The sequence below is a fragment of the Sinohyriopsis cumingii genome, chromosome 10 (assembly GCF_028554795.1).
Source record: "Sinohyriopsis cumingii isolate HCF-2022 chromosome 10, ASM2855479v2, whole genome shotgun sequence".
NCBI classification, from domain to species: domain Eukaryota; kingdom Metazoa; phylum Mollusca; class Bivalvia; order Unionida; family Unionidae; genus Sinohyriopsis; species Sinohyriopsis cumingii.
In genome coordinates, this window is record NC_142970.1 from 27,679,719 (window position 1) to 27,823,897 (window position 144,179).

General features: G+C 36.6%; 1 protein-coding gene and 1 long non-coding RNA gene across 3 annotated transcripts; both read right to left on the bottom strand.

The window, feature by feature from the left end:
* Positions 1–10,913: 10,913 nt before the first annotated feature.
* On the bottom strand, positions 10,914–91,712 carry LOC149789809 (uncharacterized). 2 transcript variants are annotated; one of them, XM_089971797.1, is made up of 6 exons: positions 91,591–91,712; positions 24,935–25,501; positions 22,172–22,321; positions 19,360–19,611; positions 16,159–16,252; positions 10,914–11,357 (listed from the first exon to the last, which is right to left on the bottom strand). In XM_089971797.1, the coding sequence occupies exons 2-6, from the start codon at positions 25,068–25,070 to the stop codon at positions 11,090–11,092; spliced, it is 900 nt and encodes a 299-aa protein (XP_089827923.1). In that variant the 5' UTR covers positions 25,071–25,501; positions 91,591–91,712; the 3' UTR covers positions 10,914–11,089. The 2 variants fall into 2 exon arrangements, with proteins under 2 accessions (XP_089827923.1, XP_089827925.1); XM_089971799.1 differs by lacking the exon at positions 91,591–91,712 and adding an exon at positions 46,619–46,674.
* LOC149789810 (uncharacterized) lies at positions 64,061–68,034 on the bottom strand. Its single transcript, XR_016423975.1, has 3 exons — positions 67,894–68,034; positions 65,518–65,768; positions 64,061–64,450 (listed from the first exon to the last, which is right to left on the bottom strand). It is a non-coding gene; the product is annotated as an uncharacterized LOC149789810 (long non-coding RNA).
* Positions 91,713–144,179: the final 52,467 nt, after the last annotated feature.

Sequence of the window (144,179 nt, forward strand, 5' to 3'; positions counted from 1 at the left end):
TAATAGTCCCTTACAACACTGACGTTGATACAAAGTAGGTCCTCCAGTACTAGTCCCTTACAACACTGACGTTAGTACAAAGTAGATCCTCGATTAATAGTCCCTTACAACACTGACGTTAATACAAAGTAGGTCCTCCAGTAATAGTCCCTTACAACACTGACGTTAGTACAATGTAGGTCATCCAGTAATGGTTCCTTACAACACTGACGTTAGTACAAAGTAGGTTCTAAATCATAGTCCTTTATAGCACTGACGTCTGTACAATTTAGGTCCTTGGTATTAGTCCTTTATGACACTGCATGATTAGTTTTTTTTAAATCTAATCAACGGCAGCAATGTTTGGGACAAAATAAGAAGTGCTTTTAAAATTAGTTTATATATAAAGCTATAGGTGACACCGGTGTAAGGAAGAGTACCAAAGAAGGCGGCGACGATGTACAGACGCGATGGTGATAAAAGTGTGAAAATTATCGAAATAACTAACAACAAAATAACCGTTTATGATCGCTAACTGGACAATACATCCTGCACATCTAACATGTAAATGAAATTGTAAATATCCAAAACCTATTCAAGTATAAATTATTATTTTATCTGGGTACGATGCTCGTTTGATTATCAAGGACTTAGTAAACGACTACCCAGACCAAGATGAACGGATGATGCCAAATAATGATGTAAAATATATTCCGTTACATTGAGATTTTGTGGCCGATATATTTGAAAAACAAAATAAAAGACGGTAGTAATTCTGCGAGAAACCAAACTATATAAAAAGCGATAATATGTCTAGTCTGTTATTGGTTTATGAATAAGAAAACTAAATCAAGTAAACAAAAAGCGAAGCAAACCAGACTAATGAAATAATTACAAATTTTAAGGATATGGAACGCAAACTTTCGATTCTGCGCGTCGGGTAACTCTGCACAACGATGCCACATTCCTGTAAATATTGGATCAGGTGTTGTTTTCGGTCGAAAATCCAATTTGTAACAAGAAAGAACGATTGTCCTTTTATTAAAGAAATGATATTCATAAAGTGTACAAAAGTAACCCACATTTCTACCCTAAACGCATATGAAAATGTGATTTCTAAAAGTCAACATGAAGACCCACTCCATGACTGTCCTGAACCTGCAACCCAGAAAATCCTATTTTCTATGTAACTTTTAGAATCATAAAATAAATACATAATATACAAGATGGAAATGTATACCTTAAAACAATGCTGCATTTTAATCCAAGTTTCCAATTTTGCAAGAAGTTGTCTCACACGTAGTATTATCGTTTGCTACACAACATGTCAACTTCTCGCAAAAAAGGGATTCTCAAGAAATTCCCCGGCTTATAGCCTGTTTCTAAATTCTTTAGTAATTTTTTTCCCGCATAAACGATAAATTGTAAACACATTACATCCATTTCATTGTTGGGTCACTTCAACATAATAACTTATTTAGTTTTATAACATGCTGAATCTTTCAATTTTTTACACTATCAGTTTAGTTTGCTTAATATCTATCGCTATTTACTGGCATTGTTAGGTTGAATTTTGTAAAACCAGCTATAAATCTGACCCAATTACTCGAAACCTGAGGTGCGCAGAAATGCCCTATATATATATATATATATATATATATATATATATATATAGAGAGAGAGAGAGAGAGAGAGAGAGAGAGAGAGAGAGAGAGAGAGAGATGTGTGTGTGTGTGTGTGTGTGTGTGTGTGTGTGTGTTATTCAATACATTTGAAGCTGTATCCTCAAATCGGTTTAAAGCTGAAAAGAGAATAGAACAGTTTTCTTCGACGAAGGTCTATGACAAAAACAGATTTCCTTGCTATTTGGTCTACCTTACGGCTCACATATATTAGCTTGTCATTTAGTCCACTTCATGGCTAAACATATTTACTTCTTATTTAGTCCACCCAATACAGGTGTATGTAATCATATATTGATGAACTTTATTACAATCATGCCAAAAACGTATTACTAACGCCATGTATAGCTTTAACAGTTCTGAAATTAAAAAATGTCATTCGTAACATAATTGTTAATAATAATGAAAATGGTCCCTTACACGAAATGGAACTTTTTATATATAATGCGCTGATAATTAGAAGCCGAGGAATTCCAAAGGTTAATCAGAGAATGAAATCGTTATCGCTGCATATTAGACCTACATCTTAAAGGCATGTTTCGGTTTGAGTCAGACTGCATACTGCTAGTACTACGACGCCGACAATTATTTCCATGAGCACTAAGTAGCGTGAATAGAAGAGTACCAGGAGTGATCCAAATTTGTATTCTGGTAGAGTGGGGATTTTTTTATTGTTTTGGTGGGTGGTGGTGGTGCTGTTTAAACTGTATTTGTATTTCACTGAGATTGTACCCTTTTAATAGTTCCAATAATTCGACTGGATAGGCCACCCACTAACAACGGAATGAATCCTCCAAATCCATTACTGGGTGCCGATTTCTAACATTCTTGTCCTAAACTTTAAATTACCTTTTAAAATTTCTTGTTTGAAATATGCAGGAGGTTTAATGGAGAAAAAAACCCAACACCTTTTCAGGCTTGAGTATTGCATTTTCAAATGAAGGAAACAATAAACAAAGCTGATATTTCACAGCGCCACAAGAAATCTGTGCACCGGTAGTCACTGAGAAGGCCATTGATGTGTAAACATTAACGATAACTACTTGGTACAGTAATCTTGAACGTTGACTTAATTATTCATGACTTTAAATTGCATACTTACTCGGCTTCTGTCCACCAGATGCTCATGTGTATAATATATAACTTATAACATTTCCATATGTATTATCTCTATCCGACATTTTCTTGGCACGTGTCCCTCTAATTGCTTCAAATCGTAGTTTCTGTTGTTCAGTGGCGAGCCTTTGTTCGTGGCTAATCAGCCGAATTGTTGATATGAAAGTTATACTCACTTTGACGTATTAGTGCCTTTTCACGTTTTTATGTGTACTTTTGAAATGCAATACGTATGATTTGTCTGCATAACGTTTTTTGTGTTGTTTTCTTCTGTTCGATGTGCTGAAGTTGACATATAGGGAAAAAAAACATACTTTATATCCGCCTAATTCATGTCATATTACGTTTAATTTATCCTGAAAAAATAGCGCACTGCACCCATTAAATACAAATGTAAATAATGCACTTCTATCAGTCAAATGTAAATAATGCACTCCTCTCAGCCAAATGTACTGCCATGCATGTAATATGGTGAATTGGAAGCAACATGTTTGCTGGGGGACGTACCCCATGATGATGATATAATGTATCCCGTGATAATATAATGCATCCCATAATGTGTTCATATATCCCATGATGCTACAATGTATACCAAAAGGTGATAATGTATCCCCTAATGTTACAAAGTATCATAAGATATTATAATGTATCCCATAATGTGATAATGTATTCCACGGTGTTATAATATATACCATGATTGTATAACGTCTCACATGATTATGATCTGAAAAGGTCTTGCACATTATTAAGTAGTACATTTTTATTTTTTAAAATTGTACTTTACATTTTATTTTTTTTTTAATTTTTATTTTCTCCGCAGTTTTGCGGATACCTCAACTTGTCCGGCATGTTATAGCCACGACTGTGTTGATATGCAGTTAAAACCTATACTGAAATACATGTTTCTTGTGGAATCACGGAATAAGCATGCACATCTATGTGTGCATACGGCGTGTATCATATGTACGTTCATATTTTTCATTCATATAATAAATGATTGGCCTTTTGCCTGATAACAACAATGATATTAGTGTTGTAACAAAGTAGGGGAGAGGACTTGACTTACACATTGCAGGAAATATAGCTGTTAATGTGATTCCCAGTCTTGAAACTAATCCAAATTCTAGCTTATTTTTTTTATTTTTATAGGCTTACAAAATTGAAGGCCTATGCTAAGAATGGACAAACACTAAACTCTGTAGATATGTCTCGCCTGCTGCACCGATACATTATCAGAACATTTAGCATAGTGTGGTAAGGAAAGCGGATAATTACAACCACAAGTTACTTTTTATGGTTGGTAGTCTAGGTGATAAAGTTGATTGCACACATCAAGGTTCATGACCATTGCAAACAACAGTATCTGAGAAACTGAACTACGTGTAAATGTAAAGAATAATACCACTGACAGGCTCATAAAATGTCCGCTTTTGTCACCTCAACGTCCTTGTACTTAACGCCCGTTGTGATTTAAAATTGCACAACTGAAGATATAAACGATTTTGTGCTAACTTGAACGTAGAAGGCTACTCACAGTCGCAAATATTTATACGCACATAACAATTTCTGACATCCTTTCGTACAAGCTATTATAATCGCTGAACATATCTAACTACAATTTGTTTGAAAGCAATATTTTACTCACAGAGAGACCCAGCTATGCCAGGTAATGTTCATAATAAGAATTTTCAAAATTAGATTTTTGAATCCATCGTCTTGTCAAGTCAAATCCATTAGGCTTCCAAAGTATCTGCGATAGCACTATGTAAAATTTATGTTTCCCTTACGAAGGGTATCGAAGAAGCAGGGAAGATTGAGTTCTTGAAGCAATTATTATTTTCTTTTTAGATCACGCCTTTTTGTAAAACTGCTGTTTTGCACGATTCTTCTTCCTCCTACCTTCCACGTCCTTAACTACTCATGCACAGGAAGTAGAAATTGAAGATGATTTTATAGATCAACATATATTCTTGACATGTCCTCTGTTGCCTTTGCATCATAGGTACCGTGTACACCATTCGGCTGTTATGGTCAAATGTTGTCTTGGTTGAAGCTGAGAAAGAAAGTCTACATTTGGGGTGGGGGTGGGGGTGGACTCTCTGTACTCTTTCACTTCAAGTACTTGTATAGTATCCTGAAAAGACCATAAGCATGAACCCAAATCTAATCAATAGGACGAATTGGCATCCTCCAAGAAGCTGTAGGTGCAATGTACAATGTTGGTGGACAAATAGGGGATGACAGAATGAAATGATTGATGTGATAACATGAAGCAGCGTTACCGCATTGCCACCTATCATGAAATCACTCAATCACCGGTTCACGAATGTGAAGCACTGAGGACAAGATGGTAAAATGTTTAACCACCGGAACCCAATAGTCGCCTCAGAACATGCTACAGACAAACAATTCACAGGGGAATATTAGAATTATTTTTAATCATATCCACGTCTACCTATTTGATAATTTCCAAGTTTCTGAACAAAATATCTGAAGCCATTGATAGAGATATGCAAATAAGATCTTTAACTTACCTCTGAGACAATAGCATATGGTCAGTCTTGACACATTAAAGAAACTGGTTAATCGCTTAAATTAACAATGCCTGGTGTTGTTTTACTACACGATGAAATAAGAAAAAAAAGCGTTTTTTATCTGCTATTAGTAGCTCGTTACTCTGATGACCTTCCTTTATACTTTGCGCCTCATAGCATACACCAAAACAAAATTTATCTGATATGGCTTATAGTTCGTATTACCGTAAATTCAGAGACTTTCTATTTCACAAATCTATTGTTCATATTGCTTGCTTGTTTTCTTTAAAATAGTTCCTTAATAAAATAAAGTGTACCTTAACACTTTATGTGCTAGACAGAGTTTGGAGTAAGAGTTGTTTCCGTTTTAGAGACTGATGATTGATAGCTAAAGTGTAATGCAGGTAAATCATTTCTGACAATGTGAAAGCCATGTCGGACAAACAGAAAATATTAATTTAACAAAATACTATTTTAGTAATTATAATGCAATTTTATATTTTTTCCAATGACAAACATTTGATCAATAAATTATCACTCTGGGTTCCTATAACTTTATACTCTAATTATCTCCAACAATTCCGTCCTTGCGTGTTGAGTGAATGCAAATCACAGAAGTTTAGTGACCACAACATTTTGACGAATCAAGTTAGTATTTGCAATTTAGATAGGAAATGATTTATATAATTTTGACGCAGACGATTAGATGGATTATACGTTCTTTGTAACAGTGTTCAGAATTATTAGTCATCGTTCATGAGAACTATGTTTATATTCAAGAGTGTGATAACAACAAGAGAATATACAGACATGTGGATGAATTTGTGATTGAGATTTTGACTAAATTCTTATTTGAACAGTCCTTACAGTCGCTATATATTCATATCATATGTGACTGGACCGTACTAAATAGTGACCACACTAACTTTCCAAACCATAACGGTGTATTCTTGAACAGCCATGATGTATAATACGATAGGTTGCATATGATGTAATCTGCTTTCCAATTGGTTCTAATGAAAATATTTGCCGCCATCTCTTGGCTGTTTCTACTCTAGCAAAGAAATGGCACAGAGGTTTCAATTAATATTAAAATGACTTCAAGCCACACGCAGATTTTGATCAAACGAAACTGGGTTAAAATTGACAGCATAGACTGTATGGAATACATGTCTGTTTTTATTACTGTCTTGTTACAGTGTGTAAAAATGTCATCGTTTCTAACTATTTGCATCTGCATTTTATGTCTTCCCATAGTAACTGTAGCATAAGAATGCTTCGATGACTTATATAAATAATAGTAGGTTTAAACAAAATAAAATGGCGCTAAAATCTGAAAAGTTGTTCTTTTCTTTCCTTTGTCAGGCAATGATGTTTTGTACGCACGCTCCCTCGCGTTCCCAAGGAGATCTTTTCTCAAGTGGCCTAAAGGAAAATTTATGTATCCTATTAAACAACACACATTCCACCCACCCCATCGCAGAGGATATTCTGAATCTTGTTTTAGTTTAAATCTATTTCTTAGATTATTCATCAGTTTTGTCTCTATGGTAGATACAGTAAAAAAGACACAAAATTATATTTCTAAATTTGAACGAGGGAGAAAGAGAGGGAGAAGGGACAACGTAGTTGAACAAACGTTTTTTTTTTTTCGTCTTCTATTGTTGTTGCTTGGTTGTCTGTTTATTTTATTTTTAGAGATAAATTAAGACATTTCTTGTAAACTATTTAAGTATATTTCCGATGACCCCTACATGCTGAGTTACAAAACTCGTGATTGGTAACGAAGGAGAAGGTTACTATCAAAATGATAATTTGAAGCAGACATATCTGGTATGTTTAATGAAACAGAGGTTTGGAAAAGTCTTTTATACAGATAATCTCTTATGTAATTGAGTAAGTATCAGTGAAATTGTTGCCAAGATGGGTAGACAAATACTTTTTTGATATTTTTAAATCAGCCGTTCTAGCAGAATGACTTCCGTTTTCTTTTTCGTTTTTTATCTTCTCTCTCAATCCAATAAATCGCAGGTCGTGTGCTAGAAGCTAATGAGATTATCTATGATTATACGTGTAATAAAGGAAAGGATTCAACTTTGCTTGCGTATCGAACAGTTCTGGAATATTTCTGTCACGACAATTTACATGTGCTATCTAAATATTTGGACTTTGTCCACCGGGCACGCTTTGACTTTATGCTTTATTCGCTCTCCAATCTAAAACACATCGGAGCTATCTTTATAGGAAGGCAAGTGCATGGTGTTGCTGAGCAGACATCTGGTATTACTGGTCGTTTTATTCTCCTTTTTTAATAAAGAAAGGAAACAAACAAAAACAAACCCATCAGTTCTGTTCTATTTGGACATGCTTCTCACATGCCAGCACAGTCCAATCTTCGACTGAAACTTTAACTTTGCAAGAACCATGAATTACGGTGGCAGAGAATAGTTGAGTAAATTGGCCCCTGCAAATTTCTTAACTTAAGGCTATGGTGTGGCTTTTTCAGCTATTATTTGTTTACTAACTAAATATATGGATATATTTCGGGCTTGTGTTGTCTATGAAAATGATGAGAGGCATGTATACCTCTGACAGTTTCTTTACACTGTGTAGCCAGTGAACTACCAATAATCGGCAAGGAAGAAAAGGTACCCTTCTACCCCCACCACCACCGTATCAGTAAAGATGGTGTTTCAGAGCATGTAGAATATTTCAAAAACGGTTTGAAGGACAACTATTTTCAATTACATCATTAGGACACAATGTTTTACAGAATTATCACCAGGGAAAAGGGCTTGTGTTTGCACTGTGAGCATCACATGGTTTTGAAATGACCGTCGGACGTGAAAATTGCGGACATAAATTTGGGATTCGGGTCCATAAACTGATTTTGCTATGAACTGCATTTGGCTATTCTGGTCAGATGAATAATATTCTTATGCTCTGTTTTAATATAGTTATCTCAAGATACACATCATTTTGATCTCACTTCTGTATTTATTTTTGTGACACGTTTTTTTATTACTAATCCGGTGAATGCAGCATTAAATATGTGTATAAAATATGTCCATTCCACCCAAATCACAGCAATTAAGAGCAGTATCTCTGCCGGAACTAGACATGAATAAGAGTTATCCCAACACTTTCATCTCTTCTCTCTTTCTAACTCATAAAATATACAAATCATGATCTAAATAGATGTTTGCATAATCTCTAATATAGTCAAGAGACTTGACTATTTTTAAGCATTGAAAACAGCAATTTTTACAAATATACCAATTAAAAATTGTGTTGTTTACTTCTTGATACGTTTCCTAAATATTTAAGTCTACCCTTTGGGTTTACACAATTGCTACCGTGATATCACCGTAAGGACGCCTGTCAGTAATTGCCACTCTATTGGAGGCAGTATGGCGTACAAGTGGGATATACACATATATTCGTACAAAGATGGACCACACATATATTTGAACAAGTATAGTATACGCAGATATTTGGGCAAGTATTGTATACACAGATATTCATACAAGTATGGTATACAAAGATATATGGACAAGCATGGTATACCCATGTAATCATACAAGTATGGTATACAAAGATATGTGGACAAGCATGGTATACCCATATATGCATACGAGTATGGTATACGCATATATTTATGCAAGAATGGTATACACAAATACTCATACAAGTATGGTATGCACCACTATTCATAAAATATGAGTTCTGCATTGTTAATCCAAAGAAACAAAATGTTTTATTATAACAATATATTAAAAAATACCAGTGAGTGCAGTAGTTGTGTACTATTGTTATGGAGAAAGGGAGCAGAATCTGTGTGGTCCAAATCTTCTATCAAACAACATTTTTATTGGAAGGAGATCCCTGAAATAATGTTTTGGTGGGCGGAATGTATTGCATAGATGCTAAGCCAATTGAGGTTTAAGAAATTACAGTATAATAAAGTAGCTTTCATTAATAATAATAATAATAATAATAATAATAATGATGATGATGATGATGATGATGATGTTAATGATAATGAAAGTAGTTTGTTCTTCCAGTCGAAACAAGTGAGTTTTGAGAGCACTCTTGAATGTGTTCACTGTGTCTTTGTGTCTAAGTTCAGTGGACAATTCATTCCACGTTGCTGGGCCCTGGTATGCAAAAGAACGCTGTCCATATGACTTTGTTTTCATAGTGGGAATAATGAGTATACGATTGTCAGAAGCATAAGTATCTTGCTGGTGTGTACACATGGGTGAGGTCGGATATATATATATGTTGATAACGGAGCAAATTCATAACGGTTTCCCAAAGTTTTGAGCTAAGCTTTTGCTCGGGAAAACAAATAAAATTTACATATACAAAACAAACACTTATAAAATATACCAAAAATTCTGGTCAAATACATGTTAGAATAATAAAAATTAATTTACAATAGTTTTCATCTAAAAATACAAAGTTGTACATAAATAATGGTAGTAATAGTTATGCAAACAATACAAAATGTGGGTCATAATGATAAGTCAAGGTCCTAATATAGGCTGAACATAACAAAAACAGTGTAGTTTAACATAAAAACGAGTGTTTAGCAATGTTGAATGGCGTGGGGTGGGGTGTAAAGATAATGCTAGCCTTGTATCAATATAAAATTAAATGTGCAGCAATATTTGACGAGGTGTGTGAATATCGTACCAGCCTTGTATCAACATACAAATGGGGGTGGAGGAATGCTAGATTGGGTATGTGCAATTCGTAATATCGTTGCATCAACATCGTATATCACGCCAAAGGCCTGGTAGGTTCTCTCTCCGGGCATCACCCGAAAAAATGACTAGGCATTACAAGTCGTGTGTGTACTGACTGAAAACATGTAATTCCAGTCGCACAAAAATACAGACATTTTCTTATTATATAAATAAGACGTGCTGTTCAGATAGAAAGATTAAAACAGCGTTGCGGGCAAAGCTAATTTTCAACTCGTCTGCTTTAAAGTTTGTATTCCCATTTCTGTTTCAATCCAAATACTCTTCATAATCAGTGTAATTTCACGTATTAACTTTAACAAACACGCGATAGTTGCTACATGCCCTATAAATGATCGATCTTGTATTTAACGATTTACTAATGTGATTGTTCTTCAATTGCTATACGAAACATACTCTCCTGTGAAACTCTTCATTTCAATCGACAGTTTTATATAAGTTGATAAAGAGAGCGTTGCGACTCGGAAATGAATAACTATAAAACAAAACACATCGCGTAGTAGCTTTCAAAAAAGAGTTCAAATGATCATACTATATAAATTACAAGAAATACAGATTCAAATTCAGGTTTGCGAAATTGAATTTCCTTCTTAACAATAGGTTGTACTCATACTCAATATAAAGTTTATTGTATATATAGAACATTATATAGCATTATATATGTTGCAAACATATGTAGTTGGGGTCTACTTCATTGTTGAATTATGAGAGTTTCAATATATATATATATATATATATATATATATATATATATATATATATATATATATATATATATATATATATATATATATATATATATATATATATATATATATATATATATATGAAACTCTCATAATTAGAAAATGAAGTAGACCCCAAATTTCGGTTGGATAGGACAGTGAACTTATGTACTCAGTCTCTAATCCATAAATTGTAAACATGAAGGACAACATTTTCCAGCATTATTGTCAAGGGATCTTCATTATTTATGATCTGGTTCAGATATGTTCCTTCCATCCACTTGCTATGTCCTTGCTGTTATAAGAACTGGAGGTTTTGATAAAATCATGTTAGGAACTGGAGGTAGGACTGTCACTTTAGTCTCAAGGGGTGGCAGAGATTTACTTTTTCCCAAAATGTCCCCATTCTCATAAGGCCGTGTAATTACTCCGTTTGATTGTCTCATTTTTGCATTATGAGAGTCTGCATTTGTATCGCTATTTTCATCATGAGTATTATCTATAAGATCTTCATTCGCTGTAGAAGAACTTACTGCTCGACGCATTTTTGTGCTGAAAGAGAAAAAAGGATGTGATTTTATATTGCCATTTGGTCTGGCAAACGATACACAGACTGTCTTATTGAGAGTTTGATTCAGGTACACACTTAAACAATAAATTAAATGTGTCTTAAATTGTATTATTATTATTATTAATTTTATTATTATTATTATTATTATTATTATCGTTTCTGAAGAATTTATGTTCGTACGACAAGCTGATAAGTAGGACACTCAATGAGAGAATATGAGAGACAGAGAGAAAATCTTCATGTTCCACGTTATTTTATTATATACTTCTATCTAAATAATTATTCCTTGATTCTTGTCAAGTATATTAATGTATAAAATATGTCAGCTACAGTTGAAGACACTTCGTCATTATTTCTTATTTGTTAATACATATATCATTATTGACAAATTATAGCAGCTTGCAAATGATTCCTAATACATTTATACATCAGTTATACCTACGTAAGCTTCCCACCTATGACTGAAGTTCTTCCAATAACAATTATTGTTAGCAGTATACTTTTCTTCAGATATGGTTAGCCAATTGGACAATGGAACAATACATTATTGAATCTGTACCCATTCAAAAGCAAGAAATTGCAGTATACTTTTCTAATTCGTACCCATATGATAGTTCTTTCTTCAGTGTTTCCAAATTTGATATTTTATTGTGAAAATGTAATGTAATGATATGAAGCTGTTCATTAAAAAAACAATGTGATACTTTTTTTATATTCCTAATATTGCATCTGCTGTTATGGGGCTAAATTATATAAGATATATGCATTTACATTTATGCCAACTGAACAATTGCATCCAAAACATTTTAACAATACAAAAATCCAACCAAAAATAAAAAAAGGATTTTCTCTTTCTCTATAGAAAACGTAACTTGCCTTGTCGAAGTTTCTAATTGAAACTATTTTCGAAGTTTCTAATTGAAACTATTTAAGATAAACATCTTTGGAACTTCTGTACCGGTAAATATTATTGACCAATCAACATTTTTCCCCAATAAAAATACTTGATTTTGGATTTAAATTATTTTCAATGAAACTAGTTGAATCCTAAGACAAACTTTCCTTTGCTAAGTGAGTTGATCGTAGTAGAAACGACACAATTAGTCTTAGTAAAATACTGTTAGATGTTCCTTAATTTACTCTTTTATAGCACCTATATAAAGGTCACATTATCAAAAGCTTATAGTTGTCCTATATATAGACAAGACGCAAAGAATGTTTAATCTAGGTGTATATATTATGATAAACATTTATTATTTCTGTCCGCCGAGATGTGATGTCAAGTTTATAAGTAATATTTTACAACGATATATAATTCCAATGCCTTGTTAATAAATTACCTTTATTGTCTTTTAGAAAACAAAAAAAGATACATTCTCCTTTTTGAGGTGTTCAAAATTCACCCCTTTGAAATTAAAATGTTTATATCTAAGAAAAATAAACTTAAATCATTTGAAAAGAAGGTATCACATTTACGGTAAGTCCATCTGAGACTAGACTTTATAGTGTTTCTTTAGTAAAGACTGTTGAGTATTTCAGCATACATACATTTAAAAAAAAAATTTAATTGAAAATTTTTATTTCTGATTTAATTTATCTTATGCAATTCAAATTGCATGTTTAAAAGTATTTAAAATTATGTCTTTTGTTTCTTAAATGTATAAAGATTATCATAATAAGACATAGATATACGTAATATTTCATCGTTATCCTTTATTAGCAAGACATCAATTTTCTTGTGCCGGGGCATAACTTTGAAAACATAATTCTCATTTTCCAAATTACAGAAATACCGTAGAGAATATTATCTTTACTTTATTTTAAAAAAATTAACATTCATTCTTGTCCCACCTGCTGTCTCAAAATTTCCTTTTATATAGCTCTAATTTACCTGTTAAAAATCGATGGTCTTCCTCCAATTAATGATTTTTCTCTTTTATCTATTTTTTTATTTGCATGCGATAATCAAGAAATTACAATTAACCTACGGGTAAATTTCTCCTTTTTCGTTTGGAAATGTGTAACCTATAAACAATACATTCAATGCGTTCTGCCTTAAGAAAATTCATAACGCAACACCTTTAATACGCATCGCCTTCACAAACTACTGATAGCTTTGATATATCATTATCTCAACTCTTATTATAAGGAAATATTTCTTCAAAATCTCCCCCCCCCCCAAAAAAAAAAGCAAATTACAGGAAATACCATTATCTGATAATAATATTACTTAGATCATTAACTTTTAAAAGGAAAACACAAGATACCCTTTGTTTCATTCGAAAATATCTACTTTTGGGTAGATCCTTTAGGACTTTTTTGGACGTTTTGTGCTTAATTTGGATGTGTTTGATAGACAAAAGAGGCATTCTCCCTGGACGTCATATAGCAAATAAAGAGAAAACCAGAGAGAACCGCAGAGTAGTATATGAGACACACAAAAAACAACAACAAGATATATCATATAAAAATGTAAATAATTGCTTAAATAATAACGTTTCATACCTAAGCAGGGACCAAACAAGGAGATGAAAACCATTACTAAATCTTACAGCTTGTCGGCAACTTTGCCTAATACTGACAAACCGGTTGCATGGACAAAGGGAGCTAACCGCATAAAAGAATGATGTCTTTTGTATGGCATAAATTATACCTCCAACAAATAGATCTAATTAGCTAAAACGGTGTCATCTAAATTTGAGCAGAGTCATCTTCTCCTGCTAAGCAAGCAAGTACCAATCTAGAAGTTAACGAAACAAAAGAAACAAAGAGATGATAATGGGTTGCACACAATATGGGCTCAAAGTAATGCAATGAGGATGAAACAATGTCGTGGGATTATCCTGGGAAACAGAAGCACAGAAGCAAGGATGACTTAAACAGGACTGTGGAAAAAGGGGTGAAATTTAAATAGCATTTATTTTCATCTACAAAATCTTCGACAGTGATTAGCATCCATAAGTGAAATGGAATCTTGTTAAATTGGGCACATATTTATGAGGAAAAGAAGAATTGCATTATATAAGATGAAGGAATTCACACTGAAATAAAGATCTATCAAACAATTTTATGCTTTAAGAGTACTTTTATATTTCAGTTCAAACTCTATTATATTTTACAACACTCTTTCTTCTCTCCTATTTTTCAAACGAGTTTGGCTTTATTATCAGCAAGGGACACATGGAGTAAGCCATATACAACGTTTCCAGAGTTAATGCAAGAATTAGTGGAGGAATATTGTACTACGCAGCCATTTCTGCTGTCTTCGGTCAGCTTATTTCTTCCTAGACTCTAATAGCATTGAAATCTCAGTCTTTTTTCCTTTTGTATCGTCTGTATTACTGCAGTATCGCAGCTTATAAGCGGCAAGTGCAAGTTCGTTCCAATTTGTCTTCATGGCTTGAGTGAAATCTATTGTAAGTCTCTGACCTTTGTATTGTTGACTAACCCATTGGTGTATTGACTATCCCTTTGGGTTATTGACTATCCTTTTATGGCGTTGACTGTCCCTTTGGGTTGTTGACTAACTCCTCGTTTTGTTGACTATCCCCTTGGGTCGTTGACCATCCCCTTGCGTCCTTGACTATAAGCTTGGGTTGTTGACTATCCCCTACGTTCGTTGACTATCCACTTGGATCGTCGAATATCCCCTTGGGTGGTTGCCCATGCCCTTAGATTGCTGATAACGACTTGTTTTGTTGAATATCACCTTAGGTTGCTGAATGTCCCCTTGGGTCGTTGACCATCCCCTTGTGTTGTTTACTATCGCGTTGGATCGTTGACTATCCCACTGGGTTATTGACAATACATTTTACGTACGAGTAAAAAGCATGGATACTAAACACTGTCGAAGATTTTGTAGATGAAAATAAATGCTATTTAAATTTCAAAAGCATAAACCATAGTTGGTTTGGGTCCAGGAATGTCGCTGGGGATTCTGTGTTCATTAGACAACCTCATATTTCCTACTTGTTCTCTGTCCAGTACAATTGTCTTCTAAACGAAGGTTCTAAACGCGTGTTGAAGTTCCACGAATATCTTGATGTAGCACGTAACATGCCAATATTTTTATCAATCCTGGTGCTTATGAAATTAAAAAGAAAATCATTTCCATTATCTTTATAGCTTTACATTGTTCGGTTTGGTTACTCAGCATACTTTCCTTTCCTGATTCTATGTGAAACTCCATTCTCTTAGGATTCTTTTATTTCAAACTCATCAACTTTATTTATTGCTTACAGGTCTATATCTTCTTCTGTCTTTCCTTTACTTTTTCTATTTCCCAATGCACTTCAATCCCAACAGTATCAAATTAAGATCTTTGTACATCGTATTACATTTTCAAACCGTATAAGAGATAACACCTCAGTAGCTTTTGTAACGTATTTTATGTATATTTGCAGGCAGGTCTCTCTCTCTCTCTCTCTCTCTCTCTCTCTCTCTCTCTCTCTCTTTCTCATTGGTAGATGTGTCCACTGGGTGCCCCTTGATTTCAATGTGAGAAATATGGGCTTTCTTCATGTATATCATGGGACTTTGGCCCGCTAATGGATTTATACCGTACAACTCTGAACGTATAAGGATCTGTCCAGCGCTGGAGCCTATGACTTCTGAATTATTTTTGGAACACATATTGTTTCTTGGTTATATAAGAGATGGAAATGTCTCCAAGCTTATTATCTATACTTCAATCATATGTCCGCAAAAAACATAACGTTAAGTGTCCCTTGCAAAAAGGTTTCATTGAACTTAATTTCTTATTGACATGTTTGAAATAATTACCCTTTAAACAAACGAATCAGACTATAAATAAGTCCAACTATTAGACCTGTTCCTACTATTGGCCCTACGACGGCTCCAGCAATGACCCCTGCACCTACAAAGAGAACAGTAATACATGTTAAAAGAGATTAAAGTAGCACCATCCTTGTTTCACAATGTTCTGGGTATTACTACACGTCCTAGTGTATTAGAGTGCGGACGCGCGATAGCTAGTTGACTTTGCAAATACGACTAGGCTTTCACAGAGAATGGTAGATTTTTCATTTCGTCGCTTAGAGAAAGTTGCTCGTTAAACGACATACCCCTTTGTTTGTCAAATATCTCTAAGCTAAATGGAACAAGATATACAAACTTAAAAAGGTTACTAGATTCCTGAAAAATGTTTAAAATATTGTATTAATGATAAATTGTTAATATATAGTGATCTCGAATTGTGATCGTTTTGCTGGGAGCGATAAATCTGATATGCTCCATGAATGAGGTGACTTAAAAATGCGCAAGCAAGAATGTATAGTAATATTGCATTCATACAAATATAAGGCAGCTATAATGTTAAACATCATTGTATTTTGTTCTCATTAAGCCAAGGCTAAACTAATGTGAAATAAATGAAACATGAATAATACAACAAAATTCATCCAACTTAATGGTGTGTGTGACAATACCCGCGTTATAAAAGGGTGGCATGGCATTAACCGCGTTATGAAAGTATGGCATGGCAATACCCGCGTGATAAACGTATGGCATGACAGTATCCGCGTTATGGGAGAGTTAGAGTTATACTGAGGGCATTTATAAATAAAGCCATTTATAATTTCACAGATCTTATCGCAATGTATAAACAAAATGTAATGTTTTTGTTTCATGAGGCTAAAAAAAGTCGTAATTGACGAATATTTTCATACATATTGCTATTGCTTTAACTTTGAACTGAGTCTTAATATTGTCTGAGGTAGGAATAAAATGTGAAAAAGGCTATAATTGAAGATGTCTAATAAATAGATAAGAATGGATCTTGATGTACAGAGGGTCCCTCTCAGATTATTAGAACTGTACCGAATAGATGCAGGCTTTTAATACGGTTTTGTCATTAAGATTTCAGTTTAAAGACACTCTTGCTTATTTTACTTTTTGAAAGACTATAGACCTGAGAAGGCGTTTTGTTCTTTACTCTTTGTAAAACTACAGAGCTGAGAATGTGTTTTGTTCTGCCCTCTTTGGAAGACTACAGACATGAGAATGTCTTTTATTATTTACTCTTTGGAAGACTATAGAACTGGGGAGGTGGGATATCAGACAGGCAAGATACAAAAACTATTTTCTGAAATGCACGAACATTTGTAAAACAAGGTCTGGAAGTGTTTCTGAGAGGTAAAAAAACAATAGACAAAGGAGACATCACAAATATTAATATTTATAAATATTTCGTTATTACGCTACATTTATTTAGGATTTCTTTATAACTTCTTTTATAGTTTCGGATACCTATTTGTTTTATTGAGATTACCAATTTGTGTCGTTGAGATTACCAATTTGTGTCATTGAGATTACCAATTTGTGTTATTGCGATTAACTATTTATGGTATTGAGATTACCAGTTTGTGTTATTGAAATTACCAATTCGTGTCATTGAGATTACCAATTTGTGTCATTGAGATTGATTACCAATTTGTGTTATTGAGATTAACTATTTGTGTTATTGCGATTACCAATTTGTGTTATTGAGATTACCAATTTGTGTTATTGATATTAACTATTTGTGTTATTGAGATTAACTATTTGTGTTATTGAGATTACCAGTTTGTGTTATTGTGATTAACTTTGTGTTATTGAGATTACCAATCTGTGTTATTGAGATTACCAATTTGTGTTATTGAGATTAACTATTTGTGTTACTGAGATTACCAATTTGTGTTATTGCGATTACCAATTTGTGTTATTGAGATTACCAATCTGTGTTATTGAGATTACCAATTTGTGTTATTGAGATTAACTATTTGTGTTATTGAGATTAACTATTTGTGTTATTGTGATTAACTTTGTGTTATTGAGATTACCAATTTGTGTTACTGAGATTACCAATTTGTGTTACTGAGACTGTTGTGCTTGAGGCATATGGTGATGTTTCTTTGTGTCATTAAGTTTAGTTTTCTTGTTATATCCTTCAGATTATGTGTTATTTAGATTATTCTCCTTTGTTATATTTATTCGTCTCTTTGTGTTTTTTAGATTATTCTCTTTGTGTTTTTTAGATTATTTTCTTTGTGTTTTTTAGATTCTTGTCCTTTGTTATACATATATTCATCTCCTTGTGCTATTTAAATTCTTCTCCTTGTTTTTTTTTTTTACATTCTACATAACGAGTTTGTTCAGGGGTTCTTGTTTTATTTAGATTTCTCCTTCTTGTGTTATTTAGATTCGTCTCAATGTGATTGTTATATTCAATTCCTCATGTTATATAAATTATACTCCTTTTTTGATTATATTCCTTGTACTGTTTGGCTTCATCTCCATGACTTATTCTCTTTGTGTTATTTCGCTTCGTCTCTTTTGCTACACTTCTTATCATAATATGCGACAGATGATTCATACATCTAGTTTACCACATTGTCATGTGATACTCAGTATGTGATATGTCTTGTAGGCAGACCACAGTCTAAATCAAAGATACTCAGTATGTGATATGTCTCGTAGGTAGATCACAATCTAAGTCATGTGATACTCAGTATGTGATATGTCTTGTAGGCAGACCACAATCTAAGTCATGTGATACTTAGTATGTGATATGTCTTGTAGGCAGACCACAATCTAAGTCATCTGATACTTAGTATGTGACATGTCTTGTAGGCAGACCACAATCTAAATTGTACGAACATACATTGGAGCCATTTACTGCACTACAAGGAAATAAAATGTTTAAAATAAACATATGGCCTTGTCCGAGAATCGTTGAAGAGATATTAGTTCATTGAAAAATGTTAGAAAAGATATGTCCCAAGTTAATGTTTTAATTAATCAAAATGTAATCTCAGTACGACATGGTTTTGGTTTAGTGTAAACAAATTCAGGCGAAAACAGTTAAATGGCTGATATAATGAAAAAGTAATGTTTTGAATGCTATTTCAGTTCAGAGAACACGGCTTGCAAACGTCGAATATGAACAAAAACAAAAGAGAATTCACATGCATAGGTAGTACGTACTTGTTGACAGACTAGAGGATGCTTGTGAAGTAAAACCTGTTGTAATGTTGTTTGCTGGCGAGGTCGTCGTCGTCGTTGTTGTTGTTGACGTTGTCGTCGTTGTTGTTGGCATCGTCGTTGATGTTGTCGTCGTCGTCGCTGTTGTTGTTGTTGCTGCTGTTATACGACATGTAGAACAGCACTCCGAAGGATTAGAGTAAACAGGACACAGGACGACGATACAGTTGGCCACTTTGTCTCCATACTGACAACCTGCGGGCAGAAGTATGTATCTGTATGCTCTAAAATTAAAGTACTTGTCTCTCCATATTCACATTTCCACGTATATTTGTCAATATATCAATCATGTACATATATATATATATATATATATATATATATATATATAATATATATATATATATATATATATATATATATATATATATATATATATATATATATATATATATATATATATATATAGATAGATAGATAGATAGATAGATAGATAGATAGATAGATATGTGTGTGTGTGCGTGTGTATATATCACTAAGTATCAATTATAACAAAAAATGGGACCACAGATAATGTTTACGTGCATTACGAGTCATACCAAATGAAATTTCTCCTGAAGTTACATTAACCAGCCGTTCACACACACACACACACACACACTTATTTAAATTTTTCGTTCATATTAGCTATTTAAAATTCTATTTCACAAATTTCCCAGAGTAATAGGTTCATTGGATAGTATTGTCATGTTACAAAGGACTAGAATTAAAACAAGACAACATCTTAAAGAAACAGTTTTTTTTTAAATTCGGTATTGTGCAATTACTGTTTCCATTCTATATTTTATGCAATAGTTTCCAGTTGATGAATTAGGATGAAAATTTCCATTCTTAGCATCATGACATGCTAGCAGATGAAAACGATCGACTGCACCGTCGGATATACATCTATGATTATTTCATCGGATGCAGTAAACCGTTTAATAGCCATTACAAAGGATGCAGTTTGGCATTATGATATCCATAAAGCATATGGATGACATTACACTGGACGCAACGATACACATGTATGCCATTGCACTGGACACAGTATATAGATGCCATTGCAATCGACGCCGAAAGACATAGATATCACTGCGTGGGACACAGTAAGGCATATATGTGCCGTCCAACTGGATACAGCAATACTTATGGATGCCATTACGTTGGACACGGTAAGGCATGTATATCCATTACATTGGCCACCATAAAGCCTCTTAGTATATTTTCTTCCCATACATCACTCCATAACCAACCCATCAAAATATCACTCCATAACCAACCCATCCAATATCACTCCATAACCAACCCATCCAATATCACTCCATAACCAACCCATTAAATATCACTCCATAACCAACCCATCCAACATCACTCCATAACCAACCCATCCAATATCACTCCATAACCAACCCATCCAATATCACTCCATAACCAACCCATCCAACATCACTCCATAACCAACCCATCCAATATCACTCCATAACCAACCCATCCAACATCACTCCATAACCAACCCATCTAATATCACTCCATAACCAACCCATCCAATATCACTCCATAACCAACCCATCCAATATCACTCCATAACCAACCCATTAAATATCACTCCATAACCAACCCATCCAACATCACTCCATAACCAACCCATCCAATATCACTCCATAACCAACCCATCCAATATCACTCCATAACCAACCCATCCAACATCACTCCATAACCAACCCATCCAATATCACTCCATAACCAACCCATCCAACATCACTCCATAACCAACCCATCTAATATCACTCCATAACCAACCCATCCAATATCACTCCATAACCAACCCATCCAATATCACTCCATAACCAACCCATTAAATATCACTCCATAACCAACCCATCCAACATCACTCCATAACCAACCCATCCAATATCACTCCATAACTAACCCATCCAATATCACTCCATAACCAACCCATCCAATATCACTCCATAACCAACCCATCCAACATCACTCCATAACCAACCCATCTAATATCACTCCATAACCAACCCATCCAATATCACTCCATAACCAACCCATCCAATATCACTCCATAACCAACCCATCCAACATCACTCCATAACCAACCCATCTAATATCACTCCATAACCAACCCATCCAATATCACTCCATAACCAACCCATCCAATATCACCCATTACCTAAGCCTCATTTGTTATGATCTAGGGATCTTAACGTATATCCCATTTGATTCATTATAATTTTCTGATCTTACTGTATATCTGAAGCTTGACACACGTGCGTGTGTGCGTATGTACGTACGTACTTACGTACGTACATACATGCATACATACATACATACGTGCATCCATGCATGCATACATACATACATACATAGATACATACATACATACATACATACATACATACATAAATACATTACATACATACGTGCATGCATGCATGCATGCATACATACATACATACATACATACATACATACATACATACATACATACATACATACATACATATTCAAATCATGATAATGCATGTAAACCTGTATGTGTGTGTGTGTGTGTGTGTGTGTGTGCGTGTGTGTGCGCGCGCCAACCTTCATAAAACCTTTTAAAGCCTGCAAAACAAGCTCATCCAGCCAAGAGACCATTAACTCAAAACTTTGACCAAGGGAATGATATGTTTATATAGGTATATCTAAACAGAATCCTTTCAACTTGGAATATCTAATTATGTGTTAAATATTGTAGTAGCAAAGTGGACGTACTCACCGGAAATGCCTGTTGCAATGGCATTACACGAAGCACAACAACTCGTTTCTATGGTAGCGTCATAACATTCGTAGCTGGTACTGGAAATCAACTGGGAACATGTCATTCCATTCTTAACAATTCCGGGTGTGTCCCCAGCCGGGCATGACACTGAAAATACCGATGTTTGGTATAACTACTAATATCTTACCATAGTTTTAAAATAGTACTGACTTATCCATATACTGGCACAAAATGTTTGCAGATGAAGACTAAAATAAAACGTTTTAAATACTATTAAATGAGCTTCTTACAAATAAAAATATCTAGTGAACATACATACATACATACACTCACACACACACACACCCATATATATATATATATATATATATATATATATATATATATATATATATATATATATATATATATATATATATATATATATATATATATATATATATATATATATATATATATATAATTAAGACAGCTTTTAGTAAATAGCTACATTACCAATAATAATGGTACGTATATTTGTATTTCTTTTATTACTTCTTTCCCACACAAGCAAACTATTATGACACAGATTTGAGAATAACAATAATCACTATGTTTGTACTGATAAAAAATGTCTTGTTTAATAATTTATATGTGTCTGACACTTGTAAATCATTCTTACCTCAAAACTACAAAGAGCCTTTATTCCAAAGGTCTTCAGTGTGTTTGCTATATATATATGCCAGTTTCATATTATATATAAGGTGAATACAGATAAATTATGCCAGTTTCATATTATCTATACGTTGAATACACATAAATAATACCAGTTTCATAATATATATATAAGTTGACTACACATAAATTATGCCAGTTTCATATTATCTATAAGAAGAATACACATAAATAATGCCAGTTTCATACAGTATTTTGCTTGTAAATGCGTAGTCTCAGCATTCTGTTAACAATTATTGTCAGTGGTTAACTAAGACGACGACTTTATGATGAAATTAAATTCAAAACATCCATGACCTGGAAAAAGACAATATACACATGGTTCATGGATAATTCCATCCAATTACGTAAAACTAATAGCAACACACGCATACGCGCATGTGTGTGTGTCTGTGTGCGCTTGTATAATTTGAATACACATAAATTATGCCAGTTTCATATTATCTATAAGTTGAATACACATAAATTATGCCAGTTTCATATTATCTATAATTTGAATACACATAAATTATGCCAGTTTCATATTGTCTATAATTTGAATACACATAAATTATGCCAGTTTCATATTATCTATAAGTTGAATACACATAAATTATGCCAGTTTCATATTATCTATAATTTGAATACACATAAATTATGCCAGTTTCCTATTGTCTATAATTTGAATACACATAAATTATGCCAGTTTCATATTATCTATAATTTGAATACACATAAATTATGCCAGTTTCCTATTGTCTATAATTTGAATACACATAAATTATGCCAGTTTCCTATTGTCTATAATTTGAATAAGTAGAGCATATGCCATTGTTTGTATTATGTACAAGTTAAGTACACATAACATATGCCGGTTTTAAATTATAAATAAGTTATTTAGACAAAAGTATGTCAATATTTATATTATCTTTCCTGTATGCATAATTGTAAACCTCTTGACAATAAATTATGTTTCAAAAACGGAATTTTAGACTGATTTCTTAACGTTATCCCTTTTATCCATTTTGTGTTTTAGTTATTTTTGTACCTATATCCTTAATGTAAAACGTAGACTGATTTCTTAACGTTATCCCTTTTATCCAGTTTGTGTTTTAGTTATTTTTGTACCTATATCCTTAATGTAAAAACGTAGACTGATTTCTTAACGTTATCCCTTTTATCCATTTTGTGTTTTAGTTATTTTTGTACCTATATCCTTAATGTAAAAACGTAGACTGATTTCTTAACGTTATCCCTTTTATCCATTTTGTTTTTTAGTTATTTTTGTACCTATATCCTTAATGTAAAAACGTAGACTGATTTCTTAACGTTATCCCTTTTATCCATTTTGTGTTTTAGTTATTTTTGTACCTATATCCTTAATGTAAAAACGTAGACTGATTTCTTAACGTTATCCCTTTTATCCATTTTGTGTTTTAGTTATTTTTGTACCTATATCCTTAATGTAAAAACGTAGACTGATTTCTTAACGTTATCCCTTTTATCCATTTTGTGTTTTAGTTATTTTTGTACCTATATCCTTAATGTAAAAACGTAGACTGATTTCTTAACGTTATCCCTTTTATCCAGTTTGTGTTTTAGTTATTTTTGTACCTATATCCTTAATGTAAAGACGTAGACTGATTTCTTAACGTTATCCCTTTTATCCATTTTGTGTTTTAGTTATTTTTGTACCTATATCCTTAATGTAAAAAACGTACGAGAGACATATATTATATTCAGTTGTTATTCGTTAGGACTATATATTGAACTTTATACAGATCACCATCACGTAGACGTTTTCTTTTTTCTTCACAAGCCTTAACTTTTAATGGCACTATAACGCTATGATTGATGGTACGAGCCGCCAAATCCTATGCATACTCATATATATATATATATATATATATATATATATATATATATATATATATATATATATATATATATATATATATATATATATATATAATCCATCTCATTTCTACGCATTATTGTTAAAGCTACGTTAAAAAAAAATCCAAATCACACAATTTATTGTCTCTTGTTCTCAATACAATGTCTTACCTGTGGAACCGACCCACTTTCTCTGGAGCAGTAAGGTAAGAAATGCCACACACGAACGCAGTAATCCAATTTGCATGCTGGCTGTCGGAATGAGTAGACACTGTATATAATAGTTGTGTTTTATCGTAATCCACATCCCATGACTTGACTTATTTGTGGTCAAACTTTATTAAAGTTTCAAACGGCCTTCATGGAGTAATTACAGACGATGTATTGAAGTGTCAATTTCATCCATACACTTCAATTAAATTTTGTATTCCGTTTCGTTTGATAATCGTCATACCTGAGGTACATTTTTGCATCATTTATCGCTTTAAATAATTGGGTATACACATATCAATGGACAGAAAGAAAGGCATTCTAACACTTCGATATAATTGCAACCGTCTGACTTGATAAGAATACGTATACACTGTGTATTCCGGGTTCATACTATGCGTGTTCCGGTTGTGAATTCACATTATGTATTAATTTTTCGTCTGAAATCGCTCACGTAAGCGACGTTTATGCCAATCATACAGTCTAAATGAGTTGGTATTTTTTCATCTGGATTATGTGTTCTTTTACCTGGAAAAGAATACGTATGATTCATCATTTTAAAGGAAATGAAAGTGAAAAGTCAAAGTTGGGATTTGTGTACATGTCCCATATAGTATGAAGAATATCAATACTTCGATACCTGTTAAACCAACTAAGCCAATGGGATTTCAATGTAAGCCAGCAGCCAATGGAATTTGGTGATAAGCAAACAACCTATGGAACTTCATAAGTCAACAATCAGTGGGAATTTATAATAAGCCAGCAACCAATGGGATTTCAGTGTAAGTCAGCAACCAATGGGATTTCAGTGTAAGTCAGCAACCAATGGGATTGGATGATATAGTCAACCAAATTCCTTTTTGATCTAATGCAAATCTGTTAAACATATTCAGGCATTTACAATGGAACTTACAAAGGCTCTCTTGAGTACTGTGAATATGAATAGACTCTAATATTGGTATTTGAGACAAATTCATACATTTGAATACACGAATACGGTTAAACTCTTTCTGTTATACATTTATTACAAATTGACCCTGACTCATCCAATGAATGCAGTAAAGCCCAACACTGTCAGACATTGCAAATTGACCCTGACTCGTCAAATGAATGCAGTAAAGCCCAGTACTGTCTCGCATTGCCAAATGACCCTGACTCATCCAATGAATGCAGTAAAGCCCAACACTGTCTGGCATTGCCAATTGACCCTGACTCATCCAATGAATGCAGTAAAGCCCAACACTGTCTGGCATTGCCAATTGACCCTGACTCGTCGAATGAATGCAGTAAAGCCCAACACTGTCTGGCATTGCAAATTGACCCTGACTCATCCAATGAATGCAGTAAAGCCCGGCACTGTCTGGCATTGCCAATTGACCCTGACTCATCCAATGAATGCAGTAAAGCCCAACACTGTCTGGCATTGCCAATTGACCCTGACTCATCCAATGAATGCAGTAAAGCCCAACACTGTCTGGCATTGCAAATTGACCCTGACTCATCCAATGAATGCAGTAAAGCCCAACACTGTCTGGCATTGCCAATTGACCCTGACTCGTCAAATGAATGCAGTAAAGCCCACCACTGTCAGACAGCAGTAGTACTGTATCATAACATTTGGACGCCAGATAAAATCTAAGTAAACATGAGCATAGAAAGAAACAAAAAAACAGAAAGGAGTATATACAATATGTTCGGTTGAACAACTCTCTCTCTCTCATTATCCTGTCGCAACGACCTTCCTGATGTTCAAGTTGCTGTAATATTTGTAAGATGTTTACCTGTAAAAACGGTGTTTGTTCCTGCCTGTAATGTTGTTTAATTTATTCTCTCTATAAATGAGACAATCTCTCTCTCTCTCTCTCTCTCTCTCTCTCTCTCTCTCTCTCTCTCAGTTCACTCACAGGTGTGTTAATGTTTGTATTTAAGAGACAATGACCTACACATTCAATTAGAGTGTGCAGTTTTTTTTTTGTTTTTTTTTTTAAATCTGCACAGCGTAAAACGAATTGCCCATGAATAGGAGGGTTACTTTATTCAGAATATACAATACCTCTGAAATATTTAGATCTCAAGTGCAATAGATAAATACATTATTGATAAACAGTTAAAGATAGTTTGATAGATGAATGAATTAATAAGCAACTACCAAATGTATAATCTTCTTTCCCCGTCTTTTCGTCCTCTATACACACGTAACAAGAAGAAGAATAACACTACTACTACAAATACTGCTGCTACTACCACAACTGCAATTTAAAATGATGATTATCTTTATATTATATTATGTTATATTATATTATATTATATTATATTATATTATATTATATTATATTATATTATATTATATTATATTATATTGTTACGTTACGTTACGTTACATTACATTACTATGTAGGGGAGTGTGTTAGCAATGGCGGTTATATAAACATGAGTTCTGATTGGTCACGTTAACGGATTAGGGTGTTCCGAGGCAAAAGACTCGTGTTTTATAAATTAATTAGACCACAAAAAAACAAGAAGTCTAGTTTTGCGCGAGGTGAAAAGATTTCTACTTCGGGGTGGGAGAGGCTCCAGTAACAATTGTCCAATGGACGTAAGGTTTAGAATATTTTAGGGATACGTAACCAGGGTTTTTTACGATATGGTTCCGTTAAAATGAAAAAAGTGAGCAAACTTCAACGCAAAGGTGCTGTGTATTCATTTCGTAAATACTGTTTCTTTGAGATGAGTCTTAAGATAAATGTTTGAATTTATTTGTTTACGTATGAATCATGTATGCTAAGATCTGATTATTAGGTTCGCGTCATCCTTTATGCCAATGAATTGTTAGTTAGCAATTGTTAGAATACGCTAAATAATAAATTTTGTTCGATAAATTTGCATAGCTTAGATGTGCATTCTTTCAAGTGGATTTTGTCTAAATGTCAGTAGCGTTTTCACTGATTGATCTCACTGTATAAATATATCTCATTCTTTTTTCTCCAATTGTCTGCATCATCTTCAAGCTAAAGGTTTAGTCTAAATTCGATTTGTGGGATCTGAAAATTTCCAGATAAGGCAACAAGACAAAAAAAAAAAAAAAAAAAAAAAAAAATGTAGGGAAATGTACTTGGTTTCAAAGAACTAATTAAGGACGATTATTGCTCCAACATGCTGGTTTATGATATTTATATATAGTAAAGCTTTAAATGTGTTCTACGTTTAAATTTCAAAGCAATAATTAGCAGTGTACTTTGGAATGCAGAGACCATTTCCCAAAACATAATATTATAAAGGTAAACATAAAGGTTATTGTGTATTGCTATAAATGGTTAAAAAAATACACATATTCAGCTGATTTACGGTCCGATCTGAAGAAAAGAGAACAAATATTATGGTGTGTTTCATGAATCTTTATCGTCATAGTAGATTGAGTGTTTAAATTAATAACTTACTACCTGTGCTGTCATCCTTTTGCACGGCCGTAAAATATGACACGTGATCTAATCAAGGTTAACGTTTTCGCAGCAGTTTTTAGCAATCACATATCTACACAAACATGCACTGAACCACACTGTTGCATTACGTCATAATACCAGGAAAGCATTCATTGGGCCACCTTTCAAATAATGGTCACTGTATACCTTGACGTAGCAGATATATATAGACGGTTCAAGCAATTAAATAATAGTCACTGAACTTAGTGAACAAAATATTGCACACAATGCAAGGCAAACAACGGACACCTTCATATTACGGCATTTATACAACAAACTCGTAAACAATTGAATCAATATGTGTATTAAGTAGTTTATATTAAGTCATTTGTACAATGAACTCTTAAGATTTGTATCAAAATGTGTCTTAAACGCCTTCACATTACGACATATGTATAATAATCTCTGAACATTTGTCTGTAGTGTTTCCTGTGTTAATATTGCGCTGAAAATCGTGCAGCAAAAATGTACTAACGTTTACTCTGATGATCATTAGGTCATTGTATCCTTAATTTTTATTATTATTATTATTATTATTATTCTCCATGAATTTAAAACAAACTACTTGCAAATCATGTAATACTTATAAGAAGTGAACGAAATAGAATATATATACTTCAAACTTCTGAAAAGTTCGTTTCAACCCACTTAGTAATACACGGTTTGCAATTGTTGTAAACTTCATTTATATTAATTTGTTTTAGGTACACACATTAGTGTGTAAACCAATGTTCGTGGTTATCGCAACAAATAGACACTTGTAAGATCAGCTAGCCTCTCATCAGTTAACGATTACATTTGGCCTCAGTCTTCTGTGTTAAATCATTCCAAAAATCCAGTTGACCGTTGAAATTGCATTATGCATATTACGTATTCTCTGCCATATTACCATTGCAACTCATTTTTCCGGGGGATTGTTCGCATATTTCAAGTGTATCCATTGCTCACTCTGTACTTGCTGACGTGTTTTTCAATAACGGAAATACTTAGGCGACTGCAAGCCAATAAATGTCGCACAGAATATTCATCCGCTTCATGGATTTAAAATGTAATGTTTTATATTTACCCTGAATCGATTAAAAGTTATTAGCAAGTTACTGAAAGAATTGAAAACGTTTTTATGTGTCAATTTGCAGATATCACCCCTTTACTTGTCATTTTTGGATATATATATATATATATATATATATATATATATATATATATATATATATATATATATATATATATATATATATATATATATATATATATATATATGGGGTGTGGGTGTGGGTGTGTGTGTTTAAAAAGAGTTGATTAATGCCTGGGCGAGTGTATGTCTAACAGGATTTGATTGAAAACAAGGCAAACGTGTATTTGACATGAGTTAGTTTAAGACCGAGCCTGTACGTGTGCAACAGGATATAATTAAAACTATTCACTGAACGTTAATTATTTAACATTTACCAGTGTCCGCAAAGATAAAAGAGTACAGAAAAGAGAGCTACAATGTCAGTTAAAGAGTTTCACTATTTCCATAAGCCCCACCCACCTCATTTGCAGTTGGAAATCTTTACTAATCAGCACACCATTTTTAAAAAATACTTTTACATACTCTTATTTTTAATTAGTAAAATTTGACTTCAAAAGTCGAGCTAAATCCAATCAAAACTATGCGAGCTCAAAATTGCTATATATTCCATACCGTTAAGTCTACATTGTAGGAAATTGCCAATTCGTAAGACATTGCCACTTTGTACGACAGTGACAATTGTGTCCCTGTGTCTCTCACTGTATGACGCAATACTGTGTCATCACACGAGAAGACAGACAGTGACGCTTTCATGTGATTGACTTTGATGCATTTATTGTGATGTTTATTTAATATCACAATTCTTCAACGTATTAAAAACATTGCATTTATTATTTACCTTACACTGCAGCTATCATAATTGTTTACTTTATACTGAATCTGTCATACTATTGTTTACCTTAGATTGCATATTTCATACTATTGTTTACCTTAGATTGCATATTTCATACTATTGTTTGCCTTAGATTGCATCTGTCATACTATTGTTTACCTTAGATTGCATCTGTCATACTATTGTTTACCTTAGATTGCATATTTCATACTATTGTTTACCTTAGATTGCATATTTCTTACTATTCTTTAATTTACATTGCGTCTGATATAATAGTATTTACTTTATATGCAACTATATTATTGGCTGCTTTACGTTGTATCTTTTATAGTATTGTTTAATTTATATTGCATCTGTCATGTGATTGTTTTAGCACATTGCATCTGTCGTAGAAGACGCCAACAAATCCTCCATTTGGCTTTCCCTTTCCCTTGATATTAGCAGTAGTATTATGCATCATAATTTTACTATTACGTCATAATTGATATTCGACCAATCGCAAGTCCCCCTTTAAGTCACTTGTTCATTTGAAGAAGTAGGTTACTTGTTACAGTTTTAATTCCTGTATGTCATAAAATATTGACGATTCTTCTAGATAGCCATACTTATTTTAAGACTAAATATTTATTGTACGTATCATGTTAAAATTTAATACATTAATTTCTAGGTATTGATTTGGAGAACTGTATATATAAAGAACTAAAGATCTAATAATGTTTCCTACCTTTAATATTCTCAGCATGTTTTGTATGTTTTCTAATTTCGTGGTGTTTGTTTTTGTAATCATATCATCATATATGTTCTTTATCTTATATGTGTTGTCTAATGTTGTAAAGCGCTTAGAACTTCTAAATAGTAGGCCCTATACAAAGTCCTCATTATTGTTATTATTATTATTATTATTATTATTATTATTATTATTATTATTATTTAGCATGGTATGTACTTTGAAAAACAATGCAAGATACGATCCCAGAAATGGAATATTTTAACCATCCAAAAACTTGACTAAAGCCCTTTTTGACTCGTACTGTAATTTATTGCCGTTTTTGTAGTGTTCACCACATATATCAAACTAATCCACAACACATTACCTTAAGTTACGTTATTGAAATATTATACAGTCAAGTATATGATGTCGACAGCGGCAGGTATATTATATGTCCGACAACCAGTCATTCGCCAACATAGTTTGGCAAGACCATGCATAGTAATGGATTTAGCATTATAAAGCTAACCTGGAATGACAATATATTTTGTCTAAGGTAACCAACCATGTTTTACCATAAAGAACTAAATATGTCACATAACATTGCATCATATATGTAAATACAAATGCAATAAACTGACAACGAACAGTGCGAAACTAGTATCTAGGTAGCCTGAGCGCTTTTGACCCTTTACAGAGTCTTTTTCAAAGGCAAATACAAAATATAGACAAGACAAACAAATAAAACAGAAAAACTGTTATGTTTGCGAAACTTTACATGGCTATTTCTACAGGAATTCAACTTTTTAATTCTAGAAAATAAAATAAACTAGTTGACACATAATAGAGTTAAAAGGCTGAATTCTTGTAGAAACTGTCATGTAAAGTTTCGCAAACATAACCTTTTTTCTGTTTCATTTGTTTGTTTTCTCTATGTCTTGTATTTGCTTTTGAAAAATATGACCTGCTCAGGTTAGCTAGATACTAGTTTCGCATTGTTCGTTGTCGGATTATAGCACTTATCTTAATCAATCTCTGACACACGTGATCCCTTGCTGGATTCAGTGTACTTGAAAGGACTGTTATTCGCCATATGATTTGTATTCTATTATATGTATATATATATATATATATATATATATATATATATATATATATATATATATATATATATATATATATATATATATATATATATATATATATATATATATATATATATATATGTGTGTGTGTGTGTGTGTATGTGTGCGTGTGTGTGTGTGCGTGCGTGCGTGTGTGTGTGTGTGTGTGTAACTTACCTCTTGATAATAGTGAGATATATTATCTGGAGATATGCTTGTATTGGATCTCACAATAAAAACGTTCCATGGTTTCGCAAAATAAAAATGTAAGTTGATAAAAGCTTGTTTTATACTAGGTGGAAGTAAATGTGAATCAAAACTGTTCGAGTTTGTCAATAATAAACTTTTCGTTGTTGTTTATTTTAGCTTGTCCACCTCCTTAATTAAAGTCTTTATTTTATGACAAAAGCAAATTTCAAAAACGTTCTGCTTTTGGAAAAAATGCATGTTTTTCTCTTTTAAGTGGAGACTACTTTTTTGGAGAGTGGATGATTTGAAATATGTCGTGCAGCAAAACGATCAAGCAAGGACGAAGACAAAATGTGTAACTGTAGCCTGACAATTAAAGAAAAAAAATTGGCTATGGAACTAGACCAGTTCATTGCTATTTTTATATGATCGAAAATTATGAAAGTACACGTCTCTGCATGTTTTGTAACACATGCACTAAAATAATTTGACTAGTATAATCTGCATTTGGGATAATGTCACAATTTACTGGTTGACTGGTTAAGATAAAAAGTTCCAAGTAAAACACGGTTTTTATTAGTACATTACGCAATTTATTGCCAGATCTAAGGTGTGTGGTAAACACATCAATTACAAAGATTAATGCAAAGAAATAAATAAAAGCTCTTGACAACACGCCCATAACATGAAAGGAACGTTTCTGCTAATCGCCTAAAAATAACTTATGAATGGAAAAAAAAGACCATTTAACAGCAGTCCTTTGTTTTCCCAGGAGAAATGCACAAAAGATAGAGGACAATGAGAAAGTTAAGGAGATGGTATTGAAATGAAATGTTATACATGACGACTTACAGGCACATAAACCTCTGATGAATAAAATCAAATCTGCCTCGAAATGAGGTAACATGCTAATAGTCTTGTTGTTGTTGTTGTTGTTTTGGTCTGTTTCTCAGCGCATGATAGCCTGCACGTGACGTCCAGAATAACTGGTGGAGGAAAGAGCAGGGAAAGTTCTAGTAGGAGCCGCCGACCTACGGAAAACGAATGGTAAGCTTTCTCACATACCCACATTGGCAGAGCCGTTGATTCAAACCCAAGCGGACAGAGGTGCAATGACAGTGATCGGTAAAGGCGAGACCTTTAGACCATTCGGCCACCACAAATAATTTTTCACCGTAAAGAACTTGGAGATTGTTGTATTAGATTTAGAATATTTGTATGACAAAATCAGGCACCTCCCAAAATACTGCAATATAACTAACAAATACCTCCTAATAAAAAGAAATATAGATCGATAAACACCTCCCATAAACTTGAGAAAGATTGGGACTAAGAATTTAAATTTTAATGTATTGCATTTGCCGTCTTTATAAAAAGCTATTGAAAATGTGATTCATTATTGCGTAGAATAATCGTTTAAATTCAAGCTGAAGATATTTTATTATTAATGAACAAAACTTTATTCTTAAGTTAATTATTATTTATTTGGTTGGGGGGGGATAAGTGTGCGCTTCTGGTACAACTAGTATGTCTCCGCAGGTTTCCCTGGTCACCTCCTCCCCCTCCCAAACACTTAAAAAAACAAAATAAAATTTCAGACAATTAAACTAAAAGATAAAAATGAAAAATCACATTCTCTTTTTTTAAAATTCGTTCTCTACTGAGAATCTGATCAGCCTATGTGAGTTACTGTATTTATCGCCTTGCCTGTACTTTCCGCATCCACAACCTCTATCCTAGCCTTAGTGCGTACCCCACGAAGAGAATGGAAATTATTCACGAATATTTATATTCTTGTGTATCCGATACATTTGAATGTAGACGGAGTAATTAGGTCTTCTCTCAATGTAAATTAAGTCTCGTTTAAATACGGGGACACTGCGGCTATCTCAGTTAGACATTGTCTAAATGTAAGGTTACTTCTTATATCTCGGACATAAATTAATTCTTTAATACACAGCCACTCTAGACATCCCATATATAAATCAAGGGTAACTATACAGTCACAACGGTAATCCCAGATATAAATCAAGGGTAAATATACAGTCACAACGGTAATCCCAGACAGAAATCAAGGGTAAATATACAGTCACAACGGTAATCCCAGACAAAAATCAAGGGTAAATATACAGTCACAACGGTAATCTCAGATATAAATCAAGGGTAAATATACAGTCACAACGGTAATCCCATATATAAATCAAGGGTAAATATACAGACACAACGGTATTCCCAGACAGAAATCAGTCTACATGCAGAGACACTCCGGATATCTAAGATATAAATGAAGTCTAAATACAGAGTCACGTAGATTATCTCAGATAAAAATCAAGTCTAAATACAGCATCACTAAAGATTTATTTTAAAAAACCAAGCTTAAACAGTTATTTTTTAAATCTCAGATACAAATTAAGACACATCATAAAAGGTATTGCTGCAATTTACTAATACATATCATAACGAGTGGAGAGTATTATCTGTGGAGCCAGCAGGAGGATGCATGACAATTAAGAAGAAAAAAATACACAGAGAATTAATATTATCACAAGAAGAAACAATTATAACTCGCCGACTACATGCCGTAACGGAAATGTGTCGTAATTTTTTCAGGACCCGGAACCGATTCATGCTCAGTGTGGTCTCTCCATATATACAGGCAGATTGATATATATCTTCGGATCCTTCGCCGGGAACACAACAATACATGCATTACTCGTGATTTTAAAACAAGTTGCAAAGCTCTTTTCCAAGCGGAAAAACATTTCCTTAACTCAGACCTTACCCACCGTCTTGTATAAATCATCAGCCATTATAACTCATAAACGTGATGTTATTAAAAATATAAGTCTAATTAAATCTGGGAATAATTGGTATCATGCTTTTTATGTGAAGGGGATTTTTTCAAACATTAATGAGCAGAATTAGTTCAACATTATATTTACGATTAACGTAAAAAAAAGATAAAAGAAAAATGAAAACGCTAATAATGAAATAATATCCATATATGATATGTTGTTAACGGTAATGACGTCAGTTGTAAGGTTATGGAGATAGGTACGAGTGATGGTCCTTTACGTTTATCGAAACAAATACCGTTTTATTTTTTTTAAAACGATTCAAATAGGACAAACCGTTTGATCGGATATTTGTATGTGAGAATCAGTTTTTGAACTTTCGAGTTAAATGTGTGAACACCATTTACTGTTTTTGAACTTTCGAGTTAAATGTGTGAACACCATTTACAGCTCCCAAATCGTTGAATATCTATTGGGTGATGTATTTTATGTCAGTCACAAAGCACAATCAGGTAGGGATCTGCTTTCAATTGGCAGTGTTTCTAAATAATATTATTTCAGTGTTAATTGTTGTTTGGATGTCTTGGTGATCCATTAGTGTTTCGAAGAAGAAATAGATTCGTGATTAGAATACAATCGAAGGACCGCCACTAAATTATCTCGGTGGGGATTTTCAGCCGGCCCATCTCTTTCATCAAAGCTGCAAACAGCACCAAATTTCTTTACGTTGTTACTATTTACTAATGTTTCTCTCATCAGTCGTATGTAACGTAAAACAGTTCGTACTTAGGGACAAAAGAGATGTGTCTATACGCTAATGGTTAAACTATAACCTCTTTGTCAAAAATTGTGATGTTTAATTGTTTACTTACTTCCTTCTCGAGTTGTCATTCACTGAACCATGCGTGAATTACCAAATTCAATAAGCCGTTGTTCCTAACCTTTGTTATCTTTGCGAACAATACAGTTTGACCGAACACTGATTGATGAAAATCGATAAGAAAATACGATCATGAGTCATTACAATTTATGTGAGTTATATATTGCTTGTATGGGTTCTTTCCTATTTAATATGCCTATATATTATATAATGTTTCGAAGCCTTATTATGTGACAATACATTTTGCTATTTTTGTGCCTGCGATATAATATAACATATTGCTAAAACATTGTGAATGTTAAGTGATACGGGTATTGACCCGAATGATATGAATGCGTTAACTCAGTGGCTAGCTTTTAAATCTTGTTTTCCTTAAATTAAAGCCAGACTCGATATTACCATCTAAATAAAGGCAGTGCTGGAACTTACGTCAAAATGCCAGCGTTGTGATAGGGTGAAATTCAATTCTGATTGCCATTTGCCCAATCAAATGTCATGAATCAATATGTGTATCAGATCTTTCTTGGTAGAACAGGGTTTAAGATCACCGTAAGTATCAAAAGACGAACTGCTTCATTAATAGCTGGTGGAATACATCTTTCTAAACGTCGTTGGAAGCTTGAATATTCAGCAGTCATGCAACTAAGTACAGTCCACATATTTTGAGTTATCCTAAAAATGTCTTATTTCCTTAACATTTGAGGACTTTGTAGTAGGGACTTTTATATGATTCAACTGTTTTCTAATTTTTTAGTCTTGTACATAGTCATGCTGAATAGAATCCACATCTTCCAAAACAATACAAGCAGAATCTGGACAGCACACTGACCCCATGACCTTATGGACATTAATCATTTGGTTTAACAGGTCTAGCTCTATGGTCTATGTAAGGGAGAACAGGCATTTGTTTTTATGCAAATTTATTAAATGCTTATTTACAGGACTTACAGTTAGTTTTAGATTTTGACAATGCTGATGATATTAGAGACAAGATAGTAGATTAGGTTTCTCTAATTAGCAAGAGTATCTTGTATATATATTTTAAAGAAATATATATTTTATACTTGAACTCTGACAATCTTTGCCAAACCTTACAATTCAACTACATTTATTTAACATTTATATTTTGAGGAAGAGGTTGAACGTGAGTGTGAGTCTGATAAAATATATTATAATCATTTATATGTTTTCAAATCAACTTCTAGACAAATCATTAGTGAGATATCAAATGTTTAGTTTAATGTGGGAAACACAGATATATGTACCAGAAACAATCAAGCTAATTATAGAAATATAATATCAGGATGTCTCCCGTGAAGTCCGCTATGCTGATGTATATACAGAGGCAGAAATGGTTAGAGGGAATTAAATTCGCAAAAGTAGCCCGATTTTTAGGAATGTACTACTAATCTAACCTAAACTGGGGACATCACATAAACGAACTAGTTAAAATGTGCAATAAAGACCTTAACCTCCTTACAGACCTTAAAGGAACCACCTGGGGATCCAATCAAGAAACCTTACTGGCATTATATAAATTATTAATTAGGTCCAAACTAGATTATGGATGCCAAATTTACAACGCGGCACCCCAAAATAACCTCAAAAATTTGGATAGCATACAAAGAAAGGCCCTAATTATTTGTACTGGAGCACTACCATCCACGTCACTAGTGGAACTTCAAATCTTAACTGGAGAACTGTCGCTCCACCTTAGAAGGGAAGAACTCACCCTCAGGTATGCAACCAGGCTAACAATCCACCCTGATACGCACCCGACAAGGCTAGCAATAAATAAATGCAACACTTTTTAAAACTAAACTAACACAAAATATACCAGCAGGGAAACTAGAACACCAATTAGCTGAACAACGTCCTATAGATAACCTTCAAGTAGAAATTACAAATCACTATGACACAGAGCCATGAAACAATATCAACCCTTCAATTAACACCCTCAGTACGAAATATGGCAACAAATATGAACAAGAACACAAACTAAAAACAATCAGTATAGAAGAGATCAACACTAAATATTGTAACTTTATTAAGGTATACACTGATGGAACCAAAATAACAGAACCACCCAGAACAAAAGCAGCTTGTGTTATCCCAGAACTTAACATTAAAATAGGACGAAGATTACCTAACCTCTACTCTCTAAACACAGCTGAATTCTGGGCCATCCTTGAAGCCCTCAAATGGATTGAAGAAAACAAATTACCTCAAGCGGTAATAACAAGTGACTCGCTAAGCGTCATAAATTCAAGACTTAATAACAACACCAATTCAAGAGAAAACTTTCTTAGGTAAACCAGTCTATTGTTAAAAAACTAAACAATACAAATTTACAAGTAGAATTTATGTGGATACCATCCCACATTAACTTACCAGGTAACGATATGTCAGATATGACAGCTAAGCAAAAACTAAACGAAACCACCCACATCAACCTAGATTATAGCATAAATGAACTCTATTGCATATCTAAAACCCTCATTGACAATAAATGGCAGGAACTATGGAACGCAAACACTCAAGGCAGGAAACTAAAAACCATCCTTAAAGAAGTCTGTAGAAATAAGAAACCACCCAATACAAAAGGCAATGACCAAAAATTCATAAATAGAATACTCACAGGCAAAACTAAGCTGGCTAGCAACTTCGGACAGTACATAGGACCACAACCACACAACCCCAACTGTTATCACTGCCGGGTCCCAGAAGGCTTAGAACATATTTTTAACAAGTGTCACACACATTAAAAGGAAAGGGCTAGGTTTAAAGTTAAACAAAGTAAGATTGGATCACCAGCCACTTACCCAGAGTTCTTGATGAACACAAACTCCAATATTAACTTAACATTCGAAAACATAATAGCGTACCTACAAGAAACAGGACTATATAAAAGATTTAAATAACTGTAAAAGAAGTTGTATACTCCAAATGAATAAAATAAGGAATCAAACTAAATAGGGACTACCCAGATTAGGTGTTCTTGGACGTCTCTCTCAGACTCGATCAAATGGACAAGGACAACTACCTGGGAAAAAATACTTGGCCTGGAAAACATAAATTGCAAGACTTAAAATTAAAACTAAACAAACTAAATATGGACTACCCAGATAACGTGTCCTTGGACATCTCTTAAAGAATCGAGCAAATCGACAAGGACAACTATCTGGGATCAAAATACACCTGACCTAGAAAATAAAATTACAAAACTATTAAACCCATAACCCAGCCCAATTAAATAGGGACCGCCCATAATAGGTGACCGTGACGTGTCTCTCAGACTCGATTAAATCGACAAGGACAACAACATGGGGAAAAATACATGGCCTGGAAAACATAAATTGCAAGACTTAAAATTAAAATTAAAATACAAAACCTAAAAAATATTTAATTACAAATATTTTTTAAAAAAATTTAAAATATAAAACATAAAATAAAATAAAATAATATATTTTTCTCCTATCTTTCTCTTTATCTCTATATATCTCCTTTTTCCTTGTCTCTTAAACAACATCTTAACAATCTGGCATGAAAATTAACACCTCTACGAATCTACTCACGCAAAACCCAGGTGACAGCCATAAACAAATACCTAGAATTACCGACAGGACTCAAAAATCAGATCGTATAAAGTGGTCTTGAACCCAGACCATCAGGACCGTCCACACTCAAACAGATTTAGGAACAAACTATCCCAAATTATCAATATATAAGGTGGTCTTAACTCCAAAGACCATCAGATCCCGCAGCACAAGGCTGCAAAACAAAAACTCTGCATTAGGAATTATAACCCCAAATTAACAAGCATAAGGTGGTCTAAAACCCAAAGATTATCAGATTCAGCAGCACAAAGCTGCAATGCAAACAGCACTATTTGACCACTAAGACCCCAAAACCCATACCAACCAAGGTGGTATCAAATACCCAAGAACATCAGGGCCTGCTACACAAGGTGGCAACATCAAAACCCATGACTGTCAACCTGGGTATCTATGTTTAACCAAATCTAAACAGCACATAGTTATCCTCAAAATTATGCAGGAGGACACTTTTAGAAACTATACCCTGGAGCCTAGAAACGTCAAACTGTGCCATGAACCGCCTCCCGATCCATAAGCCTTTTCCTCCTCTGCCACGGCCAGACATCAAACATCACGCGTGCAGTGCACGCCCCAAAATAGCAGCATACACGAGTGCACGTTGGGTCCAATCCCACTCGTCTCCATCAGCAAATCAATGCAACTTAAGCAATGAGTTTGTGTTGGGTCCAATCCCACTCACCTCGGCCAAACATCCAGATCGCTAGGAACTAAATAGCACCTCGACCTAACGGCCTAATTAATAAGTGTTCCATGAACACATAAAAGCCTGGGGGATGTGGCTCTCCTTCCTTCCCCCATGAGTAATTAAATAGCATGCTGTGCGTAAAGAAAACAGTGATACATGCTCCATTGGAGCGAAAATCACTTTAATTCAACTTAGTAACTAAGTAAGGTTAGAGGGAGCTTTTGAATTTGAAATTAATATGTAACCTAGATGTTTGTTTGTTAGCTCTACCAGCTAATCTCCCAATGTAGATGTCGCCTACCCAACACAGTTACAACAACTTCCTCAGGTTCTTTCGTTTTCAAACATAGACGTTGAACTTTTGTGCGATTTTAACCATGTGCTTGTTTTATCCTTGCTACTATTTCAACTTCAAACAAATCCCATCCCTGTGAAAGGTATAAAGATGATACTAAAGTAAAATATATCAAGTGAAATTGAGGAAAATCACATAGTCACAAAACACTCAGAGAACGAAACTGAACTCGTGTTTCAGTATAATACATATAAAATGATACCTAACTTTGGTCCAAATGAGATTCCTAATTATCTTACCGTTTTATCCCCTTACCACGAACCAGATGTTTAATGTCACTAAGAAATTAATGACTACCTGCAAAAAATGTCACCAAGTATCGGTACATTTTTCTAAAATTACCAGTATAGGTCTGGCTTAGTATTTTAATTTTCTCTGAATACCGGTTGCATCGTATCCAAGTACTAGTATCATTGTCTCTGAGTACCAGTACGATTTTAACCAAGTTCTTGTATGATTATTGTTGAATACAGCAATGACTTCATGCGCGTACTAGACTGATTGTTTCTGAGTACCAGTATCATCCTGTCCAAGTATTACTAATATTCTACCTAAGTACATAATGCTTTTATCCAGGTAATAGCATGATTATTTTTCTCCAGGAGCAGTATGACTATGTCCAAGTACTAGTATGATTGTATCTGAGTACCGGCATGACTTTCTTTAAGTACCAGTAAGACGGTATCCCTCTCTCCTACACAGTAGCAGTATCATCTGTTATGTGTACGAGTACAAATGAGATTTTGTCTGAGAATCGGTATAATTATTCTGAGTTATTCTTTCTGAGATTTGGTATAGTTCTCTTTGGGTGCCAGTGTTATCTATTCCAAGTTGCGGTACGACAGAATTATGTGAGGAGCATAATGATTCTGTCTGAGTAGCGTGTGATTTGCTCTTATTACAATAAGGTGATATCATAGGATTATTTCTGCCTACCGGCATGACTGTTTTCTCTGAGTACCATTATGATACTTTGTGAGTACCCAATTTATTTTATTTATTGCAAGGTAGTTTCTTCTAAGCACCAGTATGATATGATCCCACTACCAGTTCGGTTGTCTGTGAGTACCAGTATAATATGCTCCCACTACCATTTTCTGTTGTCTTTTAGTACGCGTATGATACGTTCCCAATACCAGTTCGATTGTCATTGAATACTCGTATGGCATTCTCTAAGCGGCGGTATTTTCGTGTTTAAATATGCTTGTTGTATTGTCACAGTGCTAGTACAATTGTCGCTGAGTACCAGCATGATAAAATTATCATTGAGCACAATGTTTTTTTTTTTTTGTAAGTTGCTAAATGATTTTCTCTAAGTAAACAATGATTCTGGTCGAGCACCCAGTATGATTTTTACCACGCACTAGATTTACTATTTGTAAGCACCGTATGATTTTCTCTTAGTTCCAGTAGATATACTTTTTATCACTCTGAATATCACAATGATTTTCGCCAGCTATCAGTGGGATGCTGTCTGAATACAAGTAGAATTTTCTGTTTGGATCAATGTTTGATGTAGAAGCTTTCGTCTAATGTCCATTTTGGAAGACTGATAATTCGCACTAACTTTTTATAAGCTTGAAGGTAGTTAAACGTTTCTACATATTTTAAAGAACTTATTAAGGACGAAGTTTACTAGACTTTGAGTTCTTGTCAAATGTTGTCATGACAACGATATTTTACATAGTCATTAACGTCTTTGTTACTTTTGATTTTTAATGCAAAAATTACACGTCTCGTTTGGAAAGTAAAGGACGTTTTACCAGTACATACTATTTCAAATACAAACTTAATAATTGTATTTTCCTTAGGAATTTGTTAGACTCACCAGTGTTACCTTTTGGTTTGGTCTCTGGGTGGAATCTTATAAAGAAACCTATAAGATGGCGTGAAAGACTTTGCAATACATTATTTATATAGAAAATGGCAGAATTGTTCCGCTCAGGTAAAACATGCATTATGTAAGCTCGTTCCTAATCCTATTGTATCGTTTATACCAAATTCCAAATAGCTATTCTTGCAAGAAGATTGGGGCCTGCATGCTGAGCACACCATTAAAAGCATTGCTGTAAACCCTTTAATAGTTTGAGTCTGATGTCCCCAGCGGCTCAGTGAAGGCCAAAGCCGACAGACTGTGCAGGTGAAACTACGGCACCACAGTCACTGGCTATAGCTACAATGATATTGGGAATATAATAACCACACGCGGATTACGTTCAATTACGCAGAGAAAGCACTGAATACACGGTTACTTCTCATTTGACGTTGATTTTCCCATTGTGTATCCCGTTAGCGACATATTTTCCTACAGAGATGTAGTATTGACCAGGACACTGTTAGTTGTAGGTTGGTTTCAAAATTACTTGGATACTTTGTAGTTTCGATGTATGCAAATTTTTAACACCCACTGACTTTGGTACCAAATTTAAATACTTAAGTGACTCACTGTCTTCACTTTTACCAAAATAAAATACATACACGTCTCTATGTGGTGATTCGCAACAAATTAAAACTATAAATGTCTGCTATGATGATTTGTCATTGGTAGATCACAGGAAATTATATGTATACAATCTTCTTATTGCTTCATCACCATTTACTAACGGTACTTAGGGATGTTTTCAATTACTTTTGGTTTATACGCTATATATATTCAATATATTTAAATGAACAACAGTTTATCTCTCTCTCTCAACACCGCTCCGGTGGCCTAGTGGTCAGAGCGTCCGCCTCGGATGCGGGAGGTCGTGGGTTCGATCCCCGGCCGAATCATACCAGAGACTTAAAAAATGGTACTAACAGCTGCCTCGCTTGGCGTTCAGCATTAAGAGGTTAGTGTTAGGACTGGTCGGCCTGGTGTCAGGATAATGTGAATGGGTTGGACATCATGCTACATGTCTGCGGCATGATGCCCCAGTGCTAGACATCACTATAAACTGCCACATTGCAGACATCGTAGCGATATGACTGAAAAATTGTTAAAGCTACATTAAAAATCAAAATCACATCACACGTCTCTCTCTCTCTCTCTCTCTCTCTCTCTCTCAATCTAAATCTAAACAAATTCATACAGCCTACAGTGTACAGAGGTAAAAGAATGGGATTCGCAGATAAAGGGAATTCTTTTGCAACTGACGACTTTTCTGATGCATAAGATGTTATCATATTTGTAAACTCTACATGTAAAACAGTAATTGTTCCTGGCTGTAACGTTGTTTAGTGTATTCTATCACCACATTGAGACAATCTCTCTCTCTCTCTCTCTCTCTCTCTCTCTCTCTGAGTTCACCCACAGGTATGTCAATGTTCAGATTTATGACAAAATGACCTCAGCATACAACAAGGTTGTACACCAGGAAATGAAATGCACAAAGTCTTCTTACTGCTTCAGCAACATTTACTATTTGTACTAAAGGTACTATGCAATTGTTAATTATAATGGTTAATACGTTATATATACAATATGTTCAGTTGAACAATAGTCTCTCACTCCCTCTCTCTCGCCTGAGACAAATTGTACTATTTCATTGTCTATCCTTTCTTCTATTTCAAAATCTATCCTATATACTATTTCAAGGTCTATGCTTTCTACACATTCATAATTTATATTTCTAGTATTTCCGTATCTGTCTCTTCTACTGTTTCAGTGTCTATATTTCCACCATTTCAGAGTCTAACCTTTCTGCTGTTTCAATGTCTATATTTTATACTATTTCAATGTGTATCCTTTCAACTATTTCAGTATCTATCCTTTCTACTATTTGAATGTTTATACTTTCCACTATCTCACGTCTATCCTTTCTATTATTTCAATGTCTATAAATTCTGCTATTTCAGTGTCTATTCTTTCTACTATTTCAATGCATATTCTATTTCAGTGTCTATTCTTTCTACTATTTGAATGTCTATACTTTCTACTATTTCAGTAGCTATACTTTCTACTATTTCAATGTCGATACTTTCTACTATTTCAGTGTCTTTCATTTCTACTAGTTCAATGTCTATGATTGCTTCTTTGTCAGTGATTTTCCTTTCTACTATTTCAATCTATATCCTTTCTGTTATTTCAATATATAACATTTCTACTATTTGAGTGTCTACCCTTTCTACTATTTCAATGTCTATCCTTTTAATGTCGGACAAAAATCCTAAATTTTCAAAGATATAACGATCGAACTAATGTAAAATAGATTGAGTGACATCGAGGCCAATCTCCTAGTCACTCAATCAATGAAACGTGAATTCGTGTTTCGGTGTTTAAGGTGTTTTTTTTATCAGTACATTGGTAAGTTTGCTCTCATACAATATGATTGTCTCATACTGGTATGATTTTATTCAAGTGCTAGAATCATTGTCTCGGAGCACCGCTGTTTTCTCTAAATATCAATGTGACTTACTCCGAGTCCTCTAAATATCAATATGACTTACTCCGAGTCCTCTAAATATCAATATGACTTACTCCGAGTCCTCTAAATATCAATATGACTTACTCCGAGTCCTCTAAATATCAATATGACTTACTCCGAGTCCTCTAAATATCAATATGACTTACTCCGAGTCCTCTAAATATCAATATGACTTACTCCGAGTCCTCTAAATATCAATATGACTTACTCCGAGTCCTCTAAGTGTCTGTATGAATCTCATGCTGATGTTTTAGTCTAATTTCGATTTTTGGGATCTAAAAGTTTCGTGACAACGAAACGGGAATTTTTTTTAAACATGCTGGTAAATGTCATTATTTTGATAATTTCAAAGAATTGATTAAGGATTATTATTGCTCGAATATGCTGGCTTGAAGAAAATGATACACTGCATATCTATTAAGGAGATTAAATTTCAAATCAATAATTAGCAATTTATTTTGGAACGTTAAGCACTTGTCCAAATATCTCCTATTATAAAGGTAATTTTAAAGGTTACTGTATATCGTAATAAAATACACAAATTTAACTGATTTACTGTCAGAACTGAACGATGGAAAATAATTATTATTGTACTTATCTTGAATCTTTATCTTCATCGTAGATTGAAAGATTATAATAGTAACTGGCTACCCGTGCTGCCACCTTATTACACGGCCTTAAAACTTCACACTTGATCCAATCAATGTTAACGCTTTTGGATACACCTTTTAGCTGTCATTCGGTAATTGAAATATATATGTTACCTATACAGATAAACATATACACATATCTACACAAATATGCTATGTACCACAAAGTTATCTTCACCATATGCCAGCAAAACCATACATTTGTTTACCTTTTAAATAATGGTCACTGAATCCCTCAACATTGCAGGTATATAGATGGGTGAGGTAATTAAACAATATTGACTGAACTTAATTAACACAATTTTGTACACAATGCACGGCAAACAACGGACACGTCATATTAGGGCATTTGTACAACAAACGCGTAAGCAATTGAATCAATATGTGTATTAAGTATCTTTATATTACGGCACATGTACAATGAACTCTTTAACTCTTGTGCCAGGTGTATAGTGTACGTCTTTATATTATGGCGCTTGTACAATGAACTCTTTAACTCTTGTGCCAGGTGTATAGTGTACGTCTTTATATTATGGCGCTTGTACAATGAACTCTTTAACTCTTGCTCCAAGTGTATAGTGTATGTCTTTATATTAAAGTACTAATACAATGAACTCTTTAACTCTTGTTTCAAACTGTATAGTGCGCGTCTTTATATTACGACACTTGCACAATGAACTCTTAGCACTTGTATCAACATTTGTATTAAACGTAGTCATATTACGGCACTTGTATAATGTACCCTGAACACATGTCTGTGAAGTTTTCTGGGTATATATTTTGCTGCGAATTGTGAAGCGAAAATGAGAACGTATCACATTTCACTACGATGATCATTAATTCACTTACTTGGAGCATATTTTGCACGTGTCTGCTGTCATTTAGCCCTCAATTTGTGGAATGCTGCTCGCATAATTTTCGTGTATTCCATGCATGGCCATTGTAACCTAAATTTTGATTATTATTATTATTATTATTATTATTATTATCTGTGACATATAAGAAACTGCTTGTACTTCGTATAATACTTGTAAGAGGTGAAGAAAATAAAAATATACTTCTTACTTCTGAAAGGTTCGTTTCGACCCACTTAGTAGTACACGGTTTGCAGTTGTTATAATCCTCATTTCTATTTCATTTATTGTAGGTATACAAATGAGCGTGCAAAAAAAAATCTCGTGGTTACCACAACAAATAAACACTTACAGGTTCAGGAAGTAACTCATCCGTTACCGATTACATTTAGCCTCAGTGTTAGATCATTCCACAAATCCAGTTGACCGTTGAAAATATATTATGTACTTTGCTCATTCTCTCACATATTACCATTTCAACTCGTATTTCCCAACGATTGTACGTGTGTATCAAGTTTACCCATTGCTCACTCTGCTTGCTTTGTTTGGATGTTTTGGTGACGCCTTTTTGTTACGAAAAGAAAAAGATTCATGCATAGGATTAGATCAAAGGACTGCCACTGAATTATCTTAGTGGGCATTTTCAGCGGACCCATCTCTATTATCAAAGTGCTGGAAAGCACCACATATAATTTATTTATGTCGTCATTGTTTACTAGTTTTTCTCTTATCACTCGTATCTAACTTAAAACTAGTAATTATAGACAAAAGGCATGTCTCAATATGCTAGTTGTTAAACTATAGCCTCTTTGTAAACAATCGTGATGTCTAATTGTTGACATATTTCTTTCTCGAGTTGTCATTCACTTAGCAATGTGAATTAATAAGAAGAAATAGCCTGTGTCCTTAACCATTGTTAACTTTGTGAACATAAAAATTTGACCTAAGAAGAACACTAATTGATGAAATGTTGATAAGAAACCACGATGTGCAGCCTTTAAAATGTATTTGCATTCATGTTGTGCATGTATGGGCTCTTTCCTATTAGACATTACTGTATATCATATCTTTTTTTCTTCTAAAGACTTATTTTTTTGAGTTTGTTGCTTATGTGTCTGTTCTATAGTCTTACATTTTTAAAAAATTACAATAGTTGGCGATCTCTTGATTGTGAATGTGTGGATAATAATGGTGGTTGTCCTGGATTATATGAAGACGTTAACGGTGGTTGTCCTGGACGATATGAGGACGTTAGCGGTGGTTGTCCTGGATGATATCAGTACGTTAGCGGTTGTTGTCCTGGATGATATGAGGACGTTAGCTGTAATTGTCCTGGATGATATGAGGACGTTAACGGTGGTTGTCCTGGATGATATGAGGACGTTAGCGGTGGTTGTCCTGGATGATATTAGGACGTTAACGGTGGTTGTCCTGGATGATATGAGGACGTTAACGGCGGTTGTCCTGGATTATATGAGGACGTTAGCGGTGGTTGTCCTAGATGATATGAGGACGTTAGCGGTGGTTGTCCTGGACGATATGAGGACGTTAGCGGTTGTTGTCCTGGACGATATGAGGACGTTAGCTGTAGTTGTTGCATTAGGATGATATGAGGACGTTAACGGTGGTTGTCCTGGATGATATGAGGACGTTAGCGGTGGTTGTCCTGGATGATATGAGGACGTTAACGGTGGTTGTCCTGGATGATATGAGGACGTTAGCGGTGGTTGTCCTGGATGATATGAGGACGTTAACGGCGGTTGTCCTGGATTATATGAGGACGTTAGCGGTGGTTGTCCTGGATGATATGAGGACGTTAGCGGTGGTTGTCCTGGACGATATGAGGACGTTAGCGGTAGTTGTTGCATTAGGATGATATGAGGACGTAAACGGTGGTTGTCCTGGATGATATGAGGACGTTAACGGTGGTTGTCCTGGATGATATGAGGACGTTAGCGGTGGTTGTCCTGGACGATATGAGGGCGTTAACGGTGGTTGTCCTGGATGATATGAGGACGTTAGCGGTGGTTGTCCTGGACGATATGAGGGCGTTAACGGTGGTTGTCCTGGATGATATGAGGACGTTAACGGTGGTTGTCCTGGACGATATGAGGGCGTTAACGGTGGTTGTCCTGGATGATATGAGGATGTTAACGGTGGTTGTCCTGGATGATATGAGGACGTTAGCGGTGGTTGCATTAGGATGATCAGCAGGGAACATAAGTCTTTTCTGTCAAGGTTAGGATTATTCTAAATTAGGATTACAAATATAACTTAAGTGTGGGCTTAAACTTAAGTCTATATTCAAGAAATCGGATAGTGTGACAAATTAACTGTTTTAAAATCTAGACATAGCTTCTATATCTTGTTTAACTTAAGTTGGAGCCAGACTCGATAATACTAAATTTACTGCATCTTAAGTCAAAATATCAGAGGTCTGATTGGCTGAAATTCAAATCGGATTGAATTCATCCAATCAGATGTCATATGTCAATATGTGTGCCAGATCTCCGCTTGTAGAACTGGGGTCTAAGATCACGGTAAACATCCAACACTTGATTTGCTTTTATTAATAGCTATTTGAATACATCTCTCTAAACGTCGTTGGATGTTTGAATGGTTAAGGGAATATTCAGCAGTCATGCAGCTGAAAAGTCATAAAATGTGAAGTTATCCTAAAAACAACACCTTTCATTTCCTGGCATATTAGGACTTCCTCAACTCCGTTTCATTTTAAAAAATGAACATTTCACTGTATACAATTTTAAACGCTTTTTTTATTTTATAGTTTCTACTATTTCAATGTCGAACAAAATCCCATCCCTGTGAAACGTATAACTATAGTTCTAAAGCAAAATAAATTAAGTTAAATCGAGGAAAATCCCATTATCACACTAGAGAACAAAAGTGAACTAGTGTTTTAGTGTAATGTATATAAAATGTTACACAACTTTGGTCAAAATGAGGTTTGGAATTATCTTACTGTTTCATTCCCTTACTACAAGACAAATGTTGATTGTCACTGAGAAGTTCCTGAGTATTAGCACGAAATTCTTCGATTATCAGTAGGTGTTTCTATGGTTACCAGTATACGATTGATTCAGTATTTTGATTTCCTATGACGTTAGGATTTTATCCAATTAATGTATCTTTGTCACTGAGTACCGGTATGATTTTATCCAGGTACTTGTATGATTTTTATGGGTATTGGAATGATTTTGTCCAGGTACTAGTATGACTGGTTCTGAATACCAGAATTAATGTCTCAAAGTACCAGTATGATTTGTTCTTAGTACAAGTACGTTTTGTTTTTCAATTACAAGTGCGATTTTGCCTGGAAACTGGTTTAATTTTTCCGAGCGCCAGTGCGATTCTCTCTGGGTAGCAGTATCATTCCCTCTGTGTACCAGTTGAATATTTCTTTGAACTGTGCGATCGTTTTTCCAAGTAGCGGTATTATGTAATTATGTGAGTAGCTGTATGATTCTGTCTGTGTAACAATGTATTTTGCTTTTGGAACATTATTTTGTTTTCTCTCGGTAACATATTATTACATCTGCCTAAGAGCATAATCTTTTTTTCCCCGAGTACCAGTATATTTTCTGAGTACATAAAAGATTAACCTTTGTACCATATGGTTTTCTCTATGTACCACAATCATATGCTCCCAATACCAGTTCGGTTGTCTGACAGTACCATTATGACAAATCTCTACGCGGTAGTATATTCGTTTTTTAGTAACAGTATTGTATTCTGTAAGTGGCAACATCATGATGCAATTCTAATTGAGCACAAGTATGAATTTTTTGTAAGTTGCACAATGATTTTCTCTAAGTAACATGACGATTCTCGATATGTACTAGTATACTTTTCATCAAGTACCGGGCTGATATTCTCTGCGCGCCAGTATGATTTCCCCTACGCACCAGAATTACTCTTGCCAGCACCGGCATGATTTTCTCTTAGACACAGTATGATTTTCTCTATGTACCAATAAGATTTACTTTATGTACCAGTCTGTTTTTCTCTATGTACCAGTAATATTTGCCCAATGTAACATTAGGACTTTCTACATGTACCAGTACGATTTGCTCGATCTACCAGTAGGATTGTCTATATGTAAAAGTCGGATTTGATCTATATATAAGTATAATTTTCTCAATATATTAGAAATACCTTTTTCACTGTGTATTCCAAGGGGATTGTATCTGAGTATCAGTGGGATGTTATCTGAATGCCAGTAGAATTTTGTATAATAAGAGTCAATATTATTCTCTAGGAGTGAGTGATATCAATTTGTCTAAGTGCCTGCGTGAGTTTCAGTTAGAACCTCGAGTCAAATTTCGATTTCGTGCAGTGACACCGGCCAAGAATTTGTATTAGCATGCAGATAAGTGTAATTTTCTTTATATTTTAAAACCTATTTAAGGACGAATATTACATGGCTACGCGTGCTTGTCAAATGCGGCATGACAATGATAGATTACATAGCCATTAAGGTGTTTGTTAGCTTTTATTTTCAAAGCAATAATTACCATTCTAGGTAGAGGACTTTTCCCAATATATCTTTTCTAAAGGTAAACTTAAAGGTTATCGTGTATTCGATTTTGTTGTAATGCAATACATAGATTGAGCTGATTTACAATTAGATCTGAAAAAAGAAAACAAGTATTGTGGTGTTTTTCTTGACTCTGTATCTTCACAGTAGATTGAGGTTTTAAATTAGTAAACGCTACCAGTTCTGTCACCTCCTTGCACGACCTTAAAACACGATTACTGATGAAGTCAATGTTACAGTTTTGGTAGCATTTTTACTTATCACTTGGTAATTGAAATAAATATTACATATCCAGACACGCAAACACACACAAATCTACTCAAATACGAATTCAGTCAGACAGATGCGTTACGTCTTACTACATCCTCAACTCATACACGTAGCAACCTCTCAAACGACGGTCATAGTGATACCTCGACGTAGCTGACATATCCGGTTCAAGCAGTTAAACTACATTCAGTGAACTTAATTAGCAAACTATTCCGTACAATGCAAGGCAAACAATAGAAGCTTTTATATTAAAGCACTTGGAAAACGGACTCTTGACACTTGTATCAGACTTACACGTACTCATATTACGACACTCAGTAGCGTACAAACGTGGGGGATAGGCGGACGGAATGGTTGCCCAGGGCACAAGAGGTCTTGGAATGCCAAAATTACGGGCACCATAAGTCTTGCAAAACTCTCCTGGTCCTCCATCGTCATCATGAGCGCTATTGATATGAACTCTTAGCATACGTATCAAAATGTGTATTGCACATCTTTATATCACGGAATGTGTACATTGAACTCTTAATACTTGTATCAAAATGTGTATTGGACGTTTTTATATTACGGCACTTGTACAGTGAATTCTTCATACTTGCATCAAAATGTGTATTGCACATCTTTATATTACGGCACTTGTACACTGACCTTTTCATACTTGTATCAAAATGTGTATTGCACGTCTTTATATTACGGCACTTGTACAGTGGACTCTTAATACTTGTATCAAAATGGGTATTGAACGTTTTTATATTACGGCACTTGTACACTGAACTCTTAATACTTGTATTAAAATGTGTATTGCACGTCTTTATATTACGGCACTTGTACACTGAACTCTTAATACTTGTATCAAAATGTGTATTGCACGTCTTTATATTACGGCACTTGTACACTGACCTCTTAATACTTGTATCAAAATGGGTATTGCACGTCTTTATATTACGGCACTTGTACACTGAACTCTTAATACTTGTATCAAAATGTGTATTACACGTCTTTATATTACGGCATTTGTACACTGACCTCTTAATACTTGTATTAAAATGCGTATTGCACATCTTTATATTACGGCACTTGTACACTGACCTCTTAATACTTGTATTAAAATGTGTATTGCACGTCTTTATATTACGGCACTTGTACACTGGACTCTTAATACTTGTATCAAAATGTGTATTGCACGTCTTTATATTACGGCACTTGTACAGTGAACTCTTCATACTTGTATCAAAATGTCTATTGCACGTCTTTGTATTACGGCACTTGTACACTGGACTCTTAATACTTGCATCAAAATGTGTATTGCACGTCTTTATATTACGGCACTTGTACAGTGAACTCTTCATACTTGTATCAAAATGTCTATTGCACGTCTTTATATTACGGCATTTGTACACTGACCTCTTAATACTTGTATTAAAATGCGTATTGCACATCTTTATATTACGGCACTTGTACACTGACCTCTTAATACTTGTATTAAAATGTGTATTGCACGTCTTTATATTACGGCACTTGTACACTGGACTCTTAATACTTGTATCAAAATGTGTATTGCACGTCTTTATATTACGGCACTTGTACAGTGAACTCTTCATACTTGTATCAAAATGTCTATTGCACGTCTTTGTATTACGGCACTTGTACACTGGACTCTTCATACTTGTATCAAAATGTCTATTGCACGTCTTTATATTACGGCACTTGTACACTGGACTCTTAATACTTGTATCAAAATGTGTATTGCACGTCTTTATATTACGGCACTTGTACAGTGAATTCTTCATACTTGTATCAAAATGTATATTGCACGTCTTTATATTACGGCACTTGTACACTGGACTCTTAATACTTGTATCAAAATGTGTATTGCACGTCTTTATATTACGGCACTTCTACACTGAACTCTTAATACTTGTATCAAAATGGGTATTGCACGTCTTTATATTACGGCATTTGTACACTGAATTTTTAACACTTATATCAAAATGTGTAGTGTACGTCAACATATTACGACACTTGTACTGTTAAAAACAGCAGGTTTCTAAGCAACGTTACAGATAAGGTTTAAAACAAACACGTTTTGTAAAATTCGACAAATAATATTTTTATAGAGAATACAACGTGAAAATTTAGAAACTAATTAACAGTATTTTGAATTAAATCCCGAATTGTTCTAAATGTTATATCACAATTCCAAAAATATGTAATATTCCCCAGATGAATATGCTGATGTTTCGCTAGCCTCATATCTAATAATGTGACAACAGACATGAAGAATCACAATGCAATAATCAAAAATGTCCTTGAATAAATTTTCAATAATCCCAAAATAGTGCTTTCGACTGAAACTATTGAGCACAATGTAATTCCAGTGAATAATTAAAATAATGAAATCCTCTCAAACAAAAATTAAACATAACAATAAGACTGACTCCATTTAGGATGGTACAGTAGGAATGAGTAAATTCCGATGGACACAACTTTGTATACCACTCATTTTACATATGTCGCAGGTAACATTTTCTGAAAATATGTCATCCTAATAGAATATTACTTCATGCTGGAATAAACGGAGTTCCTGTAACTTTGTATAGTCAACATCAATGCCATATCTCAGACTCCATTTGAGGTAATCACGTTTGCAATTAATAATTATCTTAACACATAACGTTCAATATTATACAAATATTAGGTGTGTAATATGCTGTTTTCAAAATAAATATCACTAGTCAGGTAAGCACTCACGATCCATGACAATGAAGCGAAATATTAAGAACACAATACAAATTCATAAAAGTACAATGAATTTTTCATAATTGTATCAAAATATGTATTCACATCATCATATTGAGGATACTTCAGTTGAGATATGGCAGCCATGATGGCGCGAACTAGATCTATAACTCTTCTCTTTCAACAAATTAATTTCAAAATCTCGAAAAGACGACGAATGCACTTGCACGTGCAGATAAGCTCGGAGGTCTGAACGCAAATTCTTAAATGTTCGACTGCACTGAATTGTGTTCGACTTCGTCGTTATAATTATCGCACATAGAGTTTAATTCTTTGTGAATCTGATGGCCAGTTTTTGGGGAAATGAAAACGTCAGAGTTCTGTACCAATACCCGTATGTGATCACGTGTAATACAGGTATCGGATCATTGAGGTATGCAAATATTCAAACCACGCTAATTTTGCAATTAAAGTAAAGTATATAAATGTGCCGTTTTCAAGACTTACGCCTAATTAAAATATATAAACGTATCCTATAATTAGTTTTCAAAGGTTGAGCACAGCTGCATAATTTATGAACACAGTTGTCTTAATGTTTCACCACCTTTCACTAACGGTACAAACGGTATTGCGCAATATTTAATTATGCTGGGTAATACGTTATATTGGCAGTTGGTAATACGTTGTATTTTGCCAGTGGGTAGTACGTAGTATTTTAAGCTGGGTAATACATTGTTTTTTTTTAAAGATGGGTATTAATTTATATTTTTACGTTAGGTAATGCGTCGTATTTTCACAGTGGGTAAAACTTTGTATTTTGACGTTGTTTAGAACGTTGTATTGTACGTTGGAAAATACGATTGTTTCGCGATGGATAATTCGTTTTATTTTTAGACTTGGTAAGACGTTATGTTTTAAACTGGATAATAAGTTGTATTGTTATATAATGAGTAATTACCGAGCTTTATTGCATTCAATACAGTCTGTAAATTGTTCTGAATACAGTCTTTATTTACTGTACTAAATGTAATTTCATTGATTTAGAACATAGATTATTGACCGTCGTATTAAATTTACAACATTTATACGACTACGAAAATCACTTCCCATAAAAGCGCAATATGAACCAACACGTCCCATACCTGTTATAGATATATCAATATACATCTTGCATACACTGTAATATGGACCAACACGTCCCATACCTGTTATAGATATATCAATATACATCTTGCATACACTGTAATATGAACCAACACGTCCCATACCTGTTATAGATATATCAATATACATCTTGCATACACTGTAATATGAACCAACACGCCCCATACCTGTTATAGATATATCAATATACATCTTGCATACACTGTAATATGAACCAACACGTTCCATACCTGTTATAGATATATCAATATACATCTTGCATACACTGTAATATGAACCAACACGTCCCATACCTGTTATAGATATATAAATATACATCTTGCATACACTGTAATATGGACCAAGAAGCATCTCCAGTAAAAAGGTAAAATGGACCACTAAATACCTCCAATAAATGTATTATATAAACCACTAAATACCTCCCATAAACGTATTATATAGAGCACTAAATACCTCCCATAAACATATTATATAGACCACTAAATACCTCCCATAAACGTATTATATCATCCACAAAATACCTCCCATAAACGTATTATGTGGACCACTAAATACCTCCAATAAATGTATTATATAAACCACTAAATACCTCCCATAAACGTATTATATAGAGCACTAAATACCTCCCATAAACATATTATATAGACCACTAAATACCTCCCATAAACGTATTATATCGTCCACAAAATACCTCCCATAAACGCATTATGTGGACCACTAAATACCTCCCATAAACATATTATATAGACCACTAAATACCTCCCATGAACGTATCATATAGACCACTAAATACCTCCCATGAACGTATCATATAGACCACTTAATACCTCCCATAAACGTATTATATGGTCCACCTAATACCTCCCATAGGCGTATTATATGTACCACTAAATACCTCACATAAACGTATTATATGGACCACTAAATACCTCCCATAAACATATTATATAGACCAGTAAATACCTCCCATAAATATATTATATATACCACTAAATACCTCCAATAAAGGTATTATATGGACCACTAAATACCTCTCATAACCGTATTATATAGACCACTAAATAGCTCCCATAAACATATTATATGGACCACTATATACCTCCCATAAAGGTATTATATGGACCACTAAATACCTGTCATAAGGTATTATACAGACGAATAAATACCTCCCATAAACGTATTATATAGACTACCAAATACATCACATAAACGTATTATATGGACCACTAAATACCTCCCATAAACGTATTATATAGACCACTAAATACCTCCAATATTATATGGACCACTCAGTACCTCCCATAAATGTATTATATAGACCACTAAATACCTCACATAAACGTATTATATGGACCACTAAATATCTCTCATAAATGTATTATATAGACCACTAAATACCAACCATAAACGTATTATATAGACCACTAAATACCTCCAATATGATATGGACCACTCAATACCTCCCATAAATGTATTATATAGACCACTAAATACCTCCCATAAACGTATTATATAGACCACTAAATTCCTCCCATAAATGTATTATATGGACCATATTATATAGACCACTAAATACCTCCCATAAATGTATTATATAGACCACTAAATACCTCCCATAAACGTATTATATGGACCACTAAATACCTCCCATAAATGTATTATATATACCACTAAATACCTCCCATAAACGTATTATATGGACCACTAAATTCATCCCATAAACGTATTATATGGACCACAAAATACCTCCCATAAACGTATTATATGGACCACTAAATATATCCCATAAACATATTATATAGACCACTAAATACATCGCATAAACGTATTATATAGACCACTAAATACCTCCCATAAACGTATTATATAGACCACTAAATACCTCCCATAAACGTATTATATAGGCCACTAAATACCTCCCATAAACGTATTATATAGACCAATAAATACCTCCCATAAATGTATTATATAGGCCACTAAATACCTCCCATAAACGTAATATATGGGCCAACAAACGCATTCTATTAAATGTAATTTGGACCAAAACACATCTACAAAAAGTGCAATATGGATCATAAACATCTTTTATAAAGTATATTATTATGTGCTCATTTTTTCATATTTGCTTTATATTATCAGAATGTTGCTCTATTTTTCCAGACTACACGGATTGATACTACACGACACGTGTGTCTAAAAATAGTTTAGTGTATTAGGTAAACAATAAACGCACATGTAGTAATGTTTTGCATTTAGCTTAGGTGCAGTGAATGTTCATAACGTGCTATTAGTAACATAATGAAACGATTGAAAACATCCTATCTGGGGTGCTGCCAATTGCAGATAATGCGGACCACAACAGGCCGAACGGTTTAAAGTGCTCGCCTTTACCGATCACCTCTGTGTGCGTAGGATCGATTCCACTGGACAACAAAATTTTTACAAAAGTCATGTTACTGAAATAAAATTAGTCAATTCTTATCAATTTTTATGTGCTGAACACGAATATGACAGTCAAATTGCAAAATTGGCTCTAGTTTTTTTGTAATCTGCAAGAAATTAATGTTTACATAACGAAATGCATTCCAATAGTAAAAGGTCAACTGTAATAGCCTACCTATAAAAAATCAAGTCATTGACTACATCTTAGATTTCTTCGCCTGTCTCTTGTACAGCTGTTCGGGAGCATCTCTGAGGAGTGTCCAGCAGTAGTCAGCCAGCATTGTAGTGGACCATTTTCCCTGGTATCTTTGTTCCATTGTTGCGATATCTTGATGAAAACGTTCGCCGTGTTCATCACTAACAATACCACAGTTGCTAGGAAAGAAATCCAAATGGGAATGAAGGAAGTGAATCTTTAGAGACATATTGCAGCCAAGTTTCTTATACTTCATCAACATGTCTTCTACTAGTTCCTTATAGTTTTCTGCCCTAACATTTCCGAGGAAGTTTGTAGAAACTAGGCGAAAAGCATTCCATGCTTGTTTCGCGTCACCTTCCAGCAAGTTGTTGAACCGGTCATTTTTGAAAAGCTCTCGAATCTGAGGACCCACAAAAACTCCCTCTTTAATCTTTGCTTCGCTGAGTCGAGGGAATTTTTCATGCAGGTATCGGAATGCTGGCAAAGTCCGGTCAATGGCTTTCACGAAGTTCTTCATCAAACCTAGTTTGATGTGAAGGGGTGGTAGCAAGATTTTCTGAGCCTCAACCAGAGCTGGGTGTTGGATATTCTTCTCTCCAATGGCTACATTCTGCCTGTGAGTCCATTCCTTCCTCATGTAGTGCATTTCCCTTGCTCGGCTATCCCACTCGCATAAGAAACACATGTATTTTGTATATCCTTGCTGCAGTCCCATTAAAAGGGCAACTACCTTCAAATCACCACAGAGGTGCCAGCTGTACTTGTTATACTCAATGGAATTCAGTAGCTGCCTTAAGTTATCGTATGTCTCTTTCATGTGGACAGCATACGCTACTGGAATAGATGGAAGAATGTTTCCATTGTGCAAAAGCACAGCCTTGAGACTCAGTTTCGAAGAGTCCACAAATAGTCTCCATTCTTGTGGGTCATGAGTGATTTTTAAAGCATTCATGAGGCCCTCAATATCGGAACAGAATATCAGATTACTTTCCTTTCTGAAGAAAGGCTCCAATTGCTGCTGGCGCTTTCGATATGCAGTAATTGTGACATCTTCTTCTAGAAGATTCCATTGTTGGAGTCTTGATCCTAGCAATTCTGCCTTGTTCTTTGATAAGTCCAAATCACGAATCAGGTCATTTAGTTCTTCCTGTGTTATTCTGTGTGGGGTTGATGATGCACCACAGTGAAAATCTGGATCACTGCATGCTGATGGACCAGGAGAAGAACAGGTCGACTCACCTTTGTCTTCGTCAGATGAATCAAGAGAATATTCTGCTGGAGGTTCTGGAATAGGAAGTCCCTCACCATGTGGAACTGGTCTCAATGCAGACGGAATGTTTGGGTAGACTATTCTCGATTTCTTTCGCTTCGTTATTCCGCCGGAAAGAGGAGGAACCAAGCAGAAGTAACAGTCATTTAGGTGGTTGCTTGGCTCTCTCCACACCATTGGGACTGCAAACGGCATTGATGACCTTTTGCAATTCAACCACTGTGAAAGCTGTGTTGTACATGTAGCACAGCATATATGCGGAGCCCAAGGCTTGTCTTGGTCACCAACCTTGCATCCGAAGTAAAGATGATATGCCTTCTTCACTTGAGAATTGATACTTTTCTTCTGGTTGGCAAATGTCACTTCCCCACAAATATAGCAAAAATTGTCCGCGGTATTAACACACTTTCGAGGCATTACTGTTCTTTATTGTACGTAAATGGATAAAATAATAAGTTTTATGTAACAGTAGCTTGAACTGTCTCGCACAATGTCTAAAATATTTTAAATGCTGAACCTATCTGATTGGGCTTTATATAGTACACTGCTTACGTCAGCTTCAGCAGCCGCCTGGCATTAGTATAATAGGCCTACACATGTATAGTACACTGCTGACGTCAACTTACTTCAACAGCCGCATGGCATTAGTATTGCATTGCATCAGAAAATGATGCAATCAACTGTGGATGATGTGAGCATGATGGTATTATGCAATGTTACATCATTATTCCGGATGTTGCTGCAGTCCTACTGGAGAAATTTACACAGTGAAACATAGAAAATGAGGTATATGAATATCTTCAAAACGAGAGCCAATACAAATTTTTCACGGTTATATTCGTGTTCGGCACACCAAAATACTACAGATTAGGGCCTTTTCAAGTCAGTAATGATTTCACTGTTGACCAGTGTTCTCGGACTCGGTTAATGCGGGTATGTGGGAAAGCTGCTAGTATTTTCTCGTGTGTCGGTAGTTCTTACCGGGGTTTTCCTGTTGTTTTTTTTTCCACCACCAGTAATAATGGCAGCCAAACATAGTCAGTCTTGCTCTGCAACATAGCGTTAACCCAACCACCCCAAAAAACAGCATCTTTTAACAACCCATCTGGATTAGAATATATTTGACAAGACTTGCTCAAGGACTGGCCCATTATATGTGGTTTAACAGCATTTATGTGCAAACAAGGCCAGAGTGTATTTGGCATGATTAGGTTAAAGACCGCCCAATATGTGTGAGGCAGGATGTTATTAATATCACTGACTGAATAGTACTTTATTTAACATTAGCAGCTATCAGAAGCAGCGATATAGCCTTGAAAACAGAGCTACAAAGTCAATTAAAGACTTCCATTATCTGCCATAAGTAGTTAAAGAATTCCGCCATCTGTCATAATAGTAGGCGCATAAACTAAGCTAGACATGTAAGATAGCAACAAACATGATAACATTTTGGTAGATTTATTTAAAGTCCCTTATCAACATTAGTGAGAATTGGCAGTAAATTCTTCTTAAATAACTAATTTCTCTTACGAAAAATGAATTTGGTATAATGTGTTAATGTAAATAAAAATTCTGGAATGCTAATTATTCGCAATGTGACCAACGATTTTGGATTTGGCCTTGAACTTGACTGTTTATGTGGACGAAGAGAATTTTCATTCAGGTAAGTTAGAAACATAAAAAGAAACCAGATACGGTAATATTATAAAATTTACATCACTCAACATAGCATGAACTGATTTACTGACAGTCATACAAATACCTATGGGTGATTGTGAGCTCAGAGGAAGCCAACAATACGTCCATTTGCCTTTCCCACTTCCTGAACATTAGCAGTGATATAATCCAATCATACTTTTACTACTCTGTCATCATTGTTATCCGATCAGTCGGAAGCCGCTATTTGAATTCCTTCGTACATTTGAGGAGGTGGATTACTTGTTACTTGTTACGATGGTAAGTGTCGTGTATGTCATTTAGCACTGGATACAAAATCTTTCTATAAGGGCATTTTTATCTTTGCACTTATTGCAAATAACATGTTATCGATTAATCCCACTATTGTTACAATATTAGGGTAAGGAATTTCCTATTCTGCATCGTACACATAGATTAAAATCGATGCACGATAAGATTAGAGTACTCGAATGCTCAGTAATGTGATGTCCTGCTTGTTGTGTTTGCCACTTGTACACGATACATCTTGATGTATGATGAAAGACACTTCAACTGAAGTTACGTCATTTAAATAGTATAAAATCAAGGCATGATGTCAACAGCAGCGGGGATATTATATGTCCAACAATCAAGCATTCGCCATAGATCCTAACAGGACCATGAATTGTAATGGATTTAGTAATCTCAAACTACACGTTTAGCCATATCAAGACATTAAGAAACTCCTGTAGTCTGAAAAGTACATGAAGATGTAAATATAAATGTCTTGTTCTGGTTGTGTATCATATGTTAACTGTAAGCATAACATAATGGCATGAATATATATTTTATCTATGGTAATCAGACAGACGTCTGTATTTTACAATATATAAACTTAAGATGAACTTAATAACAGCGCCTCGCTCATCACCTGGCACACAAACGGCGTCACGTCAGTTGGTATCTCTTCAGGAACACCAGCTCTCGACCAAATTCCTAACAAGACCTCAGCCACCGTAACTGAGTAATCAAGTATCGTTAATGCATTGCGACTCTTCAAAGCAGACTTTATTGGAGCAATCAGACCCATCGCCAACCTCAGGAAAGGTTCTTCAGTCAGTGGGGTGTTCCCACATAGCACAGGGCGATATGTGGTCTAATGTGCCATAAGTTGACACTTGCCACGCGATAAAAAGAACCTCCGCACGGCCGCATACACACCTGGCCAACAGAACGCCCTCCTTATCCTATCTCCGGTCTTTGCCATGCCCATGTGGCTTCCAAGAAGATCCTCATGTGCCAGCCTAAGTACTTCTGTTCGCTTAGCTCTCGGCACGATAACCTGTTTAAACGTATATGATCCTTTCTTCGCGTACCGGTATAAGATAACCCGTTTAAACACAAACTTCACTTCGCCGTCTGCCGATTTCCGTATTGAACCCTCTTTTGCGTATATGCGTTCCGTTGTGAGAGAAAAATCTTCATCTTGAAGTTTTTTCAACTTGACAGGTAGCAAATTATCTATATTGCCTATAGACTTTGCCAGTCGCAGGTCCACGCGGCTTCTACACTGACTTTCCCTTCATAGACCTCTTCTCAAGATAACCCACATGCACAGGTGGGCAGATCATAGAGTTAGGCTGTGGTAGCACATAGCTACAGCTTAGGATCACGTGATGAGACAACCCAGAAAAGCATGCTGTTTCAATTCGACCTTTCACAAACGGAGAGTCTAGGTCAATGTTCTCGACCTGGAACAAATCTCAAGTCCTGTTAGCAAACTGGACTTCCACCGTCTTACCTGTCTAATCTCCAGGCTTGACATATTTATTATCTACCAAGGCCGGAAAGCTATAAACGGTATCATACAGCAAGGCTGCCGTCTCACCATTTACCGTATTTATCAACTCTATTGTTTTCCTTTTCTTAGCAGTACGCGGAGTTACCGCATTATTCGTTGTCTAACGAGGGTTTCGACAATCAATAACAACATGGCCATACTTGCAGCAGCCGTAACACATGAGATCTCCTTTATTCCCGAGGGTACCCTTATCTGTCCCCTGGGTCTTCCAGGTCCCATGGTGATGATCATGGCAAGGATTACTGGTCCCTGACTCCCGTCGTTCTTACCATTTCGTCTTGGGGCGCCCCCTCGGTGGCCTTTATATGTTTGCTAAAGATGGGTCTTTCCCTGCGACTCCATGTGGATGGACGTGACTACGTTCGGTCACCATGTGATAACTTCCAAGGGGAGAACTCACGCTCCGCTAGACACACGATTAAATATCTCCGATACGCAATTAAAACTTGCTCGCTCAACACCGTTCGCGTACACCCTCATACGTTAACGCCGTACCCGTCATTTTGATCCACTTATCAAATAGTACTCGTACGTGTGAATGAATCTGCACATGCATTTTTGTAGATCTTTCTGACGACTCTAAGTAAGAGTTTTCCGAAACTCTCGACAGACAGCTCATAGTGTCGTAGCAGCGCTTTCTTCAAGGCTTAGTAGTTGTCGACCTCATTTTGTGTCATATTATGGTTGACGTCTTTCGCGACTCCCTGCAAGAATGCTAAGACGTTGATAGCTCACTGGTCTTACGTCAGTCTTAATGTTTACGTGTATCGCTGACCAGGACAGGATGTACTGCGAAAACATCAACAAAATTGTGCACCATAAGAATAGAAATGGGACTTATGTAATTACATGTCTATTTGCGCGTGTTTTTAAGCACGACTAAAGAATTTAAATAGTGTAATCTCTGTTTAAGACAGTTTTCTGTTTATCGTGCTTGAAAGGTCGTCCACAAAGTGCCAGTTGGAATACGGGTTATGTCAATACGCCACTGAGTTTAGTGTCAGATCTGAGGCGTGGTAAATATAATAGTTACGACAAGCAATATCCAGGAACAAATAAGCGTACTTGTCAACACGCCCGTGAAATAAAAGGCACGTTTTTGCCCCTCGCTTAATAAATCATAGAGTAGATAAAGAACTATTTTCAGGCGAAATGCACATCTAAAGAAAATCATGAAAAGGTAAAGGGCAGAGAGAAAGGAACGAGGTCTTATTGAAATGAACAAACATTATGACTAATGATGCATTTCTAATTTTTATTTTGATATCTATGCTTACAGGTGAAATAATAAAAATGTATTTTGGCACACAACGTTTATATAACGTGCGCAAGTTCATATCTACAATAGTTTGCAAAAGATTTACATAAGCATAAACATACGATGACTGAAATCAAAATTTAGCTCTAAACTAGGTAACGTTATGATAGGCTTCCTACAGTCCAAATGTAACAATGTTTCGGATAAAGAATTTAAATTTAAATTGCTTTTCATTGTCATGAATAGTTATCGTGACGAAGAGGCTTTATTATGTACATTATTCGTTCAATACTTAAACTCTTTTAAGATTACGGAACACAGTGTAAGATAGGGTCTTACAGGTGCCTCGACTCCGTGCCTGAAGGCGCTGGTACAACAAGTTATCTCTGCGCAGTTACTCCTGCTCCACCCTTCCAAAAAGAATGAAATTAAAAATTTATTTTAATTAAAAAAAAGGTGAAGAAAAGAGAGAAAATATTCTCTCAAACTTGAATTCATCGTATTCGTGAATACTGATATTCGTGTGTACCATATACATTTGATTGCAGATAGAGGAAGTAACTCTCTTCTAAATGCAACTTGACTCTAGTCTAAAATATAAAACCACTCCGGGTATCACAGACAGAAATCAAGGATAAATACAGAGTGACTATAGATTGATATGACATAAATCAAGTCTAAAAATCGAATCACACTGGTAAAATATGAAACAGAAATTAAAGATACATACAGAGTCACTACGGACTACTCGGACATAAATCAAGTCTTAAAATATAGTCACGCCCATAACATATCAGATAGAATTCAGGACACGTAAAAGGTATTACTGTAAGTTACCAAATCACACAATTCAGAGCAGAATGTGTAATCTAGGAACCATACTTGGGATACACGATAATTTAAAGCAAAATTACATAGAAACGGAATATAAATAATACATATTAAACGATTGTAATTGGTCCCCAACTAGCCGTATGGATGTTAGCCTAAGGCTGAGGACCCGGGTCCGATCTTTGCTCATTACGAGGATAAATGATATTTTCCTTAACCAGTAAGATAATATCCGTTATATATATATATATATATATATATATATATATATAGAGAGAGAGAGAGAGAGAGAGAGAGAGAGGATTCCTCTCTCGATGGCAAACCAGTATGCTAGCTTCATGTATTTTAAAATATTTTTAAAGCTCATTTTTCATGCGGTATAAGCATTTGATTTACCTAAACTATATTTTGTATAAATATTATAGTTTCAAGTCGTACTTGTTTGTGGAATTAAATCAGATTTGTCTTGGTTAAAATTGTTATCATTCTTTCTACTGGAACAAAATTTAATAGCAAATATTTCCGACTGGCACAATAAAAAGAGAAAAGAAATCACTTCAGATGAAAGACTATCGATATATAATTTGCTGATATTGGTACTGACCTCAATAGTACAATTATGAAGAAAAGACAAAAATGATGTTACCTCATGTTTATCGTAGTTAAAAAAATTGGGCTTTTTCAAAGAAATGAACATTTGAGTTTGATGTGAGACCATCATTTCAAATTCCAAATTTTTTGAACAGCCATTGTGGAATGTTATCCCTGTCGTTCAAAAAACCCAGTAGCGAAGGGATCTGTATTGTCTTGGCTTGTAGAAAAACCGGCTTCAACGTCAGTTGTTGTTTGGTACTTTAAAGTACTGTTGTTTGTTGTTTGTTGTATAGCGACCATTGACTGTAACAAAATAAATACATTAAAGCTCTTTCAGCTCTTTCATTTGGACAATGGAAATAAACAGTACCAGAGAAGCGTGTCTCTATATTGTTGGCAAGACATAATCTCAGGGAAGGAATGCTTTGCATGCACAACACGATATAATCTGTATATATAACAACATTAGCAATTGTGGACAGAAGAAGCGTATTAATACAGTGGCTGATAAACTATAACCTCCTTGTCAAATCTCACTCAGATTGCTGAATCGTTTACATACTTCCTTCTAGAAGTTGTTCTTTACGGAACAGTGCGTGAAAAAAAAAGAAAATAAAAGTTCTTTTACTAATGCTTGTCAATATTGACGAACATAAAAATTTCACCGATCACTTACACTCATCGACGAAATGTTTGTCAGGAAAAATGTTGCGTGTATGGTTTCTTTCTTGTTTGACAGGCATATCTGTTATATCATTCTTCTACGGACTAATTTCGTGTCATTCTATTATTTCTATTTATAAGCCTGAGACATAATAAAACATTTTTTGAAAGCCATATTTTCTTTCCGAATGTTGTGATCTTTTCAGTGTGAGAGTGTTGATGATAGAGGTGATGTACTGGATGTTATGAGGATGCTAACAGTGGTTGCAATGGAATACGTGAGAACGTTTAACAGTGGTTGCCATTGAAAACGTGAGGACGTTAACAGTGGTTGCAGTGGAAGACGTGAGGACGTTAACAGTGGTTGCAATGGAAGACGTGAGGATGTTAACAGTGGATGCAATGAAGACGTGAGGAAGTTAACAGTGGTTGCAGTGGAAGATGTGAGGATGTTAACAGTAGTTGCAATAGAAGACGTGTGGACGTTAACAGTGGTTGCAATGGAAGACGTGAGGACGTTAATAGTGGATGCAATGGAAGACGTGAGGACGTTAAAGTGGTTGCAATGGAAGACGTGAGGATGTTAACAATGATTGCAATGGAAGACGTGAGGATGTTCACAGTGGTTGCAATGGAAGACGCGAGGACGTTAACAGTGGTTGCAATGGAAGACGTGAGGACGTTAACAGTGATTGAATTAGACGACGTAAGGACGTTAACAGTGGTTGCAATGGAAGACGTAAGGTCGTTAACAGTGGTTGTACTGGAAGAGAGATACTGGAAGAGAGATAAGAGGACGTTAACTCAGTGGTTCCACAGGATGATCCGCAAACGACATCACTGTCTTTTCTGTCAAGGTTAGGGTTATACAAAACTAGAACTGGGTCTTGAGTACCGGTTTGAGTTGTTATGGATACCAACATGATTCTCCTTGAGTACTTGTATCAGTTGTTAAGGGTACCAACATGATTCTCCCTGAGTACCAGTATGACTTGTTATGGGTACCAACGTGATTCTTCCTGATTACCGGTATGAGTTGTTATGGGTACCAACGTGATTCTTCCTGAGTACCGGTATGAGTTGTTATGTGTACCAACACTATTATCCCCGAGTACCAGTTTGATTTTCTCTTCGAACTGTGGTATATGACTCTCTGATAGTTCACGCATGCTTTTAAGTGCCTGTATGATTTTAATGTTGAAGCTTTAATCTAACTAGACTTTTGTGATTTGAAAATTCGTCACAACGCATCCGGCTTTTAATCACCATACAGTTAAATGTAATTTTCAGCATATATTTAAAGAAGTAATTATGGAAGACTTTTACTCGTCTATGAGTGCTTATCACATAAAGCATAACAATTACATATTTCCAAGCTATTATGGTGTTTTACTAACAAATTGCAAAACAAAAAATAATTACCATTCTATTTTGAAAGGTAGAGCACTTTTGCCAATACATATTATTCGAAGAGGTAAACTTAATGGATTATGTAAAATAGAGTTTGTCGTAACAGAATACACAAATTGAGCTGAATTACTGTCAGACCTAAATAAAGGAAAACAAATATCAGGGTGTTTTTCTTGAATCATTATCTTCTAGCAGATTGCAAATAAGCATTCGACGAAACTCCTAGTTGCTCTACGTCATACACTACATGTAATAGGAAACCATATATTTGGCCACCTTTCAAAACAATTGTCAATGTGATACCTCGACGGACGTATATGTAGATATTTCAAGCAATTAATCAATATTCACTGACCTTAATTAACGACATATTACGGTAGCCCGTAGTGGCCGATTGGTCTAAAGTGCTCGCCTTTACCGATCACTGCCATCGCACATCATTCTGCTTGTGTTTGAGTCTCTGACTTAGCTATTGTTGGCACGTGAGAAAACTGCCAGTAGGTTCTCGAGATTCGGCTGTTCTTACTGGGGTTTTCCCCAGGTTCTCCCTCCACTAATTACACTGGTCGCCGTATAGCCTGTCGTAATGGCGTTACACCCTAACCTAGCAACAACATATTCCGCAAAATTCATCTCAAACAATGGAAGCCATCATATTATAGCATTTGCACAATGAACACTGAACACTTGCAGCAAATTGTGTAATGTAAATCATAATATTTTGGCATTTGTATAATAACGGTTTAATACTTGTATCAAAAAGTATATTGTACGTCTTCGTATTGCGGTATTTGTACAATGAACTCTGCACACTAGTATAACCATGTGTAATATACGTCATCATGTTACGGCACTTGTTCAGTGAAGGCTTAATTTTTGCATCACTCATACTATTATCTGCCTCATATTGTATCACTCATACTATTATCTGCCTCATATTGTGTCATTCATACTATTATCTGCCTCATATTGTATAACTCATACTATTATCTGCCTCATATTGTATCACTCATGCTATTATCTGCCTCATATTGTATCACTCATGCTATTATCTGCCTCATATTGCATCACTCATACTATTATCTGCCTCATGTTGCATCACTCATACTATTATCTGCCTCATGTTGCATCTTTCATGCTGTTATTTATTAATTTGTTAATATTTAATCCCAAGATTTCCCAACATTAATAAAGAGAATTTTAAATTCCACATCATTATATGTACATTAAAAATCAAAGACACGATCTGATAAGCGTAATTGTATGTTTACACCTAGCGGAAACGTGACTGAAACCCATAAGTAAAACTTATGGACTGGTACGGCAATTTATTATCCTGCTTATAGTGTTTGGCATTGAAATCAAACTGATTTTGATTTACGATCCACAACACATTAACTCAAATTACAGTAGTTATAAATTGTATAATACCAACAGCGGTAGGTATATTATATATATAACAATCAGGCCTCCGCCACATCTTCTTACTAGACCATGATTATTAATGTATTTAGCAATGTAAAACTACACGTAGTTGGTTATGCAATGACTGAATAAAACTCTTGAGGTCCAGAAAGTACACGGTGACTTAAATATAAATATTCTGTTCCGGTTATATACTACACATTTAGGTAAAATGGCGTGATTATATGTTTAGCCTAAGGAAGTGATTCCCAACCTTTTCGATTTTCGAAGACAATTCATGGTTAGGAAAAAAATGTAACTCAATCATAGCATTGTATACAACCAGTGGAATAATACACGATGATGCCCAGCCAATGTGGGCATGTGTGTGTGTGTATTTGTGTGTGTGTGTGTGTGCGTGTGTGTGTGTGTACTATTTTCTTTTTATTTCAGAATGATTGGAACATTATAATTTGCATGTATCTTGTGATATACATGATTATATTCATCCATTTTTTTTATCCTTTCCTTATGTCAAACGAATATTTTCTGTTTTTACAATAATGTCATGTTTTCTTTAAGTGGAAATTATGTTTTTGCAGAGTTAATGATTTTACAATTTATCATGTACCAAAACGTCCTTGAAGAAGATGACGAAAAGACGAAGATAACAAATCATAATTGTAGCCTGATACTTAAAAGGACTAATTACATCATGCCTAACACTAACCTGTATAGTTTAGTTGTTATAATAGGAATGGGAATTATGCAAATATACGTCTATTTGCATGTGTTTTTTAAGAATGCACTAAAACAGTTGAATAGTATAAAGTCCTTTAGGTTTAGCGTTGCTATCAATTGTGTTTGAAAGGTCTGACATAAAGTGCCACTTGTGCCCCAAATTGTGCCAGATTTGAGGCGTGGAAAGTATGACAATTACAGCGAGTAAGACAAGTAAGAGCACTTGAGGACACGCCCACAATACAAAAGGCACTTTTCTGCCTCTCGTTTACAAATAACAAATGGTTTATTAATCAAATGTAGATTATCAGAAGAAATGAACAACTCAAAGAAAGATAAAAGGAAAACGAAAAAGGAACGAGGTCGTACTGACATTAAAAGAAATGAGTTCTGCAGTCATAAAACATACAAAAAATAAAATTAAAGTTTGACATAAAAGTTAGGAAACATGCTATAGTCATGTTACAGTCAAAGTGTCACAAGATTGTGGACAAAGAATTAAACTTTGTTTTTATCGTCGCTGTTAATAGCTATTGAAAAATATACACTTTATTATGTAGAAAATTGGTACGAATTTGCACTAAATTTATTTATTTATGATCGTGGGATTAAAATCTGAAGCAAGGTTTTGCCGGATATTGAATTCATTGCCTGAAACCTATGGTACAAATACAAAGAAATAAAATCTTAAATAAAAAACAAGTTAAAATTTAAATATGGAAAAGAGACAGTAATGTTCTGTCACTCTAGAATTCGTGTACTATTGAGAATTGAATCAGACTGTGCGAGTTACTGCATCTATAACATTGCCTGCACATTCCTCCCCTCCCCTCACAAATTCGCTTCTCAAGGAAAGGATGGAACAAATATTAAGCCTTCGCTATACCAGTGCCATAATATTATGATTTACGTTACAGTTTGTTGCAACTGTTCAGAGTTTATTGTACAAAAGGCGTAATATGACAACTTCCATTATTTGCTTTGTATTTTGCGGAATATGTTGTTATTGTTTTTGGGATTAACGCCATCACGATAGGCGTTATTTGGCAAACAGTGTAATTATTGGTGGGAGAACCTGGGGAAAAACCCAGGTAGGAACAACCGAATCTCGAGAAGCTACTGACAGTTTTTTTTTTTTTTTCACATACCAACAATAGCCAAGTCAGAGACTCAAACACACGCATAATGATGTGCGATAGCAGCGATCGGTAAAGGCGAGCACTTAAACCCACTAGGCCACTCGGGGCCACCGTAATATGTCGTTAATTAAGGTCAGTGAATATTGCGTAATTGCTTGAAACATCTACATATACGTTGAGATATGACATTGGCCATTATTGTGAAAGGTGGCCAAATAAATGATTTCCTAGTATTGTATGACGTAATGGAACTATGCGTTTCAACAAATGCATATTTGCTATTGTCTAGAACATGCAAAATCAAGAAAAACACCCTGATGTTACGTTTTCTTTTATTTAGGTCTGACAGTAATTCAGCTCAATCTGTGCATTCTATTACGACAACTCTATTGCACAAAACCCAATAAGTTTACCTTTATAATAATAGGAATTTGCAAAAGTGCTCTACCTTTCAAAATAGAATGGTAATTATCTTTCACATTGTAAAGTATTAGTAAAGCACCTTAATAGTTTGGAAATATTGTCATTTTCGTAATGCATCTGATAAGCACTCACTGAGAAGCAGCAGCCTTCCTTAATTACTTCTTTAAATGTATGTTGAAAAATACATTTACCTGCATGGTTATACAAATCCGGGTGCGTTGTGACGAAATTTTCAAATAACAAAAATCGACCTTAAGCATCAACATTAAAAGCATGCTTGCACTTAAATAAAAGCTTGCGTGAACTATAAGAGAGTCATATTGGTACATAATGAAAATCATATTGGTACATAATGAAAATCATATTGGAACATAATGAAAATCATACTGGTACATATGTAAATCATACTGGAACATAATGAAAACCATATTGGAACATAATGAAAATCATATTAGAACATAATGAAAATCATACTGGTACATATGCAAATCATACTGGAACATAATGAAAATCATATTGGAACATAATGAAAATAATATTGGAACATAATGAAAATCATACTGTTTCTCAAAGAAAATAGCAATGGTACACAGAGAAAATGACCAGTTCACTCAGAGAGACTCATAGTGATTCTTAGAGAAAATCACACTAGTATTTAGAGAAAGTTCTACTGGTGCATGGGAAAGAAATCCCCCTCGTATGTAGAAATATGTTGCTGGTTCATATAGCAAAATTTAATGGTTCTAAGAGAAAATCATAATGATAGTCAGAGACGTTCACACTGGTGTTTACAAAATAATTCTGGTGCGTAAAGAAAATCATATCGGTACTAAAAAAGAATCATCATGTCACTGAGAGAAAAAAAATCATACAACACATTTAAACAAAATCATATTTGTGCTCCAAGATAAGTATATTATACTGGTACTCGGAGGCAATTATAATGCTTTCTACAGAAAACCTTACTCGCACTTAAACTAAAAGATTTTGTTGCTTAGAGAAAGTCCTACTGGCACTCACAGACGATGATAGAAAGTCATATTGCTACTTGGCGGAAATCACAAAGTACTAAAATAAAATAAATTGACTACTCAGAAAATAGTAGTAGTAAGATAGGAAACAACAAATTGTTAGACAGATAGAATCCTATGATACTGTTGCTCAGGGCGAATAGTGTTGGTACCCAGAATAAATCATACCGGTACTCAAGGAGAATCGTGTTGGTACCCATAACAGTTCAATCTGGTACACAGGGAGAATCGTGCCCGTAACAAATCATACTGGTACTAATGAAAATCATGTTGGTTCCTATAACAAATCAATCTGGTACTAAATGAAAATCATGTTGGTTCCTATAACAAATCAATCTGGTACTTATAGAGCGTCTTAGTCGTACTTGAGACAATCTTACCGGTACTCAGAGACAATCTGTACGGCATTCAGAGACAATCTGTACGGCATTCAGAGACAATCTGTACGGCATTCAGAGACAATCTTACCGGTACTCAGAGACAATCTGTACGGCATTCAGAGACAATCTGTACGGCATTCAGAGACAACCCTTACGGCATTCAGAGACAATCTGTACGGCATTCAGAGACAACCCTTACGGCATTCAGAGACAATCTGTACGGCATTCAGAGACAACCCTTACGGCATTCAGAGACAATCTGTACGGCATTCAGAGACAACCCTTACGGCATTCAGAGACAATCTTTACGGCATTCAGAGAGAATCCTATTGGTAATCAGAGAAAATCCTAGGGGTACTCAGATATAATCAAAATGGACGACGCCTACATTATACTGGTACTGATAGGGTCATCTCAGTGAGATTCAAATTTGAAATGTATTAAAGGACTGAAAAGAATATATTAAAGGACTGAAAAGAAGAATAATACCGAACTCATGTTTCAGTGTAGTGTATATACATATATCACTGAAACACGAGTTCCTGTTTTGCTCTCAGAGTGATTTTTGACTAAGGAATTGGCCTCGAGTTCACATAATTTAATTTACTTTAATTATATCAGCACAGTTTTTACATTAATGGGCAATTTGCCTGACGCTGAAAAAGCAGAAAAGATAAAAAAAATAATCAAAGAATTTTTTTAAAAAATGATACAGAGAAATGTGTATATTAGGAAATGAAAATTTTGTCTTTTCCGGATAACTCAAAATGTACTGCCTTTGTTTAAATATTAATGACTGCTGAAAATTCGCCGAAACATGCATGCGTCCAACCACGTCTAAAGATATATATTTGAGCATTGGTGATTTCGTCAACGGAAAAAGAGATATATTCAAACATCTTTTAATCATACAAAGCAATGTTTGGATATTTAAGGCTGTTCTGAGCCACAGTTCCCACAACAGTGATCTAATAACACCTCTTGCTTTATTATATCTGACTGGTCAGCATTGAATCAGATTGGACTTTCAGTCTATACTTTGTTTCACTCCAAACTTAAGTTGGTTCTTAAAAACCAGTCTGGCTCCAAATTTAGCAAAATAAAATTCAAAAGCTAAGTATGGATCGGAGACATTTAAGTTGTCGAATCCACGTGAGGCTATTATGTGATATGACTCGATTTCTAAAATATTGACATAAATTTTGGAATGATCGAAATTTGAAGCGAGAGACCAAATGTAACAGTTAACAGATGAAACGCTTGATGGACTAGTATATGTTCGAAGGCGCGAACTCCAGCATCCGAGGCGGACGCTCTGACCACCAGGCCGCCTTTAGTGGTGGAATACTAGTAAAATACCTATTCAGTACACTTGAAAATCCTGCAGAACACGCATTATAAACGTATATAACAGCATTATGATCCCGCTCACGTAAACCATTCGTAATGTATGTAAACCGCTAAACCTGTTCATCGAGATAACCAGCCACAATGTCTATTCGTACTTGGTACGGGCCTGCATACTGAGCCTACCATTTAAAGATGTTCTCAGAATGTTTACCAGGACCGTTATTAAACTGTTAATGCAGTCAGCGGCACAATTAAATATAAGGCGAACAGATTATGTAGGTGGAACTACAAAAATCCCACATTTACCGAATATAAATAAATGATTTTGAAATTACAATTACTACACGCGGATTACGTTGAATTACTCGCCAAGTACGCCGAGAATTACGTGCCAAGTACTCTGCCAAATATACATTTTATTATCATTTAGCGTAGATTTTTAATTTTTCTCATGTTGGAATAATAGTTTGCAAAAAGAGTTGAACTTTCGACAAACAATCGTACGTTGTAAGTCGACTGAGTTTTAGACCCCCTGGCGACAAACATGTTATACATTGATGAATAAAATGTATCAGGGTTTAGGTTTTGTTATATCCAAGATGCAATTCGGTTTTAAAATCGATAGGGATGGTACAAAAAAGGGTAGGTTGTGCGACTTGTATAGACCTGAGTATTTACAAAATTTTGGTAACGTTTCATTCTTTTTACTAAAAGTACTATTCAATGTATTTGTAACCCTGGGTGTTATTGACTGCTGTATCACATTTATTACAAGATATATCATATTCCATAAATGTTTGCTAATTGACCAATAAACACCATCCAAAAAAGTGTAATATTTGACAATAAGCGCATTCCTAAATGTGTTCATTCGACCAATAAGCATCTTGCATGAGGTATAATATGGTCCAAAAAGCACCTATAGTAAATGCGTACTATGGAGCAACAAACATCCCCCATAAAAGAATTGCAAAAATGGAAATAAATTCTCCATACACTGGTTACATGGAACAATAAATACGTTCTATAAAGTGTAATATGGACCAATAAAACATATACCACAAAAGTTTTATGTGGACCAATAAACACTTTTCTTTCATTGTTATATGGGTCACGAAACACTTCCCATACAGTTTTATATTGACCAAGGAAACACTTCTCATACAGTTTTATATTGACCAAGGAAACACTTCTCATACAGTTTTATATTGACCAAGGAAACACTTCTCATACAGTTTTACATTGACCAAGGAAACACTTTCCATACAGTTTTATATTGACCAAGGAAATACTTTGCATAAAGTTTTATATTGACCAAAGAAATACTTCGCATACAGTTTTATATTGACCAAGGAAAAACTTCCCATACAGTTTTATATTGACCAAGGAAACACTTCCCATACAGTTTTATATTGACCAAGGAAACACTTCGCATACAGTTTTATGTTGACCAGGGAAATACTTCTCATGCAGTTTTATATTGACCAAGGAAACACTTCCCATACAGTTTTATATTGACCAAGGAAACACTTCCCATACAGTTTTATATTGACCAAGGAAACAGTTCCCATACAGTTTCTATATTGACCAAGGAAACACTTCCCATACAGTTTTATATTGACCAAGGAAATACTTCGCATACGGTTTTATATTGACCAAGGAAACATTTCCCATACAGTTTTATATTGACCAAGGAAACACTTCCCATACAGTTTTATATTGACCAAGGAAACATACAGTTTTATATTGACCAAGGAAACACTTCGCATACAGTTTTATATTGACCAAGGAAACAGTTCGCATAAAGTTTTATATTGACCATGGAAACAGTTCCCATACAGTTTTATATTGACCAAGGAAACACTTCTCATACAGTTTTATATTGACCAAGGAAATACTTCGCATACAGTTTTATATTGACCAAGGAAACACTTCGCGTACAGTTTTATATTGACCAAGGAAACAGTTCCCATACAGTTTCTATATTGACCAAGGAAACACTTTCCATACAGTTTTATACTGACCAAGGAAATACTTCGCATACAGTTTTATATTGACCAAGGAAACACTTCCCATACAGTTTTATATTGACCAAGGAAACAAACAGTTTTATATTGACCAAGGAAACACTTCGCATACAGTTTTATATTGACCAAGGGAACAGTTCGCATAAAGTTTTATATTGACCATGGAAACAGTTCCCATACAGATTTATATTGACCAAGGAAACACTTCTTATACAGTTTTATATTGACCAAGGAAATACTTCGCATACAGTTTTATATTGACCAAGGAAACAGTTCCCATACAGTTTTATATTGACCAAGGAAACAGTTCCCATACAGTTTTATATGGATCAATTCTCACAAGGTAGATGTTCTAAACAGTCTTAATTGCACATAATATATTGCATCAGCTAAATTATAGGGCATCACCCTTTTAGAGTAACATTACTAATTAAATTAACATTGAATGCTAAATAACATTGATCTCACTGATCCCGGAGATGAGTGTAATCTGTCAAACTGTACTTATTTGTAATTGGAACATGCGTTTGAGTAACATCAAAGGTTATGGTTTAGTCACCTACTCCACGCCTAATTGACGTGTATTCCAAATATAGTCACTGTAACGATGACAGTATCAGGTGACATAGAGAATATACGATTTGTACTTCGTCTAATACTTGGAGGAGATAGATAAAATCGTTGAAGGCAAATCCTAATTTCTCAAATGTTTATTTCGACTCAAATAGGAATGCACGGTTTATTTTTATTAAAGTCTTCACTGCTAGTAGGTCACTTTAGGTATGCAAGCTAGTGTCTAAAAAAGCAGATGTTTATCATGACAAAGAAACAGTGTGTGTGTGTGTGTGTGTGTGTGTTGGATTTTTAACGTAGCTTTAACACTTTTCCAGTCATATCGGTTAGGACTGGGGCATCATGCCGTAGACATATAGCACCATGTCTCACCCAGTCACATTATCCTGACACCAGGCAAACCAATCCTAATACTAACCTCTAAATGCTGAGCTCCCTGCTGCTACTACCATTTGTATAAGTCTTTGGTATGACTCGGCCAGTGTTCGAACCCGCGACCTCCGGCATCCGATGCGAACGTTCTAACCACTAGGTCACCGGAGGGGTAATAAACACTTAGTAGTTCAGAAATCGTTTCATCCGTTATCTGCAATGGTATCATTATTCAGATTTAGATCCTTCCAAAATTCCACTTCACATCTCAGAATTCTTTATGTACTTTGCCTTATTGCCATTTGAGCTCATGTTTTCCTACGAATGTGCCTATTTATCAAGTTATCATATTGCACTATTTTACATGTGTTTCGATGACGAAAATACTTAGACCTGAGAAAACCAATGTATTATACAACCTATTTAAAAACGTAAAATGTTCATCCAAACTTTTGGATCCAAAAATTAATGTTCTATATTTTGTACTAAATTCATTAAATGTTTATAGCGTTTTTATTAATACGTTAGTAAAAGGATTGGAATCATTCTTTATGTTGGGGAGTATATGTGTAACATGATTTATTTGAAAACAAGACCAGCATGTACTTGGCACGAGTTCGTTCACGATCGGGCCAGTATGCGTGTGGCAGAATCGTATTAACACCACTGACTAAGCGGTAATTATTTAACACTTACACGCGTCAGAAATGAGTATCGTGCTCTGTAAACAGACCTACAAAGTCATTTAAACAGTTCTTCTATCTGCCATAAGCCCCGCCATCCTTCTTTGTAGAGCAAATGTTATACTAACCAGAACAAAATCTCCTCATTTTTCGAACTCAAAAGCAAAAATCAAATCTTTGAGCTAAATCCAATCACAACCTGTGAAACTGTCCAAGATCAACATTATTATATATTCCATACTTTTAAGTCTACATTGTAGGACATTGTCAATTTATGCTCACTAGTTTCTACCTGTATAATCCAATGTTATGTAATCAAACGAGAAGATCGGCTGCACTCTTTCATGTCGTTGTCTTGGATGCAGTTATTTGATGTTTATTCAATGGAACAACTTTTCAAAACATGACATAACATTACGTTTACTAACTAGCTTTAATTTGTATATGTCGTTATGAATACCTTTATATATTTAATTCTTATATCAATGTTTACAGGTGAGATAATTAAATGTATTTTTATATAATAATATTTGCATAATGTGCGCTTTACTTTTCATTACATTACATATGTCATACTATTATTTACCTTAAACTTCATCACTCATACTGTTATTTACCTTACACTGCATCATTCATACTGTTATTTACCTTACATTGCATCACTCATACTATTATTTACCTTACATTGCATCACTCATACTATTATTTACCTTACACTGCATCACTCATACTATTATTTACCTTACATTGCATCACTCATACTATTATTTACCTTACATTGCATCACTCATACAATTATTTACCTTACACTGCATCACTCATACTATTATTTACCTTACATTGCATCACTCATACTATTATTTACCTTACATTGCATCACTCATACAATTATTTACCTTACACTGCATCACTCATACTATTATTCACCTTACACTGCATCACTCATACTATTATATACCTTACATTGCATCACTCATACTATTATTTACCTTACATTGCATCACTCATACTGTTATTTACTTTACATTGCATCACTCATACTGTTATTTACATTACACTGCATCACTCATACTATTATGTACCTTACACTGCATCACTCATACTATTATTTACCTTACACTGCATCACTCATACTATTATTTACCTTACACTGCATCACTCATACTGTTATTTACCTTACATTGCATCAGTCATACTATTATTTACCTTACACTGCATCACTCATACTGTTATTTACCTTACATTGCATCAGTCATACTATTATTTACCTTACACTGCATCACTCATACTATTATTTACCTTACACTACATCACTCATACTGTTATTGACCTTACACTGCATCACTCATACTATTATGTACCTTACACTGCATCACTCATACTATTATTTACCTTACACTGCATCACTCATACTATTATTTCCCTTACACTGCATCACTCATAATATTATTTACCTTACACTGCATCACTCATACTGTTATTTACCTTACACTGCATCACTCATAATATTATTTCCCTTACACTGCATCACTCATAATATTATTTACCTTACACTGCATCACTCATACTATTATGTACCTTACACTGCATAGTCATACTGTTATTTACCTTACACTGCATCACTCATAATATTATTTCCCTTACACTGCATCACTCATACTGTTATTTCCCTTACACTGCATCACTCATACTGTTATTTACCTTACACTGCATCACTCATAATATTATTTCCCTTACACTGCATCACTCATAATATTATTTACCTTACACTGCATCACTCATACTATTATGTACCTTACACTGCATAGTCATACTATTATGTACCTTACACTGCATCACTCATACTATTATTTCCCTTACACTGCATCACTCATACTGTTATTTCCCTTACACTGCATCACTCATACTGTTATTTACCTTACACTGCATCACTCATACTATTATGTACCTTACACTGCATAGTCATACTATTATGTACCTTACACTGCATCACTCATACTATTATTTCCCTTACACTGCATCACTCATACTGTTATTTCCCTTACACTGCATCACTCATACTGTTATTTACCTTACACTGCATCACTCATGCTATTATGTGCCTCATACTGCATCTTTCATCTATTAGTTATAATTTTGATAACATTTGTTCCCGCGTTTTCTAAACATTACTTTTGAGAATGTGAAATTCTACATCATAATATGACAATAAAAACCGAAGCCACGATACGATAAGAGTACTTGTATTTTTTCACCTAGTGGAAACGTGACTGAAACCCATATGTTAAATTCGTGGACTAGTACAGTAATTTATTGTCCTGCTTATAGCGCTTGGCACTGATATCAAACTAATCTTGATTTATGATCCACAACACGTTAACTCAAGTAACAATAATTATAAATTCTATAATACCAACAGCGGCAGATATATTATATATCTGACAATTAGCCATAACCCCTTTTAATTTTTTATATAATAGGATTTATGCAATTATACGCCCATTTCCATGTGTTTTTGAGAATGCATAAAAACGTTTATTAGTATAAACTCCGTTTAGGATTCCTTCGCTATACATCGTGCTTTAAAGCTCTGCTATAAAATGCCAGTTGTTCCGAACGTTGTCAATACACTACGCAAATTAGTGTCAGATCTGAGGCTTGCAAAGTATGATAATTACAATGAGTAAGGTCAAAAGATAAACGAAAGCACTTGACTACACGCCCATAACATAAAAGTCACGTTTCTGCCTCTTGTTTAAAAATGGTTTATAAAATAAATATAGATTATCAGAACAAACAAACAACTAAAACAAAGTAAAAGCAAATAAGGAAAAAGAAAAAAGCACGAGATCGTACTGAAATTAAAAGAAATAATTTATGAATACATTTATATCTTTAATTCTGATATATATGTTTACAAGTGAGATAATTAAATGCATTTTTGTATAACAATATTTATATAATGTGGGCGTAGGCAAGGCCCTATGACAAGTATGTAAAGGCTAACAGACAAAACTCCTATGAATAAAATCCAAATCTGACACAAAATATTAGGAAAGATGCAAATAGCCTTGTGACACAACTTTGGACAAAGAATTAAATTTGGAATGCTTTTCTCGTTGCTATGAATAGCTATTGAAAACTGGACTCTTTATTATGTAGAGACTTGGTTCCAAAGTACATTAAAGGTATTTCAGATTGCGGGGCTAAAATTTAAAGCAAGGTTTCACCGGATATTTAATTCTTTGCCTGAATAAGCTAGCACAAATAACAATGTTTGCTTAGTTAGCCTTGCTACCCTCCCACAAAAATGAAATTTAAAAACAAATTTTTAAACAAACCAATTTAAATTTGAAAATGGAAAAGGAAAAATAATGTTCTTTCACTCCAGTGAGAACTGAATCAGACTCGCCGATTTGCTGCATCTATAACATTGCCTTTCACATTCCTCCCCTCCCCTCCTAATTTCGTATCCCAAGAAGAGGATGGAACAAATTTGTGAATATTGGTATTCGTGTGTACTGGACAAATCTGTTTGTAGACAGAGTAATTAAGTCTCATCTAAATGCAACTTCACTCTCGTATAAAGTATACTCAGAACATCTGTGACATAAACCAAGCGTAAATATTGTCACTCCGGACATCTCGGACAGAAATCAAGACATATAAATAGTATTACTCTGTATCCAATTCACACCACTCAGAGCAGGAAGTGTTATCATGGACTGATAATGGGGATACACTGTAATTTGAAGAAAAATTACGCGCCAAGTACGTTGCGTATTGCGAGCCAAGTAGGCTGCGCATATACAGTTAATTACCATTTAACGTAGTGTTTGTCATTTGTTCCCTTTGGGATTTATATTTAGCAGAAAAAGAGATGGAGTTCCGAAAATAAATTGTACTTTTTAAGTTGAGAGTTGAGAGTGTTATATACCACTTGACGATAAACAGGTTGACAATTATTCATTTATAAATAATTTGTATAAGGCTTTTGTACTTTATATCCTAGATGCAATTCGTTTCTAAAATCGAATTGGAGAGGGGGTTACGAACAAACGGGAGGGTGTACGAATTATATTCATTAGAGTTGTGTATAGACAAACCTTTCCTAACATTTCATCCCTTTTACTAACAGTACTCTCCAATCTACTTATTACACCCACAAAAGTGTTATATGGACACAGAAACACTTGCCCTACCGTGTTATATGGACCAAGCAATACTTCTCAAGCAGTGAGATATGGACCAAGGAATACTTCTCAAGCAGTGAGATATGGACCAAGGAATACTTCTCAAGCAGTGAGATATGGACCAAGGAATACTTCTCAAGCAGTGAGATATGGACCAAGCAATACTTCTCAAGCAGTGAGATATGGACCAAGCAATACTTCTCAAGCAGTGAGATATGGACCAAGCAATACTTCTCAAGCAGTGAGATATGGACCAAGGAATACTTCTCAAGCAGTGAGATATGGACCAAGGAAACCCTTCGCATAAAGTTTTACATGGATCAGTACTCACAAGGTAGATATTCTGAACAGTCTTCATTGCACGTCATGTATTTCATCAACTAAATTCAGCCTTTTACAGTACTATTCAATAATGAAAAAATGGTATAAAACATTTACCTCTGCTGATGCCGGAGATGTGTGTAGTCAATGTACTAAATTTCCTCTGTTGCTGTTGTTGTTGTTGTTGCTGTTGTAGGGTTTAAAGGTATTTTTCAGCATACAATAGACTATACATGGCGGCCAGTATTAATGGTGGAGGAAGAACCCGGGGAAAACTCCGGAAAGTACCACCGACCCACAATAAGCTACTGGCAGGCTTTCTCACATACCCACATTAGCTGAATCCGAGACTCGAACCTACGCAGACAGAGGTGAGATGGCAGTGATCCGTAACGGAGAGCGCTTTAGACCACTCGGCCACTCGGGGCCCCTAATTTTCCTCTGTATTTTGTAATTCGAACATGCGTTTGAATAAGATCCAGATGTTTATGTTTAACCACCTATTCCAGGCATAACTGGTGTGTATTCCAAACATAGTCATTGTAACTTTAGTAGTATTATTTATTCCTGGTGACATTGAGAAGAAACTATTTGTACTTCATCTAATACTGCAAGAGTTAAACAAAATCGCAGATAGATCTCCCAATTACTAGACAATTCATGTCAATAATGCATACACGGTTTACCATTGTTAAAGTCTTTATTGCTGTTTGATTATTTTAGGTATACAAACTAGTGCCTAAAAAGCACGTGTGTATCACAACAAATAAACACATATTATTCCATGAAGCATTTCATCCGTTAACTGTTACATTTGGTCTCACTCTTCAAATTTAGACATTCCAAAAATTCCGGTACACTGCTCAAAATGCTGTATGTACTTTGCTTTATTGTCATTTCAGCAATATTTCCCCCCACTATTGTACATATGTATCAAGTTAACCCAAAGCGCTGGTTTTCATGCCCTTCGATAACGCAAATACTTGGACGAGAGAAAGCCAATGTATGTTACAACCTGTATTAAAAAAGTTTTGATGAATATTCATCCACTTTCTGGCATAAAAAAAATAATGTTATATATTTTGCATAAATTCATTGAAGTCCATACAGTTTTTATTAGTAGCCTAATAAAAATGATTAGAATCATTTTTACAGTAGTGTTGCGATTTCTTCAGACGTCTTTTAAGGATTTGTATACCGTTTGATTGGGAGATTAAATCAGTAACAGGATTTTTTTGAGAACGAGGCCAGTATATCCTTGGAAGGATAGGATTTATTTCAGAACGAGGCCAGTATATCCTTGGAAGGATAGGATTTATTTCAGAACGAGGCCAGTATATCCTTGAAAGGATAGGATTTATTTCAGAACGAGGCCAGTATATAATTGGAAGGAATTGGTTCCAGACCGAGCCGGTATGTGTTTGGCAGCATCTGATTAAAACCATTGACTGTACGGTAATTATTGAACACTTACAAGCCTGCGAAACGACAATAGAGCCCCGAAATCAGAGTTACAAAGTCAATTAAAAGTTCTGCTATCTGACATAAGCCCAGCCCTCCTTCTTTCAAGAGGATATTCTGTACTAATCAGAAGAAATAATCTCCGCATTTGTACAAAATATTGGTTTTAATTAGTAAAAACTAACATCAAAATTTGATTATATCCAATCAAAACGTATCCTTATTTAAGTCTACATTTAGGATATAGATACTATTTTTTGCACCCTTGGGTTTCAATGCATGATATAATTGCACTAGATGATAGACTGTCACGCTTGTATGTAATTGTCCCAGAATGCAGTTATGTGATGTTATTCAATGTCAGAAATCTTCAAAACAGTCAATAACATGTATTGATTAGCTGTAACTGTGTATGCCATGTTATTGCTTACTTTATATTGCATATGTCATACTAGTAATTACCTTACACTGCATTACTCACACTATTATCTGCCTTGTATTGCATCTTTCATACTATTATTGACTTTCTACTGTCTCTCACATACTATTATCTGCCTTGTATTGCATCTTTCATACTGTTATTGACTTTCTACTGCGTCTCTCATAATATTATCAGTCTTGTATTGCATCTTTTTATACTATTATTGACTTTCTACTGCTTCTCTTATGCTATTAACAGCCTGGTATTATATCTTTCATACTATTGTTGACTTTCTACTGCCTCTCGTGCTATTGTTTCTCGTATTGCATCTTTCATACTATTATTGACTTTGTACTGCCTCTCTTATACTATTATCAGCCTCGTATTATATCTTTCATACTATTATTGACTTTCTACTGCCTCTCGTGCTATTATGTGTCTCGTATTACATATTTCATACTAGTTTTGACTTTCTACTGCCTCTCTCATACTATTATCAGCCTTATATTGCAAATTTCATACTATTATTTACTTTATACTGAATCTCGTGTCTAATTATCTGATTGGCATTGCATCTATCATACTGTTATTTACTTTACCTTGCATCTGTTATCCTATTGTTACCATTACAATGCATTTGTCACACTATTGTTTTTCATACACATTCTGTTTTTAAATTATAGGTTCAGACCACGAGCGACTTTTTCTCATGTTCACTCTCTTTTCCTACGTGTGCACGTCAGGCGCGAGATTACATGAAAATATCTTAACCTCATCTAATAAATGTAAATGAAACTGATGAAAATATCTAATTTTGTTGTCTATAAATAGGTACAAAGATGGTTGCATAATGAGCGATTTTGTTACTTTTGGTAGACTCAGGCGAAGATTCTTAGCAGCTGTAATGAGATCAACGTCAACGAATCGAGGAAAAATCTTTCTTAATTAGCAGTTTTCTTTGAATGAAAAATGTATTCTTCGTAAAAGATTTATTTCAACAAATAAGCTGGGATAATAAGTATTCGCTATGTAGAAATGGCAGACACTTTTTGATTGTGGCTTTAAAGTGGTCTGTTTTTCTAGACATACAGAGTTGTCGCTCAGGTAAGCTCGAGCATGAAACAGGTACTGGAAATGATAACATTATATAATGTACATCCCTTGACATAGGGTGGACTGATTTACTGACAAACGGTCCAATATGCAAAGGTGACCTAAGAAGAAAACTAACTCACACTGCGTTCTTATTCCCTGATCATAAGCGCCATTCATCATAATTTTCCTGTTACGTCATCATTGGTATTCGACCAATCGGAAGCCGGTACATGGATTCGTTTGATCATCTGAAGGGGTGGATTACATTTTACGATGTTACTTTGCTTTAGTCATTTGATACAACATATCCCTCTAGAATGCAATTTTTATCTTAGAACAATATATATTTTTTATTCCAAATAGAATGGTAACGTTTAATCACACAATTCTTAAAAATTAATTTAGAGAAATTTAAATTCTATATCATGATATTTACATTAATATAGGAACACACGAGAAGATCCGAGAAATGCTTTCACCTAGTGATAACTTGACTGAAGCCCATATATTAAAATCGTGGCCTGTTCTTTTTTTATCTTGCAAGTAGTATTTGCCACTTATAGCTAACTAATTTGGATTTATGATCCACAACACGATAACTGAATTTACATTAATTATAAATTATACAATCAAGGAATAATACCAACAGCAGTATTCGCCACCGAATCTTGTACTACAATGAATATTAATGAATTTGGCATTATAAAGCCACACTGGGTTTGGCAATACAATGACAGTATGAAAATCTTGTAGGACCATGAATAGTAATGCATTTGGCATTATAAAGCCACACGGGGTTTGACAATACAATGACAGTATGAAAATCTTGTAGGACCATGACTAGTAAAGTATTTGGCATTATAAAACCACACGGGGTTTGGCAATACAATGACAGTATGAAAATCTTGTAGGACCATGACTAGTAATGTATTTGGCATTATAAAGCCACACGGGGTTTGGCAATACAATGACAGTATGAAAATCTTGTAGGACCATGACTAGTAATGAATTTGGCATTATAAAACCACTCTGGGTTTGGCATTACAATGACAGTATGAAAATCTTGTAGTGTAAAGTTTATATGGTGCCATAAGTAGAAATGTCTCGTTCTGGTTTTGCATCACATGATAACTGTAAGCAACACCCAATGGCACGATTATATCTTTAGTTTTTAGACAATGGTTCCTAACCTTTCCTTGTTTCAGGTCTCTTCTAAAATTCAAAAATGTAGCGACCTGCTTCACAAGCTAATAGTTGTACCGTTAGGCTCTCTTGGTGGGAACGACTAGTCTAATGTAATCAGTCCATCGTCTATGGTGTACTATAAAATATATGAGTGTGTATCGAATGGCAGCACTGCATGATATCTGTGTGTGTGTGTGTGTGTCAATCTATTTTCCGTCCGTCAGTATGTATTCCTTTCTGCATTATAATGTTAAAATACTTCATGATATCAGCGTATGAGTGTATTCGATCTAACAACACATAAAAATCCTTGGTTTTGCGAAAATATGACATTTTTGTACAGTAAACAATTTTACAATAGGTCGTGCAACAAAACAAACGTCAAGTATATGTTGAAAAGGCAAGAAAATATATGCACTTTTAGCCTGATATTTAGCTCTAACCATGTCCAATTTGGTTTTTATTATAAGAATGGGAGATATGTAAATGTATATGTTGTTTAGTATGCACTAAAATAAGGTAAACATAATAATCTCCGTTTAAGATAGCTTCGCTATTTATCATGCCTGAAAGGTCAGACATACCGTGCCGGTTGTATAACAGGTTCGGTCAACACACTTCTCAATTTAGTGTCAGATCTGAGGCGTGGAAAATACGATAATTATGACGAAGAAAAACAAATGCACTTGACAGCACGCCCATAACATAAAGAAATAAAGATTATAAGACGAAATGCTTAACTGAAAGAAAAGAAAAAAGAATAAAGGACAAAGAAACAATAACAAGTTCTTATTGAAATTACACATTATGTGCTTTCTAAATTGAATTCCTACATCTATGTTTACATGTGAGGTAATAAAATATGTTTTGTCATCACAATTTTTATATAATGTGCACGTGTGTACATGCGCAAAACCCTGTGACAAGTAAGTTATAAAATATTTACAAACACATTAACCTCGGATGAATAAAATCAAAATCTGAATCGAAACTAAGAAACATACTAATAGACAGTCAAGATGTAACAATGTTTAGGGCAAAGAATTTAACTTTGAATGATTTTGACGTTTTTATGAACAGCTATTAAAAATGAGAGTCTTCATTATGTAAATGATTTGATGAAATATAAACTGATGGTGTTATGTGAAAACGGGGCTAAAATTTAAAGCAGGGTTTACAGGTGCTGCAAGGTCTTGCCGCTGGTACAACTTGCTATGTCTGCGTAATTGTCCTTCTCCCTTACACCCCCAAAAATAAAAAATAAATCAATTTATAAAAAAACTAAAACATAAAAAAGTAAAATAATATATTCTCACTTTTGAGTTCGTCATCTACTGATAGTCGAATCAGACTCAGAGAGTTACGGCATCTATCGCCATTCCCGCAGCCCCCCCCCTCCCCCCGCCAAGTAGGCATCGCAAGTTAACTGTCTCTCAGTGCAAACTATCTTTAATCTAAACGTAGAGTCACTCCGGACTTCTCAACAAGTATCAATACAGAGTTACTCAGGATATATCAGACAAAAATCAAGACACTTAAAAGGTATATCCAGTTGCAAATATATAAATAATGATTCCACTTACACACGTATATATATACAAATAATCCAGTTACACAATTAATCTATGTAAGAAAGGCTAATTTCGTCGCACATGCTCAACTGGGCGCACGCGACGTCAATTCAATCAATCAATCAATCAATCAGAAAGGCGAGAATTTTGTACCAGTGCACCTAACATCAAATGATTTAAAAAATGTGGAAATTATATTTCCCATGGTGCAACAGTTAAAAACTTTTTTAGATGCAGCAGCATTGTCTCTTATAAGTCGAACACTATTCCAACTCTTGTTTTGTCAGATATCGACCTATAGTAACTCAACAGACTATGTCTAATATGGTCAGTTCGCAACCTGATACACACACACACACACACAACCCTATTATCATAAAATTAATGTCTTTCTAGCTACAAATCCGCTTTCCTAACTGAAACCATGTCATAAGGAGACATCTTCGTTCTACAACATCATGGGCTTTAAATCAAATTCACTAACTGAACGGTCTCGGTCATCCCATGCCCATTTTCTCAGTTAGAAGAATTCACAACTTAATTTCACAAATAAATTAATGGGCCTCACGTCTTATCTTAAATACATTTACTTGTTAACTAGAAGTTTCTTGACATTGACATAGGAAAATAAGTTCTTAGCATACATTATAGATTTCATTTAAGTTCCTATTATATATGAACCAGGAAATTCGAACGAATTCATATTGATGAAATGTTGTATAAGAATCTTAGAACACATAAGTCATATAACATTCAAGACAAATGTATACAAACCATTAACTTTCGAACACACGGAAAATAGATGTATGAATTTAAAACGAATAAATTTAACAAATAATTACAAGCTTACATCAATGACCATATTGTAGCTATTGAGACAACACATCTGTGCCTTTTTGAGACTCGCTTTTCTTTTCTATAAAGCCAACGTTTTCTTTCCCTTTACTTTCCTTGTCCCTCAAACTTCCAGACACCTGTCCCTTAGTAATTTTGTCATGAGAATCGATATTTTTTATTTATGTCCCTGTAGAAATTTAGACCTAATAGTATCACTAGGGGAATTACTTAAAACATTGCATTTCGTATGGGAAACATATTCCCCTCGTTTACCTTAGACATTCAGGATTTTATATCACCGCCACAAAATGTACACGCTCACCGAAGCTACAATAATTCTTCTTCTCTTCTTCTTTTCCTCTTTTTTTATACTAACTATTTATGGAAAATTTCTTTTGATGATGATTATTTCAAATATTCCAAAATTGTCTCTGGCTTGTCTCTACCTTGTTGTTTCTCCACCTAGTTAACATCTCTGTCTGAACGTTATCCTAGCGGGTCCTCAGTAGAAATCAATCACGCCCCCAAACAAGATAGGGTGCCTATCACAGGCTACGGATATATTGGGAGCCAAGCCCATACGTCAGTGCTAATTGTTTTTTGTCACGCTGACCGCAACAAGATTCCCCTCAGTTCTGGCGTAATCATCATTTTCCAAACTTCATACCGTTACATCACTTATAATTTATCAACAATCTGTAAAACAATTTCAGATCTTTGTATTTTAAATTATTGATGGATTGATTGACTACAAAGGTGAATAATTATTCTATTTAGCATTGAAATCTTTCAACATGTTGAATAATTATTATATTTAGCTTGGAAATGTTTCAAAATGATGAATAACTCATTTGAGACTCAGAATTTTAAACTTTATTTACTGAGAGTACATTTCTATAAAATTTATAGATTGAGGATAAATTAATTAGTAGCCCCTCGAACTCTGTATTTTGGATTAATTCATTAGTGACCCCTCAAAACACGTATTATATATTAATTAATTAGCGACACAACGAACATGTATTTAGGATGAATACAATGTATCCATATGTACTCGTATCGATTATTTTTGTTGTTGTTATTGTTGTTCTAAATAGCTCATTACCTTATACAGAAATTGCTTATACATGATTTATTAGTGTTGATGTATCAAGCGATGATGTAATGTCTAGTGTTTTCTTAAGCTTACCTTTATTTGTCATTTGTTAAGCCTAAACTCGTTCTAACATGATTTTGCTGGTATCGTGATATCAGCAGTAATAAATGGCGCAGGACCTTGCTATTAATGTGTTTTTGGGCATTTGTTGGTATCGTGATGTCAGCAGTAATACATACAAAGAACCTTGTTATCAAATAGTTTATGGGTATTTCATGGTATTGTGATGTCACCAGTAATAGCTGGAACATGGCCGTTTTATCATAGTGCGTGACGGCATTTTGTTGGTATCATACTATCAGCTGTCAATGGCACAGTACCTAGTCCTAAAAGTTTACTAGGGCAGTAGGTACGTATATATATAAGTCAGTTTTATTTAAAAACACCGATTAAATTTTTTTCTTCTTCGTCATCAAGTTGTGTCAATTCCTGGTAGTATATAGGTCACAGCTGTTAATCATTCTCTGCAGAATATCGTATACTACTGAACTCACGAATTAAGTAAAGATAACCTGATTATTTTACAAATTCGATTAATAGCAAGATGAAGTTTAAAGTTAGTTTTTATGACTGTTTTGATGTTTGAAGGCATCGTTTTCAATAGGAATATTAAGGTAGCATGTCCGTCACACTAGACATCGATTTACCTTATCTAGGTTAACTATATACGATTAGTCGATTGAGATCAATATATAAAAATACTTCCTTGTCTACTATGGATATATTGGCATTCTTCTTGATTTAAGTATCAAATGCAAAACATATCCAGACATTATTTCTAACAAAATTACATGTTGATTTGGTTTACACATGTGCCAAGTTTTGCAAATGTTGCATTATATTTTATTTTTTTAGCGAAAATCTTTTATAACTCGTTTGTGCATATTTATAACTTTGGAGAAAAAATCGATTTGGGGACAAATAGCTTAATGAACAAACTAGTTTGATTGTTATATAGACAGACTGGTATATAGCTAGATAGCTTGCTACGTGGACAGACTTACGCCTAACAGGCTGGCTTGTTTTATAGACAGACTGACGGCTAACTAGCTAGCTTTCTACATAGAAATACCGACGTACACAAGCTACGTTGCTACGTGGTCAAACATTCGGATAAATTAGTAACTTTGATACATGAACATAATTGCATAACTAGATATGCTGTTTCATAGACAGACTGACTGATAAGTAGCTAGATTGCTACACAGACAGACAGTCACACGCATTAACTAACTTGTTACATCGACAGACTAATGGATATCGAGCTATCTTGCTACAAAGTCAGACGTACTTGTACTTAGCTATATTGCTATACAGACAGACTGACAGATAGCTTCCTTGATAGACGTAAAAAAAATTTGAAGAATGAGACAGAAGACACATGGTTATATCATGAATCAATATAATGAAAGTAAAAAGTCACCAGTAATTAAACTAAATACATCAGTAATTAAAGTTATAAAGACGTAATATTTTACAGCGATACTCATACAACTATTAGTCTATTAATTGCGAAATACAATTTTAATTTTTGTTTTAGCTTTGTAGGCTATGTACAGCTACTAACCGTGTCAGCTTACAATAAAGCAACAAGTACATGCTTCGGTACATGTAAGTAAATAGCTTTCAAAGTTTTAAAATTGCGTTGGTCGAATATTGAGGAAAATCGTAACGAAATGTTGAACTTACCTTTCTGGATTTATGTACCGCCCTCTTTGAGTAGTAATATCCTTTATTTTGTAACACATAAAAAACTTGTTCCTGTTTCAAACTATTTGTATCGATCCGCTTATCAGTAATGTTCAGTGAGTGGACAGACTCATATACCTACAATGTACACACCTGGGAATAATGTACATCTTCAATGTACACACCTGGGTATAATGTACATCTTATATTATGAGAAAAGTTTATACTGCTAAGAAAGGCAAGCAATAAGATACACAGCTACAAAACAGCGCATGCGATCGTTATATGGAGTATAATTCAAAATAACTGAATGGAAAATTCATTCAAAAGAAATTACAGGGAAATCTTGTATTGAAGTTTAAACTACTGAATCAAATTCAGATTTTGAGACCAAATGAAGATGAACGGATGCGTATCCACAGAATGGTTGGCAACATAACGATTTTGTTTTCAAAATTTTGGGCTTAATCAGTATATTTGGAGCTGTTTCTCATACAGAAACATGACTTGCGCGTTGATAGTGCATTGATGGTGTGCCAGCGAAATTAGACATTTCATCCTTTTAGGTTACAAAAACTGGGATACTATTACATTACAAACACTGTGATACTGTTACATTACAAACACTGTGATACTGTTACATTACAAACACTGTGATACTGTTACATTACAAACACTGGGATACTATTACATTACAAACACTGGGATACTGTTACATTACAAACACTGGGATACTGTTACATTGCAAACACTGGGATACTGTTACATTACAAACTCTGGGATACTATTACAATACAAACACTGGGATACTGTTACATTATAAACAATGGGATACTGTTACATTACAAACACTGGGATACTATTACATTACAAACACTGGGATACTGTTACATTACAAACACTGGGATACTACTTCATTACAAACAATGGGATACTGCTACATTACAAACAATGGGATACTGTTACATTACAAACACTGGGATACTGTTACATTACAAACAATGGGATACTGTTACATTACAAACACTGGAATACTGTTACATTACAAACAATGGGATACTGTTACATTACAAACACTGGGATATTATTACATTACAAACACTGTGATACTGTTATATTACAAACACTGTGATACTGTTACATTACAAACACTGGGATACTGTTACATTACAAACACTGTGATACTGTTACATTACAAACAATAGGATACTGTTACATTACAAACACTGGGATACTATTACATTACAAACACTGTGATACTGTTACATTACAAACACTGGGATACTATTACATTACAAACACTGTGATACTGTTACATTATAAACACTGGGATACTGTTACATTACAAACACTGGGATACTGTTACATTACAAACAGTGGGATACTGTTACATGACAAACACTGTGATACTGTTACATTACAAACACTGGGATACTGTTACATTACAAACACTGTGATACTGTTACATTACAAACACTGGGATACTGTTACATTACAAACACTGTGATACTGTTACATTAGAAACACTGTGATATTGTTACATTACAAATACTGGGATACTGTTACATTACAAACACTGGGATACTGTTACATTACAAACACTGGGATACTGTTACATTACAAACACTGGGATACTGTTACATTACAAACACTGGGATACTGTTACATTACAAACACTGGATACTATTACAGACGGGCCATTCAATTGTTTTAAAGGATATTGTTTCTTGTATCTCTTATTGATCTGTTTGTCACAATATGATGGACAGCAATAAAAAAAATTTTATTATTATATGAAAGACAATACAAATTCTTTTTGGTGCAAATTTGAGGAAGAGTTTCCACTTTCAATGTACTTTAGGATCCGAATATTTTGCTCAAAACTCAAACCACAGCCTAGTCCCCACCAAACATTGAAAATTCTCTTAAAAGACAGCCTCCTTGAGGCTGCTTGTAAAAGTGAGCCTCTTACGGTACGTAATGGTATTACGACATCAGAGAGAGTGAATATAACATAATATTATTTCGAACAGAGAGAGAGAGAGAGAGAGAGAGAGATTTCGTCATTACAATCTCTCAATGTAAAGGCTGTGTTATTCTCGTTAGACAAAACTTGTCTTTATCACTCCTAAATATGTTATTTGATTATGATCTATCGTTGTTTTCATTATTTGAAAACCGATGCTACATTTACATATCTCCTGATCGTATTAATATTTTAATTTCTGTTTTTTTATTTGATGGGTGAATACAATCTTGACACGTGATGAATATAAATCACGCGAGATTGGAGGTCTACAACGTAATATGAAGAGTTCGTTTTACGTCAAGGAATGGTTAAGTGTTCTTCAGTGAATAGAACTTGCCTCCGTTTTGATCATTGAGATACTGGCACGTGCCTTTTAATGGTAAACACGAAACCCGTTCAGATTGTTTGCGTCTTTTGAATGACACCTTTGTGTTGTATATTCGAATGAATTTAGAGCTCACACAAATGTGAAAAATGGGTATTATTTCATAGTGAAACATTATATATATATATATATATATATATATATATATATATATATATACCTACATACATACACACACACATATATATATTTCGTAACATGTTTAATAAGGAAGTTATTTATAGTTTCAAATAGGATCTAACACCCTGCTGTTATCCCAGACAGAGTTTATCTCCCTGCTGTTGTCTTCGTGAGTTTATCTCCCTGCTTTTGTCTCGGATAGAGTTATCTCCCCGCTGTTGACATCAAGTTTACAACTCTTAATTGAAGCTTGCTGCTCTCCTGCTGATTAAAGTATGATAGCGGCGTTCTCGTTAGATCTATCCTCTGTTTTAAATTATCATAGGGTACGGTCGTTGTTATGTATTCAATGTATGGGTGTTGCCAACTGGAATATTGATAAATGACGTCATACGCTGTCTCGCGTCACGTGGTATAGATCTATTTAACAGAGAGAGAGAGAGATAGACAGACAGACAAACAGAGACAGTTAGAGAGAGACTTATTTCGAAGTGGAATAGCATGTAGGTATTAAAAATTTATTCTATTGGTGCCATATTTAATATGAGAAATGCGTTATATTGCACAAAAATAATGACTCCACGCGCAGACAATTATTCGTGAGAGCTTCTTTCAGTAAGAGGCAATATAATTTGGCAAAACTGTATCGCTGCCGTTGAAATGTGGCGTTCTCATTATACCTGAAGAAGGCAATTTCTACTTTTACACCAAATTGGTAGTACTTAATAACATTCAGAGAGAAGATCTCATTTCACAAATCAAATGATGAGACTATGTCCACCGCCCCATCTAAACATTATCAATTCCAAACAGTCGATAGTTCCATCATTTGCTCTCTGCCACGGCCACATAGATTTGTGTATGAAAATCTTGAAATACAGTGGGTGCAACATCAATATTGGAGTTTAACCAAAGTGGTTATTTTGATATCAATGCTCTAAGATTCGCCGTGTTCTCTACATTTTGATATTGCGTCTGTGACGTTGTCAGCTTAAGGATCCTTCATACTGGCATTAGTTTTGACTTATTAACACCGGAAGAGCCCTACTACATGTTATTAGGAATAAGATAGCCCTGGAGGCTACATGTTATTGATAATGAGGCAGCCCTTAGATATATTGTTGGTAATGAGGTGGCCCTACTTCATACAATTGGCAATGAGATAGCCCTGCTACTTTATTATTGGTAATGAGATAGCCCTGCTACATGTTAATGATGATGAGATAATCCTGCTACTTTATTATTGGAAGTGAGATAGCCCTATCACATGTTAATGATGATGAGATAACACTGCTACTTTATTATTGGAAATGAGATAGCCCTATTGCATGTTAATGGTGATGAGATAACCCTGCTACTTTATTACTGGAAATGAGATAGCCCTATTGAATGTTAATGATTATGAGATAACACTGCTACTTTATTATTGGAAATGAGATAGCCCTATTACATGTTAATGATGATGAGATAACCCTGCTACTTTATTACTGGAAACGAGATAGCCCTGCAACGTGTCATTGGTAATGAGATAGCCCTGCTACAGGTTAGTGGAAATTAGAGAGCCCTGCTACGTGTCATTGGTAATGAGATAGCCCTGCTACAGGTTATTGGAAATGAGATAGCCCTACTACATGTCATGATAATGAGATAACCCTACTCAAGGTCATTGGTAGTAAGTTGAGAAAGGTAAATAGATAACGGAAAGCTTGTCCAACAGAGTAAGGAAACTAGAAAGCTTGCCTAACCGAATTGGTGCAATATAAAACTTATCCATCTGCGTAAATAGTTTGTCGACCCAATTAGGCAAATAGAAAGCTTGTCCAGACGAGTAGGGCAAATAGAAAGCTTGTGCAGTTTAGTAAGGCAAGTAGAAAGCTTGTCCATCCGAGTAGGATAAATAGAAGGCTTGTACAATTTAATAAGGCAACTGGAAAGCTAGTACAACAGAGTAGGGCAAACAAAAGGATCGTCCAACCGAATAGGGCCAAAAGAAAGCTTGCCCATCCAATCATGGCTAGTATAACACTCGTCCAACAGAGCAGAACTAATATAACTAATGTAAAGCTAGTCCTGAAGAGCAGGGCAAATAAAATGATTGTCCAACCGAGTAAGGCAACTAGGAAGCGAATCCACCCAAGCAGGCCAAGTAGAAAACTAATCTAACCAAGCTGGACAAATAGAAAGTTTGCCTTACTGAGTAGGAGAAGAACAAAGATTTTGTAACCGAGAAGGGCATGTTGAAAGTTAGCCCAACCGAGTAAGGAAATTAAAAAGATAGACAAACTAAGTACGGTGGGTAGAAATCTAGTCCAGTTGAATACGGGTAAATATAACATTAGTCATACAGAAAATAGGATGCTTGTCCAACCGAGTAGGTAAGCAGAAAACTTGTCCAATTTATTAGGGCAAATATAAATATTGTCCAGTTCAGTACGACAGAGGCCAAGTTGGGCAAATAAAGAGATGTTGCATCTACGAATTTTAATGCACACATGTTGATTTAATTGTCCTGATAAACTTATGAATCTAGTTTTAAACATGGAAGATTAGTCAGAATGACGCAGACTGGATTTTGAACCTGGATAATACGTTAGAATGAAACAGACTGGAATTTAATTAAGTGCATATGTACATGAGTAGCCAGACCAGTCTCATTTTCCTGATTAGGCAGATAAATGGCACAGTCATAAAGTCATGGATCCAGTCGACTTTATGAACACGTATCACATATTATATATACTGGCTCAAGCTTTCAATAGTAAATTACTGTTTCGCATCGTATGGGTATTATTTATTTTGTTTGTATTTCTCTTTTAATTTGTTCTTTTTTGTATTTGTAGGTCACAGGCACGCCCAGTTCACACCCATGTTTGATTTGCATGACGTAGGTTCGAAGGTTGTGATTAATTCTAAATTGTTCAGCTAGATTTCCTTTCTTGCATAACACAAAGAGAATTTGTTCTTGCTGAGAAAGGGGAGGGTTAAGCGTGTATAAATATACACATTCCCTGTGTAGAAATCCTGTTTCGTTTCTTTGAGTCTTTTGTTGTGAGGAGATGTATCATTTTGACATTCTTTTGGAAAAGATTTCAACGGATTCGGTCTTGATTTAGACATACAAGATCTTCCCCAATTTGTACACAGAACGTGTCGTTATAAAGCATATGTCTCCGAATAAAGAATGACAATACACAGCTATTAGTACAAATGCAATTATTACTCTAACAGTTCCCTGAAACAGCGAGAGGCAACATAAACTATTGTAAACGAATAGCCTCCGCATACTTCTAATTGTACTCGTTAATTCTGAAGCGATTTCAATGAATATATATATATATATATATATATATATATATATATATATATATATATATATATATATATATATATATATATATATATATATATATATATATATATATATATATAGTGTGTGTGTGTGTGTGTGTGTGTGTGTGTGTGTGTGTTTAAAACACATTTTAAGGCCCGTTTCGAAGTGGTAAAAAATTTGATTTCATCAGACCTATACGTTGTCTTTTATAAATTATCAACCATTTAAGTTATAGATTCATTTGTTGTTTGGAAATACATCTCATTAAATCTGGAAATAATTTTGCATCATGATTTTTTAAATTTTATTGAAAGGATATTTTTCTGAACATTATTTAGCAGAATTATTTCAGCATTATATTTATGACTGACACGAGAAAAACAGAAAACTAAAACCCTTCAGATAAAACAATATATCAATATATGATTTGTTGAAACTGGTACTAACTGCAGTGATACAATTATTGATATAGGCAAGAATGGTGTGTCCTTTGCTTTATCGAAATAAATACAATTTATGTAAAGGTTTTCAAAGATTCAAGTAATAAGAAATGTCTGCTTTCACATTGCTATATATTCGACACTTATCCAGTTTTGACATTTCGAGTTATATGTGTAGCCACAATTTACAGTTTCCAAATCTTTTACCATGAATTATTTAATGATCTCACTGTTCCAGTCGAGCAGGGGTCTGGTGGAGCTCTCATTGTAAACAAAATCACTTCAACATTAGTTGTTGTGTGGAGGTTTTGGTAACCCTTGATTGTAATTGAAAGGAATATATTAATGTTTAGAATTGCGTCTAAGCACTGCCACTAAATTATCCAAGTAAGGATTTAAGCGGAACTATATCTTGTATCAAAGCACCAAAAAGAACCCGTTTAAAGTACTTTACCTTAATACTGCGTAATAGGCATTATCTCATCAATCATATGTAAAAATTTAAAACAGCAGCAATTATGGACAAAACAGATGTATCAGTACGGTAGTTTTTAACTATAACCTCTTTGTCAATACTCGTGATGTTTAATTGTCGCCATACTTCCTTCTCGAGGTGCCATTCGCTGAAAAATGTGTGAATTTACCAGAATAAATAGCCTTTACCCCTAACGTTGGTGAACGTTTGGAAGATATACGTATTACCGAAGATGAACAGTGATAGATTGATTAACTGTTGATAGGAAAACACGATAAGCTGCCATTACAATTTATGAGTGTTAATCTTTTGCATGTATTTGCTCTTTCCTATTTGACATGCCAATATATTATATGTATCCCTTTTCTAAAAAATTAATTTCATGACAGTTTATTTTGCATTTTAAGTGCCTGCGATATAATAAAACATTTTTGACAAATATGGGCGATCTTTTCAGTGTGCACATGCAAGTGAAAAGGAAGATATACTGAACGATACGTGGACGTTAACAGTGGTTGCATTGGATTTGTGCACGTTAACAGTGGTTGCATTGGATTTGTAGACGTTAACAGTGGTTGCATTGGATACGTGGACGTTAACAGTGGTTACATTGGATTTGTGGACGTTAATGGCGGTTGCATTGGATACGTGAACGTTAACAGTGGTTGCGTTGGATTTGTGGACGTTAACAGTGATTGCATTGGATACGTGGACGTTAACAGTGGCTGCATTGGATTTGTGAACGTTAACAGTGGTTACATTGGATACGTGGACGTTAACAGTGGATGCATTGGATTTGTGGACGTTAAAAGTGGTTGCATTGGATTTGTTGACGTTAACGGCGGTTGCATTAGATTTGTGGACGTTAACAGTGGTTGCATTGGATTTGTGGACGTTAACAGTGGTTGCATTGAATTTGTGGACGTTAATGGCGGTTGCATTGGATTTGTTGACGTTAACAGTGGTTGAATTTGATTTGTGGACGTTAACAGTGGTTGCATTGGATTTGTGGACATTAACAGTGGTTGCATTGAATTTGTGGATGTTAACATTGGTTGCATTGAATTTGTGACGTTAACAGGACATATAACACAATTAATTTTACTATATGTTCTCTACAATTGTTTCTCAGTACTGACCTTTTCACTGAGTGACTATCAATGCAAATCATTTGTTAATCTAAAATACCTTCAAAGATGACTTCATGGTGAAGTTCTTGTCAAAGGTTGACCTGCTCTTTTTTGAGATGCTGGACTGTCAACATAGCAACATGTAAACAGAACACAGATTTCACTTCCGGATCATCACCAAGTCTTTATTGCTCATTGTGCACTGTCGCCGTAATACACACAGACAACAACACCCTGATCTCATATTATCAAGAATAAACAATTACCTTTAAATCCCTACCAAAAATGTATAACTAAAACTCTTCTATCACCACCAAAATGAGAGAGGAAAAAATGTTCTAAAAATAGACTAGAACTACATTCGTGGGCACTGAACTGGAAGTATTAATTGTGACCCGATTCCAACAGTAGCTACATTGGATGATCTTCAGGCGACACCACAGTATATTTCGTCGAGGCTAGGATGTTACTGAATTAGACCCGTGCTTTACCAGTATAACTTAAGAATGAACTTAAACTTTGGTCCACATTCCAGAAATCGGATAATGTGACATATCAACTTCACATAGATGTGTCAAAATAAATGTCTAAAATCTAAACTCAGCATTTAAATGTTGTGATATTTAAATTGGATCCAGACTCGATTTTACCAATCAAATTAAGTCTGTACTGGAAATTAAATCAAAACCATTATGATTTGTTCTGAGTACAGTTATACTTTTCTTAAGTACCAGTCTGATGTTGCCGATGTACCAGTATGATTTTGTCCGTGTACCAGTATGATTTTGCCCGTGCACCAGTATGATTTTGTTTGAGTGACAGCATGATTCTTTCTGGGTATCGTTATCATTCCCTTTGGGTACCAGTGTGATTTTCTCTTTAAACTGTATGCTTTGTTTTCTTCCGAGGAGCAGTATGATAGAATGACGTGAGTATGAGTATGCTTCTGCCTATGTAACAACGTGATTTGTTCTGAAATCACTAAAAGCGTTCTAAGTAGCATGGATTCTATCTGCCTACGAGCATGATTTTTCTCTCAGTACAATTATATTTTCTGAGTACCCATATGATTTTCGTTAGCACATTATCGTTTTCTCTATGCACCAGCATGATTTTTCTCTCAGTACATGTTCACTTATCTACGATTACAAATTTGACATTCTCTAAGCTTCTGATTAATTTTGTTTAATATGGTTTTCTCTGCGAGGCAGTATCTTTGTCTTTGAGTATGATACAATTCTTCTTGAGCACATGTATGTGTTCTTTGTAAAGTGCAGAAGGTTTGTCTCAAAGTAACATACTGATTCTCGTTGAGTACAAGTATGATTTCCTGCGCACCAGAAATATATTTTTACGCACCAGAATTCTTTTTATAGGTAATGGTGCGATTTTCTCTGAGTACCAGCATGGTTTTCTCTTAGTACCAGTAGGATTTTCGCTGTGTAAAAATAAGACTTTTTCTGTATAGTACCAGGATGTTTTGTACGTAAAAACGGAATTGTATCTGAATAACAGTAGCATATCATGTTAGTATCAATATAACTCAGTGTGTACGTGCGATTTTATATTAGTGCCTGCATGATGTTCATGTAAAACATTTAGTCTAATTTCGTGCACTGACAATTACGTGAAAACGCACTAGGATTTTTATAAGCATACAGGTAAATGTAATTGTCCTCATATTTTAAATAAAACTAATTAAGGAATAATATTACTCGACTATGCATGCTTGTCAAATACGGCATGACAATGATATATTACATAGCTGTTAAGGTATTTTTTAAAACTTTTATTCAAAGCAATAATTACCGGTCTAGAGGATTTTCCACATTACATATTCTTTGAAACAAACTTAAAAGTTACTGTGTATTACAGTTTACCGTAATAGAATACATAAATTGAGCCGATTTAGTGTAGATCTGAATAAAAGGAAATAAAAGTTTTGTTTATTTTTCTTTCAATCTTTATCTTCATAGTAGATTGAGGGTTTAAATGAAAAAATCACAACCCAAATTAATGTTAACATTTTATAGCTGTGTTTAGATATTTTATCACTCATGTTATATATATATATATATATATATATATATATATATATATATATATATATATATATATATATATATATATATATATATACATACATACATGCAAATAAACATACGCACATATTTACACAAATATGCACTCAACCACAAAGTTGCGTTAAGTCACAATATGGCAGGAAACCATAGATTAGGACACCTTTCAAATAATGGTCATTGTGCTGACTCGTTGTAGCCAGCATAGATAGTTCAAACAATCAAACTATATTTATGGAACGTAACCAAGAAAATATTGCACAAAATGAAATGGAAACAATGGCCACTTTCATATTACGGCACTTGTACAGTTAACTTCAATAGATGTACTAAAATGTGTATTGCACGTCTTTATATTACGGCACTGGTACACTGAACTCTTAATACTTGTATCAAAATCTGTATTGCACGTCTTTATATTACGATACCTGTACACTGAACTCTTAATACTTGTATTAAAATGTGTATTGCACGTCTTTATATTACGGCACTTGTACACTGAACTCTTAAAACCTGTATTAAAATGTGTATTGCACGTCTTTATATTACGGCACCTGTACACTGAACTCTTAATACTTGTATTAAAATGTGTATTGCACGTCTTTATATTACGGCACTTGTACACTGAACTCTTAATACTTGCATTAAAATGTGTATATATAAATGCGCATTGCACGTCTTTATATTACGGCACTGGTACACTGAACTCTTAATACTTGTATCAAAATCTGTATTGCACGTCTTTATATTACGACACCTGTACACTGAACTCTTAATACTTGTATCAAAATGCGTATTGCACGTCTTTATGTTACGGCACTGGTACACTGAACTCTTAATACTTGTATTAAAATGTCTATTGCACGTCTTTATATTACGGCACTTGTTAACTGAAATCTTAATACTTGTATTAAAATGTCTATTGCACGTCTTTATATTACCGCACTTGTACACTGAACTCTTAGTATCTGTATCAAAATGTGTATTGCACGTCTTTATATTACGGCAATTGTACACTGAACTCTTAGTATCTGTATCAAAATGTGTATTGCACGTCTTTATATTACGGCACTTGTATACTGAACTCATAGTATCTGTATCAAAATGTGTATTGCATGTCTTTATATTACGGCACTTGTACATTGAACTCTTAATACTTGCATTAAAATGTGTATTGCACGTCTTTATATTACGGCACGTGTACACTGAACTCTTAATATTTGTATCAAAATGGGTATTGCACATCTTTATATTACGGCACTTGTACACTGAACTCTTAATACTTGTATTAAAATGTCTATTGCACGTCTTTATATTACGGCACTTGTTAACTGAGCTCTTAATACTTGTATTAAAATATCTATTGCACGTCTTTATATTACCGCAGGTGTTCACTGAACTCTTAATACTTGTATCAAAATGTGTATTGCACGTCTTTATATTACGGCAATTGTACACTGAACTCTTAGTATCTGTATCAAAATGTGTATTGCACGTCTTTATATTACGGCACTTGTACACTGAACTCTTAGTATCTGTATCAAAATGTGTATTGCACGTCTTTATATTACGGTACTTGTACACTGAGCTCTTAATACTTGTATTAAAATGTTTATTGCACGTCTTTATATTACGGCACGTGTACACTGAACTCTCAATACTTGTATCAAAATGTGTATAGCACGTCTTTATATTACGGCACTTGTACACTGAACTTTTAATACTTGTATTAAAATGTCTATTGCACGTCTTTATATTACGGCACTGGTACACTGAACTCTTAAAACCTGTATCAAAATGTGTATTGCACGTCTTTATATTACGGCACGTGTACACTGATCTCTTAATACTTGTATTAAAATGTTTATTGCACGTCTTTATATCACGGTACGTGTATACTGAACTCTTAAAACCTGTATCAAAATGTGTATTGCACGTCTTTATATCACGGCACGTGTACACTGAACTCTTAATACTTGTATTAAAATGTGTATTGCACGTCTTTATATTACGGCACTTGTACACTGAACTCTTAATACTTGTATTAAAATGTGTATTGCACGTCTTTATATTACGGTACGTGTACACTGAACTCTTAATACTTGTATTAAAATGTGTATTGCACGTCTTTATATTACGGCACTTGTACACTGAACTCTTAATAATTGTACCAAAGTGTCTATTGCACGTCTTTGTATTACGGCACGTGTACACTGAACTCTTAGCATCTGTATCAAAATGTGTATTGCACGTCTTTATATTACGGCACTTGTACACTGAACTCTTAATACCTGTATCAAAATGTGTATTGCACGTCTTTATATTACGGCACCTGTACACTGCACTCTTAATACTTGTATCAAAATGTGTATTGCACGTCTTTATATTACGGCACGTGTACACTGAACTCTTTATACCTGTATCAAAATGTGTATTGCATGTCTTTATATTACGGCACTTGTACACTGAACTCTTAATACTTGTATCAAAATGTGTATTGCACCTCTTTATATTACGGCACTTGTACACTGAACTCTTAATACTTGTATTAAAATGCGCATTGCACCGCTCCGGTGGCCTAGTGGTTAGAGCGTCCGCCTCGGATGCGGGAGGTCGTGGGTTCGATCCCCGGCCGAGTCATACCAGAGACTTACAAAAATGGTACTAACAGCTGCCTCGCTTGGCGTTCAGCATTAAGAGGTTAGTGTTAGGACTGGTCGGCCTGGTGTCAGGATAATGTGAATGGGTTGGACATCATGCTACATGTCTGCGGCATGATGCCCCAGTGCTAGACATCACTATAAACTGCCACGTTGCAGACATCGTAGCGATATGACTGAAAAATTGTTAAAGCTACGTTAAAAATCAAAATCACAAATCACAAATCACAAAATGCGTATTGCACGTCTTTATATTACGGTACGTGTACATTGAACTCTTAAAACATGTATCAAAATGTGCATTGCACGTCTTTATATTACGGCACTTGTACACTGAACTCTTAATACTTGTATTAAAATGTGTATTGCACGTCTTTATATTACGGTACGTGTACACTGAACTCTTAAAACCTGTATCAAAATGTGTATTGCACGTCTTTATATTACGGCACTTGTACACTGAATTCTTAATACTTGTATCAAAATGTGTATTGCACGTCTTTATATTACGGTACGTGTACATTGAACTCTTAAAACATGTATCAAAATGTGCATTGCACGTCTTTATATTACGGCACTTGTACACTGAACTCTTAATACTTGTATTAAAATGTGTATTGCACGTCTTTATATTATGGTACGTGTACACTGAACTCTTAAAACCTGTATCAAAATGTGTATTGCACGTCTTTATATTACGGCACTTGTACACTGAACTCTTAATAATTGTGCCAAAATGTCTATTGCACGTCTTTATATTACGGCACGTGTACACTGAACTCTTAATACTTGTATCAAAATGTGTATTGGACGTCTTTATATTACGGCACTGGTACACTGAACTCTTAATACTTGTATCAAAATGTGTATTGCACTTATTTATGTTACGGCACGTGTACACTGAACTCTTAATACCTGTATCAAAATGTGTATTGCACGTCTTAATATTACGGCACCTGTACACTGAACTCTTAATACCTGTATCAATATGTGTATTGCATGTCTTTATATTACGGCACTTGTACACTGAACTCTTAATACTTGTATCAAAATGTGTATTGCACGTCTTTATTTGACGGCACTTGTACACTGAGCTCTTATTACTTTTATCAAAATGTGTATTGAATTTCATCATATTAGGGATAATTATTAAAAGATATGTCAGACATGTTGGCTCGATTCCATGTAAACAACTCTGAATTTCTCTCTTCCGATACATTAAGTTCGAATTCTATTAAACCAGGAAACCAATCCACATGTGGGGTTTGGTTTGTGGTGGGGTGAACTAAAGGCATAGTACCATTTCTTTTTTAGCTGCAGGAATTTCGCTTATAAATATGTTGTTTTTATTATATTAGTATTTTCACATACTTCAATACATGTAATGTGCTGAGCAACAAAATATTTGCTTTCTTGAATATCCTGTGTTCAATTTCATACTAATCAAATATCGTATGAACTCTTGGTGCGAGGCTCTGTTATTATGTGCATACTTTAGGTCCCCTTGCTTAAAAGAACGAGGCTGCGAACTATATTGAGAAACACGTTGTTTTCAAGGCTGAATCCTCCAACTCAGTTTTGCGTAATTTCCTCCAGGACGCTGGCCTGGTACCCTATTGTTAAATCCACGTTCTATGATTTAAAGTACCGGGCAAACCTTGTTTAGGGGCTTGATCGGGCCCTCAGGTAGCACTGTGCCCATACCTGATCTCCGTATCATGAAGGAAAGCATGTGGAAATTTTTTTTCCCCATTCTAATGCATAGATTATTTTTATGGTTTTATATTAACACTAAGTTTTATGGAAAATGAATTAGCTGTCCAGTCCCTGTACAGAGCCAGTGAATATCAAAGAGACATTGACTATTTTATTGAAAATTTACATAAACAATCCTTGCAATCATTTTCTTATTTTTTGACATTTGTTAGGCTGATCAGCGTGATCCTGAAGGTGGAACTAAAACGATTTCGAGAATAAATAACAACACGCGGATTGCTTTCACTTACGTACCTTGAACGCACCGACCATATCTAATTCTCATTTGAAGTGGGGTTTCCCACTTTTTACTCCTGTAAGCTTTATATTTTCCCAAAGGACCTGTACGTATGACAAATATACCGAACGTTCTAGGGGTCAAAATTACTTCGTCATTTTGTGGTTTGGAGGTAAAAATTCAACATAAACTGATTTTTGGTTACCAAAAAAAAAAATATATCAACGAATCCCGGTTATGACTTTTACCAAATTAAAGCATGTTTTAAACATTGGTTTAAAACACTGGTACATTTTTTTGAAGACTTCAGTGAGAAAGATACCACTGTAATTAATTGTTAGTCTCATCTAAAGAACCTTTTTCTGTAACGTGAAGATAATAATGTTGCTAATTTTTCTATTGAAGGGCCCAGTGTCAAATAATTTGATTAAACAAGAACGTATTATTATTATTATTATTACTATTCGCGTTGTTATACAGAAGACACTAATCGTACCTCATCCAATACGTAGAAATGATGAGCACAATTGTAGATATATATCCTAATTATTGAACAGTGCGTTTCTACACAATCAGTGATTCTCGGTTTACCATTGTTATAAGCTTGAGTGCTATTAGGTGTAAATCATTTTAATTATACAAACGGGTGTGTAAAACAGCACGTGGTTATCACAACAAATACTTACCTGCAAGTCCTACAATTACTTTGTCTGTTAACTCTAACATTTGATCTCAGAATATATTATCTTTCATTCCTATTCTCTGTCTAAACGCCATTTCAAATAATTATTTTTCCTAAGACGGTGCGTATTTATCAAGTTTACCCATTACCCACACTGCACTTGTTGCCTTGTGTTTTGATAACGGATATACTTGGGTGGGAGCAAGAAATACCTGTTCAAGCCGTTAAAACTTTGCAAAGAACGTTCATCCGCTTTTTGGATCTAAAAAGAAATGTTCTAATTTTTGCATAATTGCATTAAAAGGTTTTAACATTTTCTTAGTAGCTTAATGAAAGGATTAATAATACTTGTCAAGAGCTGATTAAAGACAGGGCGATTATATGTGTAACAAGATTTATTTGATAACAAGGCCAGCATTATTTGGCAGGATTTGGTAGTAGTGAATGGGGATCTTATAGGGTCTATGGGACTTATCATTAAAAATACCTGTGGGACAATATAGGGTCTATGTAAATTTAACATGGAGAAAAATCGTGGGACAATATAGGGTCTATGGGAATTAACATGGACAAAAATCGTGGGACAATATAGGGTCTATGGGAATTAACATGGCCAAAAACCCTGGGACAATATAGGGTCTATGTAAATTTAACATGGCCAAAAACCCCTGGGACTGTATAGGGTCTATGTAAAATTGAAACAGGGAGGGTCTCTATTTTTTTTTTAAAAAAATAAAAAATAAAATAAAAAATGGGGTAGGCAATGGAAAGGCTATTTCTTTTCGAGAAATATGGCTGGCCCTGAAAAGGGCCTTTGGGTTTTATGTTAATGTATTCATTAACATAAAGGGCACCGCATTGGTCTTCTTCTTGTCCTTAGGCTGCGTCTCCCTGTTGGCCCGTAAATTAGCACTCTTTTCAGGCATCCTTGTCTTTCGACGTAGATCCTACGTATCCACAGGCTGGTGTTTGTCCTGTGGACAACGGTCCACTTGGATCGGACATACATGAGCATGTCTGTCCTAAACATCATGGAAGACACAAGGGTGGATGACTCAACTGTAGTCCACATCTTGAAGCGACGAGAACAGGTGAATCAATGCACTGAACTGCGCTTATTTATAGGCGGAGGTAGGATTGAAACGGATTGAGTTCATTCACCAATCCTAACACGCGTTACAGAATTCAGTCAGCCCGCATCAAATCCGAAGAGAGCAGTCTGTGACGTCACGTAGTCTATATAGATTCGCTAGCGCTTGTGCGCAGTCAATCTATGCGACAGTGATTCAACATGACGGAAACTCAGAAAACGATCCAATGGGGTGCACAAGCAGGGGAGACCGCCCAAGGGAACCCGGACTTACTTTCAGAAGAGGTGAATTGGGATTTTGTGGATTTTCTTACCTCGCAAGAATTTGTTCCGGAACCTTCGTTACCTTCTTCATTACCGCAAGTGGAGAATTTTAGACAGAGACAGAAAGAAGAATTGGAGAAATTTATACAACGACAAAAGGAAGCGGAACAGGCTTTTCTCCTACAGCAACAGCAACAAGAAGAAGAGGTAAAAAAAAAACAACAGCAACAACAGCAAGAAGAAGTAGCAGCAAAGAAACAAGAGGGTGAAAATCAAACGGTCACGGTACTGTTGGACATTTTAGCGGAGTTAAGAAGTCTGAAACAAATGTATCAGACTTCTTTATCACGACCGAAGAGAATACGACCTTCCCGAGCTAAACACCTCAACCCTGTGACTAAGCCTACCGTACCACCCTTAGTGATTTCAACCCAATCATTATCATCATCATCAACATTACGCAGTCCAGAAGTAGGCCTTGGCCGTGGCAAAGGCATAAGGCAGTTAAAGTTGATTGCTTAAACTCACCCCTTCACCATGAAGAAAAAAGGCCCTTTTCAGGGCCACCCACATTTCTCGAAAAGAAATACAATTTCAATTTGCCAATAACTCAAAAAATAAACCCCACCCATTTTACCCTTATAGTACGTGTCTGTGTATGAGTGCGTGAGTGTACGTTCTTATTTTAAAATCAAAACTCAAAGACATTTACCTTATATCATTAATTTATTCTTTTATCCATTTTTTACAATCCAATTCACAATTCACAACACAACACTTTAATAAAAAGTTCATTGACTTCTTCTTTCTCCTTGTTTAGTCTCTGTTTTTTAAATTTCTTCACCGTCTTTTCCTCATTTTCTTCCCTTCTTCTTTTCTTCTCCTGTTTCTTTGCCTCTTGTAAATAGAATTGTCTTCTTTCTTCCTCTTCTTCCTCTGAAGAATCCCTCTCTTCTTCCGAAGAATCCCTCTCTTCTTCTGAAGAATCCTTTTTTTCTTCTGACTCCTCTTGTTTCTTTTTTGGGCAATCTGGAGACCAATGTCCTTTTTTTTACAATAATAACAGGTATCTTGACTTTTGTCTTTTTTAGTCCCTGTTTTTGTTCTTTTTTGACGGTCTGGACACTCTGAAGACCAATGCCCTTTCTTCTGACAGATATAGCAAGTATCTTGACTTTTATCTCTAAAGGAAGGAGAGTAGTCCGTAGGCTGGTCTGAAGAGAATTTTCTAATGACCCCTCGCAAAGCTCTGACGAAACGTTCCATCTGGTTAGTCTCTTCCATCGTTGTGCTCGGCTTGAGAGTGAAATGAATAGTGAAAGGATAAGACACACACCCTTTTATATACGCTGGTCTGCTATGACTATAAAGTAGCTCATGGTGTTTGAACTTGAGTCATTTGACTTTTTGCTTTCAAGATGAAACGATCTAATTCATTCGAGAAGAAAGAAGAAGAAGAAGAAAGTAAGAGGCAGAAACGTGATCTATCGCCTCATACCAGGGCTGAAATCTTGGCACAAATTCATGCCAGTGATTTTGAAGAGGACATGAGTGAACCAGAATCAGAAACCTCTAAACCAAGTTCACCACCCTTAGTCAACCCTGAAAAATACTATTCCATTCGAGAGACGGAAAAGCGTTCCTCTAGAAAATTTAGAACCACGGCTTACAAATACACGGTGAAGTTTAAAGATTTCAAGTCCGAAGTACCGTTAGAGAAAGCAGAAGGTTTCATCACCGGAGTGTGGGATTCTCTGCTCACTGGACTCAAGCAACAATGTCAACCCAAAGAAGACGATCGCTTGAGACTTTCCATACAACACGACGGTTTGAAATCCCCTGTTTGGATCGAGTTTAGCACCCCTGCAGAATTGACCGCTTCCAAAGTCATGGACAAGATTCAACACGTGCAACAATCTAATGACCAGTTTGACATCACCGATGGAAAAGCCACATTGGACATGACCCACGTCTCTCCTCCTCAAGGGACCGGACGCAAAAAGATGTTATTGGTGAACGACCTTCGCAGCATTAAGCGTAGCCTTGTCCAAATTCACAATCCTCATGACCAGATGTGTTTAGCCCGTGCCATCGTGGTGGGACGAACCTATGCCAACAAGAACGACACGGCAGAATGGAAAAGAGACTGGGAGAACATTCGACAATCGGACCGAGCCAAACAACGAAGTGAAGCAGAACTCCTGTTACGACAAGCTGGCATGTCCAAAGACACACCCTGTGGCATTCCTGAGATGCAAAAATTGCAAGATGCCCTAGCTCCACGATACACTTTGAAAGTGCACCCTCAAGAAGTGCGCGGGTCTCTGTTGTTTCGAGGGCAAGATTTTAAGGACGGAAAATACATTCATGTTTATCATCACGATGACCATTTCGATACCATTACCAGTATCACCGGATTCCTGGGATACGGTTATTACTGTGAGAAATGTGACCATGGTTATAATAATCGAGAGCAACACAAGCATTGTGGATCGAAATGTTCAGGATGTTTGGCCTCTTCACCCTGTCTGAGCGAAGAACCAGTGCCTTGTTCAACTTGTCTGCGCACGTTTGTCAGCCCTACCTGTTACCAACAACATCTGAAAACGCAAGGTTCACAGAAGAAATGTGCTTGTCAACTCCTGAGATTGTGCCCTACGTGTGAACAAGTCATAGGTACCAATAGTACCAAGGCACACGTATGTCGAGGAAAGAAAAAATGTCACATTTGTCACCACATCGTGGACTTGGAACATCAATGTTACGTGCAAAAATACCAACCCCCACCAGAGAAAGAGGATGGTCACAAGAAGAAAGGCAATTTCATCTTTTTCGATTTTGAATGCATGCAAGAGACCGGCATTCACATTCCTAATTTCTGCGTGGCTCATCGAGCGTGCGAGAAGTGCATTCAAGAACCTATCTTCAGTCATTGCCCTCACTGTAGCAAGATTCCTGGAGGGCGTGAAAAAATCTTTCGGGGACCGAACACGTTAGCCGATTTTGCCCAATGGGTCTTAGACCCCATCGACAAGACGTGGAGCCAAGAGGACATCGAACTTTACGGAGATTGTCATCGTCATGCCACGGTGATGGCTCACAATTTCTCCGGATACGATGGACAGTTTCTTTCGAGGTACTATACGGAACAAGGCACCGAACGTCCTAAAGTGACTTTGAACGGAGCCAAAATCATTTTCATGCAAGTGGGACAAGTACAGTTTAAAGATTCGATGAGCTATTTGGCCATGCCTTTGAGTCGAATGCCTAAAACGTTTGGAATGACAGAAATGGCTAAAGGGTACTTTCCACACTTTTTCAATACGGAAGCCAATCAACACGCCGTTCTACCCCATTTGCCCGAGGTTCACTATTACGACACCGACAACATGCGTACCGAACAACGAGAAGCTTTCTACGCTTGGTACCAGGCTCACGCCTCGGACCCTTTCGACTTTCAGGAAGAAATGTTAAAGTATTGTCGTTCCGACGTGGACATTTTACGACGTTGCTGTGGAAAATTTCGAGAACTGTTCATGGAACACGGAGGGGTCGATCCTTTGAAAGAAGCTTGCACCATTGCCAAAGCGTGTTCCTTAGTGTATCGACAACGATTCATGCCTGAAAACACCGTGGCTGTCATCAGTCCTCAAACGACCCACTTTGTCAAACGTCAATACTCGGTCAAAGCCCTACGTTGGTTACATTACTTGTGCGACAAGGAAGACAAGTGGATTCAGCATGCCCGCAACGGAGGGGGCGAAAAGACCATCGGAACGTATTCGGTCGATGGCTGAGACTTAGAAAACCCCAAGATCGTGTACGAGTTTAACGGTTGCTTATTTCACGGATGTCCCGTCTGTTACCCTGACCGTGGCACTAAAAATCAGTTTTTGCAACGAACCATGGAAGACTTGTACCAGGACACTTGTCAGCGGCGCCTAAAGTTAGAACAGCAAGGATACCAAGTGGTGGAAATGTGGGAACACGAGTACGATCACCGTATGAAAACCGATCCCGAGTTTAAACGCCTCGTGGAAAGTTACCAGTTCATGGACCCGCTGAACCCGAGGGATAGTTTGTACGGAGGAAGGACCAATGCCACCTGTTTGCTGTACCAAGCCGACGAAGAGAAAGGAGAAGAAATCAAATACTTGGACGTGTGTTCGCTGTATCCCTACGTGTGCAAATATTGTCGCTTTCCTGTAGGGCACCCGCAATTGCTGACGGAACACATCGACCTGAAAAACATTCGACAATACGAAGGCTTGATCAAGTGTAAAGTTTTGCCTCCCACGAACCTATACCATCCCGTCTTACCTCACCATTGTCAAGGCAAACTGATGTTTCCCTTGTGCCGTACTTGTGCCGAAACGTGCAACCAAGACCAACCTTGCCATCACAGCCAGGAAGAACGGGCCTTGACGGGAACCTGGGTCAGCGTAGAATTGTTCAAAGCTCTGGACATGGGATACCAACTGTTAGAAGTGTACGAAATTTGCCACTTTCCCAAGACACAACAATACCACAAGGGTGACCCCAGTCAGAAAGGCAATTTCGCTGACTACGTGGATGCCTTTTTGAAACTGAAGCAAGAAGCCAGTGGCTATCCTTCCTGGTGTCACACTCCCGAAGACCAAATAAAATTCAAAGAGAAATACTACGAACAAGAAGGCATCACTTTAGACCACATCGAGAAAAACGAAGGCAGGCGATCGTTTGCCAAAGTGATGTTAAATTGCTTGTGGGGTAAAATGGCACAACGACCGTGTTTACCCAAGACGGAATATTTGACAGAACCTTCCCGCTACTTCCATATGATTCACGACAAAACCAAATACATGAAACACGTGGACGTCGTTCATGAGAATTTGATCTTGGTCAATTACGAAGAAGATCTGGACTTTGTACAAGACGACCCTTTTTGAAATGTCATCATTGCGGCTTACGTGACAGCCCATGCTCGCTTAAAATTGTACGAAGCTTTAGAACTGTTAGGGGAACGCGTCCTGTACTTTGACACGGACAGTTGCATTTACATCCATCACCCGATTCAACATCACCCTAACATCGAAGGAGACCGTTTAGGAGCCTGGACAGACGAGCATCCCGACGACAAGATTCTATGTTTCGTCAGTGGCGGTCCCAAAAAATTACGGCTACGAATACCGGGACAAACAAGGAGAAGTGCATACGACGTGCAAAGTGAAAGGACTGACTCTGAATTATCGTACCAGTCGAGTGGTCAACTTTGGGGTATTGAAAGAAGCCTTGCAATCGGGAGAGGATGGAAACTTTAAAGTGACCACTTACCAACCGAACAAGATTGTACGTTTACCCACTCACCACATCGTCAGTCGACCTTTGGAAAAAGTTTATCAGATCGTGTACCAGAAGCGAGTTCGACTTCCCAATTATTTCACCTTACCGTATGGACACGTTGGTATAAAACATTGGTTGTAAGAGGATAGCCACCCACCAGAAAGATGACATCGCCACAGCAAGAATCGAGTGAGAAACCCGATGAGAACTCCAAGTTCAAACCCTACCATTTTCCAGTCTTCTTACCTGACTATTGTGATTGTGCCCGTCGATTGGACACGTTTCAGAAATGGCCTACGGATAGGGAAGGATTACCTTCTTCGCATGTTTTAGCTAGAACAGGATTTGTCTACTTGGGACCTGAGTCAGGATTGGGATACGAGGTACAGTGTTTCGCTTGCGGACTGAAGTTACGAATGGATCTATGTATCTATAAAGATTCAGCTATTCTGGAACATACTCGATGGTCTCCGCACTGCCCTTACCTTTCTATGGCCTTTCCACCCATCACACTACGGTACAATGTTGACGGTACCTTAGAGACGGTACCTTCCGAAACAAGACATAAAAAACGTAAAAAAGGAAAGATGTACAAGCTGGAGACTGCATTGCGACTAGTATAAAAAGGGGGCTATGGTCAAGATCGATAGTTCATTGTGACTACCAAGACCGAGCGAACAAGATGAATACTTTGAAAGAGACATCGTTCCAGTTTGGGGATTGTAAAAAAGTTGTATCTTCCTCTAGTGTGACTAATATTGGATGGATAAGACCCATGCATTGCGACGGAAAATGTCCGGAAGGAAACTGCGATTGTCCATGTGGTTACCATTGTAATTGCGTAACGGAGTTTGCAGACGAGTGCGATTGTGAGCCTTGCGATGGATACGATGCTGTACCTTGTGACCTGAGCGATGCCGTAAAGCATCATGGGAACTTTGTTCTCACTGCCCCTGTCATGGAAAGTGATGCTGTGCGTGTCAAACCTGAGGGATGCGAAAGCGATGCCGCTCGTCCTCTTAGACATTTTACCGGGTTTAAAGGGGAATGTTCACCTTCACGTCTACCCCCCTACGGATGTCATCCAGCCCTGAGCAAACTCCTGTTCCTGTCACCCAACCCTCATCGAAACGAACCTGTGAAAAACGAATATTCGTTTCCTGTGCGTTTGTCGGAATACTGCGACTTTGAAAATCGTCTTCAATCGTTCAAAGGAAAATGGCCTAAGTATCTGGGAGGACCGACCCCCGAAGAATTAGCCAGAGCCGGATTTTTCTACTTGGGCGAAGGAGATAAAGTCAAGTGCTTCAGTTGCGGTGTGTCACTTCACCACTGGGAACCGCAAGATTCGGCCTACGTAGAACATGCTCGATGGTCACCGAATTGTCATTACTTACCCTTAGTGGGACCGAGACATTGAAGTAACTTCTTACCATGTCGTTGACGAAGAAGAAACCAGATTGTCTAGGAGTCAAATGTTGGACATCACCGAGACCAGTATTTAAACTTCATTTCAAAAACGATATTGAATCATTACCTAAAGAACTGCAAGAGAAGATTTACAAGGAAGTTTGGCAGGGGTTTGCCAGAGTGAAATCTCAATGGGTCACTGTAGAACTTTTGTGTCGAGAAATTCATAAGAGGAAAGTGAAAAAAGTCAACCAGTGTGTTAGATTTCTTTGGGTCAAGGGTGCATTCCTCCTATTGTATCGCTTTAGACCGTTTACATCAAAAGAGTTCAGTGACATTCTTGGACGTTACCCTGAATGGCAGTGGTCAGAAATTACTCACTATGTGGATTACTTTTGTGAATTGTACGGACTGACCTATTCATGAATACTTTACAAGAGAACATTCGTGCTTTGCCTGTGGAGTTGAGAGAAAGGATTTACCGAGAGCTGGTCAAAATACAAGTGAAACGTAAAGAACAATTGCATCCGATACGTCACCAGATCTTTAACCACTGGTACCTGAATGGTATAAGAGAACTGATTCGTCAGAAATTCTTTCAATGGTCAGACATTGTTCAAAACTTTGAGGTCGCTAATGATCGACATGTTCATGATTATGGTTACTTCGAGATTCACCTAGTGCAACGCATTGAGGAAGACAAGTTAAAGGATTACAAACATTTGTTACGTGGAATCTACTTAGAGGAAGAGGAAACACCTAAACGAACTCTGACGTTTCGGTTACAGTATGCAAGATTTAGATTCGCTACTGGAGAACGAAGATCTCTGGCTAGAAAGTACGTGTATTGCATCCGAAAAAAAGAGAATATAAAAACAGGCTGCCATGCCACGGTTTATGTCACATGTCATCCAACAGATTCCGTGGAAGGAACTCAATGACCATATTCAAACCGTGGATCATTACCATCAATTATTACAAGAACTGTATTCATTCAATTTGGGACGACAAGTGGTGTGTGTCTTAGTGACTTGTTTTCTGGAATTTCGTTTACCAGCGATTCTTTGTGGACTCTTTACGATCAGTACTTACCACCTCAATGGCCTTAAATGGTCACGAAAAACTCCTTTTGCTCAAAGCCTTGCGGTTTCATCTGGATACTTCTCGACCTCAACAGGAAAAAAAGATTCGTCAACTTTTAGCTACCCAAGACGTGTATGACGATGTGTGTGTAGCTTGTGACTTACATCCCCATTGGACAGATGTCCGTGCCTGGAAAGAATGGGGTTTTGAGGCTTGGACCCAAGAAGTGGCCCAGTATGCACGAGAGTTGTTCAAGGAAAAAAGTTACTTTTCAACCCGTGTTAGTGACGGTGCCAGAAGAACCCGTCACCCAGGACAGGACTGTCGTGGACAGGCCTGAAAGACCCTTTCGGGAGGACACTTGTGTGACCTTACCCCCTACTATAGAACTGGTTAGAACATTACCCAAAACATGTTGTACAGACACTTGTGTTTATTCCACGTTCATCGTTATCATGTGCCTTTTATCCTTGTACTTAAGCCTTTGGCTTTTATGCATTTTTGTCTTTCGTATTCATGTTTGAAACATTCAATAAACGTGTTCTGAAAAAGTATATAAACTCTTGTCTTGTTTGTTTTTCGTGTCACAAGTGACATTTCTCACACAATGGCTACCTCTGCTGTCTCTGCTCCCTCTTCCTCTACTGTCAAAGTCATCGACGAACACTTAGATCGTGCCAGTTGGGAGGCTTTGTATCTTCGCCATCCCTTTAACATGCTCATTGCTGGACCTAGCGGTTTAGGCAAAATCGAATTCGTCAAACGTTTGATCGAACATAAACATCATTTGATCGATCGACCCCCTCAACGGATCGTGTGGTGTTACAAAGAGTGGCAATCGGCGTACAGCCTCTTGCGAGAAAGTCAAGGCGATTCCATCGTGTTTGTGGAAGGCATTCCTAAAGAAGACGACGGCATCGTCTCTGACTCCAGTCAAACCCATTTGGTCATTTTTGACGACATGTTAGGAGAAGACGAAGAAGAAATTAAACTGTGGTTCACGCGCAAAGGGCATCATCTTAATGCCAGTGTCGTTTACATCACCCAAAATTTGTTTCAACAAAGTAAAGCCCATCGCACCATCAGTCTCAATGCGCATTACTTGGTCTTGTTTAAAAGCCCTCGAGATAAATCGCAAGTGCAAGTCTTAGCCAAACAGTTAGGAACGCCTTGGCTGACTCAGGCGTACGACGATGCCACTCAAACGCCACACGCCTATTTACTCGTCGATTTGAAACCTACCACCCCCGAGGATTTGCGATTTCGTACCCACTTGTTTCACCACTGGTGCCAAGACGGAGGGCCTGTCCTGTACACGTCGCCGTCCTCGACTTCATTTCACTCCCGATCAAAAAATCTATAAAAACCTCAGACCCTTTTTCGTCTGTCTCACACAGTGTGAACATGACGTCCCTTCAGTCGCATCTTCCCGTCAAATTGATTCGTGCCTTGTATGGCATCAGTCGAGAAAAAGATCCACAAACACGAGCTCGTGTCTTAGAAGCTAGTCTCAAAGAAGTCTTACGATGGTTCACGGTGACGGCACGTCAATTACTCCAAGGAATCATTCAGATTCCTCATCAAACCAAACGCTTTTTCGATCGAAACAAAGTCGCTTTGGTCCAACTGGCCGATCCCTGCATCGACACTCAAACCAAAAAACAAATCATTTTGAAACCTAGAGGGAGCGGTACTCTAGGAGGGGTCATCATTCGCTCTCTCTTAAGATGGGATCCTAATGCCCCTAAAGTTATCCCCAAGACAAAAGTCCAACGAAGCCCCAAGAAGAAAAAGAAAAAGACCAGGTCCCCAAGAAGAATAACCTCTCCAGTGGCGGGACCCTCCTCTTACCAGACACCACCCCGGAAAAAGAAAAGAAGCCCCCATAAAAAGAAACAGAGAAAAAGTCCCCAGAAAAAGAAAAGTCCACAGAAGAAAACTAGTCGCAAGAGAGGCACTTCGGCCAGGACACAACCTTACACTCGCAAACCACGACCTGCCACGGCGGTGACTGCGTCTCCGGCAGCCTCACGTTTATCCACTTCTCCGTTGATGTCACCAGGAACTGAAGAGTACTTGGAGACGTTGATCACACCAAGAACTTCTCCGTTGATGACCCCCAAAAGAACTTCCCCAGTGGCAGGACCTTCCAATTTAGCGGCAGTGGCTGCTGCTCACAAAGTACCTTCTCCCAAAATCAAAGTCCATGAAAGATCGGGCATGTTACAAAGTTTACTGGATTTGTCCAAGCAAGAACTGGCTCGATTTAGTCCGTTACGTACCCCTGCACGACGTGTCATGCCTGTCATGAAGTTGATACGCCGTAAAGACAATCAGTGGCGACGCGTTCCAGTATAAAAAAGGCCTGTGACCGAGTAGGGTATCAGTGTTTTTAGGTGCTCCTAAAGACTCAAAGATGTCACCCTCCAGAAAACCCCAAGGAAAGAAAAGGAAAGGACTGCCACCACGTTTAGCCAAACATGGGGACATGTTATCTGTCCTGTCCAAAGCTTCTCCACCCCTACGAAAAAATCTCATTCAAACGGCCTCCAAAGAGGTCATCGATACCGTGTGCGAATGCTGTTTGAACGTTTTGAAAGGCACGATCCCTTTGTCCAAACACCAGAAACAATGCTTAGGCAAACATCGTCACGTTCTTCGGAAAATGGTTCAAAAGAAATTTCCCATTCGTCAAAAAAAGAAGATGTTGGTCCAACGTGGAGGCATTTTGCCCCTCTTGTTAGGCCCCATACTGAAAGGAGTCTTGGGAACCATGTTGCGAGGACTAGTGGAAGCAAGATAAAAAGGCCTTCGGAAGTCCCAAGATCTCAGAATCCACCCCTGACAACCCCATGGAAGGACGAAAACTAGCTTTAGTGCCTTACAAACGATGGATGGAATACCATCGGTGGCAAGAACAACGCACCCCGCATTTACCTCCCAATCCCAATTTGAGCGAGATGTCCCAGTTACAACACGAATTGCAGTCCTTGATGGATCGCCAAGATTTGTCCGAAACAGAAAAATCGCAAAAGTACGGTCAACTCTTGCAACGACTGCAACTCTTTCACCAGAAAGCTTTAGACGAAACAGCTCTACCCACTCTGAAAGATTTTAAGACCTTGATGAAAAGTCCAGCACCATCACCAGTACCAATACCAGTCCCACCACTACCAGTGACCAAGACAGAAAAAGGAAAAGAAGAAGAAGAAGAAGGGTTTCAAACTCCACCAGAAAAAGTACGGAAGTTAACAACACCACCTACCTCCAGAATTGGATGGATTAAAAAGATGATGGCCACCCCTTCTTCATCACAAGAGAAAAAGAAAGTGAAGACAGAAGTGAAACAAGAACCGATATCTCCCGCTCAGACATCCTCCTCCTCCTCTTCAACACCTATTGCCGGTCGCACACGCAAAGCATTGCAATCCAAGAAAATACCCCAAGAGAAAAAGAGTAGCCTCTTCCAAGAGTGGGTGCCTTATTAAGACACCAATCAACACAAAAAATGGAAAAAGTCTTAGCCAGCATTTACTACGATCCCTCGCATCCTGCAGGTTACGCAGGAGTTCAAAAATTGTATCGTGCTGCCAAAACGCGACTGAAAAGTCTCCGTTTACCTCAAGTGCAACGATGGTTACAAGAACAAGCTACCTACACTTTACACAAACCCATTCGACGCAAGTTTGCCAGAAGTCGCACCCGAGTGGAAGGCATCGATCATCAATGGCAAGCCGATTTAGCCGATGTCTCTCATTTGGCCAGCTACAATCGTGGCTACAAATATTTGTTTTGTGTCATCGACGTCTTTTCCAAATTTGCCTGGGTCGTACCCCTGACTTCCAAATCCAGCAGCGAGTTAGTGCGAGCCCTGCAACGGGTGTTGAAACAAAGCGGTCGTCACCCTCTTCGATGGCAAACGGACAAAGGCACCGAATTTCTGAACCAAGCTTTCCAAAAAGAATTAAAGAAACGTGACATTCATTTTTTTACCACCGAGAATCCCGAAATCAAAGCCAGCATCGTGGAACGTTTTCAACGCACTTTGAAAGAACGCATGTGGAAATATTTTACGCATTACCACACTCTGAAGTACATCGACATCTTACCGCACCTGGTGCAAGCGTACAACCAATCTTACCATCGAAGCATCGGACGTGCCCCGCAAGACGTGACTCCCGACAACGAAGTGCTGGTGTTTGAGCGCCTGTTCGGTACGTCCCCGACAAGGGCTGTCCCCACGAAAAGTGGAGAGTTGGCCGTAGGAGATTGGGTGCGCATTGGCAAAACCAAACGCACTTTCGACAAAGGTTACTTACCTAACTGGACGACCGAATTGTTTCGCGTCACTGGACGAGTGCATGGCCGTCATCCTGTCGTCTATAAATTGGAAGACATGAACGGAGAAGTGCTCAAAGGAACGTTTTATTTGCCCGAGTTACAACGTGTCACCAAAAAAGAAGACGACGTGTACGACATCGAAAGCATTCTCGAACGCAGAACCCGTAAAGTGAGCAAACGACGTGTCAAAGAAGTCAAAGTACGTTGGAACCCAGTTTCGATTCTTGGATCGACGCTTCACAAGTCATCGACTATAAAAAGAAGAAGTGACCATCATGCCCTTTCACACATCAGACGCAGCTACGTCGACCACTCCTTCTTCACCTAGTTCTTCTGTGCAAGATTTACAAAAACAACCCTTGTGGGTGTGGTGCGGAGAACGTGTGCCTAAAACGCAAATCGTCTTTTTCTGCCAAATCTTCGTGGTGTATTGTGTCATCGGGGCAGCCATTGCCAATTTGAGTTTGCAACAAGGAGACAAACAATTGTGGACCATTTTATTGAGCAGTTGCATCGGTTACCTGCTTCCCAATCCCTCCCTGAAATTCTCCTCGAACGGGAACCTTGTGTCCAGTGCCAGTGTCAGTCACCAGTCCAACCACAACCAGAACCCCATTTTGGGCGGAGACACGCCTCTGACGTCCAGTAATATCCCCTCGGACAGCCACAGAACTCTGGAATTATGAGTCACGAAAACCAATTTTACTTAACCTTACCCAGTGACAGTTCCATGGAGGTGTTTCCCCACAACACGTTGTGCTGTTACACGGCCAAATTACCTCAAGCCATCCCCTTAGATCACGAAGCCCATTGGGAAGTGGCTTTAGTGGAAATGATTCACCCGACCCAACACCTCAATGTCCTTCCCAATCAAAATAAATTTGATGTGGAAGTTCATGACGAGCAATTGCAACAGTGGATGGATACCCATAGCAAATATGAAAAGAAAACCCTTCCCACAAAAACTCAAAAGCACACCACCTATCACTTGTTCATTCCCCCAGGCTATTATTTTAGTGGTCAACATTTGGTCAGCACCATAGCCACCAGGTTTAATGGCGTGTTTCTGAAAGCTTTGGAGGAAGTCAAAAAAGGTGTCGTCACCCTGGAGTACCACAAAACAGCTCGTCGCTTCCTAATGAAATTTCCTGAGGGGCGTAAAATCATGACTTTCTTATTTTGTCCTGAATTGTTTGACAGGTTGGGCGGAGACATGGAGCTGAGGAAGAAAGTAGAACAAAAAGGATAACCCGAATTACCAGTCATTTACGACAACGATTCTTTTGCCAAGTATTTTCGTACCCCGGTAGAACTGAACCAAGGACTGAATTTGATGTTTGTGTACTCCGATGTGGTGGAGTACAACGTGGTGGGACACACCTCCGTGCCGTTACTGCGTGTCATTCCTTTCAAAGTGGATTCTACCGCGAACGCTGACGAGGAAGGTGGAAACACTTACCACGTCCACCGCGAATTTGTCCATCCTCACTATTTGCCTGTCAGCAAGTCGTATTTGGACACGGTCAACATTACTATAAAAGGAGATTTGGGACAAAATATTCCATTCACCAAAGGAAAAGTCACGGTGAAACTCCATTTTCGAAAACGGTTCTCTCACGACTCGTAAGTAAGTCATGTATCCAGTGTACCGAGGGGTTGCACGACAGCGAGGACACGGTTTAGGAGATATGTTAAAATCGGCCTTTCGTTCGGTGGCCCCGGTGTTGAAACCGATGGTGACACGCGGATTGCACGCCTTGAAAGATGCGGCACTGACGCAAGGCAAAGAATTTCTCCAAAATGTCATCATCGACAAACAAAACCCTAAAGAAGCCTTCATGAGGGCTGGCAAAAATGTCTTGCTGCAAACGGGCAAAGACATTTTGGGCCGACGAGACACACCTATAAATGCCCTGCACGCTACCGAGTCAGGCATTCAGCAAGGACAAGGCAGAAAGAGACGACGAAGAAAACACCCTTTCACTAGACTTCAAGCTAGAAAGGCCAAGAAAAGAAGAACCGTTCGAGACTTAGACGTTTTCGATTATTGAGAGAGAGAACAGAACAAAAAAATGATGCACCGAGAGTCTTGCGCTTGTTCCAAGACGGAACTGGATCTGTTTGCCATGCCCCCTACCATGATGACGATGCAAGAATCCCAGTGGGTGGAATTTCTTCCTATCTGCTCTTTGACCGATTCCGCTCCCATCGAGTTTGAAATCAAAGGACAGCCCGAAGATTACATCGATCTGAATAGCAGTTACCTGTACTTGAAAGTGAAAGTGATCAAAACGGACAACACCAATCCTGGAGCCAATGATAGGGTAGCGCCCGTCAACAATTTCATGCATTCCTTGTTCAGCGAAGTGGACTTGTACTTGAATAACAAACTGGTCAGCAGCAGCATGGATACTTACCAGTATCGTGCCTACTTGGAAAATCTCTTGACGTACGGAAAAGAAGCCAAGAACACTTATCTGGATGCTTGCGTGGTATGGAAACCTGACACGGCCGGTGCAAACACGTTTAGCGACACAGCCCTGACAGAAGATGACGATACTCACAATGTGGGGTTTAACACACGTAGAACTAAAATTCTGCAAGGGCGAAGTTTAGAACTGATGGATCGTTTGCATTTGAACATGTGGTTACAAGAAAAGTATTTGCTGAACGGGGTGGATATCCGCCTGAGACTGAATCGCAGTAGTGCTGCTTTCCATTTGATGGCTGTTGATGCCACTTACAAAACCTTCATCCAAGAAGCCAGGCTCTACGTGCGATGTGTGGAAGTGTTACCTAAAGTAGGTAACGACATCAGTCAGACGTTGAGCAGAACGACCGCCAAGTATCCGATACGACGCGTAGAAGTGAAAACCTTCACCATTCCTGCTGGACAGCGATCCATGTTCCAAGATCATTTGTTCCAAGGACAGTTACCCAAACGTTTGATTGTTGGTATCGTGAGGAATTCAGCCTTCAACGGAACCCACGATCAAAATCCTTTTGAGTTTAAGCATTACAATGTGTCCAAGATCGAAGTCAGTCGCGACGGCAAGACCTTGTGTACCCGACCTTTCGAGCCTAACTTTGGTGCCGCAAAGAATTATTTGAGATCGTACTTGTCCCTGTACGAAGCCACCGGACAGTTAGGAACCAACACCAGTCACGGCATTACGTACGAGGATTATGTAGGAGGCTATGCTTTGTGGGCTTTCGATTTCACTCCTGACCAAGGCAGCGATGAGGGACATTTCCACCCTATAAAATCTGGCCAGATTCGTGTGGAACTTCAGTTTTCGAGTGATCTAACAGAGACGGTGAACGTCATCCTGTATGCAGAATTCGACAATACCATAGAAATCAACAGCTTGAGAGAAGTCATTCTAGATTACTAGAAACCATGGAAGACTGTTATCCCTCTTTACCTAGTGGAGAAACTTTGGACATGGAATGTGAGGAGACCCTGGAAAAAGAAGAAGTAATCATGATGAAGTCGAGATGGCCAGAACAAGAAGCCCATTTAGTCTCCTGTTTTGCCAAACACTTGGTCGACAAAATGACGGAATTGATCAAGAAAAATTGTTATGGATGCCAAAACGATCATCCCAGTCAAATTCAACACGATAAATGCCTGATGTTGAGTCAAGAAGAAAAAATGGATGAGTATCTGGACGAAGCTTGGAGCCTCATCTCGAACAAAGACGTGTTGCACCAGTGGTATAAAGACTTGCGTGAACATTCTTGTCCACCATTAACCACTCAAGAGATCCATCGTATCGAAGCTCTCCTGAATCAGAGTGAGGAAACAGAACGAATAACCGTTTATTCGTCAGACATTTTCAAGCAAAAAGTCAGGATCGAATTGACGACTTATTATTACCTGTGAAGAAGAAAACAAATCAATGGATACCTGGGAACTTTATTATCTTTTGAACCACAGTTCGTATACGGCTTCTTGGAATCCTGTCGTCTGTGCTAAAGATGAACTCCCTCATCGCAAACCTAAAGACCATCATGCTTACGTGATCAACACGGACGACAGTCATCTCCCAGGAACCCACTGGGTAGCCGTCTACTTTCCTCAAGAAGGATGTGTGGAATATTTCGATTCGTACGGATTGCCCCCTTTGGAAGACGATATCATCGACTTTATGAGAAGAAATGCTCAAACCACCCGATTCAATAATGTGAAATTACAAGGCACAGATTCCTTGGTGTGTGGACAGTACTGTGTGTATTTTCTGCATCATCGCAGCCTGGGCTATTCCTTAGAACATTTAGTGACTCATTTCGATCCTCGTTCTTCTGCTAGAAACGATGTGAAAGTAGATCGATGGTTTTGTGACCATTATGCTTATCTTTTGTCTCAAGCTAGGAAACGTAGTGTCCATCAATGGCCTAATGATTTCCAACAGTGGAAATCACAATTTCATTCACAACGTTGTCAGCCCTGTTCAAAGTAGATTGTCCATTGAGAAAAAAAATGTTTGTGATTTGAAAAAAATTGTTTGATGTTATAGTCTTGGATTATTGTTAAAAAATGTTAGAAATGTTGTTGTTTAGTGTTAAGTGATTTTTGAATAAAAAATGTTGTGTTTAGAAAAAAATGCCTTTGTCTTTTGTTTAGCTATAAGAATGTTGGATTGATGCTCTTTCATTTCTTACGATCCCTCTCATGAACGTTGCGGCTCGAAAACCGTGTGGGATGTTTTCCTTCACGTCCGCGCTTTGACTTTAAGAACCGGGGTTGTTTCCAGTCTAACATCCATTGTCGACTCATCCTCCTAAGAAGATGTGCTCCAAACTAGCTAAGCTCAACGAAGCCTACGTGAATTTGCATAGGGTCAGACACAGTCTGATACCGAAGCCAGAAGAAATAGAGAATGTGAGAATGTTAAAAATCACTGAAGACCTGATAGAAGAGCTCTTCAGAGAAGAAATGAACAGGGAAAAAGAAGAATGGACAGAGAAGTACAGACTTCAGAGACAGCAGCAACAGCAGCAACAACAGCAACAGCAGCAACAACCTGAAGCTGACAGAGGCTTTGTCGATTGTCGTATCGACACCAAAGAGTTCTTCTTCTCTTTCCGAAGAAGCAGACCTATCGCCAGAAAGTCTATCCTCAGAGGACATCGCATTCTTAGAAACTAAAAAAAGAATGCCATAGCAAACAAAAAAAAACAGCCCTTTTCAGGGCTACCCAATACTCTAGAAAAGAAATAGCTATTAATTTGCCAATGTGTGTAGGTAGAGTAGTGTGAAAATAAACACTAACTCTTTTTTTAAAAAAATGTGAGGGTATGTGATTGTGTGTTAGTGTTTGTAAGTGCTTAAGTAAACTGGTATGGGTAGTAGATTAAAAATGATGTTTGTTTTTTTTGGCTGTTAGAGGTGTATATTCAGGGTTAGATTGGATTGCTTTGCGTATGTGGATAGTCTATTGAAGTGATTTATAAAAAATTTTAAAATAGTGATGGGTAGCATAAAAAAGTGAGTGAGTGTTTCTTTTAGGTCCGCGCGTTGTTGTTTTTTTTTTTTTGGTCATGATCTAGGTAAGATCAATTTTATGTTATTAGGGGGATGTTTTCCTTCACGTCCGCGCTTTCACTATAAATTGAAACTCACTGGGCAGTCTAGCTACCCTTGTTGATTGATCAACACAGCCAGAAGAATGAATAGCAGAATAGTGAAACTGTTAGAACTCCAGATGCACCTGGAATATGCCAGGCGCATAGTAAACGAACTATCAGCGGAGGCTATCATAGAAGAAGCAAGAATGAAGAAAGAAGAGGAGGAGAGAAGAGAGAGGGAAGAAGAGGAAAAGAAAAGAGAAGAGAGGATGTCAATTTTATGTTTTAGGGGGATGTTTTCCTTCACGTACGCGCTTTCAGTATAAAACTAACAGTGTTGGCCATTGGAACCCATTCTACGGAATAAGCAAACAAGAAGATGCCAGCAGCTTCAGCTTTATACAACGATCTTATGGGAAGTTGGTATTGGATGGTAGATGGATTGAGTGTAGTAGAAAGGGTTGAACAGGAATGGAGGTATGCAGTGACAAAAGACTTCGTCTCAAGACAAGTAACCAGCCTCCACTTATCCGTAAATATTGTAAAAGAAATGATAGAGGATGAGGAGAAGAGAATCAGAGGTTTAATTAACCCACCGTATGTCAAAGTGGGTAAGTTAAAAGAAGCGATAGATCATGTGACGAGTGCAAGGTGCTTTCTAGAAGACATTGTAGAATGGACAGATTGGTGTTTCGCGAAGTGGGGGTTAGAAAAACTTAAGAAAGCTGAAGAACTAATGAGGAATGTGCTGACCGAAGAGGTCAAGAAGATCAAAGAAAAGTGGTCAAAGGAAAGAAAAGAAGAAGAAAATAGAAAAAAAAACAGGATGAATTCGAAAAACTGAACACAAACTGGATGAAAATCCAAGAGAAGTTTCGGGCCATGGGCCACCCGGACTGGCTGCCGGAAACAGAAAGAGAAAGAAGAAAGGAATGATGGACAAAATAAGAGGATGGTGGAAGAAGTTAAGAAGTTAAAAGAAGAAGAAGAAAAACCCAAAGGCCCTTTTCAGGGCCAGCCATATTTCTCGAAAAGAGATAGCCTTTCCATTGCCTACCCCTTTTTTTATTTTATTTTTATTTTTTTAAAAAAAAAATAGAGACCCTCCCTGTTTCAATTTTACATAGACCCTATACAGTCCCAGCGGTTTTTGGCCATGTTAAATTTACATAGACCCTATATTGTCCCAGGGTTTTGGCCATGTTAATTCCCATAGACCCTATATTGTCCCACGATTTTTGTCCATGTTAATTCCCATAGACCCTATATTGTCCCACGATTTTTCTCCATGTTAAATTTACATAGACCCTATATTGTCCCAAGGGTATTTTTAATGATAAGTCCCATAGACCCTGTAAGATCCCCATTCACTACTTTTGGTTAAAGACCGGCCTTTATGTATGTGACAGGATCTGATTAACCCCTGACTGAACGGTAATTATTTAGCACTTACAAGTGTCAGAAACGATAATAGAAACTAGAAAACAGACTTGCGAAATGAAATAAGGAGTTCCGCTATCTGCCATTAGACCCTCCCCTTATCAGCACGAAATTTTTGCATTTGTACAGACTCGTTGATTTAATTAATATAAACTAACTTCAAAATTGGAGCTAATCCGAGCAAAACTTGTGAACCTATCTAAGCTCAAAACTTAGCATATATTCTCTACATTTAAGACCAAGTTTGTAAGACATTTCAAACCACTGAATAACATTGCATTTATTGTTTATCTTTATCTGCGTCTGTCATGCGGTTGCTTACCTTACGTTACATGTACCATGCTATTGTTTACTTTGCATGCATCATGCTATTCTTTACGTTACATGTACCATACTATTGTTTACGTTACATGTGCCATAATATTGTTTATTTTGCATGTACCATAATATTGTTTACTTTGCATGTACCATACTATTGTTTACGTTACATGTACCATAATATTGTTTACTTTGCATGTACCATACTATTGTTTATGTTACATGTACCAAATTATTGTTTACGTTACATGTACCATACTATTGTTTACTTTGCATTGCATCTGTCATAATGTTGCTTATCGTACACTGAATCTTTCATATTATGGTTTAATTTACACAAAAATCTCTCGCATCATTGACTATCTTGCATTGTATCTGACATACTATTGTTTATCTTGCATTGTATCTGACATACTATTGTTTATCTTACATTGTATCTGACATACTATTGTTTATCTTACATTGTATCTGACATACTATTGTTTACTTTACATTGCATCTATAAAACTATTATTTACTTTACAGTTCATCTGTTATAATATTGCATTACGTCCGTCAGGCTATTGCTAACATCACACTGCATCTTTCACGTTAGTGTTTATCATGTCATATTGCTATTTAATTTCCACTTCTTCTCTCATAAAACTCCGGTAGCCTAGTGATTAGAGCGTCCGCACCGGATGAGGGAGGTCGTGGGTTCGATCCCCGGTCGAGTCATACCAAAGACTTACAAAAAAAATGGTACTAACAGCCGCCTAACTTGGCGCTCAGCATTAAGTGGTTAGTATTAGGACTGGTCGGCCTGGTGTCAGGATAATGTGACTGGGTGGGACATTATGCTACATGTCTACGGCATGATGCCCCAGTGCTAGACCTCACTATAAACTGCCACACTGCAGACATCGTAGCAATATGACTGAAAAATTGTTAAAGGAAAGTTAAAAATCCAAAAAACCCACACACATAAAACTGTTTGCCTTGTATTGCATCTTTCATACTATTATTTACTTGATGCTGTATCTCTCATGTCATTGTCTTCCTTGCATTACATATGTCATACTATTGTTTACTTTACATGGCATCTGTCATATCATTCTTATTTTACATTGCATAATACATGCTATTGTTTACTTTACACATTATCTCTCGAACTATTGCCTGCATTGTATCTGATGTACTATTCTTCATCTTGCATTGCGTCGTTCATACTATTTTATACTTTACATTACATCTGTCATGCTATTGATACCATTACATTAGATCTGTCATTCTATTGATAACATTACATGAAATCTGTCAAGCTATTGATAACATTACATGTCAACTGTCAAGATATTGATATCATTACATGGCATCTGTCTTCCCATTGTTTACCATAAACAATTATCTTTCAAATTATATACATATGACGATGACGATGTTGTCTATAAATAGGTACAATGATGAATACATTACATAGTTTCTATTAATGCTGTTAGTTTTATCTCAAGCAAAGCTCATTATTAGATACAGAAAGAAAAGCGTCAGCGAATGAGAGAAAATCCTTCTTTATTAGCAATTAACTCAGAACAAGCATGAATTTTGTATACGGTAATTATCATCAATAACTATTTATGGAATAATGATCATTCGCTATGTGCAAATAGACAACTATTTTTGGATTTTGAACTTGAAGCGGACTATTTTTTTGGACTAAGTTAATGGCTTTCAGGTGAGCTAGAAACATAAAAAATATGCAATACATATGATAACGGTCAAGAAAGTCCATCTTAACAGCGTGGACTGATGTACCTATAGCCACTCAAATACGCAAGGGTGTCTGTGACCTCAGAAAAAGCCAACTAAATCTCCCATTGCGTCGCCCATTTCCTGAATTTAAGCATTAATTTAGAGAACTTTAAGTTGTACATCATTATATGTACGTTAAAAATCGAAATCGAACGATAAGATGAGATTAATCGAATGTTTTCACCTAGCGGAAACGTGACTGAAGCCCATATCTTAAATTCATGGACTGGTACATTAGTCAACTGTCCTTCTAATATTGTTTAGCACTAACTAATTTCGATTTAATATCCACAACACTTCAACTGAAGTTACATTAGTTATAAATTATATAATCAAGGCATAATGCCAAAAACCGCAGGTATATTATACATCTGACAATCGTGCATTCGCCACATAATCTTGTAGGACCATGACTAGTAGTGTACTTCGCAATATAAAACCACACTGGGTTCGTCAATAGAATAACAGTATGCAAATCCTGTAGTCTAAAATGTACATAGTGCCGTAAATTGAAATGTCTTGTTCTGGTCGTGTAACAGTGTAAGCAAAGCAAAATGGCACAACTATATATTTACTCTAATATGGTGGTTCCCAACCTACTCTAGTATGATGTCTCATGCAAAATTCCCCCTCCCCAAAAACCAAAAAATGTTCGCGGGGGCCGCCACATGCTGACAGTTCTACCTTTATGCTCCCTTGGAATAACCCCCGGCCCATACTCACCACGGGATCAGCTGCCCACAGAGTGAAAACCACTTCTCTAACGTAACAAGACCGACATCTAAGCTTTACCGTAAAAGAACTGAGTATGTATCTGGTATCTAATGGCAACACTGTATGCCATCCGTGTGTTTATATATCTGTTTGTCGATTAGACAGCCATTATATATGTATTATCAGGTTAAATTACCTATTAAACATCAGTGTCAAGCATACAGACATCTGCTTGCATTTAATCTCGAAATAAAATAAAAAATCCATGGTTTTGCGAAACAAAGGTTATACAGTTAGATACAAGAATAAAAGAAAATGATCGGTATATGGGAGTATCTGAAAAAGCTGCCGGTAGCTTCTTGGGGGTCGGTGGTTTGTACCGCAGCCTTGATCGGGTTCTTTTTCCACCAGTTATACAGGCCCCGTGTGTAAACTATCTTTTGCATAAATAAGTAAATTATCATTATATATATATATATATATATATATATATATATATATATATATATATATATATATATATATATATATATATATATATATATATATATATAATGTTATGAAGAATATTTTGAACCTGATAATTTGCATGCATTTTATTCTATACGCACGCAGGTGTTCACTCCATTTATTGTATTCTTTCTAATGTCAGAGTCTTTTACGGAATGGTACTGTGTTTTTTTAAAGTGCACGTGTTTCTTTTCAAGTAGAATTACCTATTCTGTAGAGTGAATGATTTTACAATAATCATTATCATATGTTCATGTAGCAAAACGAACCTGAAGAAGATGACAAAAAGACGGAGAAAAAAGTTCGGTAATTGTAGCCTGACATTTGAAAGTTACAATTACATTGGGCCTAAATCTTACACTGTATAGTTTTGTGTTTAATAACAGGAATGGAAGTTATATAATAACACGTCTATTTGAATGCACTAAAATATATTGAATAGTATACTCTCCATTTAGGATAGCTTCGCTATTCATCGTTCTTGAAAGGTCAGACATAAAGTGATCGTTGTGCCGCGGATTGTGTCAATACACTACGCAATTTAGTGCAAAATATGAGGCGTGGAACATATGATAATTACGACGAGTAACGGCAAGGAACAAAAAAGCGCACTTGACAACACGCCCGTAGCATAAAAGGCACGTTTCTGCCACTCGCTTAAAAATAATTTGTTAAAGAAATAAAGATTATCAGAATAAATGCACAACTTGAAGAAAAAAGGATAAAGGAAAAAAAGGCAAGAAGACGTCTTGAAATTCAAAAAAAAAAAAAAAAAAAAAAAAATCTACGCATACAGGTGAAATAATTGAATGTCTTTTTGTATCACACTATTTATATAACGTGCGCATGCACAAAGCCCGATGACAAGTATAGTGTAAAAGGCACACATACACATAATCCGATGAATAAAATTATAATGTAATTCGAAATTAAAAAACGTACAAATAGTCATGTCACAGACAAAATATACAATGGACAAAGAATTTAAATTTGAATGTTTTTCTCATTGCATTGGCTGATGTCAAAGGAGAGTCTTTATTGTGTAGCGAAGTGGTTAAAATTGAAATTAAAATAATTTATTTTATAATGGATAAAATGTAATACAGGGTGATTCAATCATTTACCTAAAGCCGCTGAAACAACTCTGTCTAAGTAGTTATTCCTTATTCAATCTTCATAAAAAAATTAAAACATATTTTAAAATACAATTTAAAATATAAAAAAGGAAAAGGAAAAATAAAATTGTCTCGCTCTTGAATTCTGAGAATCTGCGACTCGCCGCAACTATCGCCTTGCCGGAACCTACCCTTCTCCAAGCACAAGAGAATAAACTAGGACTTATTTGTGAATATTGATAGACTAATGTATCAAACACGTTTCTTTGTTTACAGAGTAATTAACTCTCCTCTCAATGCAGAATAATTCCTGTCTAAATACAGTGTCACTCCCAATGTCTCAGACAGAAACCCAGTCTAAATACATAGTCACTCCGGATATCTCAGACAGAAATCAAGTCTAAATACAGATTCACTCCTGATATCCCATACATATATCTAATTACAAAGGTCACTCTATATCTTTCTCACAGAAATCGTGTGAACAAAAATAGTCATTCCGGATATCCCACACAGAAATCAGGTATAAATACAGTCATCCCATGTATCTCGGACTGAAATCAAGTCTAATTAAAGTCACTCAAGGGATCTCGGCAATCAAGACACATTGAACGTATTATACTGTAAGTTACCAATTCACACGAATCAAATCAGAAAGAGTAATCCTGTCCACATAATGGGGATGCACTATAATTTGAAGCAAAATTACATCGGGATATAAACAATACAGATTAAACAATTGTATGAGGTTCGTTACTGGTCATATGGATGAGGACCCGGATCCGATTCTCTCTCTCTCTCTCTCTCTTTATATATATATATATATATATATATATATATATATATATATATATATATATATATATATATATATATATGTGTGTGTGTGTGTGTGTGTGTGTGTGTGTGTGACAGACAGACAAACATCGACACAAAAGTAGTGAATGGGGACACCCTAGGGACTAGGGGAGTTCCATGTTAAAAAGGCAATATCCACTCTGGGGATTATGGAAAATTTAACATGGGAGAAAAAAGTATCCACTCTGGGGACAAGGGAATTTAACATGGGAGAAAAAAAATATCCATTCTAGGGACAAGGGGAATTGAACATGGGAGAAAAAATATCCATTCTAGGGAAAAAGGGAATTGAACATGGGAGAAAAAAATATCTATTCTAGGGACAAGGGGAAATTAACATGGGATTTGTTTTTTTTGGTTTTTTTTTTTAAAAAAAAGAGGGTTGGCAATTGAAAGTCAATATCTTTTCGAGACCTATGAGTGGCCCTGACAAGGGCCTTTGGGTTTCTTCTTCTTCTTCTTCTTCTTCTTCTAACTCCTCAACTTCTTTATCCATCCTCTTATTTTTTCTATCATTCCTTTCTTCTTCTTTTCTGTTTCCGGTATCCAGTCCGGGTGACCCATGGATTGGAACTTCTGTTGGATTTTTATCCAGTTAGCGTTCAGTTTCTCTAGTTCTTCCTTTTTCTTTCTATTTTCTTCTTCTTTTCTATCTTTTGCCCACCCGTCCTTTATTTTCTCCACTTCTTCATCTATCACCTTTCTCATCTTTTCTTCCCCTTTTTTCAATCTTTCAACACTCCTTTTGACAAAGGGCCACTCTGACCTTTTTTCTATCTCTTCCAAAAACCTTCTTACTTCTTCTACCTTCTCTAGGGCCTCTTTTAATGTTCCCACTCTGACATAAGGGGGATTTATTAGCCCTCTCAGTCTCTTCACTTCTTCTTCAATTAATCCTTCCATCATCTCCCTGGCTAATTTTAGTTCGTTCACGTAGTGCACACTGGTTCTTAACCTCCAATCTCTTTCAATCCTTTCAACTCCATATTCACCATCCACCATCCAAAAATAAACGTGCCTTAAATCGTTGAACAGTTGGGACACTTCCATCTTCTTTTTTTATTCTTTGTAGAATGGTTTCAACGACGAATACTGTGGGTTCTTATAGTGAAAGCGCGGACGTGATGGAAAACATCCCCCCCGACATAAAATTGATATTACCTAGATCATGACCAAACAACGCGCGGACGTGAAGGAAAACATCCCCTACTTTTCTCATTTCATATGATCTACTATCCACATACGTGAACCAGCAATAAAGAAACCCAAATCTACTATTTACACACGCAAATCATTAAAACGAAATCCATAATCTACTATTCACACAAACGTACGTGAGCGCTTACAAACACAAACACAAACACAAACACATACCCTCACACTAGAAAAAAAGCGTCAGTGTTTATATTCACACTACTCTACATACACACATTGGCAAATCGATTGTTATTTCTTTTCTAGAGTATTGGGTAGCCCTGAAAAGGGCTGTTTGTTTTTGAACTCCATGACACCTGGTTAATGATGGCACCTTCCAGGCCTGGCACTACACACACATCTTCTTCCCCAGTCTCTTTTCACTCGTTTTGGGGGAAGAGCAGAGGCGGGATAAGTGGCTTCAGAATCCCAATTTTCTGTCTCTGGGATTCTGAAATTTCCTCTCTCCTCTTCTTTGTTTCTTCTCTCCTCCTCTTCTTTGTTTCTTCTCTCCTCCTCTTTCATCCTTCCCTTTTCTACTAGGGCCTCTGCAGCCAGCTCATTCACTATACGCCTGGCATATTCCAGGTGTACATGAAGTTCAAGCAGTTTTGCTAGTCTGGTATTCATTCTCTTGATCAATCAACAAGGGTAGCTAGACTGCCGAACGAGTTTCAATTTATACTGAAAGCGCGGACGTGATGGAAATCATCCCCCTAAAACATAAAATTGATATTACCTACATCATGACCAAACAACGCGCGGACCTAAAAGAAGCACTCACTCACTTTTTATACTATCCATTACTAATTTAAAAATTTTCATTAATCACTTCAATATACTATCCACATACGCAAAGCAATCAAACCCCAAATCTACTCTCCCCACACGTCAAACAGCAAGAAAACATGATCTTAATCTACTATCCACACAAACGTACGTGAGCACTTACAAACACACAATCCTATACACAAACACATACCCTCACACTAGAAAAAAAGAGTCAGTGTTTATATTCACACTAATCTACATGCACACATTGGCAAATCGATTGTTATTTCTTTTCTAGAGTTTGGGGTAGCCCTGAAAAAGCTGGGTTTTTTTTGTTTGCTATGGCAATCTTTTAGTTTCTTAGAATGCGACGTCCTCTGAGGATAGACTTTCTGACGATAGGTCTGCTTCTTCGGAAAGAGAAGAAGAACTCTTTGGTGTCGATACGACAATCGACAAAGCCTCTGTCAGGTTCAGGCTGCTGCTGCTGTTGCTGCTGTTGTTGTTGCTGTTGCTGCTGTCTCTGAAATCTGTACTTCTCTGTCTTCTTTCTCCCTGTTCACTTCTTCTCTGAAGAGCTCTTCTATCAGGTCTTCAGTGACTTTTAACATTCTTACATTCTCTATCTCTTCAGCTTTTGGTATCAGACTGTGTCTGACCCTATGCAAATTCACGTAGGCTTCGTTTAGCTTAGCTAGTTTGGAGCACATCTTCGTAGAAGGATGAGTCGACAATGGATGGTTTGACTGGAAACTTCACCGGTTCTTAAAGTCAAAGCGCGGACGTGAAGGAAAACATCCCTCCACGGTTTTCGAGCCGGAACGTTCAATGAGTGTCATGAGAGGGATAGTAAGAAGTCAAAGAGCATGAATTAACATTCCTATAGCCAAACAAAAGACCAAGGCATTTTTTCAAAACACAACATTATTTATTCAAAATCACTTAACACTAACCAACAACTATAACATTTTTAACAATAATCCAACAATATAACATCAAACATTTTTTTCAAATCTCAAACATTTTTTTTTAATTCACACTCTACTTTAAACAGGGCTGACAACGTTGTGAATGAAATTGTGATTTCCATTGTTGGAAGTCATTAGGCCATTGATGGACACTACGTTTCCTAGCTTGAGACAAAAGATAAGCATAATGGTCACAAAACCATCGATCTACTTTCACATCGTTTCTAGAAGAAGAACGAGGATCAAAATGAGTCACTAAATGTTCTAAGGAATAGCCCAGGCTGCGATGATGCAGAAAATGCACACAGTACTGTCCACACACCAAGGAATCTGTGCCTTGTAATTTCACATTATTGAATCGGGTGGTCTGAGCATTTCTTCTCATAAAGTCAATGATATCGTCTTCCAAAGGGGGCAATCCGTACGAATCGAAATATTCCACACATCCTTCTTGAGGAAAGTAGACGGCTACCCAATGGGTTCCTGGGAGATGACTGTCGTCCGTGTTGATCACGTAAGCTAGATGGTCTTGAGGTTTGCGATGAGGGAGTTCATCTTTAGCACAGACGACAGGATTCCAAGAAGTCGTATACGAACTGTGGTTCAAAAGGTAATAAAGTTCCCAGGCATCCATTTTTGTGTGGTTTTTCTTCTTCACAGGTAATAATAAGTCATCAATTCGATCCTGACTTTTTGCTTGAAAATGTCTGACAAATAACTGTTTCTTCGTTTCGTCTCATCACTCTGATTCAGAAGAGCTTCGATACGATGGATCTCTTGAGTTTTTAATGGTGGACAAGAATGTTCACGCAAGTCTTTATACCACTGGTGCAACACGACTTCGTCCCAGATGAGACTCCAAGCTTCGTCCAGATACTCGTTCAATTTTTCTTCTTGACGCAGCATCAGGCATTTATCGTGTTGAATTTGACTGGGATGATCGTTTTGACATCCATAGTAATCTTTTTTGATCAATTCCGTCATTTTTTCGACCAAGTGTTTGGCAAAACAGGAGACTAAATGAGCTTCTTGTTCTGGCCATCTTGACTTCATCATGATAACTTCTTCTTCTTTCACAGTCTCCTCACATTCCATGTCTAAAGTTTCTCCACTAGGTAAAGAGGGATAACAGTCTTCCATGGCTTCTAGTAATCTAGAATGACTTCTCTCAAACTGTTGATTTCTATCGTATTATCAAATTCTGCATACAGGATGACGTTCACCGTTTCATCAGGGACTCGGTTTGCAAACTGAATTTCCACACGAATCTGGCCGGATTTTATAGGGTGGAAATGTCCCTCGTCGCTGCCTTGGTCTGGAGTGAAATCAAAAGCCCACAAAGCATAGCCTCCTGCATAATCCTTGTACGTAATACCGTGACTGGTGTTAGTTCCTAACTGACCAGTGGCTTCGTACAGGGACAAGTACGATCTCAAGTAATTCTTCTTGGTAAAGTCAGGTTCGAAAGGTCGGGTACACAAGCTCTTGCCATGGCGACTGACTTCGATCTTGGACACGCCAAAGTGTTGAAAGTAGAAAGGATTTTTTTCGGCAGCTCCGTTGAAGGCTGTATTCTCGACGATACCAACGATCAAACGTTTGGGTAACTGTCCTTGGAACAGATGATCTTCGATCATGCATCGCTGTCCCTTGGGAATGGTGAAGGTTTTCACTTCCACGCGTCGTATGGGATACTTGGCGGTCGTTCTGCTCAACGTCTGACTGATGTCGTTTCCCACTTTAGGTAACACTTCCACACGGCGTACGTAGAGTCTGGCGTCTTGGATTTTGGTTTTGTAATCGTCAGCACCAGCCATTAAATGAAAAGCGCTACTGCTACGATTCAGTCTCAGGCGGACATCCACCCCGTTCAGCAAATACTTTTCTTGCAACCACATGTCCAAATGCAAACGATCCATCAGTTCTAAACTCTGTCCATCTTTGATTTTGTTTCTTCGTTCTACAAATCGCTCATTGTATTCTTTCTTTTTATCAGTTGTATCAGTTTCCAATAATTCAAACTGGCCTGCATCGTCAGCTTCCCATACCACACAGGCATTGAGATGAGTGTTCTTGGCGTCTGTTCCGTACGTCAAGAGATTTTCCAGGTAGGCACTGTAAGGGTAAGTATCCATGCTGCTACTGACTAGTTTGTTATTCAAGTACAAGTCCACTCCACTGAACAAGGAATGCATGAAATTGTTGACGGGAGCTACTGCTTCAGTGTCTATATCACCTCCTGTCTTATCTAGAACTTTGACTTTCAGGTACAAGTAACTGCTATTCAGATCGATGTAATCTTCGGGCTGTCCTTCGATTTCAAACTCGATGGGAGCGGAATCGGTCAATGAGGAGACGGCATGAAATTCCACCCATTGGGATTCTTGCATGGTCATCATGGTGGGTGGCATGGCAAACAGATCCAGTTCCGACTTGGAACAAGCGCAAGACTCTCGGTGCATCATTTTTTCTCTTTCTCAATAATCGAAAACGTCTAAGTCTCGAACGGTTCTTCTTTTCTTTGTCTTTCTAGCTTTAGACGTGTGAAGTCTGGTGAAAGGGTGTTTTCTTCGTCGTCTCTTTCTGCCTTGTCCTTGCTGAATGCCTGACTCGGTAGCGTGCAGGGCATTTATAGGTGTTTCTCGTCGGCCCAGAAGGTCTTTGCCCGTTTGCAGCAAGACATTGTTGCCTGCCCTCATGAAGGCTTCTTTAGGGTTTTGTTTGTCGATGATGACATTTTGGAGAAATTCTTTGCCTTGCGTCAGTGCCGCATCTTTCAAGGCGTGCAATCCGCGTGTCACCATCGGTTTCAAGACTGGGGCCACCGAACGAAATGCCGATTTTAACATATCTCCTAAACCGTGTCCTCGCTGTCGAGCAACCCCTCGGTACACTGGATACATGACTTATGAGTCGTGAGAGAACCGTTTTCGAAAATGGAGTTTCACCGTGACTTTTCCTTTGGTGAATGGAATATTTTGTCCCAGATCTCCTTTTATAGCAATGTTGACCGTGTCCAAATAAGACTTACTGACGGGCAAATAGTGAGGATTTACAAATTCGCGGTGGACATGATAAGTGTTCCCACCTTCCTGGTCACTGGTCGTGGCACTATCCACTTTGAAAGGAATGACACGCAGTAACGGCACAGAGGTGTATCCCACTACGTTGTACTCCACCACATCGGAATACACAAAGATCAAATTCAGTCCTTGGTTCAGTTCTACAGGGAATCGAAAAAACTTGTAAAATTCCGTATTGCTGTTGATCTTCGGTTTAAAATTTGGAGCCACTTTTGTGTCTCCACCTAAAATATCAAACAAGTCACGATTAAAACTGATGGACAACGTTTGGGTATCCTGAAATTTCATCAGTAAGCGACGAGCCACTTTATGGTACTCCAGGGTGACACTTTTTTTTATTCTGTTCAGGGCTTTGCCAAAGGCTAACTCGAACCTGGAAGCAATGGTGTCCACCAAATGTTGGCCACTAAAATAAAACCCTGACGGAATTTTCAAGGTGTAGATATTGAAGGCTGAATTGTTGGATGGTCTTATGTCCCCTGAAAACCCGATTTCATTTATGGTTTCTTGCAATTGTTGGTTCAGGATTTCGACCTCAAAAGTGTTTTGCTTTTCAGTGATGTTTTGGATTTGTGTAGGGTGAATCATTTCTACCAAAGCCACTTCCCAATGGGCTTCGTGATCTAATGGAATGGCCTGAGGTAATTTGGCCGTGTAACAGCACAACGTGTTGTGGGGAAACACCTCCATGGAACTGTCACTGGGTAAGGTTAAGTAAAATTGGTTTTGGTGACTCATAATTCCAGATTTCTGTGGCTGTCCGAGGGGTTACTGGACGTCAGAGGCGTGTCTCCGCCCAAAATGGGGTTCTGGTTGTTGTTGTTGGAGTGGTGACTGGCACTGGCACTGGACACAAGGTTTCCGTGGTTCCCGTTCGAGGAGAATTTCAGGGAGGGATTGGGAAGCAGGTAACCGATGCAACTGCTCAATAAAATGGTCCACAATTGTTTGTCTCCTTGTTGCAAACTCAGATTGGCAATGGCTGCCCCGATGACACAATACAGCACGAAGATTTGGCAGAAAAAGACGATTTGCGGTTCTGGCACACGTTCTCCGCACCACACCCACAAAGGTTGTTTTTGTAAATCTTGCAGAGAAGAACTAGGTGAAGGAGTGGTCGACGTAGCTGCGTCTGTCTGAAAGGGCATGATGGTCACTTTTTTATAGTCGATGACTTGCTAAGCGTCGATCCAAGAATCAAAACTGGATGGATATCCTTTCCAACGTACTTTGACTTCTTTGACACGTCGTTTGCCCACTTTACGGGTTCTGCGTTCGAGAATGCTTTCGATGTCGTACACGTCGTCGTCTTTTTTGGTCACACGCTGTAACTCGGGCAAATAAAACGTTCCTTTGAGCACTTCTCCGTTCATGTCTTCCAATTTATAGACGGCAGGATGACGGCCATGCACTCGTCCAGTGACACGAAACAATTCGGTCTTCCAGTTAGGTAAGTAACCTTTGTCGAAAGTGCGTTTGGTTTTGCCAATGCGTACCCAATCTCCTACGGCCAACACTCCACTTTTCTTGGGGGCAGCCCTCGTCGGGGACGTACCAAACAAGCGCTCAAACACCAGCACTTCGTTGTCGGGAGTCACTTCTTGCGGGGCATGTCCAATGCTTCGATGGTAAGATTGGTTGTACGCTTGCACCAGGTGCGGTAAGATGTCGATGTACTTCAGAGTGTGGTGATGCGTAAAATATTTCCACATGCGTTATTTCAAAGTGCGTTGAAAACGTTCCACGATGCTAGCTTTGGTTTCGGGATTCTCGGTGGTAAGAAAATGAATGTCACGTTTCTTTAATTCTTTTTGGAAAGCTTGGTTCAGAAATTCGGTGCCTTTGTCCGTTTGCCATCGAAGAGGGTGACGACCGCTTTGTTTCAACACTCGTTGCAGGGCTCGCACTAACTCGCTGCTCGATTTGGAAGTCAAGGGCACGACCCAGGCAAATTTGGAAAAGACGTCGATGACACAAAACAAATATTTGTAGCCACGATTGTAGCTGGCCAAATGAGAGACATCGGCTAAGCCGGCTTGCCATTGATGATCGATGCCTTCCACTCGGTGTGACTTCTGGCAAACTTGCGTCGAATGGGTTTGTGTAAAGTGTAGGTAGCTTGTTCTTGTAACCATCGTTGTACTTGAGGTAAACGGAGACTTTTCAGTCGCATTTTGGCAGCACGATACAATTTTTGAACTACTGCGTAACCTGCAGGATGAGAGGGATCGTAGTAAATGCTGGCTAAGACTTTTTCCATTTTTGTGTTGGTTGGTGTGTTAATAAGTCACCCACTCTTCGGTAATGCTACTTTGGGTGGGTCGAAAGGGTGGTTTAGAAACGGATTTACGTGTCCGATGGGCTACGGGAGTAGAAGTCGAAGGTAGTGGTGGTGGAGGTTGCAATGGAATGGCTTTGGTCTTCTTTTCTTTTTTCACTTCTGGTTTCCCTTCTTTCTTTTTCACTTCTGTTGAAGGAGGAGTGGACATAATCTTTTTAACCCAAGCTTTCATTTCTTCTCGTTGGGGTGTGGGGGACGAGGTCAACAAGGATGCTGCAATCTTACTTGAAATGGGAGCTGCTGACGGTGTTTGAAACACTTCTCGCATCTCTTCTTCCTCAGGTCTTCGTGGCGTAGCATCTCTGGTGACCCCTGGGGATGGTAGTAGTGGTGGTGGTGGTGGTGGTAGTGATGATGGTGCTGGACTTTTCATTAAGGTCTTAAAATCTTTCAGAGTGGGTAGAGCTGTTTCGTCTAAAGCTTTCTGGTGAAAGAGTTGCAGTCGTTGCAAGAGTTGACAGTACTTTTGCGATTTTTCTGCTTCGGACAAATCTTGGCGATCCATCAAGGACTGCAATTCGTGTTGTAACTGGGACATCTCGCTCAAATTGGGATTGGGAGGTAAATGCGGGGTGCGTTGTTCTTGCCAACGATGGTATTCCATCCATCGTTTGGAAGGAATTAAAGCCAGTTTTCGTCCTTCCATGGGGTTGTCAGGGGTCGATTCTGAGATCTTGGGACTTCCGAGGGCCTTTTTATCTTGCTCCCACCAGTCCTCCCAACATGATTCCCAAGACTCCTTTCAGCAAGGGACCTAACAAGAGGGGTAAAATGCCTCCACGTTGGACCAACATCTTCTTCTTTTGACGAATGGGAATTGTCTTTTGAACCATTTGGCGAAGAACGTGACGATGTTTGCCTAAGCATTGTTTCTGGTGTTTGGACAAAGGGATCGTGCTTTTCAAGACGTTCAAACAACATTCGCACACGGTATCGATGACCTCTTTGGAGGCTGATTGAATGAGTTTTTTTCGTAGAGGTGGAGAAGCTTTGGACAGGACAGATAACATGTCCCTTTGTTTGACTAAACGAGGAGGCAGTCCTTTTCTTTTCTTTCCTTGGGGCTGTTTAGAAGAGGGATGTTTACTGGAGGGTGACATCATTGAGTCTTCAGGAGCACCAAAAACACTGATACCCCGACTTGGTCACAGGCCTTTTTATACTGGAACGCGTCGCCACTGATTGTCTTTACGTCGTATCAGTTTGATGTCAGGCATGACACGTCGTGCAGGGGTATGCAACGGACTAAATCGAGCCAGTTCTTGCTTGGACAAATCCAGTAAACTTTGTAACATGCCCGATCTTTCTTGGACTTTGATTTTGGGAGAACGTACTTTGTAAGCAGCAGCCACTGCCACTAAATTGGAGGGTCCTGCCACTGGGGAAGTTCTTTTTGGGGTCATCAACGGAGAAGTTCTTGGTGTGATCAACGTCTCCAAGTACTCTTCAGTTCTTGGTGTCATCAACGGAGAAGTGGATGAACGTGAGGCTGCCGGAGACGTAGTCACCGCCGTGGCAGGTCGTGGTTTGCGAGTGTAAGGTTGCGTCCTGGCCGAAGTGCCTCTCTTGCGACTAGTTTTCTTCTGTGGACTTTTCTTTTTCTGGGGACTTTTTCTCTGTTTCTTTTTCTGGGGGCTTCTTTTCTTTTTCCGGGGTGGTGTCTGGTAAGAGGAGGGTCCCGCCACTGGAGAAGTTCTCCTTAGGGACCTGGTCTTTTTCTTCTTCTTCTTGGAGCTTCGTTTGACTTTTTTCTTGGGGAGAAGTTTGGGGGCATTAGGATCCCATCTTAAGAGAGAGCGAATGATGACCCCTCCTAGAGTACCGCTCCCTCCAGGTTTCAAAATGATTTATTTTTTGGTTTGGGTGTCGATGCGGGGATCGGCCGGTTGGGTCAAAGCGACTTTGTTTCAATCAAAAAGCGTTTGGTTTGATGAGGAATCTGAATGATTCCTTGGAGTAATTGACGTGCCGTCACCGTGAACCATCGTAAGACTTCTTTGAGACTAGCTTCTAAGACACGAGCTCGTGTTTGTGGATTTTTTTCTCGACTGATGCCATACAAGGCACGAATCAATTTGACGGGAAGATGCGACTGAAGGGACGTCATGTTCAAAATGTGTGTGAGACAGACGAAAAGGGTCTGAGGTTTTTATAGTTTTTTTGTGGAGTGAAATTAAGTCGAGGACGGAGACTTGTACAGGATAGGCCCTCCGTCTTGGCACCAGTGGTGAAACAAGTGGGTACGAAATCGCAAATCATGGGGGTCGTAGGTTTCAAATCGACGAGTAAATAGGCGTGTGGAGTTTGAGTGGCATCGTCGTACACCTGAGTCAGCCAAGGCGTTCCTAACTGTTTGGCTAAGACTTGCACTTGCGATTTATCTCGAGGGCTTTTAAACAAGACCACGTAATGCGCATTGAGACTGATGGTGCGATGGGCTTTACTTTGTTGAAACAAATTTTGGGTCATGTAAACGACACTGGCATTACGGTGATGCCCTTTGCGCGTGAACCACAGTTTAATTTCTTCTTCGTCTTCTCCTAACATGTCGTCAAAAATGACCAAATGGGTTTGACGGGAGTCAGAGACGATGCCGTCGTTTTCTTTAGGAATGCCTTCCACAAACACGATGGAATCGCCTTGACTTTCTCGCAAGAGGCTGTACGCCGATTGCCACTCTTTGTAACACCACACGATTCGCTGAGGTGGTAGATCGATCAAAAGATGTTTATATTCGATCAAACGTTTGACGAATTCGGTTTTGCCTGAACCGCTAGGTCCAGCAATGAGCATGTTAAAGGAATGGCGAAAGTACAAAGCCTCCCAACTGGCACGATCTAAGTGTTCGTCGATGACTTTGACAGTGGAGGAAGAGGGAGCAGAGACAGCAGAAGTAGCCATAGTGTCAGGAATGTAACTTGTGACACGAAAACAAACAAGACGAGAGTTTATATACTTTTATTCAGAACACGTTTATTGAATGTTTTAAACATGAATACGAAAGACAAAAATACATAAAAGCCAAAGGCTTAAGTACAATGATAAAAGGCACATGATAACCATCAACGTAGAATAAACACAA

Excerpts from the sequence above, each read along its gene's own strand:
- LOC149789809 (XM_089971797.1), bottom strand. The coding sequence starts at position 25,070 with ATGTGGATTACGATAAAACACAACTATTATATACAGTGTCTACTCATT. Across the intron at positions 16,253-19,359 it reads ATCCTCTAGTCTGTCAACAA|GTGCAGGGGTCATTGCTGGA; the intron begins GTACGTACTACC and ends TTCTCTTTGTAG. Across the intron at positions 11,358-16,158 it reads CTGATTCGTTTGTTTAAAGG|CACAAAAATGCGTCGAGCAG; the intron begins GTAATTATTTCA and ends TTTCTCTTTCAG.